General features: G+C 37.3%; 1 protein-coding gene across 2 annotated transcripts; it reads right to left on the reverse strand.

Moving 5' to 3' along the window:
• Positions 1–22442: 22442 nt before the first annotated feature.
• LOC111157257 (SWI/SNF related, matrix associated, actin dependent regulator of chromatin, subfamily a, member 1) lies at positions 22443–93230 on the reverse strand. 2 transcript variants are annotated; one of them, XM_022518530.1, is made up of 25 exons: positions 93057–93230; positions 88414–88500; positions 85498–85664; positions 85075–85175; positions 84668–84768; positions 82064–82243; positions 77964–78119; positions 76690–76821; positions 75562–75630; positions 71440–71549; positions 69231–69457; positions 68210–68331; positions 65345–65380; positions 64146–64298; positions 61546–61678; positions 59938–60086; positions 59072–59191; positions 53809–53919; positions 53439–53552; positions 43007–43129; positions 40538–40670; positions 37316–37434; positions 36991–37203; positions 24295–24405; positions 22443–23178 (listed from the first exon to the last, which is right to left on the reverse strand). In XM_022518530.1, the coding sequence occupies exons 1-25, from the start codon at positions 93228–93230 to the stop codon at positions 23107–23109; spliced, it is 3213 nt and encodes a 1070-aa protein (XP_022374238.1). In that variant the 3' UTR covers positions 22443–23106. The 2 variants fall into 2 exon arrangements, with proteins under 2 accessions (XP_022374238.1, XP_022374239.1); XM_022518531.1 differs by lacking the exon at positions 65345–65380.
• Between the last annotated feature and the right edge of the window lie 17586 nt (positions 93231–110816).

Below are 110816 nucleotides of genomic sequence, written 5' to 3' on the forward strand. Positions count from 1 at the left end.
CTCATACAGGAATTCAGTAAAGTGTCAGGATATAAAATCAATGCACAGAAATTCAGTTGCATTTCTTTACACCAACAACAAGACAGAAAAAAAGAAATTAAGGAGTCAATCCCATTTACAAATTGCACCCAAAACCATAAGATACCTAGGAATAAACCTAACCAAAGAGGCAAAGACTCTCTACCCAGAAAACTACGAAGTACTCATGAAAGAAACTGAGGAAGACACAAAGAAATGGAAAAATGTTCCATGCTCATGGATTGGCAGAACAAATATTGTGAAAATGTCTATGCTACCTAAAGCAATCTATATGTTTAATGCAATCCCTATCAAAATACCATCCATTTTTTCAAAGAAATGGAACAAATAATCCTAAAACTTATATCAAACCAGAAAACCCCCAGAATAGCCCGAGGAATGTTGAAAAAGAAAGCCAAAGTTGGTGGCATCACAATTCCAGACTTAAGCTCTATTACAAAGCTGTCATCATCAAGACAGTATGGTACTGGCACAAAAACAGACACATAGATCAATGGAACAGAATAGAGAGCCCAGAAATAGACCCTCAACTCTATGGTCAACTAATCTTTGAAGAAGCAGGAAAGAATGTCCAATGGAAAAGAGAGTCTCTTCAAAGATTGGTCGTGGAATAATTGGACAGCCACATGCAGAAGAATGAAACTGGACCATTTCCTTACACCATGCACAAAAATAGACTCAAAATGGATGAAAGACCTCAATGTGAAACAGGAATCCTTCAAAATCCTTGAGGAGAACACAGACAGCAACCTCTTCGACCTCAGCCCCAGCAACTTCTTCCTAGAAATATCGCCAAAAGCAAGGGAAGCAAGGGCAAAAATGAACCATTATGATTTCATCAAGATAAAAAAAAATTCTGCCCAGCAAAGGAAACAGTCAACAAAACCAAAAGACAAGCAACAGAATGGGAGAAGATATTTGCAAATGACATATCAGATAAAGGGCTAGTGTTGAAAATCTATAAAGAACTTATCAAACTCAACACTTACCTCACACCAGTCAGAATGGCTAAAATTAACAAGTCAGGAAACAACAGATGCTGGCAAGGATGCAGAGAAAGGGGAACCCTCCTACACCACTGGGGGGAATGCAAGCCGGTGCAGCCACTTTGCAAAACAGTATGGAGTTTCCTCAAAAAGTTGAAAATAGAACTACCCTATTACCCTGCAATCACACTATTGGGTATTTACCCTAAAGATACAAATGTAGTGATCCAAAAGGGCATGTACACCTGAATGTTTATAGCGGCAATGTCCACAATACCCAAACTATGGAAAGAACCTAGATGCCCATCAATAGAGGAATGGATAAAGAAGATGTAGTATATAGATACAATGGAATACTATGCAGCCACCAAAAAAACCTTGCCATTCGCAATGACATGGATTGAACTGAGGGTAGTATGCTAAGTGAAATAAGTCCATCAGAGAAAGGCAATTATCATATGATCTCTCTGATATGAGGAATTTGAGAGGCTGGGCGGGGGCTAGTGGGGGGAAGGAAGGGAAAAATGAAACAAAATGGACCAGGGAGGGAGACAAACTATAAGACTCTTAATCTCACAAAACAGAGTGTTTCTGGGGTGCAGGGGTAGGTATAGGGTGACTGGTTTAGGACATTGGGGAGGGTATGTGCTATGGTGAGTGCTGTGAAATGTGTAAGCCTGATGATTCACAGACCTGTACTCCTGGGGCAAATAATACATTATATGTTAATAAAAGAAAACTAAAAGGCAACCTACTGAATGGGAGAAGATATTTGCAAATGGCATATCTGAAAAAGGGTTAGTATCCAAAATCTATAAAGAACTTATCAAACTCAACAAAACAAATAATGCAATTAAAAAATTGGCAGAAGATATGAACAGATATTTTTCCAAAGAAGACATCCAGATGGCCAACAGACACATGAAAAGATGTTCATCATCACCTACAATCGAGGAAATGCAGATTGAAACTACAATGGGATATCATCTCACACCTGTCAGAATGACTAAAATAAAAAACACAAGAAACAACAGGTTTTGGCAAGGATGTGGAGAAAGGGGAAACCGTCATGCACTATTGGTGGGAATGCAAACTGGTGCAGCCACTCTGGAAAACAGTAAGGAGCTTCCTCAAAAAGTTAAAAATAGAACTACCCTGTAGTCCTGCAATAGCAGTACTATTTACCCAAAGAATACAAAAATACTAATTCAAAGAGTTACATGCACCCTTATTTTTATATCTTTATTTACAATAGCCAAGATATGGAAGCAGCCTAAATGTCCACTGATTGATGAGTGGATAAAGAATATGTGGTGTGTATATATACACAATGGCATATTATTCAACCATAAAAAAGAATGAAATCTTGCCATTTGTAATGACATCGATGGAACTAGAGAGTATAATGCTAAGTGAAATAAGTCAGTCAGAGAAAGACAAATACCATATGATTTCCCTCATATCTGGAATTTAAGAAATGAAACAAATGAATATAGGAGAGGGGGAGACAGAGAGAGGCAAACCAAGAAAGAGACTCTTAACTATAGAGAACACACTGATGGTTACTGGAGGGGACTGGGGGTGGGGGCGCGATGGGTGAAATAGGTGATGGAGATTAAGGAGGGCACTTGTGACAAGCAGTAGGTAATGTGTGGAATAGTTGGATCACTATATTGTACACTTGAAACTAATATAACACTGTATGTTAACTGACTGGTATTAAAATAAAAACCTAAAAAAAAAAAACTTAAAAAGCCAAAACAAAATTGAGGGTTCCCAATAACACGACTGACAGATATCCTAGAGAAATTCTCCTGGATTGAAACTACCAACAAAACCCCACTTCTGCTTGACAACTAAAGACCTGATTTAATCACCCTAGAATAGGGGGTTTTATTTAAAGTGTGGTTCCTGGACCTTCAGCATCAACATCACTAGCGAACCTGTTAGAATGCAAATTCCCACTGAAGCAGAAACTCTGGGGGTAGAGCTCAGTGCTCTCTGTTTTAATAAACCCTCCAGGTGATTCCAATCCAAGCTCAAGTTTGAGAACCAACCCCTCAAAGCTGGCTTTGCCCAGAGTGCCAGTATCACCTGGAAGTGGGCTACTGCTGCTCATAGAGCATGTTAGGGGTAATCTTCCCAGATGCAGATTCTCCAGTTGGTCAGATTTGCTGACCAAGGAATGCACTTTTGTGCAATAATGTATGCCTACTGATACCAGTATATAATTCACCACACCCAAGCAGCTGCAGGATGCAATATATACTCTGAATAAACAACCATAGGTAGGCCCAGGAATTGAAGATTTGAAGATTATGAACACTGGGTCTGATAAACAACATTTAACGCGATCTTTTCTCATTACTTCTAGATAAAACTGGGTTGTCTTTCTCCTGCAAGTGGGGGAGCAGGTGTTTGTGGTTGAGGCATAACTGGTAAACTGTTTTAGGCAAAGACAAATTTGGCACAGCATACAGGAGGAAGGTTAATATACCAATGGGCAAGAACCAGACTATAAGGAGATACAAATCACAGCCAGCCTGCAACCTCTGCTGCTCATGCTGCCGAGTTTAACATCACGTGACCTTGCCCTTAGCCACAGGGTATGCCTCTGACCCAGGTGCAGTCAACTCAGTTAAACCAGTTACCTACAATGCGACCTGATGCAGAAGATGATCTATACCCCTAAAATTCTCCCACTTAAAAATCTGAAGACTGTAGTTAGAAATGACAATCATCACTTATCAAAAATGCCCTGAAGAAGAGAAGGATCTATGGAGGACCATGGCAAGGCAAAGCAACAACAAAAGCAGAAATATACTGAACAGCATGGAGTTTCAAGAAATAATATCAGTAGGCCATCCAATGAGGCTAAGACACGTAGAGAAGCAGAGATACTGAGAGGGAACGACAAGGACAATGAGAGACTTCATGTAGTCCTGAAGAAAGATGGAAAGCATAACTGCCTGGATTCCTGCTGGCTGGTGTCCTTACAAGGCCTGAGGAGAGTGCTATTTAAATTAGTTTGAGTATAAAAGCAGGTGAGGACTTTAATGAGATGAAAGAAACACAGTCAATGAGGGAGACAAAGATAATGACAGAGAAATATAGATCAAAAGAGACAGAGAAAGACAGTCCTAGTGATGCTACGCTTAAAGGGCATTCTATCAGAAAAGCAGTCAAGGCTACAATTCCTTCTCCCAGGAGTTTATCCTAATGTCCAAATAAGTGAAGAATAAGTGAATAAAGGCACACATGAATAAATAATAAATATATTTTGGATAAATACAGTAAGTTAATGACATTTGTCAGAATTTCTTTGACTCTGGTCAAAGCTCAGTGGCAGAAAGAGCAACAAAATTTCAGAGATAAAATCACTATGAGAGTAGAAAGAGATGGCACTGGTGAGCCAGCCCTTGCCCCAAGCCAGGTAGTCAGAGAGAAACAGGACTGGATCTGTGCAGTGGCAAACCCAGCAACCAATCACAAGTCAGCAATTCTGGTGTCCTGAAGAAAAGTTAATGTTTCTAAAGAGCTCAAGTGTTTTAATTCCAGACCAGTTTTTGCTAGAGCACTTTTACTCAGTGGTGGTCTGGATTGGACCACAGTAAGAGGCCAGAGAAGTGATGTGAGCGGGAGTGTTCTGCCCTAGACCAATCAATTCCGTCATAACAAGTGACAATGCCCAGTCCAGTAAGGCAAAGGCAACAGGAGCAATCATGGGATCAAAAACCTTGCCAAGTTCAATGACAGTAAAAGGGGCATAAAAGCCTGTCCTGAAGCAAACAACTTATGGTAGCCAAGGTGGAAGTCTGCAGCCTTGATAAGGCTTGCCTGGGTTCAGAGCCAGTGCCAAGAGAGGAGTAGCAGAACCAAGCCCTGAACCTGCATAAATATATAAGACTTGGGGGCATTCCCAGAGACACAGAACATTTTGCTCTCACTGCCTATTTTGACCCTGAGAACATTTTTCCTCTGTATTTTGCTCTTTCGTCCACCCACAGTGGAGCCATTCACATTAGAACTCAACTTTGCTAGGAATTTAATACTTCTACTTCAACTTATAAGAAATTCCTTTGAATGTATAAATAGGGATTTGACACCTTGAAAGTAGCTGAGCCCATGAGAGGAAAAACACTGCATGCTGATCTTCCCACTTATAGGGTTGGCACACGTTGCATTAAGGCTTCTTCTCAGAATACTCCTGTTTTGCTAGTTTATAGCAATGTCGACCTGAAGTGTGGTGCCTGAGAAAGAAAAAAGCCATCTCCTGAAATCCAAAAGCTGGTTTGATGGTCACAGCTAAGTCATGTTATTCTCCTATTGGACATTAACGATTTCTTGTATCAACTCCGAAAAATGTTACTTTGAGAACATGAGAATATGAGAGGAAACAAAGCCACTTCATAATTTTGTCTTAAGCACAAAGTCAAGGTCACTGTGCCCCCAGCAAACTACCAACCACCACTCTCCCTGGCTAAAATGAATAATCGCTACTTCTTTACCAAATATAGCTTTATCCTCTCTCTAGTCCATCCTCTCTATAGATAGATAAGATTTTACTGAGGAAGCTAGTTTTAGAACCATCCCTGATTTCTGACAGCATCCCATCTAGAAGGATCCCTCATTTCCTTAGACCCTCCCTAATCACCTAACCAAAGCTCAAATCCCATAATAGATTCTTTCTACTATCCTCTCAGTGAGAGACCCATGGTTCCCCATGGTTTGTATTTTCTCTCCCTACAAGTAATAATAAGCCCAATTTGTTAATCTACAGGTGTGATCACGGTGGACTTCAGTTGAAGGTCATTGACACACCCCTAAAATGTATTCTTTCAACTGATTTATTTTATTTCCATAGTTGTATGTGTGTGTGCTGCATTAAAGGTTGAAGGACATAAACTTTCAGTATCATACTGATGATTGTGGGGGGGGGGGGGGGTAACAGAGTTTTACACATTGAAAATATAATAACTGCAAAGAGTTTAAGGAGAACAGGTAAATAGCTATAATTATATTATAAGAAACTGCTTAATTAGGTTGTATTATGAGTAACATTAATTATTAAATTAATGGACTTGAGTCCATTTTAATGGAAATTTGTGGTGTTTTAACAAACTTGGTGTCAATTTGGGGGCTTGGGGTTTTATGACATTTTCTCCTATTTAAAGTAATGGTAGGGAAGAGTTAAGATGGCGGAGGAGTAGCAGACTGAGATGACATCATGTCGCAGGGCTTCAGCTAGTTATCAAACCATTCTGAACACCTACAAACCCAAAAGGAGATCGAAGAGAAGAAGAGCAGCAATTCTAGAAACAGAAAATCGACCACTTTCTGAAAGGTAGGAAGTGTGGAGAAGTGAACCCGAAGTGACAGGAAGATAGCCTGCGGGGAAGGGGCTGGCTCCCAGCAAGCGGTGGAGCAACGGAGCACAAAATTCGAACTTTCGGACGCCTGCTCCACTGAAGGACATCACTCCAGAGGCTAAGCAGGAGTGGAGCCCTGTGGGGACAGTGTAGTCTCAGGTCCCGTGGGGTCACAGAAGGATCGGGGGTGTCTGAGTGTAGCAGAGCTCGCAGGTATCAGAGCGGGGAAGCAAACTACAAAACGGAGCCAAGGAGTAATCTCTCAGCTCAGGGTTACCTTAAACTGTGATCTGTGGCATACTTGGGCCACTGCTCTTTGAGTAGAGAACCCACAAGTGCCAGATCCAGGAAGACTCACCTTCATCCACAGGAAAAGCAGAGCAGCAGGAATCTGCTGGGTTTGGAGACTCCAAATGGAGCTGTGTGCCAGAGACAGAAACACTCGGTCACAGGCCAGGTGAGCTCGGAGCACGGCTGGAGAACAGGGAGATGGGAGTGATTGAGCACTTTTCTCTAAGGGTGCTCTGAGGAGTGGGGCACTGAGCTCCCGGCTCCTCCGGGCCGGAGATTGGGAGGCCGCCATTTTCATTCCCTTCCTCCAGAGCTCAATGGAAAGCGTTCAGGGAACAAAAGCTCCCGAGAGTGAACCCAAGCAGATTTCTTATCCTGGCCCCTGGCAAGGGTGGGGCAATTCCACCTTGGGCAAAGACATTTGAGAATCACTACAACAGGCCCCTCCCCCAGAAGATCAGCAAAAACATACAGCCAAGACCAAGCTCACTGATCAAGGAGAACAGAGGAATTCCAGAAGAGGAGAAAGCAAAGCATGGAATTCATGGCTTTCTCCCCATGATTCTTTAGTCTTGCAAAGTTAATTAAATTTTTTTAATTTTATTTTTTTATTCTAATTTTTTTAACTTTTCCTCTTTCCTCTCTTAACGTTTTTTAAGTAGTTTATCTTAACAATACCTTTCCTTAAAAAATCATTTTAAACCTTCATTATTATAGACATATTTTATCCTTCGCTGTATCTACCTTTATTTTTCGTATACATATAGGGTTTTTTCTTCTAAAAATTTTCGGAATACAATTTCTTCAAATAGAAACAAAATATACCCTAAATCTAGCACAGGGCTTTGTTCTATTCTCCAGCCTGAGTAAATTTTCTCCACTTTCTTTTTCTTTCTTTTTCCAACCAATTTATCAATTCCTTTCTTAGAATTTTTTTTTCATAAATTTTCATCTTCACAGTCAAATTCCATCCTTTCATGGTGTTTACCCTTATTTTTGTATATATATGTTTTTCTTTCTTTAAAATTTTGGGAGGTAGTTTCTTCTAAGACACCAAAATACACCCAAAACCAAGTGGGTGGCTCTGTTCTATTCACCAGTCTAATATATATATTTTTAAAAATTTTTTTAATTTGTTTAAACTTCTTTTCCCCCACTTTTCTCCCCCCAATTTGGAGTCTCTTCTGATTAGGTTAGCATACATTTTACTGGGGTCTTTGCCATCCTTTTAGTATTTTATTCTCCCGTTCATATACTCTTATCTGGATAAAATGACAAGGCAGAAAAATTCAACACACACAAAAAAGAACAAGAGGCAGTACCAAAGGCTAGGGACCTAATTGATATGGACATTGGTAATATGTCATCTAGAGTTCACAATCACGATTCTCAAGGTGCTAGCTGGGCTCAAAAAAGGCATGGAAGATATTAGGGAAACCCTGTCTGGAGAAATAAAAGCCCTTTCTGGAAAAATAAAGGAACTAAAATCTAACCAAGCTGAAATTTTTTAAAAAGCTACTAATGAGGTGCAATAAAAAATGGAGGCTCTTACTGCTAGGATAAATGATGCAAAAGAGAGAATTTGTGAAATAGAAGACCAAATGACAGAGAATAAAGAAGCTAAGCAAAAGAGAGACAAACAACTACTGGACCATGAAGGGAGAATTCAAGAGATAAGTGATACCATAAGATGAAACAACATTAGAATAATTGGGATTCCAGAAGAAGAAGAAAGAGAAGGGGGAGCAGAAGGTATATTGGAGCGAATTATTGTAGAGAATTTCCCTAATATGGCAAAGGGAACAACCATCAAAATCCAGGAGGCACAGAGAACACCCTCAAAATCAATAAAAATAGGTCCACACCCCATGATCTAATAGTAAAACTTACAGGTCTCAGTGACAGAGAGAAAAACCCTGAAAGCAGCTTGGGACAAGAAGTCTGTAACATAAAGTGGTAAAAATATTAGATTGGCAGCAGACTTATCCACAGAGACCTGGCCGGCCAGAAAGAACTGGCATGATATATTCAGAGCACGAAATGAGAAAAAAATGCAGCCAAGAATACTACATCCAGCTAGGCTATCACCGAAAATAGAAAAAGAGATTAAAAAGCTTCCAGGACAAACAAAAACTGAAGGAATTTCTAAGCATCAAACCAGCCCTACAGGAAATATTGAAAGGGGTCCTCTAAGCAAAGAGAGACCCTAAAAGTAGTAGACCAGAAAGGAACAGAGACAATATACCTAATAGTCACCTTACAGGCAATACAAAGGCACTAAATTCATATCTCTCAATAGTTACCCTGAATGTAAATGGGTTAAATGCCCCAATCAAAAGACACAGGGTATCAGAATGGATCAAAAAACAAAACCCATCAATATGCTGTCTACAAGAAACTCATTTTAGACCCAAAGACACCTCCAGATTGAAAGTGAGGGGGTGGAAAACAATTCACCATGCTAATGGACATCAAAAGAAAGCTGGGGTGGTAATCCTTATATCAGATAAATTACATTTTAAGCCAAAGACTATAATAAAAGATGAGGAAGGACACAGTATCATACTCAAAGTGTCTCTCCAACAAGAAGATCTAACAATTTTAAATATCTATGACCCTAACATGGGATCAGCCAACCATATAAACCAATTAATAACGAAATCAAAGAAACACATCGACAATAATACAATAATAGTAGGGGACGTTAACACTCCCCTCACTGAAATGGACAGATCATCCAAGCAAAAGATCAACAAGGAAATAAAGGCCTTAAATGACACATTAGACCAGATGGACATCACAGATATACTTAGAACATTCCATCCCAAAACAAAAGAATACACATTCTTCTCTAGTGCACATGGAACATTCTCCAGAATAGATCACATCCTGGGTCAAAAATCAGGTCTCAACTGGTACCAAAAGACTGGGATCATTCCCGCATATTTTCAGACCACAATGCTCTGAAGCTAGAACTCAATCACAAGAGGAAACTTGGAAAGAACCCAAATACATGGAGGCTAAAGAGCACCCTTCTGAAGAATGAATGGGTCAACCAGGAAATTAAAGAAGAATTGAAAAAGTTCATGGAAACAAATGGTAATGAAAACACAACAGTTCAAAATCTGTGGGACACAGCAAAGGCAGTCCTGAGAGGAAAATATGTAGCGATACAAGCCTTTCTCAAGAAACAAGAAAGGTCTCAAATACACAACATATCCCTACACCTAAAGGAGCTGGAGAAAGAAAAGCAAAGAAAGCCTAAACCCAGCAGGAGAAGAGAAATCATAAAGATCAGAGCAGAAATCAATGAAATAGAAACCAAAAAAGCAGTAGAACAAATCAATGAAACTAGGAGCTGGTTCTTTGAAAGAATTAATAAGATTGAAAAACCCCTGGCCAGACTTATCAAAAAGAAAAGAGAAAGGACCCAAATAAATAAAATCATGAATGAAAAAGGAGAGATCACAACCAACACCAAAGAAATACAAACAATTATAAGAACATATTATGAGCAAATATATGCCAGCAAATTTGACAATCTGGAATAAATAGATGCATTCCTAGAGACATATAAACTACCACAACTGAACCAGGAAGAAATAGAAAACCTGAGCAGACCCATAACCAGTAAGGAGATTGAAGCAGTCATCAGAAATCTCCCAACAAACAAGAGCCTGGGGCCAGATGGCTTCCCAGGGAAATTCTACCAAACATTTAAAGAAGAATTAATATCTATTCTCCTGAACCTGTTCCAGAAAACAAAAATGGAGTGAAAACATCCAAACTCTATTATGAGGCCAGCCTTACCTTGATCCCAAAACCAGACAAAGACCCCACCAAAAAGGAGAATTACAGACTAATATCCTTGATGAACAGAGACGTGAAAATTCTCACCAAAATACTAGCCAATAGGATCCAACAGTACCTTAAAAGGATCATTCACCATGACCGAGTGGGATTTATTCCACGGCTGCAAGTGGGTTCAACATCCGCAAATCAATGGGATACAATACATCAATAAAAGAAAGAACAAGAACCGTATGATACTTGCAATAGATGCTGAAAAAGCATTTGACAAAGTACAGCATCCTTTCCTGATCAAAACTCTTCAAAGGGAAGGGATAGAGTGTACATACCTCAATATCATCAAAGCCATCTATGAAAAACCCACAGCGAATATTATTCTCAATAGGGAAAAACTGAGAGCTTTTCCCCTAAGGTCAGGAACACGGCAGGGATGTCCATATCAGTACTGCTATTCAATATAGTACTAGAAGTCCTAGTCTCAGCAATCAGACAACAAAAAAATTAAAGGCATCCAAATCGGCAAGGAAGAAGTCAAACTCTCACTCTTTCCAGATGATATGATACTATATGTGGAAAACCCAAAAGACTCCACTCCAAATCTGCTAGAACTCATACAAGAATTCAGTAAAGTGTCAGGATATAAAATCAATGCACAGAAATCAGTAGCATTTCTTTACACCAACAACAAGACAGAAGAAAAGAAATTAAGGAGTCAATCCCATTTACAAATTGCACCCAAAACCATAAGATACCTAGGAATAAACCTAACCAAAGAGGCAAAGACTCTCTACTCAGAAAACTATAAAGTCCTCATGAAAGAAACTGAGGAAAACACAAAGAAATGGAAAAAAAATGTTCCATGCTCATGGATTGGCAGAACAAATATTGTGAAAATGTCTATGCTACCTAAAGCAATCTATATGTTTAATGCAATCCCTATCAAAATATCATCCATTTTTTTCAAAGAAATGGAACAAATAATCCTAAAATTTATATCAAACCAGAAAACCCCCAGAATAGCCCGAGGAATGTTGAAAAAGAAAGCCAAAGTTGGTGGCATCACAATTCCAGACTTAAACTCTATTACAAAGCTGTCATCATCAAGACAGTATGGTACTGGCACAAAAACAGACACATAGATCAATGGAACAGAATAGAGAGCCCAGAAATAGACCCTCAACTCTATGGTCAACTAATCTTCGAAGAAGCAGGAAAGAATGTCCAATGGAAAAGAGAGAGTCTCTTCAAAGATTGGTCGTGGAATAATTGGACAGCCACATGCAGAAGAATGAAACTGAACCATTTCCTTACACCATGCACAAAAATAGACTCAAAATGGATGAAAGACCTCAATGTGAAACAGGAATCCTTCAAAATCCTTGAGGAGAACACAGACAGCAACCTCTTCGACCTCAGCCGCAGCAACTTCTTCCTAGGAACATCGCCAAAGGCAAGGGAAGCAAGGGCAAAAATGAACTATTGGGATTTTATCAAGATCAAAAGCTTTTGCACAGCAAAGGAAACAGTTAACAAAACCAAAAGACAACTGACAGAATGGGAGAAGATATTTGCAAATGACATATCAGATAAAGGGCTAGTATCCAAAATCTATAAAGAACTTATCAAACTGAACACCCAAAGAACAAACAATCCAATTAAGAAATGGGCAGAGGACCTGAACAGATATTTCTGCAAAGAAGACATCCAGATGGCCAACAGACACATGAAAAAGTGCTCCACATCACTTGGCATCAGGGAAATACAAATCAAAACCACAATGAGATACCACCTCACACCAGTCAGAATGGCTAAAATTAACAAGTCGGGAAATGACAGATGCTGGCGAGGATGCAGAGAAAGGGGAACCCTCCCACTCTGTTGGTCAGCCACTCTGGAAAATACATGGAGGTTCCTCAAAAAGTTGAAAATAGAGCTACCCTACGACCCAGCAATCGCAGTACTGGGTATTTACCACGAGAGACTATGGACTCTGAAAAACAACCTGAGGGTTTTGAAGGGGCGGGGGGTGGGAGGTTGGGGGAACAAGGCGGTGGGTATTAGGGAGGGCACAGATTGCAATGAGCACTGGGTGTGGTGCAAAAACAATGAATACTGTTATGCTGAAAAGAAATAACAATTTAAAAAAAAAGATACAAATGTGGTGATCTGAAGGCACACATGCACCTGAATATTTATAGCAGCAACGTCCACAATAGCCAAACTATGGAAAGAACCTAGATGTCCATCAATAGATTAATGGATAAAGAAGATGTGGTATATATCTACAATGGAATACTATGCAGCCATCAAAAGAAATGAAATCTTGCCATTTACAACGACGTAGATGGAACTTGAGGGTATTATGCTGAGTGAAATAAGTCAGAGAAAGACAGTTATCATATGATCTCCCTGATATGAGGAATTTGAGAGGCATAGTGGGGAGTTTGGGGGTAGGGAAGAAAAAAATGAAATAAGATGGAATCGGGAGGGAGACAAACCATAAGAGACTCTTAATCTCACAAAACAAACAGGGCTGCCAGGGGGAGGGGGGTAAGGAGAGGGTGGTTGAGTTATGGACATTGGGGAGGGTATGTGCTATGGTGAGTGCTGTGAAGTGTGTAAGCCTGATGATTCACAAACCTGTACCCCTGGGGCTAATAATACATTATATGTTAATAAATAACGTAATGGTAATTACAACTTTGACTTAGGATTGCACTAAAGGAGACTGCCAGAATCAGATCACTTATATTTATAAGTATGGATGTGCAATAGCACAGATCCAGTCTGAAGAATGGGAAAATTCTGGAACATCTGAGGGGAGTTGCTCACAAATTCCTCATGGAATCACCAAGAAATTAGTATCAATTTCCAAGTCATAAAAATATATCACATAGAGGGGCGGGCGCCTGGGTGGTGCAGTTGGTTAAGCGTCCATATCTTTTTTTTTTTTAAGATTTTATTTATTTGACAGAGAGAGACACAGTGGAGAGGCAACACAAGCAGGGGGAGTGGGAAAGTGAGAAGCAGGCTTCCCGCCAGGCAGGGAGCCCGATGTGGGTCTCGATCCCTGGACCCTGGGATCATGAACTCTGCTGAAGACAGATGCTTAATGACTTAGCCACCCAGGAACCCCCAAGTGTCCAACTCTTGATTTTGGCTCAGGTCATAGGATAGAGCCGCACATCAGGCTCTGAACTCAGTGTAGAGTCCACTTGTCCTTTTCCCTCTGCTCCTCCCCCCACATGCTTTCTTTCTATATACCTCTTAAATAAATAAGATCTTTTAAAAATATATAGCAGGTAGAACTAACCAACACAAATACAATGGTCAATGTCTAAATATGCACATAGTAAAATTTATTAGAAACATAAAACTAAAAACTACATGTCATTTATAACATTGGCCACTCTGAAAACTGACCTGAGAAAATGTAGATTTGGTGGAAATAACCACCATAGAAAAACATGAAAAGTGGTGAAACTGCACATGATAAATTTTGTTATTGGCTGTAATTTTACAGAAAAATCACACATTCTTGAAAAAATAAGATCTGTAAATTTTGACTCAGGGAAACCAGACCTTGATGAAAATCATATCCACAAATCAAAAATTTACAATGCCAAGTAAATTTTACTATGAAAAAGAATTTATTGATAAGGCAAACCCTTACTATAAAGTTAAGACGAAACTAAGCAATCCCAATGAAAATATATTCAGTAGAATAAAATTACAAATGGAAAAAAATGGAAATCGTTTACCTTACAATTTAGAAAATTCATCAAGGACTTTAGTTGGCTTAAGGGAGTTTGTTTCAACAAAAGCTTGCTCAATAAAATATCATCAATACTGCGGTATTAGGATAGAGTTCCATATACTAATAACAACAAAATGTAAGACAGTGCCTTAAACAGATGGAAAACTATTTCTCAATATAAAGGAGTCTGGAAGTGGGGGCACCCCAGGACTGGAAGGCTGTTCCATGGTCATCAGGGACCCAGGCTCCTTCTATACAGTTGCTACACCATCCTTGATGTGCATCCATATAATTCAAGATGGTGGCTTGAACTCCAACCATCAAGTCCTCATCCCAACCAGGAAGAAAGAAGAAAGGATGAAGAAAACTTTTCAGGACACTTTCCAAAAGTTGCAATGTTACTTGTCTTTACATCTCATTGGTCAAAACTTGTATGTCTTAAGTTAAAACTTGTATGTCTTACCTCACTACAAAGGAAGCTGGGTAATGCAGGCTTTTAGTCAAGTGGCAGTGTGGAAAAACTGAAAATAGATGTTCTTATTACTTAGCAAGAAGATATATATTGGGAAGCAACTAGCAGTCTCTATCTCTGTTAGCATGATTGTGATAAAACTGCTTATACTCAGAAACATGGAGTCCAAATATTCTTGGAACCAAAATAGATGGGGGGTCCAAACTGCTAAATCAAAAAGACTACTAGTTTAAAACAGAGTCAAAAATAAAATATATCTGTACCCTTCAAAAACATATCAGGAAGGAAGGCTCTAAGTGATAGACTCTGGACTTTTCCACTGAGCTATGCACACTGGGACTCAAATGTTATCATTTGGGATACTACTAGAGGACTGTAAGTCACACACTAACTATAAATCAGGACACCTTAACAGAAGGAGCCTGTGATAGATTCCCTTTCACACTCATCTTATATCCAGATCTTCTGCAATGTAATTTTGCAGCATCTCCCATCTAGAAGTAGAATCAATTTCTCTATCCCTTGAATCTGGTCTGGCTTTATGATTTTCTTTGACCAAAAGAATGTAGTAGAAGGTGTGTGGAATCTAAGCCTGGGTCTCAAGAGACTTGCAAGTTTTGCTCTTTCTGTTAGAACCCTGCCAGGCTACCATGTGAACAAGGCCAAGCTAACCCACTGGACAATAAGAAATATTGTCTTACCCCCACTGACCAAGCCAACAATCAGTCAACCACCACAACCAGTGTCACCTAACTGATCAAAATTTAACCAAAGACACATGAGTGAGCCCAGTCAAGACGAAAGAACTACCTACCTGAGCCCAACCCAAATTGCCAACCCACAGAATTGCAAGTTAAATGGTTGTCTTGGGGCATGTGGCTGGCTCAGTTGGTAGAGCATGTAACTCTTGATCTTGGGGTTGTTTGGAGTTTGAGCCCCATGTTGGGCATGGAGATTACTTAAAATAATAAAAATAAAAATAAATGCTTGTTTCAGGCCACCAAGTTTTAGAGTGATTTGTTATGCAAGAAAAGTTAACTGATACAGAACCTAAATAAAACCAAGATTAGTTGTCTTCAAAGGCTGAAGCTGACAATTCTGAATATACTTCCAAATGTTTCCTTCAGTGTATTAATTCTAAAATCTGCATCCTGGGAGAGACAATCACTAGTTCCAGTTCTACAAGGCTTGGGCAGTGCAGCTTGCTATGCTCCAGCACCTACATAACATTGTGGAAGATTTCCACGTGAGGAAAATTATGGCAGGCAAATTATTCACACACAGTTTACAATGTTTTTTTAAAAAAATTACAAAATAAAAATAGATTTTTAAAAACATAATCCATGCATATTCAAATTTTAGCAGTAAATGTGCATTTATAATAGCATATGAAAAGCATCACTTTTTCTCCTACTATCATGACTGGCAAACATGACCTTTCTCCCAGAAGAGAAGACTCAAAATACTGTGACACTGTTGTATTGTAAACGATTATTCACTGACAAATTTTGTCTCACCAATAATCACAAAATATGATAGGTGATAAGAAATCCCACATAGGTGGTATGATTCTTGTTAGAAGTTACCAAGTTTGCATTCTGTAACGGTACCACTTCTGTAACAGTACCTCTTGTAATACTTTTTGTATTAGTCAATGTTCCAGCCATGTATCAACATGTATCAACCACAAGCTGTAGGACTTGACCTGACTATAGAAGTTAAGCATTGAAACAGTATAAGCATAGTGTTCATACTGGCCTCCAGGGGAAGGGGTTCAAAGCTCCCCTGTGATCCTCTCCCTATCCTCCTACACAAGTAGGGGGAGTGCTGAACTGACGGGTAAGATTCCCAAACACTTTTTGAACCAGAGTTTCTAAATGGGTAGAGCTTTGGGAATCCTAACAATCCCATAGAGAAAGAAAGCCTCTTTCTGGATTCATTCCCTCTGGAGTTGGTAGTTGTGACGTTTTTTCCTCATTGGAATGGCAAATTTTGAGATTTGATTTTGGCTTAAAGGAAATGCTAAACAATTCACTTTACTTTGGTTCTGAGTTCCAGGCAGCCTCTACCCTAAATCTCCTTGTGCTCAAGCACACCTCAGTAGCCTACTAAACTGGGGTTTGGAACCAAAATCCCAGTAAATATGTTACTTTGTTTCTTTTCTTTTTATGTACATAAATCCCTCGTGGAACACACTGAGGTGGTAAGGTCAAGGCAGAATTTAAGTATTCCTGAGTCCCCTTGCCTATGACCATCATAATTTCATCCCTTAACAGTACTTGCCTCTCACCTCCACCCCTAACACGGGCATGATCTCAGCAGACAAAGCAAGTATGTGCCCCAGGAACTGACATTTGGAGAGCAAAGTCCCTCTAAAGAGACTGAGGTTCAGTCCTCCAACTTGAAGTACTGCTTCTGTAGGCCCAGAATATAATTTCCCATGTGTAACAGGCAGGTGCTGGTATTGGCGCAAATATTCACTTTAGGAGCTAGGGTAGACTTCAAATTACAGGAAGAGCAAGGTCCTAAAGTCTTCCTAAAATAAGCATCTTTGGCCTATTGGATTGGTAGATATAAATAGTCACATGGCCAACTAGATGGCAGGCCCAAACTCTAACTCTTAATCATGTTTTAACCTGCATCCAGGGATAAAGAAAGAATGACAGCAAGATGAAATTCTGGGGTGCCTTCTTTAAAGTTTTCAGAGTCCCTTCTCCGCCATATGTTCTCATGTTGACTCTGATTTGAGCAATATCTAAATCCTACTCTACAAATTTGTGGAAAGAATATAAAGGGATAGAGTAACAAAAATAACCCTTAGTCATTTGCAAGGCTTATTCAGGAGAAAATACATTCCTTGAAATGGCTTTCCTGATCAGGTATCTTCAGCGAGCTCTGGTCAAATGTCTAATTATGGTTTTGGATTTCAGAGGCTTCAGAGTGTGGATACAATCACTGCAGGTGATTTTATTTATTTATTTACTAGTGAATTAAATTAGAATTTATTTATTTATTTATTAGTGAATTAGAATTCACTAATAAAGAAATTGAGGCCTTTGCTTCACAGTGAAAGTAGACTTTCTGAGGTGGAGAGGAAAATGTAGTGAAAGAAAAAAGTCAAAAAGATATTAAGTAATGCCTGTACCCAGAATGCCTTGGCTTTAAGAAATGGGTTGGCCTGGAAATAGTGGTAGGCCCTTAGTCAGCAGGTACAATAATTACAGGGTATTTTAAAACTCTTAACCAGGAGATACTCTGAGTTTTAGTTGTGATGGGGGGGGCAAACTAGGAAAGAATTAAGAAATGAAGAGAAAGAATAAAACTTGAGATCTTAGAAACCAGGATAGATACATGAAGGAAAAAAGGACATACCTACAAAAATATAACCAGATGTAATTGTAATCATCTCTCACAAAGGTATGGGAGTCCATCTACCTAACCGTGAACAATATACCCAACACATACTGAGAAAGAGTAGATTGAATACTTGGTGATCAGAAAAAAATGGGTAAATTATCATATTTTAGCAATGCCCTCATATGGCCAGTACAAAAACTAAATGGCATTTGGAAACTTATAGTTGGGTTCTAGGAAAGAACTGAATAAGGTATCAATCCCAACTGATGATGATGATGATCACATATCAAATATTCTAGATAAGACCTGATGCAAAGATCTTTACTGTCTTAGATATAGTAAACAGACTTTGATCTCTATCACTAAAGGAAATATATTAGCTCAAAACTGTATTCATGATGGGAGGTAGATAACTGCACCTACATGACACCATCAATTTTCCATAAATAGAAATCCTCAAAAATGAACCACAAAATTTGGTAGTACTATTTGAACAACTTCTAAAATGTATCTCATGGGTACATGATGAGAAATTAACAAAGCATGTCTTGGCAATATGGAAGACAAGGCTGAAAGCCAGGGAAAATACACAGCTTGAATCTGACCACAATGGCCTAGATGAAATTCTCCCCAGTAGGGAAGCGATGTATCAGGAAATGGACAAATCATCCGGTCACTAGGCCATCAGATGAAAAAGCCTGGTACCACCAGACTGTTGTACTGGCTATTTGTCATAGTATAGGGAGAAAGGGCAACACTTGGTCCAATTATCTAAATGGACCACTGCTACAGGAAAGGGACACCAACTAGCATGGAGAACACTTCCAGAGACCATAGACTGGGCACTAGCTTTGGCCTTACCAAAAGCTTGGGAACCCTTTAACCTCTGCCTAATGATAATTCCCAATGCCATAACTGTTGGTTATATGAGAAAGTTTCCTTTGTTTACAGAGAGAAATCAGAACCCAGCACTTTGTACCAGGGTAGAATATCCTGATGTAATCCTATCACCTACTAAGTCCACAGAGGGGTAGACCTTCTAAGAACAGATAAATGATATACAGTCATTACTCTCCTTAAAAAATCTATACCTTTTAATGAAATAACTGAAGGATAAGAACTATGTACACAAAGTGAGTGTCTTAATTTGGGTTTCCCCAGCCTATCATACAAAGGGTAGAAAAACCTTCCAAGGCCTCTGATGGAGTCCTCAGACAAAGCCCTTAGACAAAGAGATACTGGCAGTTCAAATCAGCTAGAGTACACAAAAATGATAAGGCTGAGGGATAGGGGACATGACAAACAGCATTAGCTACATGTATTTTAACCACAGAAAATATTTTATCCCTTGTCAATTGGGGAGGATAGCTTAGGCAGACTAAATGAAGGAGACATGGAATAGAATACTGATAGAAGTTTAAAATTTGATGACAACTTGAGTTCAGGATTTGGTAAGAACAGCTACAGAGAAAGTGATGTGGACACCAGCACTGCCATGGGCCTTGAAACTGGCACAAGAATCTGAACTAGCTAGCTGCATTGGCTACTGCACCATAGAGGAGGAACACATAGACCACAGTGGAGACCTTTGTCAGTAATTGGGAAAGAACAGCACTTTATTTTGGTGACAGTAGATAGTTTCACCAGTTGAGTTCAGGCTTTTCAAACCAAACACCCAGCACCTAAGATAGCTGCAATACCTTCTCTTAACTGGGAGGTCTCAGACAATGAATCAAGTTTGGGGGCATATTTCAAGGGAGAATTGTATAATGCAACAAGTACCCAGATTTTCCATATAGCATAACCACTCATAGGCCAGGGAGCCAGCAGATAAAGGAGCTGTGCAATAAAGACTGAGATACAAATGGCTATTAGGCAAATGAGATATTACTGAGCTCACCACCTTCTTTTGATTCTAAGGAAATTAGAGCCTGAGTACCCAGTGGATCAAGACAGATGCTTTCCAAGTGCCTCTGTGGGAGGATTATTGAAAAACCTATTCACCTCTTGTCTTCTACAGAGGTCCTGAGTGAAGAAAACCACTCAGGGTCCCTGTTCTTCTACTCACTTCCATTCTTGCACATTCTGCAAATAAGGAATCAGGTAGGGTCAGATTCTCATACAATTGATTGGACCATTTTTGCTGGTGGGCTGGATCATTATACATTTGCAAGATTGTCATGAAAACAGCACACTCTTCTGCTTCCCCTGGCCTCCAAGCAGCTGGTAAACTACATGTCCTGCTTTTTCTCCCCAACAGGGCAGTTAGGTCTAGGGCTACTACCCCATCAGTCTCAGTCCCTTGTTTGAAATGGGATTTCTTTCCCAGGACTTTTGAATTGTCTATCATACTTTAATTTCTCTGTGAGGACTGACAATAAGAGGTTTCAAATACAGACTCAGGACATTCTGTATCCCCAACATTGTATTATTTGGACTGTGCTATCATCTGGTATTCACTGCATGGGCCTCCTTGGTAGGCTATGTTCAACAACAATGCTGTACATAATCTAAGATAAGGAATAGAGTAGGTGGTGAATTTTTCACTAAATATAGTACGATCTTTATGTTAATGTCCTGGATAAAACCATTTCACAAGTTTCTGAGGACGACACCAGAGGCATTCATTGAACATCCTGGAGAGTCGAATTTCACTTCTCTTTGGTCCAAGAAAGTCTCCTAAGAGTCATGATACAGATCAGGAAAATGGCCCCATGAAAAGGCTGGAAGAACTTACCTTCAGATTTTCTCTCCTAAAGCAGATAGTGACATACAGCTTAGCTATTAACCCCTCTGGGTTAACAGGGAAAGAACAAGCAGAGATTGTCAAATTTCCACGGAAGAAGTTCAAAGATCCTAATTGTGTCAGCTCCCACCCTACATCTTAATTCCTAAGAAAAGAAATGCTGAGCTGATTGATCAGAGTCCACACCTCTCACTTTTCAGTACATAAAACTTGGGGGTTTCAGTAAAACCCTGTCAGGTATCATTTTCTCTAGCCCAGGTAACTACACCATTTAAATCTCATTGAGTACAAAATTCCAAGATTTTATTTTGGGCTTAAGAGCTCTGGATTGAAGTTTGGAGTCAAAGCACCAGGTACTGCAATATTACTTTGCTTACCTTCACCTCTTTGTGGACCTTACAGAAAGGGTAGTTAAGACAGATTTGGGTAACTCTTGGTCCCTTGACCTAGTATCATCCTGACTTCATTGCCTAATAGCAACTCAATTTCACCCCAACTTCCAACAGAGTATAAGACTCTAAGTCCTAAGAATAGAAACAGTAAAAGGAATCCAACCAGAAGCATGGCAGTAAGAAATATGAAATCTAGACAATGAATGAAGACTTGGAAGAGTCCAGCAGACAGTGGATTATCATTCTAGATCGATTCCTAGGTGTCAGAACCCCTATGAGAAGACTGAGGGTGTGAATTTCATGGCTACCCAACTTTTGCCGGAGATAGAATCGGATAGGAAATGTAAAGGATTTTGGTAGACGGTGCGAGCAACTCTTTAGTGATCCAAACGTTGTTTTGATAACTAAAATCACTGTCCTGCATTCCCAACTTTGCTTATTTGCTATGTGTTTCACACTAGATTCCAATCCATTTTCCCTGTTCCCTTATAACCTGACCTTGATTTTGATTAATCACATGCTAACAGTTCCATGTGAGAGACACAGGTTCCTTCCTGAGCCAACAGGCCCTGTGGCAGAGGCAGTAATGTAAAACATTCCGCTTGTTCCCCTACATTTGCCAGCCATCTTTCACACACACAGGACCATGTGACTACTTTAGGACGATGAAATATAAATAGATGGAACATGTGTCACATGTCCCATGTCTGGGCCTAGGTAATGAAGAACCTACATGAGATTCTTCAGCCTTTCTCCTAAAGCAGCAGCAGAAAAGGCCACATGTTCCAGATGGTACAGCGACAATACAAAACGTTGAAGCCTCAGTCAGCCTGGAACCTTGAGTGACTGTGTGGAACAGGTCTTCTCCCATTCTCATATCCTTTTGCCCTGCGTGGAATCTGTAGTGTGAGCAAGAACTAAATTCTTGGTGTATGAAACCTCTGACACTTTGAAATTGTTTCTTATCCGAGCATAATTGTATTCCTATAGAAGCCAGACCCCCTTCTTCTACCTGCATAGCACTTATTTTGTACTCTTAACTTAGTTGTTAATAAATCTACATGTTACACCCAGACTCCTCCGAACTGGCTCTATGGGACAGAAGATCATGCACAATTCAGCAAGCAAAGCTTTAACTTTCAACCAAATACACAGTAGTGAGCAATGCAATTCAATAAACACAACTATTTTTCTACTGCACAAAACACAGGAAATAATTAAATTTCTTATAGACATTTCTTTATTATATTTTCCCACTTGAATATTTAGAGAATAATTTAAATGTAATGCATACTGACAGCAAGCACAGTATCAAATATTAGGGGTTTTTTTTAATATTTTTCTGTTCTCACCCTTTATTCCTTTAGGAAAAAAATATTTAGATGACCTCAAAAGAAACAATTATTATGCTAATCACAGTATGCAGTAACACATACAAGCCCATACTCAATAGAAAAGAAAGCAACAAAGAAGTGAAAAAGTCTTTCTCCTCAAATCATTTTAATTCATTTTTCCACAGCCATATAAATTTAAAGTATGAAACAACAATAATACAGCTATAGAATCTAGGTTCTCTTTCAAAGCAGCGGCATATAAAACATAGAAAAGCTAAAACCTCAGCACAAGCTTCAAAAAGAACAAGGACTGAGAGGATTTTGATGAAGACATGAAATGCACAAAATACAGTACACAAAAATACTAGAATGCATAAAATATAAAGCTACACATTTCAGGTAGAAAGCATTGTAAAATATAGAGAATATGCAAGAAATCAAAACCAAAGAGATTTTTCTTAGAGTACCATGAATACACTGGAACTGGCAATTAGCATTTGAAGATGGGAACAAGAAAATAGCAGTTTCCCATTTAAAACTTTATTTCTAGGCTTTAGGATTTCACCTTCTTGACATCCTTCTTTCCAGAGCTCTCAGTAGCTGACTCTGCTTTTCTTTTCTGTGACTAAAATGGAAACAGATTTAATGTTCTGCTCCAATATGCACATTTTTAAATGGCCCAACAATGTTAAATCTAGGATGTAAATGCATTAAAAAAAAATTTTAACATGAATATTCACTTCAATGTTATACTCACAGTTAATGTTCTATATAGCCCAACAAAATATATAACCCAATGTAAAATAACCTCCAAAGATTTTTTTTTAAGAAAAGACATAAAATACCCATCAAAAATAGTCAGCAAATGTCTACTTACAGATGGTACTATAAATGTACTTTCATCTTAAAGAACTACTTAATACTTAAAGTTTTTTGGACAAAATGCTATTTATGAATGTATTACTTTTTAAAACCATATGATAGATATTAAAATACCATATTTCATATGTTCTATGATGTGCATTACTTTTTCACCTTGGCATCTCTGAAATCAGGATGCATCTTACCACTGATGACAAATTAGTTACTTGGTGGCAGTTTTACTTGGCAATACACAAAATAATGCTGTCTTACAAGAGGAAGCCATCTTAGACTTGATGAAATATGGTAGTTTATTTAACCACACTCAAATAAAATGATCTATTAAAGAATATTTTAAATTGTAGCTATACAAGGCAACCTGACTAGATTAAAATCAAGTCATCTTACTATTCGACAGTTAATTTATGACCAAGTAAACCAAATAAAGCTTTGCTGTCTGCTCAAAGTTCTCATTTATACTCATAGTTCCACAAAGATCAGAAAACTTATTGGATCAAATCAGAACTCCCAGTTTCAACCTCAGCCCCATCCCATCCCCCCACCCCTCTCCTACTCCCCCACGACAACCAGAGTCTCAATTCAAAGGATTTTACTTGCATTATACTTCTGCTTAAAGTCATGAGGAATTTTTTTTTTTAAATACTGAGCCCTGTTACTAGGGAGTTCCTAACCATATGTTCTACAAACAAATAGGGAATGCAGTTGTAGCATATTCTTTTTCTGTCAAAAACAAATCAGCACTTCATAAAAACAGTTTTTATAATAGGTATCATGTGGCATTAAACATAATATAGGCATTTTAATTATGTAAAAAAAAATGAGATCTACCTAAAAGTTAGGAAAATGCTGAAAATTTTACCATTGGAGTTTTAGTTGCCCGTTTCTTCTTTTCTGCTCTCTCTCTTTCCTCAATTTCCATATTTTCTTTCTCAATCAATGAAATCAGAGTATTACAGCGTCTCTGGAATTCCTAAACCAGATAATAAAAGAGTTTTAGTTTCTGCAACTGAGACATAATCTTTAAAAAGTAGTAATTGTTTAATGGCATCATTTCTGTGGTACAGAATTTCTTAAGTTGGTATACTTTAGAACAATATTCATACAGGATATTAATAGATTCCACCAAAAAGATGAGGAGGGGTAAATGTTATTCAGTGGGTGAATGGGTAAACAAAAGGTGGTCCATCCATACTACGAAATGTTATTCAGCAATAGAAAGGAAAGAACTACTGGTACACACAACAACCTGGATGAACCTAAAGTGAATTACGCTGAGTGAAAACAGCCAATCTCAAAAGGTTATTTACCATATTATTCCATTTACAGAACATTCGTGAAATGACAAAAGTTTAGGAATAGAGCACTTATCAATGGTGGCCAGGAGCTAGCACAGGGGGGAAGAGTGCGTGTGACTATAAAGAACCAGCATAAGGGAGTCTTTGTGGTGCTGATTACACAAAACCTACATGTGATAAAACTGCACTGAAACACACACACACACACACACACACACACACACACACACGAGTGCATGTATAACCAGTGAAATACGAATAAGCTCTATGGATTTATATGGATTTCCTAATTGTGACCCTGTAATACAGTCATGTAAGATGTTACCATTGGTTAAAATTTGGTGAAGGGTAAATAGGACTTTCCTATATATTTCTGTATAATTTCCCGTGAATCCTTTCAAAATTAAAAGGTAACAAAAGTCACATAAACAGGAAAGAGGGGAAGGTCCTATTGCCAAAGTAAGTTTTGGAAATATTCAGGTTACAAATGTCAGACAGATTTCTCTACTCCAGGGCTTCTCAGAGACTTAACTTCCTGCTGAGCATCATCAAGCACTAGGTGGGAGATGCAGGTTGCAAGCAGTTCCCAAAGCTACTGAACCAGCAGAAATCTCTTCTTACAGGATGTCTTGAGGGATTAGAGCTCTGAGGAGCCTATCTCGGGAAACGCTGCTGAATTTGTTAATGCAAGGCAAACAACAGCTGAAAAGATTTTGCATTAACCTCGCCACTACCTGTATTTCACTGCCAGCAAATCAATACATCCAAACTATAAACGGTTTTCATGAATGTATGGTGAGCATTAAACATATGATTCGTTAATACAGGTACTCATACATATTAACCCTGTATACCCAGCTGTGTTTAGAGATAAATCATAGATAAATAACATTTTAAAGTGTAGTTCCTTTTCTGTACAAGCAAAAATGTCTGATACATACAAAATAGCTAAACACACGAAGAAAATGTACATTTATTGGCAATTAAGAACCCCAACAAAAATATGGGAAAAATATAAGAATAGATAAATAAAATTTTTTAAAGAGATAAGTTTAAAATCTACATTTTAAAAAAAGATGGGGATACGGGAACTCTCATTCACTGATGATGGGATGCCAATGTTACTGCCTGTTACAGATTGCATTGTATCCCCCCAAAATTTATATGCTTAAGCTTAACACTCCCACAGTGTGACTATGTTTGAGTATAAAACCTTTAAGGAGGTAATAAAACTTAAATGAGGTTGTAAGGGTAGGGCTCTAACCCAACAGGACTGGTGTTCTTACAAGCGGAGGAGGAGGCAGCCAGAGATACTTTTCTCTACACTCATACAGAGAAAAGACCATGTGAGAGCACAGTAAGAAGGCACCATCTACAAGCCAGGGAGAAAGACCTCACCACCAACCAACCCTGCTGGCACTGTGACCTTGGGCTTCCAGTCTCCAAAACTGTGGAAGAACTTCTGTTTAAGCCGCCCCATTTGTGGTATTCTGTTTGGCATCCCAAACGGACTACTGCGCTACACTTCCCGGGGCACCTGGCCGGCTCTGTTGGTGAAGCATGCAACACTTGATGTTGGGCTGTGGGTTTGAGTCCTACCTTGGGTGTGGAGGTCACTAAAATAAAATCTTTAAAAAAAACTCTATACCTTTCTAGAAGGCAATTTGGGAATATCAACAGAGCATTTAAAAAATTTCCTCTTTTGAACTAACAATTCCACTCCTAGAAACTTAAAGGAAGGAAGGAAGAGATGTATACAAAAATTTACAAAAGAATGTTTGGGGAAGTATTATTTTTAGCTGGGAAATACTGAGAACTAAATTTCTGATCATGTCAAAGTGGAGGGGCACCAGGGTGCTCATTCGGTTAGCCATCTGTCTTTAGCTTAGGTCTGGATCCCAGAGTCCCGGGACTGAGTCCTGGGATTGAGTCCTGACCATGTTGGGCCCCGCTCAGTGGGGAGTCTACTTCTCCCTCTCCCTCTGCTCCTTCCCCCACTTGTGCGCGCTCTCTCTCTCTCTCTCTCTCACTCACTTTCTCAAACAAAATCTTTAAAAAAGAGAAAATGGAATACACAGACACATCTTACAGTATATATGTATACAGAAAAACAGCAAGAGAATAGTAACTACAACATTATGAATAGTCAGCAGCAGCTACCTCTGAACATAGGACAAATGCTAAACTATTATTTTCATTTTCATGCTAGACTGTATTTTCCAAATTTTCTGCAATAAACATTTAGGTCCTGGGCAACCTATGTGCTTTGAAGAAATGGCAAATGGTTTTAACTTTCAAATTATAAGCCAGAAAAAATGACATACAACATAGGAAATGATACATATGGAAAGATTATCAACTATCCAAGCATTTTCTACTTTCTAAAATTTCAAGCCCAAAAGGAGGCAGAAAACCAAAGATAGTCTACCGAGAAAAACAAATTCTCCTTAATGTTTTTTTTTTTAAATTACTATTTACGGGGCGCCTGGGTGGCTCAGTGGGTTAAAGCCTCCGCCTTCGGCTCAGGTCATGATCTCAGGGTCCTGGGATCGAGCCCCGCATCGGGCTCTCTGCTCAGCAGGGAGCCTGCTTCCCTCTCTCTCTGCCTGCCCCTCTGCCTACTTGTGATCTCTCTCTCTCTCTGTCAAATAAATAAAATCTTAAAAAAATTACTATTTATTAATACACTGGCACATTCAAGTATCTCCTGCATCCCCAATTACCCCAGGTTAAATAATTTAGGAAAAATAACATCCTTACTTACCAAAACAATAGTGGTATCTTTAATATGCAGACCAAATACTCTTCATAGCTTCATTCAATAACACACATACAAATTAAACAGCATGTTATCCAATTTATCTATTATAAAAAGGGTTAAGTTGGCCCTGATAAGATTTGATTGTTGGTTTCTAGGGAGACTAGATAGAGTCTTTATGTAAAGCTGATTCTTGAATCATTAAGCTATACCCTCTGGCTGTTATTATTCTCAATAAGTAATAGTTGCCAGTGACTGCAGATATCTTTAGATACATGTTCATGGTTCATATAGGACGATTCAGAGGAAAAAACTAATACTGTCTCATATTCAGGAAAGTAGAACATTTCCAAATGATTATAAATAGACTGTATAATAAGTTCTCATCTTCATTCCTTTTACCATGTCACTAACTACTCCAGACACAGAAAAATACCCTCTCAAGAGAAAGGCACCAAGGAATGGAAGAGTATGGATGTTACCTTCCTAGCATATGTAATGTCACCTTTCCTTACAGATACCAACCCCATTTTTATTCACATGCTTAAGCACTGACTAACTAAACAGATGGTATCATAAACAGAACACTAGCTAAAACCAGAAATTACAAGGCGAAAGGCCAGATTATCAATAAAAATGGTGACTCGCTTTTTTAATAACTCAGTGACTGAAAAATTTCATTATGTCAAAAGCACCTTCACCTTATACAATTTCTCCTTTCACACCCATATTCTTCTAAATTCATGTACATCTTTATATTCTTATATTCCTGGGGCTACAGGGAATGTTTCTTGTGGTCTCTGTTTCCACAACTCTGTGGTCTAATTATCTTTTGCCATGTCCCAATCAATGCTGGACTTAGGAATGAAGTTGGAGGAAGAAAAACAGCACACAAGAGGAAGAGAGAGGATGCAAAAAACAATAAAAAACTGAAGAGGATGGGGCGCCTGGGTGGCTCAGTGGGTTAAAGCCTCTGCCTTCGGCTCAGGTCGTGATCCCAGGGTCCTGGGATCAAGCCCCGCATTGGGCTCTCTGCTCAGCAGGGAGCCTGCTTCCTCCTCTCTCTCTCTCTCTCTGCTTGTCTCTCTGCCTACTTGTGATCTCTGTCTGTCAAATAAATAAATAAAAACTTTAAAAAAAGAACTGAAGAGGGTGAGAAAATGACAAATGGAGGGGCACCCGGGTGGCTCTGTCAGTTGAGTGTCTCACTTGGTTTTGGCTCATGATCTCAGGGCCATGAGGTCAAGCCCTGTGCTAGGCTCTGTGCTCAGCATGAAGTCTGCTTGAGATTCTCTACCTCTCCCTCTCCCTTTACTCCTTCTTCCTCCATGCTCTCTCTCCCTCTCATTCTCTCTCTCTCAAATAAATATATAATCTTCAAAAAATAAAAAGAAAATGACAAATGGAAAACTGGTGTTATTATCTGTGGCAAAAAAAAAAAGTATTGTGCCCATACACATGTGGGAAATACTGGATTTTTAAAAAGTTAAACAAATTTCTTCAGGGCAGTACTTGGGAGATACTGTACAAGGTAAGAGTGATAAAGCTAAGTTTGGATCAAAGGGCAAAGAACCTAGACACTAACAGTGAAGAACTTGGGAATTTTACTGAATTTAGCTGACAAAAGAATCTCATTAATGGATTTTTGAGCAGAACTGGTGATGTAATCAAAGATGTATTTTGTACTCAGAAATCTTCCCTTGATATAGACTCTCAATAGCATGAGTTCATAAAGTCACAGACTCTCAAGATTAGGATCTTTAAAAATCATTCAAGTTGATGCTGTATCCATTCTACTAGGTCTCTGCTAGTTAGTTGTCTGGTCTTTCTGAATTCTCCAATGATGGCACTACCAATAGATTACCTCCCAAGGCTGTGTATTCCACCTTTGGACAAGCTGAAAATGTTCCCTAATGCAGTACTGCCTTATATTTCCCACAATGGGTTCTAGGTCTAATTTTTGTAGTCACAGAGAACTGGTTCCCTCTTCTGTATGACAATCCTTCAGATATTACAAGGCAGCTCTCAGGCCACCACCAAAATCACCACCAGACCTCCCAAACACCTCTCTTTTAGGCTAAAGAGCTCTCCCTTTACCCATCCTCCATTTAACCAGAGCGCACATCTTTTCTGTGAAAAGCCAGATAGGACATATTTTCGGCTTTGCGGACCACACAGTCTCCGTCACAGCTACTCAGCTCTGCCACTGTAGCATGAAAGCAGCTGTAGACAATACACGAATGAGTGAGTGTGGTTGTGTTCCCATAAAGCCTTATCTACAGATACAAAAATTTGAAATTTGTATCATTTTCACATATCACATAATAGCTTTTTAATTTTCTTCCAACCATTTGAAAATGTAAAAATAACTCTTGGCTTATAGGCCATAGAAAAACAGGTCGGGGTAGGGGTCTGTAGTTTGGCAAACCCTGTTTCAAACTATAGTCTTTAGATTTACTTTAAACAAATTATGCTGCCTCAGTTTTCCATACCTTTCTAATCATTTGTTATTCTTCTCAATGCAAAGTCATCCAAGTTCCAACTTTTGAATACTAGGATATATATCTCTACCTTTACTTAATAAATGATGAAATGTTTGCAATAAACAGCACTGCCCCTTACTGTGGAGTGAATATCAATCATGCCAGGCACCAAGTTCAAATATCCTTTGCCCCAATACTCAGCTTCAAAACATCAATTCAAAAGACACAGAAAGCATCAGTAGACTTGAAGTGACTTATTGAAAGAGATTAAAGAGGCTCCACATTACATTTCCTATGTACTAAATTCCTAGACACTAAGCCTACCTAAGTCTGAATGACAGAAGGTCTGTGCCTGTTATATAGTTCAAAGTCAAAAGCAGGTGAATGAACAAGGGCAAAAAAATAAATAAATAAATAAATAAATAAATAAATTGCACTCCACATTTGCGCCTCTAAATTTGTAGGTAGTTCTATAAAGTCAGAATTTTCTTCTACACTTCTTAGTAAAACAAAATGGATGTTTTTCTCCTTTGCTCTTTTGTTAACTCCCTTAGCTTTACTTTAAGAATCAATACCTTCAACTGTATATTCTGTGGTATATTTTCCAGGTTCTTTGTCACTTTTGAACCTCTATCATACTTTAAAAAAAAGCAACAGCATTCTATATTAGAATCTTAGGGCCCAAGCATGCTGGCAGTTAAATGGGAGTTAATAGCCCAATAAATATATTCTGTATTTCTCAAACAAGTATCAACGTTATGATACTTTTAGTTAACGGATGCCATTTACACATCATTATTTATAAAATGTATCATCTCTTCACAAGAAAACACATAAGTAAAAATACATAAAACGGACTCCCGTTAGTGCATTTATCGTATTTCAGACTGTTAGAACAGTTCAGTCTTCAATCCAATACTACAGTTGCTAATAAAAACACATATTTATAATAGGCTATTCAAGCTTATGAAATAATAAAAGCTTCAGGGATGACAGCCAAACAAAGACAATCATTAGAAAAAGGTAGATGGAAAGAAAAGAACTCAAACTCATTGCTAGATTTCTTTACTTTCTATCTAAATCTGATCCAACCGTAGGAGTTTATGAGATAGAAGCCAACTGAAGCATGAAAGTTCCATGCTCATTTATTCACTAAATGTCTACTTTGTGCAAGGTGTCCTGCTGGTCCTTTTAGATATAACTTAATTGTACTTGAAGGTTAAGAGAGCAGCAGTTAAAAAAAAAAAGACTCTGGGGCAGATGGTGAATATGTTAGCCAAGGGAAGGGGAAAAAGTGGAGGAACAGAGGAAAGACAGAGATACAAATTTGGAAATTATCAGCTTATGTGGTAACTGAGGTAGACATTTGCCCACTTCCATAGAACAGTATTTCTAAAATGTTAATCTGATCATTGTCACTGCCCTATTAAAGCCTTTCAATGACTCCCTCCATTTCCTATAGACTAACAACGGAAGACTTTTGAACAGCAGCCAAGGACCTTCATAATTTGGCAGCCCACTATTTCCTCATCTCCCAAGACTTCCCTACTCACACCCTACCATACTAACCTACTTGCAATTTCTGAATATGCTGTGCTTGCTTATACCCTTGCATATGATGTTTCCACAACCTGGAATGTAGTCCCATGGCCATCTCCTAGTTTTTCAAGACTCAGATCCAAGAAGGACCTCTTCTGGGAAGCAGTTCCTCTAACCTAACCCTCAAGGCAAAGGTAAGCACTACCTCTCCTATACACGCCTCTGTATAGAACCTTTTTTAAAATTAAGGCTCAAAAGGAACATTTTATTCTTTTAGATGCATGAGGAACACTACCCCTATGAGCATAAATATATTTTGTTTTTCATATTTTAATAATACTATAGTCAAGAATAAGCCATCAATATATTTTACAGTTTACAAATTTTACCAATAGTATATTAAATCATATTTTCATATTTCATTGTAACGCTCTAAGATATCAACATTGGCTATTAACACACAATTAAGTACTAATATATAAAATAAAAAGTCACAAGCAGCATTCTGTATGAAATTTCCTAGACTATGTTGCATAAGCACAAAAGTGTTATTGTGGCTACAGAACAAGTTGGAAATTTTTGAATTTGACTTTCATTTTTCTAAAGTATCTATTTAAAAAATCCTCTCTAATTGGACAGATAATTTATAAAATATCATGTCCCAAACTAATAACCTAATTAAGATTTGCTATAGATAAATCTGTAAAAAGGAAGCAAGCTAATAAAAAGCTATAGCAATATTTTCTAAAAAGTATTTTTTCTCCTACAGTTCTAATGAGGAATGTCATTGTCTTAATTTTAAATAAGGAACACTTTGATTAATAATAGAGTTGTGATTTGAAAACAAACAGTAATAAGGTGGAATTTTATTACACTGTATATGACCGTGTGCAATTCTTTCTCTGAGATGCTATCAGAAAAATTCATTTAAGTACCTAAGACAGGGTAACTGTAAACAATTCATTACTAATACTTTGATTCAACTCCAAGGTACATGGCTACGGGCAAATGAGCACACAGCTTCTTGAGATGGCTGAGAGGGGAAGAAAAAACTCTTCAGAGGCTAAAAGGCAAGAATGTTTTTTGACTAAAATTAAAAGTCAAAGCAACCCTGCAAAGGATGCAATAAATGGTTATATTAAGAAATGTTCTTCATCTCAGAGAGTTAAAATTCTGCCTTTTCTCCTCTAAGTCCTTAAAAGCTCCTAAGCAGGTCTAAGGAATTACTGATTAAACTTTGGGTATCTTCCACATGCCCTTTCCAGTAAACTTGAATAACGTGCTAGATCTTTTGAATCTCTCAGATTCTTTTCAAATCTCCCAGTCACATTAAGTCTGTTACTAAATGAATGGAGATAATACCCTAAAACTCACTCCCTAAAAGGAATGGCAAAAAAAATTAATGAGCTAATGTTAGTAAACAGATTGGCAAGTATTACATAAAGGATACTATATAAACACAGAGTATTATCATTTCCTAATAGTCACTTAGTAAAGTCCTTTTAATTCTGATCTTTGAAAGTCCTAAGATTAAGACCCCATTATAAAATATCTTTCTTAGCAAGAAAATGGTAAGGCGATTCACATGCTCTGAGCTTAAAAATCTAAATTGATCATATCCTTCCTACTTGCTTATGCAAGCTCAATAGCGACTGATTACTTACTTAAAGACCACACAAGTCCTCAAAGAAAAAAATCACAATCTTTTTAGCACATAGAAATAGAACTAAAACTCATTTTCTCTTTTGTATAGCCAGCATTTTTAAATGGAGAACAGCCTCAAAGAAATCTTCGTTCTTTAGCTGAAGGCTTTCAAAGTGAGACATGTTTAGAAGTGGAGGTTCATGCCTTTAAGCACTATAAGACTGTTAGTTAAGTCAGAAGCCACATATTCAGTACTCTGAAATGGCTGAATAAAATATAACTATCAAGGTTCTCACTTTTTTCCAAAGTATTTCACACTATTTATTGGTGTCTCTGGGAAAGAAGAGTCACCTTTAAGAAAACTATGTTTTTTAAAGACAGTTCCTTTAGTAAAGCTAAGTTTAAAGTTTACTCAGTAAGATTTTAATTTGAACACAGTGACACACTCACATAATGTATCAAATTACATCCTTTGTAGTTCTAAGATAGGATTTTTCAATCAAACAAATTAACTTTGGAAAATACAACTGCCTTTTTCAAGAGGAAGTTCCTCTTCCTAGACTGTGCACGTGATTCACTATACAAGAACAATTATTTAAAATAAGAGGGCAGGGGTGCCTGGGTGGCTCAGTTGTTAAGCATCTGCCTTGGCTCAGGTCACAATCCCAGAGTCCTGGGATCGAGCCCCACATCAAGCCCCGCATCGGGCTCCCTACTCGGCAGGAGGCCTGCTTCTTCCTCTCCCACTCCCGCTCCTTGTGTTCCCTATCTAGCTGTGTATCTCTCTGTCAAATAAACAAGTGAAATCTTTAAAAAAAATAAAATAAAATAAAATAAGAGGGCAAAGGGATCACCTAGAATTATTAATAATCCATTCCTTTAATTCCTAAATGACTGATAATGCCATGAAATATTCCAAAAAGTCTAACTATATGCATGTTCTAAAATATATTACCTATAATCTAAATCCAGAAATACAAACAAAACTTATCCACTAACCAGGAGGGAAATAAAAACAATATGACAGAAAAGTTAACAAACAAAAAGCTTTGGATTAAAATATTTAAATATGAAATAAACCATTATATGTTCTTACAGATTCTTTAGAAATCATAAATTCCACCTCACGGAAGGACAAAGATATCTTCGTTATTAACAGACAAAATAAAGGTTTCACTTTGTAATCACATAATTAGTTAATATCTGCTCTTCGGAAAATATACATTGGAGATTTAAATCTCTTGGTAAAGAAAGAAGTAAATGCTTTGTAGAAGACACAGGAAAATGAGCATCTTTACAAGGGAGTTCAGAGACATCTAGTGGTTGATAATAATATACCAGGGTTTTTTCTTAGAAAATAAAATAAAGTTATGTGGTTCTATAGCCATGTTCTTATTACAAATAATGTAAGGTTTTTCTTGCACTTTTGAATCTGTTTCATCCTCTGCTTTAGTTTAATGTTTCTAGAAACTGAAAACAGCATTAAACTTTCAACCTTTTAAAAAATGAGTAAGATATCATTGAAATAATACTCAAAATTCAGCAAATGTTCTATCACATAAAAGGGCACTTACGAACTAAAACATGATTCACTGACAAATGCAGGTAGGCATTTGTCTTTTACAAGCTGTTGATGCTGCTCTACATTAGATCATTACACACATAAAACTCCAAATGGCCAAAATTTTTAAATTCACGGCTTTTCAAAGGAGTTCTCTGCTAAACATGGTAATAAATGCACTGTGCTAGAAGATACCTTAAAAGGCCAACTAGCTCACTGCCAAAGTCTTCAGTCAAAATAGAAGCTCATTTTCAAAGATAATAGAAAAGCTATTTACTTTGTTCTTCAATAATCTATTTCAATCATCTAAAGTACCCTGTCAAGCAACTCTTTCCCATCTCAAACATCAGCTTTTCATGCTACAGATTATCTTTTTTATTTTTAATTCAATCTTCCTACTGTATCTTATTAACATATATACCTCTTCATATTCTTTTGTGTAAACATAGCACTTTAAATTTTGTACCATACAGTGGCTAACTGAACTAACGAACTAACTAAATAAATATTCTTCTACACATTCAAAATAAATAAATAAATAAATAAATAAAATTTATCCCTATTAAATGTCATGTTATGAGACTTAACCTGTCCATCATTCCAATTTCTCTAGTTCCTTTTGAATCCTGGCTTAATCCAAAGTGTTTGCTAGCTCTCCAGCATTATGTATTCCATAAACATTCTAATAATCCAAGACCACTCTAAATTTATGTTCAAGTTTTAAGAAATATTTTCTCTTATAAAGTATCTACCCAAATTAGTGTCTTCAATATAGCAACTCAGATTTTTCTTTTCCTTTTATTCAGCTTGAACTGAAAATATAAAATGAAATCAAATAAAGTATTAAGCACTGTTTCACACCCCTATTCACACTTTAGGCCAAGAAAACACTTATGATAGATACCAACTACCTAAAAATGTCCATTGTTCAGGGGCACCTGGGTGGCTCAGTCAGTTAAGCGGCCAACTCTTGATTTCAGCTCAGGTCATGATCTCAGGGTTGTGAGATCAAGTCCCATGTTGGGCTCCAGCACTGGACATGGAGCCTGCTTAAGATTCTCTCTCCCTCTGCCTTGTTCTCCCCCCACCTCTCTCTCTACCTCTCTAAAATAAAACGTCCATTGTTTAAATTGTTTGTTTCTGGTGCTTTTAATTTTTAGGCTATATAAATCTATTTTGTCTTAATTACCTCAGCTGACAAAAGACTGACAATCCTAACATTAAAAATGTGTTGCACTTAAAAGTGTTCAGTATCAATTTGAACACTGTCCAAGCAGCAGTAGAATTTAACAGGAACACAATTCATGTTAGAAAGTAATGAAGTAAATTGCACAAAGCTAAAATAGCTCTTCTATTTAATTATTCTCTGTTGTATCATATTCTTTTAAAGATTCAACTTAAGCAAAAATTCCTTCTCATTAAAAATAAATCCTTAGGTCATTCACACCATCTCAAGTATCACCTGCCTAATTACAAAGGGGGAAGGTACCTTTAAAGCTCTGGTGGTCATCAGATTAACCAAGTGATCAAACTTAGCATTACCAAGAGTGGACAACCTATGTCAACGTGCCTCCTGATGTGATGTGATAAGTACACATCACTTATGTACATTCTTGCCCCAAATGCTTAACCTAAATTTAACAATAAGCAAATGAGTTAATATGGGACATTCTACAACACAATAAGCCCAGGCACCTTAAAAAAGCTGCTGTCATAAAAAACAAAAAGAAAAACAAAAAGTTGTAAATTGAAAGAAACTAAAGAGAATCAACAACTAAATGCAATATGTGAACTTTGCGTGGATCATCAATTTAAAAAAAGAGTTGAAAGACACCTTGGGAACATCTGGACAATTTTGTACAGGGACTGTATACTACATGACATTACTGAATCAATGTTAACATTGTCAGGTAGGATAAAGCTATTGTGGTTATGTAAGAAAAGGTCCTTATTTTTAGCAGATAAATGCTGAAGTATTTGGAGATGAACACTCATGATGTCTGCAACTTACTTTCAACTGGCTCAGAAATCTAGATTTGTAGATTTATGAATACCAGATACAGGTATGTATTTCTGAATATAGATATATTCCTGTATTTCTGAATATAAAATACAGATTCTATATGTATATATAGATTCTATGCATGTATGTTAAGTGCATATCTGGGCAGAGGACAAAATATTAACAATTAGAGAATCTAAATGAAGAATATACAATATTTGAGATTTTTCAAGATAAAAAGTTGAAGGAAATAAGTAAGAAAAGAATACATACCATGGCAGTTCTAGACTTGATAAACCAGTCAAATCTAAACTGAGGAGCATTCCGTACACACTGTCTTAATTCTTCATATACGTTTTCTCTATCAAAGCCCATTTTGTGTAACATACAAATCAAGAATCTATCTTCTTCCTCAGTATAGTTCTTTCCTTTGCTGGTTCCATACTGAATACGCAACTGATGAAATGGAGCCTTGTATCTTGCAATCTGTACATTTAAACAAAATAGTGATTTTAGCTAAATGTGCAATAACTCAAAGCTAATCATCCTGTCAATTAAAATAGTCTAATAATAATTTGAAAATTATGAAACATAGTACTTTGGCATCCAGGGCTTTCTTGATACTGATCCTTCGTTGAATTCTTGCTTCTCCACGTTCAATCTGAGCCATAATTTTCTCAATGTCTTGTAATTCATTGCAACGTTCCCAAAAGACAGCTGAAAAACAGAATTATTACTTTTTAGTAACTGTACTACCATCTTAAGCAAATGAATCCAAGGAGGTGTAAAACAAAGAATTAAGATTCCTAATAATTCTTTAAGATAACAAAGAATTAATAAAAAATAAAGAATAATTCATGTATTTCTTTTCATGAAATATGGAATTTTTAGTCATCAACACCAAATGACTAGGATTTCAAAAGATACTACAGACACTAATTTAAGCTATGTGTTCATTCAAACATGATACAGAAAGGACCAAACATATAAAAAGAAGAGAGGGTGACCATATAAACTTAAAGAACATAGCTTCCCAGCATGCAAAATGAAAAATGAAACCCACTGGGGCGCCTGGGTGGCTCAGTGGGTTAAAGCTTCTGCCTTCGGCTCAGGTCATGATCCCAGGGTCCTGGGATCGAGCCCCGCATCAGGCTCTCTGCTCAGCAGGGAGCCTGCTTCCTCCTCTCTCTCTGCCTGCCTCTCTGCCTACTTGTGATCTCTGCCTGTCAGATAAAAAATAAATAAAATCTTTTAAAAAATGAAACCCATTATCAACAGATCACTCAAACTTCCTAAGAAACAGCAATTTCTACCAAAACTTTTGCTTTACTTTTGGAACCACTCACTATACTTATAATATTTCCAATGACCTGTATCTTGTTTTCTAAACGTACTTAAAATAGCCTTTTCTCTTAAAAACAAAAAAACAAAAAAAAACCGACAAAGTCATCCAAATTTTATGTATGATTTAAATAATTTGGCTGTATTATGTCACACGTTATGACTTCGGTGAAAGACCTCTTAATACCATACACTACCTTCTCAAACTTTTCATTTTTAGAGCCTATCATAAAAGGAATGTTAGAGCTCTCTGACTTTTATTTATTTTTGTGGGGGTGGGGCTTCAACAACAAACATTTATTTTTCACAGTTATAGAAGCTGGGATGTTCCAAGATCAAGGTGCTGGCAGATGCCAAGTCCAGTGAGAACCCACACTCTAGTTCATAGATGACCGTATTCTCAATGTGTCCTCACATGGTGGAAAAGGCAAGAGGGCTCTTTGGGGTCTTTTTTATAAGGGCACTAATTCCATTCATGAGGGCTCTACTTTTATGACCTAATCACCTCCCAAAGCCCCCATCTGCTAATACCATCACGCTGGGGGTTATGATCTCAACATAGAAATTTGAGGGGGAAACATCCAGCCAAGAGCACAGAATTGGTACATTACTGGGCCATTTTCTTCTTTGCACTGGACATTAACCACCCATCTCAGCATCACATGAGGAACTGGCACTCTCTGACTTTCATAAGCACCTCTGTTCATTTTTCATTTTACTTATTCACTCATCATATAAATGCCTGCTATGTATAATATACCCACAAACAGCCAATTGTATTTTCTTTTATTACAACAAGCTACATAAAGTCATTCTAATCTCCCTACCCTCTGACATGACCCTAATTAAGCTGTCCTGAGGTAGTCATGCCACCAGAACATCTGACATGGTATTTTTTTAATCACTTGTTTTCTTACAATTTCATACACATTGATGCTATTTTAAAGAAAATTCTATTTCAGAAAAATCTCTCTGCACAAAATCTCTCTTAGACTCTTTTCATTCTATTCTTGCTACTAGAATTTCTCTCTCTCATCTATTTTTGCCCTCTCTAAGACCCCAAATGTCCTAAACTATATGATAAAACTTAAAAGTAATAGTAATGTTATGCTGGAATCAAGGAAAAGGTAATTCTTAAATTTGATATTATATGAAATAAAAACTCAATATAATCAGCCTCAAAATTCCCTGGTAATCACCAGAAACCCTTTCAGATTTCTAAAATAAAAAGCATCTTTTCTCTAAGAACCTGGATTTCTTCAAGCACTAACACTCTAGATAAATTAAAAGCTGTTCCTAACTTGTGTCAATTGTTGGTGTAATTATTAGTACTATAACGTTTCCTCCCTGCTATTTATCACTAAAAAAACATAGAATTTCAGTTGTTAAGCTAAATAGGCTTTGAGAGGTTAACACTGAAACCTAAACCTACTTTGTATTATTGCTTCCATAAGAAAAAATGCTCTAGACTCTAAACAGTTCATATTCAGACTAAATGTGAAAGTTCAACCTATTTGGAAGTTAGAAACTTGCTATCCTATATATAGAAAACTTGCTAGAGATAATTACCTATCTTTAATAAGATTTGTTTCAGAAGCCTGAGGTTGGATGTGCTGTGACATGGGAATTAATATTAACTCCATATGCTTCAAGACCAAAGACACAGCTGAGTAAGAAAGAGAAATGACTCTAGAGCCAATCAAAAGATTTATTCAACCAGGCTTTTTAGATCTATTCCAGCTTGCCCCAAGTTAATGGAATGCACATGACCTGCCTGGAGTTGACTGGAACCCTGAGGATATGTGTATGAGGATATAAAATGGCCTGAGAGGAATTTTCTACTTCAAGGATGACCTAGAAAGACACTAAGTCAATCCTTTGAACCTAAAGTCTCAGATTTGATTTGCCCAGAAGACCAAATTCCAGAGATGGGAAAGTGGGAAACTAAATTTTTCAACGCTCATTCAATAGCTACCTTTGTTTCATTAGGGCTTTACTTACCTCTATTAGCTAACTACTGATGATAATAGCAGTCCATTTAGATAATTTTTAGATGATTTCTAAATATCTAATTCTAATCAATAATTAGATAATTTAGATAATTAGATAATTTCCATTTTTGTGGAAATACAATTATATTTTATATTTTCACTTACACTTTATTTGTAAAAGTTTAGAAGATCTCTGAACAATGATACAATTAAATTGACACTAAAGAAATGAATAAGGTTACAATTAAATACTATCTTTTTTTTTTTAAAGATTTTACTTATTTATTTGACAGACAGAGATCACAAGTAGGCAGAGAGGCAGGCAAAGAGAGAGGGGAGGAAGCAGGCTCCCCGCTGAGCAGAGAGCCCGATGCGGGGCTCGATCCCAGGACCCTGGGATCATGACCTGAGCCGAAGGAAGAGGCTTAACCCACTGAGCCACCCAGGCGCCCCACAATTAAATACTATCTTTAAGGTCACATACAAACCTGAATATTCCATGACCTCCTCAGGGGATTTGCCCTCTACCTCTCGAGCTATATTATCAATGTCATCTCTTCCATACTTCTCATTAGCTTTAATAAACTGGTTAAAATCTCGCTTAGTCCAGTTTGTGAATCCCTGTGAACAGAAATTAAGCATTATCAATACAAGTTAAATTAGCAAACCCAATTATTGTTTTGCTTTCTATACAATGATACATTAAAAATACTTTAAAAGACTTAAAGTGCCCCCTCCTTACAAAATCCCAGGTTTTTTTAGAAAGAGAAGTTGAGTGCTATAAAAATAACTGCTTTTCTATCATGAAGAGAATGTACTTCTCTCCAAGTACTATGAACGGATTTATAGTTCCAAGATATTGTGCAGTTTTTAATTCCGTATTTAATAGATGCCTACATTAAAATACAAATGCAATGATACAAAAATGCTAATACAAATAATGAAGCCCTGATATTCTAGTACTTAAACAGTTTTTTTCAAAGATCTGTTCCCCATGTAAATTACGAAAGGAATGTGATCGCATTAGATCAAAAAACACAGAGGAAAAAATAAGAATGCAGAAAAAAATGTGTAGCTCTTCTTCACATCATTCCAAACTACAGGTGACTCTTGAAGAACATGTGCTTGAATCGTATAGACCCACTTATAGATGGATTTTTCAATAAATACTGTGCAGTGCTGTAATGTATCTTCTCTTTCTTATGATCTTCTTAATACCATTTTCTCTTTTCTACCTTACTTTATTGTAAGAATACAGTATGCAATACATGTAACATACAAAATATGTGTTAATCAACTGTTCATGCTATAGGTAAGGCTTCCAGACAACAGTAGGATGTTAGGTAAGTTAAAAGTTACAGGAAATTTTTTAGCTACATAGGGGGTCAACACCCTAACTCCCATGTTGTCTAGGATCAACTGTGCTGTGAATAAATCATTTCTATTCAAAATTGTATTCATAAAGAGAATTTCTATAAACAGAATATTATTGATCCCACTCACTTTCTTTATTAAAAGACAGAACAGTTTAACCAATCATGTCCTAAATCTCTTTGGTATTATTAGTATGTCTGTGAAGTCATAAAACCAAGAATTTTTTTCCATTCCTTATATCCAAACCCATAATAATGTGATATCCCTGGCTGTTCAAGACTCTATCCCAAGCCTTTCTTTAGCTGATGAAGATTTCAGATGACCCCACATTTTGTATCTCTGCCATGATTTTCTTAGAAGATTAATTGTTTAAGTCACCAGAGAAAGCTGTTTAAAGGTGAATTCGACTACTAGGAGGGGCAAAAAAATTGATTTTACTTCTAATTACAAACTAGAGCAATTCCTCAGTTGATACTGTATATTCACAATATAGTATACATTCACCATATACTGCAAGCCAAGTAGCATTCTAAGACCTTAGCTTTATTTCTATGTTCAGGAAATAAATTGTGAAAATAAAACATGAATATTTAAATGTTTTATTTTATTCTGCAGTAAGTCCTAATGGCCAACTGCAATTACATTTGCAAACTAAACTTTACAACTTCCAGGCATTGGCTCAAAAACTTATGAATATATGAATATAATTTGTAAAAATTCATTCAGTAAAATCACACATCATAACAAAGAAAAGACCTATGTAATAAATAAGATATAAATACAAAAACTATCTCTCAATAATTAATGTGGCAACTTTCCTAGCACTGTGCCTTGCATATTGTTCAAAAGAATTTGTTGAATAAATAAATCTTACTGGCATCTTTCTACACTAAGGTGGTTTCATACAGTATACGTGTTTGTTTATTATCTTGCAAAAGTCTTTTAAGCTATAATTTTTTTATCTCCTATGGATTATTCATCTTCTATAGATTATTTGTATATTATTTCTACACTCATAAGACTTATTAAAGCCACAATGACCAGAAAGCATTATTATTTTGTTCAAATGAAAACGTTTCCTATTTAGTAACTATTAGCTTTTAATTATACAATAATCACCTTACAAAGTTTCAGAACTCTCTCACTGTTACATTAAAGCTCTTTCCAAGACAGGATAAAAGGAATTTTGAGAATTATGAAATTAGTCCATAAATAAAAGATTAGTAGAGTATAATTTCAGAGGACAGTTTACAATCAATAAAATAAATGTAAACTTCCAAGAATATGCTAGTACTTATTGCTTATCAGGAGTCATACATGGTTAACATAATTGATAAAATGTATGTCCTCATAGAAATAACTGACACTTATATTTTGCATTTATGTATTTCCTAGCATTTCCAAATGGGTGTATTCTATAAACAGGATAAAAAATAGGAAGAGCTGATGTAAATGTATGTTTACAAAATAGCCCTGTGTATTGTTGATGTGTCTAATCAGCCCATACAATAAAAGGTAAATGTGTTCTGTATTTTCTTTCTACTAGTTAATCAGAAACACTTCAGTCATTTAAAATATTTTACTTGGGTAAGAAGTTTTTCTTTTTCTTCCGTCTCTTCTGGTGTAAGAGGTTCAGCTGCATCAATCTTTTTTTGCTCCTCTCTTTGAGCCACAGCTGGATTTGGAATATCGGGATTCCTTGGGACCTATAAATCAAGAGATGAATTATAAGTAAACTGTTGAGAAAAATTAATTGAGGGTGTATATTTATATATCAATCTTAGAGTTATTTCAACAGTAAACAATATAAAGTCATACCAGAATGACATATAATCTTCTCCACATTCTTAGTACAATGATATTACCAAGATAAAAACCATTCTTAAACGTGCTGCATGGTATTTTAGAGTTAAACCCCTTGCTAAGTGCCACATTATATTCTAGATTTAATTATAACTGTGGGGACGCCTGGGTGGCTCAGTTGGTTAAGCGGCTGCCTTCGGCTCAGGTCATGATCCCAGCGTCCTGGGATCGAGTCCCACATCAGGCTCCTTGCTCAGCAGGGAGCCTGCTTCTCCCTCTGCCTCCGCCTGCCACTCTGCCTGCCTGTGCTCTCTCTCGCTGACAAATAAATAAATAAAATATTTTAAAAAATAATTATAACTGTGGAACAAAATACATCATTGTAATATTGTAATATAGGGTAGTAACAATAATGTCATTATGCCAACACCAACATTATATAATAAAATCTCAAGCCCAGAACAAACAAAAAGTTTTGCAGTATAAAAAGTGCCCATATTCACCTGGCAATACAGACCAGGAGAGAGCAGTGCAATGCACCTGAAGTATGTATTCAATGCTCTCATCAGGTCAAAATGCAAAAAGAAAGAAGTGCTTTTACTGCCTGCCAGGGTATGGAAAGGGAGAGCATCTTCACATAAAATGTAAAGAATGGAATAAGTGAGAAGATAATGAAGAACCAAAAAAAATAGAGAATATATATAAAAGGGAAAGGGTAGCAGAGCACACAAACAGTTATGATGGAACCAGCAGTCAAGAGAAAAAGCTACAGCAGCAGTGACCAACAGAAACTCTAGTGTTTTAGATACAGAACTACAAATACACTGCCAACTGAGAAGAGAGCTCAAGTCCAAAAGACTGAGGACAGAAACTCAGCTCTCCAAAGAGGTAAGCAATAAGCCATTCACCTGCATCTCAAAGCTGTTGCCCCTATGTTCCACGTGTCACAGTGAACACAGACAACCATTACAGTTCAGCAATATGGAACAGCATTCATTGTAGGCAGTGACAGACTAAGTCACTCAGGCCAAAGCCTCACACCATTTCTATGTGCACCTGCAGTAACAATGTAGCACCCTTGATTTAAGATAGCAGGTACAGGGGCACCTGGGTGGCTCTGTGGGTTAAGCTTCTGCCTTCGGCTCAGGTCATGATCAGGGTCTTGGGATCGAGCCCTGCATCGGGCTCTCTGATCTGCAGGGAGCCTGCTTCCTCCTCTCTCTCTGCCTGCCTCTCTGCCTATTTGTGATCTCTCTCTGCCAAATAAATAAATAAAATCCTTAAAAAAAAAGATAGCCGGTACATAACATGTGTGGTATATTTTATAGGATTCCATTAAACATGAAAAGAATTGACATTAGCCTTCCACTGTTTGATATGTACACCTACCACAAACAACTCATTCCCTAGAGATATCAGATAGTCATGGTTTTACTACAATGTAGTTATGTTTCAGAGTACACTTCCCTAATTGATATACATTTTCAGAGAGTTTGAAACTATAGCATGGCAACTTGAAAAAAAATTTTTTTAAGATTTTATTTATTTATCTGTCAGAGAGAGAGAAAGAGCAAGTGAGCCCAAGCAGGGAGAACAGCAGGCAGAGGGAGAAGCAGGCTCCCCAAGGAGCAGGGAGCCCGATGTGGGACTCGATCCCCAGACCTTGGGACTATGACCTGAGCCAAAGGCAGACGCTTAACCAAGTGAGCCACACAGACATCCCGAAAAAAAAATATTTTTTAAAACTACTGCATCCAGTAGTTTTTTTTAATATAAACCCCACTAACTGGGTTTAAAAGAATTACTGAAAAAAACACATTTATTTGCAATCATAAGTACCACACAATCAAATTAATAAGTACTGATTAAATGTCTATTGTGTCCATAGCACTATGACAGGTATTCACTGGAATATAAAAGCAGTAGACATAATCCTTGCCTACAGGAAGCTCACAACCTAGTTGTGGAATTTTGAAGTCTAAGGACTTAGGGAAATGGAGAAGACGGAAACAACATTCTAGGCTGGAACAGTATGAGCAAAAATGGTGAAAGCAAAGCCAAGAAGGACCATACAGGGTTTACATTGAAAAGGAGTAGAAACAAGACCAGGTTGAGATAGATTTACAGGGGCTTTTTTTTTTTGAAAGATTTTATTTATTTACTTTACAGAGAGAGAGATCACAAGTAGGCAGAGAGGCAGGCAGAGAAAGAGGAAGGGAAGCAGGCTCCCTGCTGAGCAGAGAGCCCGATGCGGGGCTCGATCCCAAGACCCTGAGACCATGACCTGAGCCAAAGGCAGCGGCTTAACCCACTGAGCCACCCAGGCGCCCTACAGGGGCTTTTGAAATTATACAGCAGTGGGGGCATCTCGGTGGCTCAGTCGGTTAAGCATCTGACTTTTGATCCCAGCTCAGGTCTTGCTCTCAGTGTTGTGAATTCAAGCCCTACACTGGGCCCCATGCCGGGCATGGAGCCTACTTTTAAAAAAAGCTATATAGTAGACAGCAGCAACCACTAGAGATTTTTCAGTAAGAGACTAAAGTGTTAAAACATAGTGTTTTCACTTGTAAGCTCTGTGCTGGATGGATTGAAGCAAGGAAGCAACTAGACGTAAGAGAACCAGCTGAATGGTCATAATCTAGAAATGAGGTATGACCACCTGGCCTAGGATGGTAACAAATGGAAATGGAAAAGAAAGTATAAATTAAAAATGAAATGCAGGCTAGTGATAAGCATAATTAAAGATAACTTTTATCTTTTATATTTATTTTCTTGGGTAACTTTTTCAATAACTAAATTCAATTTTTAAATTAGAGGCACACCAGCAATTCCATTCCTATATATCTATAAAAAGACCTTTGCAAAAATGTTCATGGCAGCTTTACTTATAATAGCCAAAAACCATAAAACAGCCCAGATGTCCACCGACATGAGAATGGATAAGGAAACTGTGGTATATAGCCTTACAATGGAATCGTACTCAGCAATAAAAAAGAATGAGCCACTGATAATGGGACATGAATGCATCTCAAAAAACATTATGTTAAGGGAAAGATATCTTGCACATAATGTATGATTCCATGTGAAATTCTAGGGAAGAAACTAATCTATGAAGGAAAATATCAGAACAGTGGTTGTATCTGGGGAGTGGGTCTAGATATTGACTGGGAAGAGGCAATTTCTGGGGTGACAGAAATGTTCGAGATCTTCCTAGGGGTTCCAGTTATGTCAGCATATACATTTGTAAAAATACATTGAATGAAACACTTAAAAGTTTATACATTTCATTATATGCAAATTTTACCTTAAGAAAAGAATCAAAAAAATATTGAACTCTGGCTAATGATAGGCACATTGAAGTGTTTTCTGGGTGAAATATACTTATGTCTACAACTCTGAAATGCATTTTAAAAAGTTGGACAGGAGTGCCTAAGTGGCTCATTTGGTTGGGTGTCTGCCTTCAGCTCAGGTCATAATCCTGGAGTCCTGGGATCCAATCCTGCATAGGGTTTCACTGCTCAGCGGGGTCTGTTTCTCCCTCTGACCCTCTCCCCTCTCATACTTTCTCTCTTGCTCATTCTCTCTCAAATAAACAAATAAAATCTTTTTTTAAAAAAAGTTGGATATCCATTAGCTAGAGGCTGGACGAATAGACAAATAATAGACAAAACAAATACAGTAAGATGTTGATTGGAAAATGTAGGTGGTGTGTATATAGATTTCACTGTACAACTATTTCAATATTTTTGTATGTTAACAATTTTTTCATAACAAAATGTTTGGAAAAAATTATAGGCATAGCTTTAAAAGTTTAACAGACCCTTGCTGGTATGTGAAATAACTTTGGCTTCAAACATTAACTGAAGAAAAACCTCTTTAATTTTAAGGTATTTCTCTATCAAATAGCTTCAAATACTTCATGTCCAACAAACCATATTGTAACAAAGCATTTCATAAACACTGAACTTTATGCCAGAAAACAGAGATGGACCTAGAAACATACCCACATAAAATAAACTGTTTACTCCTATGTCGATATCCCCAATACTAAAAATTGCCCCTTGAACTTTAATAAAAGCAAAATCATATTATATTATATTATACCATTAGTTTTTAGGCTCCATGGCAGACTACTACTTTCACATCCACTGCTCATATTTTTAATACAACAAAACTTTAGAATGACTTCATCAATGTTAACTATTTTATTTTTTTTAATTTTTTAACATTTTTTAATTTTTGTGTGTGTGTGTTCCAAAATTCATTGTTTATGCACCTCACCCAGTGCTCCATGCAATACGTGCCCTCCTTAATACCCACCACCAGGATATGCTAACTATTTTAATTCAAATACATAACTGGTAAAATTTCTAGAATTAGAAATGACTCAAAATTCCTATATTCCTGTACCTCCTCCCACAAGAAAAAAAACTTCTTAATATTCATCATTTTTAAAAGCAGTTCATTTTTTATTTCATGAGGTTCTTGTCGGCATTAAACTTCCTGGAGTGATTTCAAAGTGCTATGTAAGAATTAAGTAGACAGGGGTGCCTTGGTGGCTCAGTGGGTTAAGCCTCTGCCTTTAGCTCAGGTCATGATCTCAGGGTCTTGGGATCGAGTCCCGCATTGGGCTCTCTGCTCGGCAGGGAGCCTGCTTCCTCCCCTCTCTCTCTCTCTCTGCTTGCCTCTCTGCCTACTTGTGATCTCTCTCCATCAAATAAATAAATAAAATCTTTTATTAAAAAAAAGAATCAAGTAGACAAATTATAGACCAACAATACTAATGAGATACCTAGAAGTTATCTCAAGAATTCATACTGTATGTCTTACTGATGGCCCCCAGCAACACTTAATACAGCCACAATTTAATCAGTTACCTTTCAAAAGGAAACAACTCAATGATTACTTGGATTTCTAGTCAGACACTAAGGAATTTGCAATTAAGAGCTTTGTTCCATGGAAAAGTGAGAAGAAAATTCTGGTCTTGGCTAGAACAAGTTTTAGCAAACATTTCATAGAAACATGGAAAAATGAATTAAATGTGGCAGCACACAAACTGAAATCCACACACTATACTGTTCCACCACGGCAGACAGGTGGCTCACAATGGCACATTACCCAAACTCACAAAGATTATGAAACTTCCTCCATTTGTCAAATGTTTTTATCTGTCCCTAAAGAATTTTTTTATGAAGAAAAATGTTAAATGTTTTACAGCTTTCTTCGCTTCAAATATGGCAAAAGCCTTGCACTCCAGGTCTTAGATTCAAGGGACTTCTAGATCCTCTGGATTTTTAAATTCTACAATTGAAATTTCAGTTAAGTCATCCTCTTCCAATAGAAGATTTCAGGGAACACAATGATTAAATACATTAACTCCTTTAAGTTGCAAGAGCATTAAAACTGCTAAATGTGTCTAACTTGCAACAAGGTCAAAGCTTAGACAGCCAGGAGAATTGACACATAATGCACTGCTATCCACCAAGTGGTTAGGGCAAAACAAACAATACTTCTCAGCCTCAAATAAAACAAAACTCTTTATTTCCAGATATTATCATGAGCAATATAGCTGTGACCTTGCTGTGTTAGACATCAGGGAGGGAAAACAAAATAGAAAATAAAAATGCAAATAAGCAAGCTCTGGAGAAAAATGCTCTTTACCAAGTGCTTCAAAAGTACCAAGCCCAGGGTGCTTGGGTAGCTCAGTAGGTTAAGCATCTGCCTTTGGCTCAGGTCATGATCTCAATGTCCTAGGACTGAGACCCTTGTCAGGCTCCCTGCTCAGCTGGGAGTCTACTTCTTCCTCTACCTCTGTCCCTCCCCTCAACTCCTGTGTGTGTGTGTATGTGTGTGTGTGTGTATGCATGTGCACGTGCACGCACGCACGTGCTCTCTCTCTTTCTCTGTCTCAAATAAATGAAAATAAAATCTATTTTTTTAAAAAAAGTACTGAGCCCCTTGCTGTCCCACCCAAAATCACTACAAAGTAAGGCTATGGGGACTCAAAATTGACAGAACAGTACCATACACCATAATACCCCCAGCTCTAAGACTACACCTCTCTCCCTTGAGCTAGCAATCCTTTAAGCAGAGGGTGGAAAGGAGTCCCTTTCTGAGAACCTAACTATGCATAGAGAATACCAGGTAAGTGCACTGCATCAATTCTGTTCAAGTGAGAATAAACTATTGCTCCACTCACACTGTGGTTCTGGTGAGTTTTCTGGAGCTATAGTGGGAAAAAAAAAACATCAGGTATCTTCGAGAAGATATGTATAACAGTTATCAATATCACATCATCCCTGAAAACAAAAAAGCAGATTTTGCAGATGACTAGCATGCCATGCTCATCTGTCTCTACTCTGAATTCAAACACAACACCTACCTAATTAAACCACCCACCTTAGCTCAGGTCTGCATCCGCTGATAAAGAATGGAAGAGACAAGGTTCAGAAAGAGCCAACATCCAGAATGTACTCTTAATCTGTCTCATAAATCCTCAGCTAGATACGCATATATATGAGCACAAGACAAGTTTAAGATGATACAAAGACAACCCAAAATGAGGCTAAAGAGAGCACAAGGCTAGTAGAGTGGTAGGGGGTGGATTTTCCTTCCACCACCACACCACTATACTCCAAGCCACCACCATCTTCTCTCATCTTTTCACACTTTAACAGCCTCCTAGCTGGTTTTCCTGTATAAACTCATCATTCTCTGTACTGCAGCCAGAGTGATCTTTTAAAAATGTAAATCTGATCATCTTCTACCATTTAAAAGTTGTTTGACCCAGGGCAAATTACTCGACCTCTATGTGCCTCAGTTTCACCATCTATAAAACAGGGATGTAATTTCAGGGCTGTTATGAGGATAATTAACTAATCTTTTGAAAGAACTCAGAACAGAAAGCAACACAAGTAAGGACGAAATAAGTATCTGCTATTAGTATCTTACCACCCACCCATCCATCTGCCTTAAAAAAAAACCTTAGTGGTTTTCCTTTGCTCTAGAGCTAAAGTTCAACCTAATTAATGTGACCTACAATTAATGTTCAGCACTTCAGATGGTCTGACCACTCACTCACCAACTTCATCTCACCCCTCTCCCTCCTTACCAACACTGGGCTGCCTTCCGTTTCCGAAGGGGCCATTGTCCTTCCTAATACAACCTATGGTCTCCCTGCCAGAGCTCTTCTCTCCCACACTTCCCTTGATTAATTCCTGTGTGTCTCTCTGATCTCAATGTAATAACACTTCCTTAGGGACCATCACCCTGATCTCCCAACCCACATTAGATACACACTGTCATGCTCCCTCATAGCACCGTCTGTAGGCACAGAAAACAAATAATGTCATTACTCTGTGGCGTCAGCTTAATATCTGTCTCCTCCATTAGAGCACAAAATCCATGCACTGAGAGACCTCATCTGTCTTCTTCACTACTTTATCACCAATGCATGGCCTAGGACCTGACACAGAGGAGTATTCAACAAGTATGGATTAAGTGAAAAACAGCCCTTGTTTCACTCATACACCCTTCTCCTGTCATGTATCTCTGGGAGGTGAGGAAGAGAAAAGAGTCAGGTGCCATCACATAGATTCCATGTCGTCTTCCCTCTCCTCATTCATCCCTGTTCTCCCTTCTTCCACCTGCCTCCTTCTCGTCACCTTTTGCAGTTGTCCCTTCATTCCTCCCCCTTCTAAGGTTTCTCTCTCTTCCATCTCCTTCCAGTTGGCCACCATTCAACTGTGATTATGAGACCTCACCCCTAACCACAAACTGCCTGTAATGAAAGGAACTGCTTGAATTAAAACCAGAGCTGTGGCCAGGATGTGGTGGGAGCTGTCCTATGGCAGGAAACAGAATCTCAGAATCTCCAAAGAAGGAGCATAAATAGTCATATTGGCAGAGAAGACTTTTTTTATTGCTGATATTTGACTACTACTTGGCTCACCTCCCAAACAACATGTCACACCACTATAAACACAGTCCTTATTTAGGGCTGCAAAAAGCAGCAGGGCTATGTCACATGCAGAAATAGCACAGAATGTCTGAGTGGAAAGAGCATAACATTTGAACACTGAGAAACTGGAGTGGAGACCAGCACCCCTGTTAGCTATGTGACCTTGAACGAGTACCTCTCCGACCTTCAGTCTCCTCACCTCTTATATGGAGGTGATAATAACACCTATCTCACAGGGCTGTTAGAAATCAATGACGTATGTAATAAAGCATTTCATAAGTCATAAAATGCTCTACACAGATATTTGGTTGACTACTAACTGGACTTAACATTTCAATTTTTCTAAGTCTCACTAATAGCAATCTACAAAAGTAAAATAATGATCTAAACCTAACTGTATAACTTTTAGTAGGATAATACATATTTATTTACCTCATGAAATATTACTACGTTATTAACTTTTACTATTTTCATTTTTATTTTGGATCTACAATTTCCTGTTTCTTCTGGTATATCACCATTTTCACTTTCTTTGAAAGTGATTTCATTCCTGGTCTGAATGTTCAACCATGGTACTTTTATTCTTCGACAACTTCCAAAGACAGACTTTATCCAGTCATGTTGGTTAAATACATTCAAAGGTAATTATATCTCCCTAAGAGATTATAACTAACTTATATTCACTTTCTTGTTCCTGTTTATGTATATATTGAAATTTGGTACAAAAATAGCAAGCAAACCCTTTTTTGTTCCATTTCAAATGGTAATGCTCTCACTCTGGACAAATAGTACAAACACTCTAGAGATCCACTCTAGTTCCAAAATACAAATGAATTAAGTACCTGATACACATGAAGCTTTTCTCGGCACATTACAGCTACTAATCAAAATATGTGGGGTTTGTTCCACTTGTGATAAAGGTTCACAAAATAAATTTTATTTTTATTTATTTATTTATTTGACAGAGATCACAAGTAGGCAGAGAGGCAGGCAGAGAGAGAGGAGGAAGCAGGCTTCCCGCTGAGCAGAGAGCCCGATGCGGGGCTCAATCCCAGCATCCAATTCATAAAATAGAAAACTTCATAAAATTATAATAGTATTAATATTTTTATAATTTTGTTTTTACTACTGAATTTTACACCTTTGGTCATCCCTTCCCATTCACTGGAAATTCAATTTCAGCATATAGAAATAACCAGGTATGCTTAATCTCTCAGTATGATACCTTTAGGGTGACAAACATTCCCCTCAATAAAAACAGGTTCTTACCTAACTATATAAATAAGAATCTTCATTTCCAAAAGATCATTTTAAAATGATAGAACTCATTATCACACTCATCATGAACACCTAAGTGGCAACAATCAAATAACTACCAATAGGGCTTTCATCAACCCAAGAACAATAAATACAAAAGTACTGTTCCTTGGTCATTTTAAGGAAAAGGATTAAAAACTTCCTGTCGGGGCACCTGGGTGGCTCAGAGGGTTAAGCCTCTGCCTTTGGCTCAGGTCATGATCTCAGGGTCTTGGGATCGAGCCCCGCATCGGGCTCTCTGCTCAGCAGGGAGCCTGCTTCCTCCTCTCTCTCTGCCTGCCTCTCTGCCTACTTGTAATCTGTCTGTCAAATAAATAAATAAAATCTTTAAAAAAAAAAATTAAAAAACTTCCTGTCATCTATCATATATTCACTTCTAATTAAACATACGCCTATTGTTCTTTCTACACATTCTTTCACTACTCAAATATTTAGCATTATTACAATAATATATGTTATTATCATGATTTTTGAAATATTGGATAATTCTCCATTAATCCCATTCTGTGATGCTCCTACTGGTGATTTAGTAGTTTAATCCACGACTCCTAATTAAACCTCCTCTTTAATTTTTTTTAATATTTTTTAATTTATTTATTGGACAGAGAGAGAGAGATCACAAATAGAGCAGCAGGCAGAGAAAGCAGGGGAAGCAGGCTCCCAACTGAGCAGGGAGCCCGATGCAGGGTTCCATCCCAGGACCCTGAGATCACAACCCGAGCGGAAGGCAGAGGCTTAACCCACTGAGCTACCCAGGCGCCCCTCCTCTTTAGTTTTAGAAACATCACTAATTTGATTTACTTTTATGTTCTCTTACATTAAAATGGAATGCTTTCTAGTCTGGTTTATAGACTACATTAGCTTAAAAGATTATATTATACTAATCTAAAAAAATTTTTAAAATAAGTTAAATAAATAAAAACTTGAAAAATTACCTTATAGCCTATTGTCTTCCTATAATAAAGAATTTCCTTTTCCAGGAGCTCAAATAAACGTGGTGGGAAAAACTGAAAATCCTGGACATTTGGCTGCTTTGGAGGTCTTGGAGCCTACGGAAGAAAAATGCATTACATACATATTTGTTTTCAATACATGAAGTGAACATATTTCTTTTACCATTTCTTTTATATATAGAAAAATAAATACAATGACATCCCTTTATGTTGTGGGGCCACATCAAGCAATTTTATACATCATTGTTGTAAAGACTATAATGTTGCATTAATGTAAGTCAATCCAAATCACAGACCATGTTACTAGAGAATTCTGCTGTAGAACATAAAAACTGGCCTCATAATGTTTTACCTTTGGAATCTTTGGCTCGCTGACACGTAAAGCCTCTCTAAAGTAGGCATCCACTGCATAGTTCGCTTTGCGTTCTCGTTTAGGAGGTTCAATCCATTCCACCATCCCAAGCTATACATAAGAACAAGGAATTTAATTATTCCAAAACGTTTTTAAAAATCAAACACATCAAGGTTGTAGAAGCATAGAAAAACTAAAGCCATTCAGAAAAAGCAAAACTTACACTTTAGAAGTCACAATTTTACGTCCCAATTTCCAAACCCTGTACTGTATATGCCAAGTTTAGGTGCAAGGATGCTTTTGTTTTCTTTTTTTAATAAGTAAGTTTAGTTGTTATTAAAAACTTAGTTCTTCCTTAGTAATTGAGAAGATTTGCACAATCTGGTTAGTATTTTATGGAGAAATAAATAGTATTTAATATAGAAGACTAACATTGACTCTGGTAACCGAGTTAAGTGTATGAACTAGATAGTAGCTGAAAGGGGTAAATGATGAATATCAACACGACAGGCATATGTCCCTTCAAATCAAGAGAAAGTTTAAACTGAAATAAGGTCTTGGTAAGGTAGCTATGGAAAAGGTCAGTGGAATCAGAAAAGACCTGAATTTGAAACCAGATTCTGCCACTGTACCAGTTGTATAACTTGGGGAAGATTAATTCCTCCCTCTGTGAAGTGGGAAGAGTAATACCTATCTTGAGGATTAAATGTGACCACATAAGTTAAGGCATTAGATAAACTGCCAGGAGTTAAACCTAAATTATTATTAAACACCCAAAGTTGAGTGAACAATGATGATTAGGTAGCATTACAAAACTCTACCCCAATATCAGCTAGAAAATACAATTTAAAAGCCAATAGACTAAACTGACAACACAAAATTCTGGAGTCTATAAGGATGGTTTTCCAGTTCAGGTATTTTTCCTGATTTCACAGTGCTTATCCTAGTACCTGCGCACAAAAGAGGCCACTAATCTACAATTAATGATCCCACTCTATTTGATCTTATCTAAGGATGGAATTCCAACCTTAGTACCATAGTTTAAGAGTGGATGATAAACTAAGATGACTAGGATGGTTAGAGATCTACAAACTCTCACAGTGTCCAAAGAAGTAGACTAAAAACGGACATATCGTGGCACTCACATATGTAAAAGCGTATCAACTAGAAAAGAACACAGTTCTCTGTTGATCCATAAGGTTAAAACCAATGTGGAAAGTAGATTGCTACTCGACATAATTTAACAAATATGTCTTAAGTTCCTATTGTATTATTTACAAGTCAATGTCAGGGATACAAAGCTGAATGAAATAATCTCTTCCATCAAGGCACTTATAAGTCAAATAAGTTTTCTGAGAATGAAAAAATATAAAACAGTGAAATGAACTCTCCCAAAAGGAGGTAGATTCCCAGTATGACCATATTCAAATAGAGGCTGGATAAATGCCCTATAGATGGGATTTCTTAATTACAAAAAGGTTAGACTAAATGACCTTTAAGTTTCTTTTAACTCTAAGAATCTATGAGATAGACAGTAAAATGTGAGTTTACATAAAATAAAAAATACTCAGAGCACTGAAAGTAGTTTTGTTCCCTCCCTCAAATGGATTAATGTGAGAGGATAGAAATATAAAAGATAATTTACCAATGACCATTATGTCATTTGTCTCAACTGGAATGAAAAAAAATCAGTAATTATTAAAGTTAACTTAGTCAAATTTAAGTTAAGTTAATGTGTTGGCCATTTAACCCATACTTACATGCAGGTCTAGGTATTCAAATTTGGAATAAGTTTTTAGGGCCAATTCTCAAACTTTCAAATACACTAAATCATGCTGAATCAGTTTGTTTTAGATAAGAGTACATTAATACAAACTAATTCAGGTTAATTTCTTCAGGATCAATGTCAGTCATTATGACTTAATTTACCAGGCATGGTTATAAAATAATGCAACTGGTTCAACAAATCCTATATGAAAATCTACCTCATTGTAATTCCCATGATTTATGTATAAACAATATTTTTGTAGGTTTCAATTCTCTTCAAAGGATGATTTGAATCTATCTTAAGAACCTATCTAGAAAATATGAAAAGCCAGAAATAAAAGATAATGTCAAGTCAGAATATTTTTAAATCTGATTTTATCATTCAATTGTAAAAATATAAGTAATCATAATTATTACTAAAATTTCTCTATATTTGTACATTATTTTACTGGAATTGGAAGCACAGGAAACCTGCTATATTAGACATAGACAAGTATTTTAGTAAGTCTAATTTACTCTAAGAATGTGGATTAGAAGTTCCACCAATCTTTAGACTCTTCACTGTTTAATATTTTTCCACTTTATAAAACAATCTTAATACCAATAACCCCATAGAAAGAACTGTAAAATTTTAAAATTCATATCACACAATGAGATCTCAAAAACAATTTCTACCTTTTCATGCAAATCATCATGTTCACCTCATCAGAATAAAACATAAGCAGTCTAAATTAAGGTTATAGATAGAACAACTAGATAGATGTAAGTCAAGACACTAAAAACTACCAAATATAATGATAGCAACAAAGCATTATCAGCATACTAGTTGCGATGCAAACTAAAATGGCTCACCTCTTGTTCTTCAGTAAAATCAATATCCAAAAATAAGCTTTCTTATTTTAACAAAATTCATTTCTGTGAGTTAAAAATATAACAGCTTTACAGAACAATTTCGGCAAACAAAACAATGATAAAATTGTATTATAACTCAAAAAAATAAAATAAATATCCATTGCGTCCATGCTGATATAAATGAGTAGAAAATAAATGAGAAGAGACAGGTCTTCCTTACAGAAAAATCCCAGTTAATAAATGTAGATGGAATGAAAGAAATACAAAATTACTATTAGCCAAACACCACAATAATAACTGTTGCAGGCAAATGCTACCAACACATGCTAAAATCAGTGGGTATATGTTTGAGGAATGTATTCCCCAAGATATTTATCAAAGGCAAAGGGAAAAATGGTAACTCTACAGTAAAGAAGCCCAGCAGACGCCACCTCAACTAAGTGACAAGATTACTATTTCCTGTAATACAACACAATATCTTCTATTCCCTGGTAAGATGTACTGAAGACTTAACATTCCTGCATGGCATTCTTGCCAAAAAATATATAATCTCAACCCAATCATGAGACAATGTCAGACAAACCCAAAATGAGAGACAAACTACAAACTAACTGACCAAATACTCTTCGAAAGTATAAAGATCATGAAAGACAAAGGAAGACTGAGAACTAACATAAATTTCAAGAGCCTAAGAAGACACAGCCAGGAAAAAAAAAAAAACAAGGTGGGTCAAGAGAATGAGAGGAAAAGTCACAGAATGACAAGAAAATATTTGCAAGCTGCATCTTATAAAGGACTGTTACCAAAATATAAAAAGAACTCTTAAAATTCAACAATAAGAAAACAATTTGATTTTACAAAAAGGGAAAAGACCTGAACAGATGCCTGACCAAAGAAGACACACAGATGGAAATAAGCAAATGAAAAGATGCTCAACATCTTATGTCAGTGAAATGCAAATTAGAAGAAGATACCACTACACACCTATTAGAATGGCCAAAATCCAGAACACTGACAACACCAAATGCTAGTGAGAATGTGGAGCAACAGGAATTCTCACTCATTGCTCATGGGAATGCAAAATGGTATGGCCATTTTGGAAGAAGTGTTGGCAGCTTCTTACAAAACTAAACACAAGCTTATCATACACTCCAGCAATCATGCTCCTTAGCATCTACCCAAAGGAGTTAAAAATCTATGTCTACCCGAAAACCTACACATTGATTTTTATAACAGCTTTATTCATAATGGCCAAAACTTGGAGACAATCAAGATGTCCTTCAATAGATGAATGAATAAATTGTGATACATCCAGACAATGGAGTATTACTCAGCACCAAAAAGAAATGAGCTATCAAGCCATGAAAAAAACATGAAAGTATACCTTAAATGCATATGATATGCCTAAGTGAAAGAAGCCAATCTGAAAAGGCTACATACTGTATGATTCCAACTACATGATATTCTGGAAAAAGCAAAACTATGGAAAGTAAGAGGCTAGAGAGAAAGAGAAGTGAATAGGCAGAGCACAGAGGACTTTTTAGGGCAGTAACACTATTCTGTATGATTCTGTAATGGTGGATACATGTCATTACACATTCATCCAAACCCACAGAATATACAATGCCAAGAGTGAACCTTAACATAAAAGATGGACTTTGGGGGTAGATAATGATGTGTCAATGTAGGTTCAATTGTAATGAATGTACCACTCTGATGTGAGATATTGAGAGTGTAGTAGGCTATGTTTATTTGGGGCAGGTGGATATGGGAACTCTAATTTTTCCACTTTATTTTGTTGTGAACCTAAAACTGCTCTTAAAAATAAAGCTATTTTTTAAAATTGCAATGTGAGATCTTGGATTGTATCCCCTGGAACAGGGAAAGAATGTTAGGGAGAAAACATGTTAATTTAAATGTACTATGATTATGTAAATTGTTAACATTAGGGGAAGCTGGATGAAAAATATATGTGAACTCTGTACTATTTTTTGTAATAAAGTCATTTTCAAAGTTTATTTCTTTTAAAAATTAAAATTTTTAATTATAGCCATTAATTTCAAACAAAATAAATAAAATTCCCATTTTTTTCAAAGGATCTTTGCTGTCCATGCAGTATATTACTATACCCTCCATTTGATAGTGGAAAAAAATGAGTACCCAAAGTCACCTAACTAGTGATACAGTTGGGATTTCAGCTTCAAAATCCAGGAATTCCACCATAATATTATCCTGTTTCTCAAAAACAATAGTAGCAGCAGCAATGGCAGCAAAAGTGATGAGAAGGATGATGGTAATCACCATCATCATCATCATCATCATCATCCAGCAAAATTTATTAAAGATAGCAACTGCATGAAATCTGACCTACATCAAATTTCACTCCATAGCAGAACACTGTAGTAGGTAAGCGCCAGTGGTTTTTTTTTTACTTTATTATTTTAATTTTATTTATTTATTTAAGTAATCCACCTCCAAACCCAATGTTCAAACCTCCAACATTGGGTTTGAACTCACAAGCCCAAGATCAATAGTCACACACTCTACTAACTGAGACAGCCAAGCGCCCCGTCAGTGTTTTTTAATAATAGTTATGGGAAGAATTGCTAATTTGAGAGTCTAATGGCTGAGGGTAAAAAGTTACCTTCTGTTTTTCTCTATAATCTTCTCCTTCAAACTTGTACAAACTTTGTTCAGTGTCCATTCTAAAATTTCTCAGAGAAGACTCTCCCATTTTCTGCAAGCGTTCATTCATCTCTGCAGTCTACAGTTCAATGCATTGAAATTAGAATATTATCACTGAATTACTTATAAAAATCTGTGGGCTCTCTATCTTTTTAAAAGTCAGGTTTGACATGAAATACCCATTCTGTTAATTTACAAGGTAAGAATGCAAGGCTAACATTAAATGAATATAAATTTAACTTGCTCCAAGTATTTTAAATATTTAAGTGGTTATTCAAGTATTCTCAACTAGGCTTTCTTTAAAATCTTATCCCCGGAGATGTAGCCATATCATATTTTCTGTCTACTTTTACTATGTTTGAAATTATCCAACATAATTTGTAAAAAAAAAAGTAAATTTAACACAAAATTACAATATTCTGAAATAGTTTATTACACTTTAACAAATAATGCTTTAGTATTTCATGAAATGTTCACAAAAGATTTTCAGTTAATGCAATGTAATCCAGTATGTTGTGAAAATGTGGTCCTGATATATGTGATCGAACATGAAATTTATTTGGCTTTCAAGTAAATACCAACATTATTTTCAATAAACATGAGATATAAGGTCATTCAATTTTAAACTCTAGCTCTTAATCTTTCTTACCAAAAATTAAACTAAAAAACCCTAAACTACCTTTGAATAAAAATCTACAAATCCTTAGAGAGAATAGAAGTCATTTGAAACATGCATTTGAAACAACACAAATCCAATTAAGCATGCTGAAGTACTTTGATTTTAAAGCAATTCATCATGAAAACAAATGCCATTTTAAAACTGACCTTCTTTTCCCCTCTTTCCAGAAGAGTTGTAATGTCTTCATCTGTCAGCTCACTTTCTTTAGAAGCAAAAACATGGGTGGCTCCGTGACGTATCATCTGCAACATTTCCTCTTTTGCCAGCTTGTTAGACTGTTGGTCAATGAGTCTTCCTAATAATAAAAATAAAAGTTGTGTACATTCAATTATATTTCAGAGAAAGAATAGCATAATAGTTCTAATCAGACTCTATCACATTTAACCATAAGTAAAGCTCTATAAGCAGAGAAAATTAGTGAGCTTTAAAGTTTTACTAATTGGGGCACCTGGGAGGCTCAGTGGGTTAAAGCCTCTGCCTTCGGCTCAGGTCATAATCCCAGGGTCCTGGGATCGAGCCCCGCATCAGGCTCTCTGCTTAGCAGGGAGCCTGCTTCCTCCTCTCTCTCTCTCTGCCTGCCTCTCTGCCTACTTGTGAACTCTGTCAGATAAATAAATAAAATCTTTAAAAAAATAATGAAGTTTTATTAATGAATATACCTACAAGTTTTTCTTCTACCATACCTTCTATTTCAATGAGTTTTCTTCCATAAAATTCAGTTAAAACTCAGAAGAACAGAACATTTTTTTCATTTTCAAAATTCATTTTTCAGATAAAATTTTTTTTCTATTAACAGGCACTCTCTAGTAAGTGTTTAAAAAAATTTTAGGGGTGCCTGGGTAGCTCAGTCAGTTAAGTGTCTGCCTTCAGCTCAGGTCATGATCCCAGAGTCCTGGGATGGAGTCTCATGTCCATCAGGCTCCACTTCTCCCTTTCCCTCTGCCCGTCTCCAACCTCCACTAGCTCATGCATATGTATGTATATATGTGTGTGTGTGTGCGCACATGCGCGCGTGCACACAAGTGCCTCTCTCTCTCATAAATAGTCTTAAATCTTTTAAAAAAACTTTTTTAAGATTTTATTTATTTGACAGAGAGAGAGAGATCATAAGTAGGCAGAGGGGCAGGCAGAGAGAGAGGGGAAAGCAGGCTCCCTGCTGAGCAGAGAGCCCAAAGCAGGGCTCGATCCCAGGACCCTGAGATCATGACCTGAGCCGAAGGCAGAGACTTAACCCACTGAGCCACCCAGGTGCCCCTAAAAACTTTTTTAACAAGATATTCTATCTGCTAAATAATATCAGGTACTTCAGGAGACATGCCACTAGCATTCAACTATAAGCTAGTGATGTGCAGCTATCTATTCCATATATTGAATGCAAGGCTTTAAATTAAACGGATCTAAATTAGCACTTTTTTAAAAACTGACTTTTTTCCTGTAAGTTTGCAAATTTTAGTCAACTTTAGAAGTAATCTCCTTGGGGCGCATGGGTGGCTCAGTTGGTTAGGCATCCAACTCTTGATTTCGGATCAGGTCATGATCTCAGGGTCCTGGACTGCAGCCACACATTGGGCTCCTGGCTCAGAAGGGAATCTGCTTGCCTCCCTCTCCCTCTACCCCTTCCCCCACAACACGCATGCTTTGCTCTCTCTCTAAAATAAATAAGTAAATCTTTAAAAAAATAAAAATCTCCTTTAAAGAAAATTCCATGTGTTTTTGGGACAAAAACACCTAATTAAGTTTACATGTATAATTACCTTGTTGTATAACAATTGAGTCAAGTCTCAGTTTTATCTCTGCTCTTTCTACAATCCTTTCTTCAACAGTATTATCAGTGATGAGACGGAACACACGTACTGGCTTCTTCTGACCAATACGATGTGCTCGATCCTAGAAGATAGAATCCTAATATAAGATATTGGGTATTTTGGATAAAATATATAGTACAGCCACAATATGCTATAAAATTCTGAATATAAAATTAGTTTCTGAGCTCTCTAGACATGCCACTTGTTAAAGGATAATGAATATTAAGAATATCTATGGGGTGCCTGGGTGGCTCAGTCAGTTAAGCATTTGCCTTTGGCTCAGGTCATGAGGCTCAGGGTCCTGGGATCAAGGCCCCTTCTGGCTCTCTGCTCAGCAGGGAGTCTGCTTTTCCCTCTCCCTCGGCCTGCCACTCCCCCTGCTTGTGCTCTCTCTCCTCTCTGTCAAATAAGTAGAATCTTTTTTTTTTCCAAGAAAAAGTTATATCTAGAGGTCCCTGTGACCAAAAAAAAAAAAAAAATCTGCCAGTATTATACTATGCTAGAAATAGAAAACTTCCAGAAAGGCAACAGCCAAAGCCCCTTTAAGATGAGGACTAGAGGGAGTTTACTAAGCAACTTTAAGCCACTAAATGCAAACATCTCCCACACTATCAAGTAGTTTTGTGAGGGGCAAAGTAGTTAGCAAATGTTGCTATGGTGGCAAAAGTCTGCATAACCAAGCAGTTCTTTCTGCTTATGGAGGCAATTCAGGGATATATAATAAAAAGTAATAAAAATCAATGGTATATTAATATCTTTATTATATGGTGGTCTAGAATTAGTCCTATGGTTTATAGTTGGTAAAGGTGACAGATGGCAAGTTCTGATAATACAAAAAATGCTAGGGAGAGTGTTTTTAAAACACAGAAGCTGCTAGAGCAAATGGAAGAAGGGAGGAGGGCAGGTGAGAAAAACAAAGCAAAGAAGCAAGATTCAAAACAGCCTTTGAACTAAATATAAAAACACTAGAGCTCAGTAACAATTTCAACAAGGCACACTAAATGAGAATGCAACACCTCTACACAAATTTAAAATTTCAAACTCAAATCAGTAAATCATGAAAGATATACTCCAACAATTTCAATGAAATGAAGTGCTATCAACAAGTTTTCCAGTTTAGTAACCCTATATCTCACTGGGACTTACTTCTACTGAGTCATATTAAACAGGTAGCTCAGTACCATGCTAAAATAATGATAAAAAATCATTTTGATTTAAAAATGTCCTGGGATGCCTGGGTGGTTCAGTCAGCTAAGTGTCCAATTCTTGGTGTCCGCTCAGGTCATGATCTCATGGGTCATAAAACTGAGCCCCGCATCAGGCTCCATGCTCAGTAGGGAGTCTGCTTGAAGATTCTCTCCCTCTGCCCCTCACTCCACTCATGCATGTGCACACATGTGGGCACTCTCTCTCTACAATTACAAATAAATCTTTAAAAAAATTAAAAAATTAAAATGTCCTGATGGTCAATGTTTTAATTCTGTTACCAAAAAAAGGGGAAGGTGGGGAGTTCTCTCCCAGGTTTCAGCACCAAAAAATATAAATATAAATATATATAAAATTTTTAAAAAGGAAGGACTTCTAAAGCTATGCCTCACTAACATATGACTTTAATTGCTTCCAAAAATAGTAATTTATCCCATTAATTGTTGAGATTTTGAGTGCATAGCTATTTTGCATCTTTGTACTTCTGAAATTACTTTTCTTCATCTCAAAATATGAGTCACACTAGCAGAAGTTGTAGCTCTAATTCAATAAACGACAGCATGACGACAGGTAAAAGAAATAGCTTCTTCAACGGTCTTTAAAAAAAGGGTAGGATAGGGATGCCTGGGTGGCTCAGTTGGTTGAGCAGCTGCCTTCGGCTCAGGTCATGATCCCAGCGTCCTGGGATCGAGTCCCACATCGGGCTCCTTGCTCAGCAGGGAGCCTGCTTCTCCCTCTGCCTCTGCCTGCCATTCTGTCTGCCTGTGCTTGCTCTCTCTCCCTCCCTCTCTCTCTCTGACAAATAAATAAATAAAATCTTTAAAAAAGAAAAAAAAAAGGGTAGGATATTTTCCAATGGTGTCCTTAGGTATCAAATGCTTTCCTGGAATATATTCCTTTTTACCTTTTTATTTCCTCATCCAAAATGTTTTATTACAAAAGTTGAAATACCTCTCCCAATTTTAGTGCTGAGGATTTTAAGATATCTAGTTATCCAGAAGAATTAATATCAACAGGTCACTTTTTAACCCTTTTCATTAAGGCATATGTGTATGTCCTCTTCAATATTCAGTAATAGGAAAACACATTTCTGTTTCATGATAAATGCCAAAATAGACACACAAATGCTGTAGCTGGATTTGGGGTGTGTGCATTTGTTTTAGTTTCCTTTTTTGTTTTTCAATAGCATAGCATCTTTGTTTTCCAAGATAATCTATTTTAACTTCTAGAAAATCTCCCAAAAATTGTTGTTGCCCTTTTATCATAAGTTATGTCTGTGCCTCATAAATAACAGTAGTATGCCCAGCTAAAATAAATTTCTGACATAATTAAAGATTACTAACCATAGCCTGTAGATCAACCTGTGGATTCCAGTCTGAATCATATAATATAACCACATCAGCACTTGCCAAGTTAATTCCAAGACCTCCAGCTCTGGTACTCAGCATAAAGATGAATTTGCTACTATTAGGAACATTAAAGGCCTCTATTGCTTCCTTTTTTTAATTGACATAGGAAATAGAAGAAAACAAAGAAAAATAAAATTATATTAACAGAGTCCTTAAGAAAGAAGTATTTTTTAATCATTTTTTTATTTATTTACAGCATAACAGTATTCATTGTTTTTGCACCACACCCAGTGCTCATGCAATCCGTGCCCTCTCTAATACCCACCACCAATATTTTTAACATACATGTTCAAAAGCCCACTTTATGATATTCTTCCATCTCAAAAATACTTAAGCATATATCTATATACTGTACTGTGTGACTTGCTGTAGAAATTATATTACATAAAGTTCCTAATATTTAGAAGCTTACATCAATAGAGACAAACTCAGAACAATCGCATAGACAAATTTAACTAGGCAAGCAATAAATCATTTAAATTATTTAAAGCAACAACAGTGAAAATATTTTGAGGGAGAGCTGAAAAATATCTAGGAGATAAAATGTCAGCTAACTCAACTTCATTCCCTTTAGTTTACATAGGATTAACAAAGAAGGTATAGTTTGGAAGACCAACCGAGAAAGAAAAATGTTCAGAAATGTGAATGAGAGAACTGGATAAAGGGGAGGTTAAGCAGATTTATTTCCATATGGTGACAAGGGGCAAACAGGAAAGTAATGAAGAAATTCAATAAGGTAATCCAGGGATACTTAGTAAAGAGTCTTAAAATTAATGGGATGTTAATATCCCTACTATATAAAGAGCTCATACAAATTAATTAGAAAGAAACACCAAGACCCCAATAAAAGAATGAACAAAAAAAACAGGAAAAAAGGAACAGACAATTCACAGAAGAACAAATACGAATGGCTAATAAATACAAAAATAATGTTCAATTTCACTAGTAATCAAATAAATGTAAATTAAAACATAATACCATTTTTTGAAGATTAAAAAATTATAATACTCAATGTTGACGTGGGGGCGGTGAGACGGGCACTCTCATACATTGCTGCAGGGAATGGAAATTGGTACAACCTTTCTGGAAAGCAATTTGGCAATATGCATCAAGAGTCTTAAAAATGTTCATACCCTTTGACCCAGTAATTCCACTTCTAGGAATTTATCCTAAGGAAATAATCAGAAATGTGCACAAAGATTTATGTATAAGGACTTTCACTTTACCATTATTTATAATAGTGAAAAATTGGAAACAACCTAAATGATCAACAATTGGGAGATAGATTATTTATAGTATGTCCACTGGATGTAATATATTTAAATTATTTTTACAATAAATTTTATTATTGGTATAGGAAAGAACAACATAATGCTGAGTAAAAACGTTACCAAACTTTATATATAGTATATGTAATATAATATCAGCTTACTTATATAAATTATATATACAAAAAGAGACTGGCCAGAAATACTTTTATTTTGCAAATTTCCTTCAGTAATCATATATTACTTTTATGATCAGAAAATACAGGAAGTCAAATTTTTAATGAATGGAATGGCATGGTCAAAAGTTGCAGCAGAGAAGGTGACACTGCCACAGTCCATATAGCATGTAGAGGGCACAGTACAGAAAGCAGCATGGTGTAGTGAGAGGCAATTTGGTGTAGAGGAAATAGCAAAAACCTGGTGTTAATCATTACCATTTATTATATATGTGTTTCTAAGCAAGCTTTTAACCTCTCTGAGACAATTTCAAGTAGAAAAAAATGATACTAGTAAATTATACTTTACTGAGCTGCTAGGAGAATTCAATTGGAACTATATACTGCCTAGCTTAGAGTCATTGCTTGACAAATGTTAGATCCTTTCCCTATAAAAGTGAGGAAGCCAATTAAGTAAAGGTTATAGGAACTGAGTCAGAGGATGACGAGAGACTCAGCTAGCTGAATTTAACTGTAGCAATGAAGAAAGGGCAAATCTGAGAACTACTGAAAAGGAATTGCTGGCAAATAATTAGAGTAAGGAATCAAATGTGGCTTCCCCTTCTTACTAGGAAAATAGACAAAATGACTATGTGGACAACAGTATAATGGAAAAAGTGGGGCATTTCAAAAAAAAAAAAAAGGAAGAACGAACAAAATTAAGAAAATAAAATAACAGCTCTGACTTTGCTGTACCTAAAGTTAACATAGGTAATTCAAAATCTCTGAAGGGAGAAATTATTTGAAATTTTAAGAAACCAGAAAAATTTGGGTATAACTTGGTGAAGTCCACATTGCTCATAAGCAGGGAGATCAGTCAGAAATGTAAATTGGCTATTTGAGGTCAGAAAGCACCTACTTTTCTGCCTTAGTAACATCTTCATTCCAGGAAAAAGGGTCATTTTGAATACCACGGTATGGCTTGTGCTTAATGTGGATTTGGAGAAACCCATTCTGAAGAATAAATCAGCAAAAGCCAATCAAGCTTCAAGTTACGATTTTAGATAAAGTTAACTACTATAGAGCAGGAACCAGTGCAAACTTTGAAACACCCCCTATTTGTAAATGTTATCAAAAATATTTCCCTAGGGCACCTGGGTGGCTCAGTTGTTAAGCATCTGCCTTGGGCTCAGGTCATGATCCCAGGGTCCTGGGATCGAGCCCTGCATCAGGCTCCATGCGCAGCGGAAAGACTGCTTCTCCCTCTCCCACTCCACCTACTTGTGTTCCCTCTCTCACTGTGTGTGTGTCTCTCTCTCTGTCAAATAAATAAATAAAATCTTAAAAAAAATTCCCCAAAATGGGTAGCAGGTAAACCCTTAATATGAAAAGTGCCTATATGCCTGCTATGGACCTTATCCTATGCTACAACCAAGCTTCAATAAGGAAGCACACAAGGGACAGAGTGCTCACTGAAGTTATAGAAGGACAGGGACATGGACTGAGCCTGCGGCCTGAAATGGGGCCCTAAAGCTGAGAGGTAAAAGTCCTGTGTGCAATTTCATGACATGTAGTATATTCTGCACTACAGTTTAAAAACTGCATTCATATCTATTATACCCAATAATCCTCACAATATTGTCAAAAAAGAGGCCTAGGTATTATTATTACCCTGATAATAAAGATACTAAGGCTCAGAGAATTAAATAGCTTGCATACACTACAAAGTGGTGGAGCTGGTACTGAAATTTAGGTCTTCTGAAACCAAGTTCAATGCATTTTCCACTATACCATGAAATCACAATATTTGCCCAGAGCATGAGGATAGACTTAAAAGAGCGACCAAAGACAGAGCCTTGAAGGACCACAGAAAAGTGAAGCTAAATTAGCAAAGCCCTCCCCCCAAAAAAGTATTTAACATTAGACCCGTGACATTCGTGAGGGATAATCTAAAGATCTGTAAGCACTCCCAAATTTGAGAAAGACACTGGGTGCTAGGTAGCCTTCCTCACTGGCTAAGTAACTCAGTCCTATACACCAGCCTTTTGGTATTCCAAGATACAAATGCATGATAAGCACCTATACCTATGTTGTCCAATTTCGGTTTTATAAAAATCTAACACTGAGATTATTTCCTTTACAAATTATTGTTTCATGAGTCTTTAGGGTTGCTCATAAACTGGAAAAATCTCAACTGTTAAACTCCACAAATGGCGAGGGTCTACTGTAGGAAGCAAATCAAGAAAAGAAAATGGCAGAATCAGAGATTACAGAGTAGAATGAGAAACAGTAACCAGAAGGTCAGAGATAGCAGTGGTTAGAAGAGTTAAGGGTGTAATGGTATAGTATCATTTAGATAAGTAAGGGTGTCTTTGAAGACCTTGAAAAGGATGCTTTGTAAAGAGTCAGTATAATGCAAGCCAAACTGAAGAACTGAGAGAGACAGAGAGGGGTTAGGGAGAAATTCAACGCACCTAGCTATTTTATTAAAAGGCCAAAGTTCAAAACTACGTAATGATGAGAAACATGGCTTAACTGAACTCTGATTTTTGAAGTTTTATTTTCTTTTCCTCACCTCTCTTTCTTCATGTGGGGTTTGTCCATCCAGTCGACAATACTCATAACCACGCCACATACAATAATCCTCCAAAATGTCCAGCAAGCGAGTCATCTGGCTAAAAATGAGAACCCTTGAACCTAAAACATTTCCCCCAAAAAAGCAAGTTATTCAACTTGTATAAAAACTAATTTGAAAATTACAAACACATAAGCAAACGTCACATGTAATATAAATATATAGTACATAACACTTCATGAAACACATACACATACACCTTCGAGGAAAGCTATACAGAATTATACATTGCTGAGTTATGCATGTTTAAGGATTTCAAAACCTTCCACACATACTGAGATGATTTAAAGTCTGCCTTTTCTCTGTCCTGAGGATGTGATTGGTACACACAACCTTTCACTAGACTACTGCAATAGTCTCCCAACTAGTCTCCTGTTTCTCAACTCTCGTCTTCAGTAGAAGTCCCGTACTGCTTCAACGGTTCTCCTCCAAACATACAAGTCTGATTGTGTCAGCTGACACAGCAAAATCTTCTATAACAAACCTTCCTCCCCACCTTCTAAACAGTCCACACTTAAAGCATGTGGAAAAGGCCTTTCATAATCTGGCCCCATCCAGCTTTCCAGATTCATCAACAGCCACTCTACCCCAAATACTGTAAACTCTGCATTCCCTTTTTTCACACTTCTGTTTCATTGTCCTGTGAAATGCTTCCCTCTCATTCTTCCCATGATTTACTCCTAGACATTCTCCCAGGCTCACTTCAAATGTCGCTTTTTTGAAGATTTCCCCAACTCTCAGTTTCTCAACATATGGCACTTATCACAACGAACTACAACTGTTCCTCCTCACTACACTGTGAGTTTGTCCAAGGCAAAGACGATTCCTAGCAGATAGTAAGTACTCAATATTTGCTGAAGGAGTGAATGAATGAAAGAATGATGATATGGAAAATGTTATTCATATACAAGGCACTAATATAAAAAGTCATTTCATGTTAATGTATAGATTTGTAACTCACCCTGTTCCTTGAGTTTGGCCAACAGTTTATCAAGAACTACCATTTTACCACTGTTGCTGACGATGTGCTCATCAGTGGTATAAGGTGGACCAGGTTCAGCACCATCAAACAAATAAGGATGGTTACAACACTTCCGAAGCTGCATCAGAATGTTTAAGAGTCGCATCTTGTCCATCTTGCCAGCAGAGTTTAACACATCAATATCTTTCATCAGGATTTTTGTATACCTAAAATTTTTAACTATAATTAATCATTTACTATATGTAGTTGATGAATCACTAAATTCTACTCCTGAAACCAATATTATACTATATATTAACCAATAGGAATTTAAATAAAAATTTGAAAAGAAAAAGTAAAAAATAGTTTTGGAGAACATGTGGTGAAATAGGAAGATCTTATAAACTGACATGGATATGTTAGTACACTCTTTCTGAAGGGCAATTTGGCAAGACAGATAAAAAGTTTTAAAATGTGAAAATTCTACATCTGCAACTTTGTCCTTTGTAGATAGCAATGTAAGTGGAATAATGTTCATCACAGCACTGTTTGTAATAATAAAAGTTATAGCAATCTAAAAAAAAGTTCAGTGCCATCAAGCAACATGCCTTTGGTGATCAGCATAGAGTCCTATTTAGGATAAACAACAAATTCAATTTTGAGACTAAATCTGATCAGCAAAACTAAGAAACTCTTGAACATTTTAACTTGTATGTTGCCTACAAACCTGTTTCTTCCTGCTTTACTCATTGCTACAAATTGCTATCAACTGATTAACTATTCAGATAACCATATCTGATAATTAATTATTCAATAACTAAATATTTGCTGAAAGTTGGCATCCAACTTTTACTTGTTTGAACTAAAAACAATCACAATTTCTTATACCTAATTTTCATAAAGCATTTTTTTCTGATCCATAAACATTTTTCATTCTCTTTTGTTGACCTTTACCCAGGTAAAAATAGACCTATGTATCCACCTGAACAGTGATTAATATTTAATTATAATAACTGCCAACTTGTATTGAGTGAAAGTGCCAGGTACCATGTGAAGGGCTTTATATAAATCATCTTGTTAAATCTTCACAACAACTCCCAGGTATGTACTAGAATCACCCCCACTTTACGAATGGAAATTCAGGCAGTAGTAAGAGAAGTAAAACAACCTACTCAGGGCCACAGAAAGGGAAAAAGTCAGAGTTTGATCTTATGTCTGAATTTAGAGAAATATACTCTTCACCACCACCCTATACTGGTTTCAATAGTAGAGAAGTCATTACATATTATAAGTGATCTAATTTTGTTTATATCAGCAACATTTTTCTTCTTTTTTTTTTTTTAAGTAGACTCCATACCCAACACAGTACTTGAACTCATGAGTCTGAAATCAAGACCTGAGCTGAGATCAAGAGTCAGATGCCTAACCAACTGAGTCACCCAGGTGCCCCACAACATTTTGCTTCTTTTAGCAGCATTATTACATAAGCATGTCTAATTTATGATTCCTTGTATCTTCTCTTGTCATTTCCAGCTTTGCCTGTATTTATCAAACCAATTCAGCGTCTATTTTTATAATATCCACAATCACTACTCAATCCACACCATCTTACTGATGTTTATTATTATCGTTATTACTACTTGCACTGATGGAAAAAGCAAGAATACCAAAAAAATGTGCAAGTGACATTAGCCTCTTTAACACTAACTTGACTCCACAAACTAAGTACTATTATCCCCATTTTATAGAAGGGAAAATGAAGTTATATAATTTACCCAAGCTAAATAGCTACAAAGGAGCAAAGCATGTGATTCAAATACAGGTCGTATAATTAACGAGGGCATGTGATATAATGAGCACTGGGTATTATGCAAGACTGATTAATCAATGACCTCTACCTCTGAAACCAATAACATGTAATTAATTGAATTTAAATTTAAAAATATTTAAAAAAAACAAATTACAGTTCTATAGACTCAAAGCCCATGCTCCTTCCCAAAGGCTGAGTAAAATGAATATTTTTGGTGAATACCAATTTTTTATCAAAATATTTGAATTACTTAACTTGTTATTTAAATAGAAAATGTAAATTTTGATCTAAAGGCACAACTAAAATTTTTTTTAAATTTAGCTTTGGAGAAAGCTACAAAGCTAGATTTTAATAAATCCTTACACATAAATGAATTCCAGTGGAAATAAAATAGCTTACCATTCTCGTTGCATTTTACTCAGTCCCAAGTAAATCTTTATTTCCTTTTTAGGAGGCAAGCTCTTCTCTACATCAGTTTTTATACGACGTAACAAAAATGGTTTTAAAACCTAAAAAAGTGATAGTTTTTATAAAAGTTTGTAAGATATTTAATATTTAAACCACAGCACCCTAATGCAAAATTTACTTCCCAATGCATAACCTGAAAAACACTATCAATACCAGTTGCCAATTTTCTCAATAAAAAAGAACAAATGGCCCATTAAAAAATCAGAACAGGGGCCCTAAATTAGATATTCATAATTTGATGGCACAAAATACATTAAAATGTAAGACAACAAGATAATTGACTACTGAATAAGCACGAAAGCATCTTTTAAAAAAAAAAGGTTACTGTCATACAACATTTGCTTCTTTATTCTGTATAGAAATAATTTTGATGGTAACAGAAATTTTTCCAAAAAAGACATCCAGATGACCAACAGACACATGAAGAAAAGATGCTCAACATCACTCATCATCAGGGAAAGGCAAATCAAAATTGCAATGAGATATCACCTTACATCTATCAGAATGGCTAGTATCCAAAAAAAGACAAGAAATATCAAGAGCTGGCAAGGATGTGGAGAAAAGAAACCCTCATACACTGTTGGTGGAAATATAAATTGGTGCAGCTACTGTGGAAAACAGTGTGGAGGTTCCTCAAAAAAATAAAAATAGAAATACCATGTGATCCAATAATTCCACTCCTGGGTATTTACCCATAGAAAATGAAACCACTAATTTGAAAACATATATGCACCCCTATGTTTATTGTAGCATTATTTATAATAACCAAGATACAGAAGCAAACACCTAAGTATCCATTGACAGATGAATAGATAAAGAAGATATGGTCTATATATATATACGTGTGTATACATATATTCATACATACACACATGTATATATATGTATACATGTGTATATATGTGTGTATGAACATATACTATATATACACACATTACATACACACACACACACACACACACACACACACACAATGGAATGTTACTCAGCCATAAAAAGGATGAGATCTTGCCATTTGTAACAACATGAATGGACCCAGAAGGTATTACACTAAGTGAAACAATAAGATTTTTGAATCTTAGAGGAAATCTAAGTCAGAGTATGGATCAGAGAGTCTCTACAAGTGAGATAAAAATGCAGGCCATTTCAAAATAGTTAAACATATGAATTAAGAGATAATGGTTCAATATTAAGGAAGATATGGATGACTAGAGAAAAAAGATGAAATAATCAGTATATACCTGCGAGACAAATTCTATCACAGGAAAATAATAGAGCTACCATCACCTGTAGAGTATGTGCAGTGTGGCAAACGGTGCACTATGAACTTTACAATCCAGAGTACTAAATCCTTACAATAAATCTTTAAGGGAAATGTGATTATTTTAATTTTATTTCTTTTTTTAAAGATTTTATTTATTTCTTTCTTTTAGAGGGAGAAAGAGAGAGCACAAGCAAGGGAAGGGGCAGAGGAAGAGGTAGAGAATCTCAAGCAGACTCTGCACTCAGTGAGGAGCCCAAAGTGGGGCTCAGTCTCACAACCCTGAGATCATGACCTGAGCTGAAACCAAGAGCCAAACGCCCAAATGACTGAGCCACCCAGGTACCCTTCAATTTTATTAATTTAACTGAAGTCATTTTGCTAATAAGTGGTAGAAGTCAAATTCAAATCAGATCAAGCTGATTCTACAAACAGCTCAGTCCCTGGTTAGCTGTTGTGAGCCTGGACAAGTTCCTTAACTTTTCTGAGTCTGTTTCCTAATCCATTCATTAAAAAAAATTATGGTATATGTCTATTACAAGCATTTTAAAATGAGGATAATGATACCTATTTCCAAAGCTGCTGTGAAAATTTATGGTAGTATTTGTGTAGAGCTTAACCACAGTAGACATTAGTAAACAGTAGCCACTATATTAGAGATCTATAGGAGGTAAGGAAAAGGAAAGAGTGAAAGACAACTTCTGATCTCTGGTTTGGGCCTCTTAAAATTGTCCAAGAGAGATTCCTTATGAGTTAAACTGCCTGTGAGATATTTAGAGAAAGACTTAGAAGGCAGTAGGATATACAGGAACTAGGCAAGAAATAATGGAAAGATAAATTTGGGAGTTATAAGTAGATAGGTGGTAGCTGTAACCATAGGAGTGGATCCCCAGGGAGAGCACATATGAAAAAGAAAGTCAAAGACAAAGCCCTACAAAACACCAACCTTTCAGGGGCAGACTGAAAAAGAAAAGCCCATAAAGAGGAATAATATGAGTGGCCAAAAAGGTAAGAGAATATCCAAGAAGAGAATCCAATTCCTACCAGAAACCAGGTAAGAAAGGGTTTCATGCGGGAGTAGTTAGAAGTGCTAACCAGTACAGAGAAGCCAAAATACTGAGCAAAAAGTGTACCCTGAATTCAGCAACTGGAAAATGATTAAAGACCTTCCAAGATAAGTTTCAGTTGTGTAGGATGGATAGAAGCCAGTGGTCAATGACGCAAGAGTAAATAGGAGATCAGGTAGTGGAGATGGAGAAAATAAACCACTTCTTCAAGAAGCTTAGCTATCAAGGGAAGACACCAGAATCACAGCTAGAGACACACAGTGTGAAGAGAGTACTATTTTGTACATGCATGAGGGTGGGTGTGTATAGGTATGAGTTTGGATTATAATACAGCACATACTTGAGCATGTTTACATGTTAGTACAAAGAGTGAATATAGAGTGAGAGCTAGAAAAATCAGTCAGTAAAATGGATAAATTATGGGGAAAGTTCCCATAAGGAAACAGGGAGAAATGAGATCCAGGGTTCATGTCAGAAGACTTAGCTACTGACCAAAGAAAATACCTCTTCCCTTCAGAAAGAAGGTAACACAGAGGCATATATCCTTGGAAGCTGGATTTCCTTGAAGGAGTTCCTACCTAATAACTTTTCCTTTTTCTTTGAGAAAATAATGATGTAACTTACTGAAAAAGGAGGAGTGACAGAGAGTATCTGGGATGGAAGTCTTGGGGTGATTGGGAAAGGTCTGAAGCAGCTGTTACTGGAATTGGGAAAGAATGCTGTAGAAGGCCATGTTCAAGGATTGCTGACATCATCAAACACCAGCTTATGTTATAGAACGTGAAACTGGAGTTGTTCCAACATGTACAATTGTATACCCTTCTTTATCAGTGTTGAACAGCCTCAGTACAGAACAAGTCACTCTGCTAGTAAGTGGTAGAAGCAGAATTCTAACCCAGATGACAGAGACGTTACAGTATTATGGTTTTGGGCTTCCAGGAAGAAATGGCAGATGGACAAGAAAAAAAGAAAGTTTGGGAGTATTGGCAAAAGCGTGGTTCCAGTGATAGAAAATGGACTCATTGTCTGATAGAGAAGAAAATAACAACAGGAGCACCTGACTCACTCAGTTGGTGTAGCCTGCAACTCTTGATCTTGGGGTTGTGAGTTCAAGCCCTATGTTTAGTATAGAGATTACTTAAAAAGTAAAGTCTGAAATAAGGTGATGGATGAGAAAAAGCAGGGATCCAAGGACTGGAGGTCTCTGTAAGGTAACAGAATAAGTACAGAAGGGAGTAACATGAGTGAAAGAGCTAAAAAAAGGAGACAAGAAGTTGTTATCAAAGAATTGAAAACTGGTATTTAATGAATGTGAGGGGTCACCTGGAGAAGAGTGGATGACAGAGAAGAGGGTGGAAGGGGGACCTGCAAGATAACTTCACCTTAAAGGACGAGTTCTATGCATGATGGTGGAGAACTAGTGGCTTACAAGTGGCACTGGGGAACTAGGAAAATATAGATGCCATCTTAAGGACCTGTGGGGTAACAGCCTCTACTGGAGAGGAACACATTATCCATGCAGGAGAGCTAAAGCAAAAAGGCTATTTCCTAGACAGGCTAAAAAGAGAGCAGAATTCATTTCTCAAAGAGGCTGTCAGAATGACTGTGAGGGAGACACAGTGAGACTGAGCCAGGAGGTAAACCTACAAGTTCAGATTCTATGGCAGTTTGTTTTCTAGCTTGGAATACATATTTAATTACTAAATTTTCTTATCTATTACTTACTGTGTGAAGTCTTTCCACAAGTTTTTGATCACCAAGACAATTTTTAGTGTCAAACCAAGAGTCAAAGTCCTGTGGAAGAGTGAAAATGCTGAGGTAAGCATACAGGTGGTTGGTTGGTTGGTTTTTTGTTTTTGTTTTTGTTTTTGTTTTTGTTTTAAAAAACTCGATACTGTATAAATTCCTGTACAATGATACAACAGTATTTCATTTTAAAAACACTTTCAAAAATATGTTTACTGTGATGGTCAATATTATTTATTTCTCAAAAATAGCTAAAATACTGAGGGAGTTAAAATTTGAACTCCACCAGCACTGTTTCCTTAAAAGACTTTTATTAGGCTTCCGCATACCATAGTACCATTACATCTAGTTAAAAGTTACTGTATAGTGACTAACATGCCATAATAATTTTAAAAAAAGAGTTTGGAGTAGGAGTAAGAATATAAAATTGAAGGCACATAATGACAACAAAAATTTTAAACAATAAAAATAAATTAAAGCAAGATAAGGTATATAAAGCAATGGATAGCTGAACTTGGTACTTTTTATTACCAATTAATATCAGTAATGAGGAAAATAAGGCTCCAAAGTCCTTACATCATTCAATTCAGTTTGCTGCACTAACTTAACCTTATTTTAATGATAAAAACAATGTAAATCACACATTTACAAAATGTTGTTTTTTGAATCATTAATTCAATCATTAAATCATTAATTATGAGCTCTTTCGTACTCACCTAATATTAATGACTACAATAATCAAAGACCATTTTAAAGACTCCACCTGCCAAACTAGTATATAGAAAGCCTTTCCAATTTAATTAAAAGAAAATTTTGAATTTACAATTATGAACTCAGCCTATCTCATTTCAGAAGTTGTGACAGTAGTGCAATATAGGCAAAGTTTAATAGGCAGAATAATCTCAAAGAAAAGAAATATTATTCCTCTAAATAACCCCATTTAAAATATTTGTGCTTAAGAGTTCTTTTTTCTGAGAAAACTGAAACACACAGATAAAGAATTAAAAATGAAAAAGAATTATAAATTTCAATCTACATTCTATGCTTTGAAAACAGATGTCTATGAACATAAGAAAATTATATTTAAAACATATGACTTAAACTTACATCTGCAGAATTAAAGACATCAGGCAATAAAAAGTTGAGTAAAGCCCAGAGTTCATGCAGGTTATTCTGCAAAGGCGTTCCAGTTAGGAGCAAGCGGTTGGTTGACTTGAACTCACGAACAATCTCTGAAAGCTAGAAAAATAATAGTTATGTTAACATTACTTTATTTATTAGAATTCTCAAAATTCAGTTCTTTATCCAACCATGTTTTGAATAAAGCAAAACTCGAAAATTATTTTTCTATAGAAAAATATCCTAGCTCAGGTGACATTGCCATAATGAATCACAACTAAACAAAATATTCTAGGCATTTCTACACCTACGAGAATGCAAATCATAGTCATACCTAAGACCCCTCCCTCACTTCAAAAAATGTATTTCTCCATTTTGGGTCCACAGAAATAGTTTAAACTCCATGGAATCCAGGCTAGTCACTTTACACAATAATATCTCCTTCTCCCTGCCAATCATGTTCATCTACATACCTAGCCAAGTTCTAATTTGGCCTGGTGACAGTTTCTAAACACCAGAGCTGCACCCATTTTTCCTATCTTAGATTAACTTTCTAAATATAAGACTATGAAAATCAAAGCACAAAAGCATAAAAGAACAGCAACCTTATCAATAAAAATGCACATTTTTATAACACTCAAACAATTATTCTCTAACATGCATCTTTTTTTATTGGGTATTAGTTTCAATTTGAAATTAGTATCATCCACCTGGTGGTTTTCCTCCAGTTCTGTCCCTGTTTCTCCCAAAGTAGCCCAGTGATCCAAAGAGAGGTTCATCGTAATAACTGATGCTTTTCCTACTGTTGATGGAGTTGAATGGCAAGAAATATTGATATTTTTCAAAATTAACACCATACTCTAATTCACAGAAATCAGATAACTCCAGGAATGATTTTTTTCTAATACTTATGAATACACATAAGCTGGTAAGCTCCTCAATAAAAGCCAAATCAATGCAAATAACTTTTGTACACCAAATATTACCAAAATATTAAAATACTGTAGCACAACAGAGTTAGGCTGCAACAGATATAGCAAATGAACACCTAATTTTCTTTATGTTAAAAACTGTGCTCAATTTTCATTTGCCTCACATTCAATAATTTAAACTTTAAAACATTTTTAAAACTAATTTTCATTCACATTCTGTGAATAAAATCACAATCTTCCAACCCTTTTTAATTCTGAATACACAGAAGTAAACAAACAGACATGGTAGTTAAAAGAAAACTTTAACAATGATATTGAAAACTGGCTTACCTTAGATTTTTCATTCTTTATTCTATGAGCCTCATCAATGACTAGGTATCGCCAATGAAACTTTTTAAATACAGATTTTTCTTTAATTACCATCTCATAAGAAGTAACACAAACATCCCATTCTCCTGGCATCATTTCATCACGAATAAAAGCAGCCTAATGCAAAACAAAGTTCCTCATATTAAAACACACTGATAAGATGGTCACAGAATTAAAACATCAAGAGAATATTAATAATTCTAAGAGACTTGGGAATCATTTAGTCTCATCCATTTTAAAGATAGAAAAACCGGGGCGCCTGGGTGGCTCAGTGGGTTAAAGCCTCTGCCTTCAGCTCAGGTCATGATCCCAGAGCCCCGCATCGGGCTCTCTGCTCAGCAGGGAGCCTGCTTCCTCCTCTCTCTCTCTGCCTGCCTCTCTGCTTACTTGTGATCTCTGTCTGTCAAATAAATAAATAAAATCTTTTTTAAAAAAATAAAGATAGAAAAACCAAGGCCCAAAGACACATCTGTGGGCAATTATCTAGATGACATGTTAATATATTCATTAACAAAAGAAGCAAATGCTTCCCTAAAATGACTACAGCATATCCAATGAACGAGAGAAAATCTTAGCACCAGAAGAGGACTACATTACTAGGCTCTCTTCATAGGACAGACAGTCCAAAAAGAAATGGGCAAAGTAAACTGCCTTCTGAAAACCATGTTCTTACCAAGAGCCAAGCATTACCAACGATTACCAACACAGATTTAACAAATGAAAGGAACTTAATATACATGAGTGATTTCAACCTTTTGAAATCTCTTAATATGTTCCTTCCCTTTCTAGCAGGAATGAGTCACATATTTTGTTAAGGTTATGAAAGCCCATCAATGCTTTTGTGAACTTCCTGATGTTTTGAGGCTACAGATATGATTTTATAAAGGGGACTTGCTCTATCTAGTACAGGAGACTATTTAAAACAGTGAGACTATTTAAAACTATTTTTAAATCTTCACAGGCAGTGGCCAACATAGTAGCCAAGCTGACTGAGCATTTTCAACTTGTACAAACTGAATTCCAGATGTTACAGGTCAAAATAAAACCACAGAAGTTAACAGGGAGCAGCCAAATCTATATTGAGAAAGTTCTGATTAGTACTGTAAATCTGAAATTACAGTGCATAAACAAAATAACTGTTCACTGCAAACTCATTATTTCATAAAGTCAGTTACGCACCAAACACACTGTGGACTCATTCAACAAATATTTACTGAATGCCCATATATATAAAAGGATCACCTGGACTAAAGTAAAGAACAAAAAAGATCTTTCTAGAGGTCTCAGTTGCACTCTGGGAAGTGGTCATATTTAAAGAGCTAATTAAGACATTAGGGAATTGGAAGCAACATAAAAAGAACCAGGGTGCCAGACCGCTTTTAGTCTTGCCAACACTTTATCTTTCTTTGATTTTGCGAAACACTCAGTTTAATGGTTCCTCCTATAGTTTCATGAAACATATGCATACTTTTAATTTAAATTACCCCTACTTTGAATTTGTGTGACAGAATATTTAGTATCATATAATCCAAAAGCTCTCACTTATGACAAAATTAAGGCCCTTCAAGAGTCACTTAACGTCACACAGTCAATGGCAACTCTAGAACTAAAACCAGATCTCCTGTTTCCATGTCCAAGATCTTTGATGCCTCTGGAGTAGAAAAGGAAGGAGCCAAAACTCAAGTTAGGGGGTGCCTAGCTGGCTCAGTTGGTAGAGCATGCAACTCTTGATCTCAAGGTTATGAGATCAAGTCCCATGCTGGTTGTGGAGCCTACTTAAAAAATATGTAAAAACCTTACTTGGGATTCATACCTCTATATACTTCAGGACTACATTAGCATCAAACTGGATCAACAGTATTACTAAGAATTACCCAACTCAATCAAATACCTGTTATAATCCTCATCAAATTTTAATAAAATATTGACCTCATAAAATGTTTACAAAAGACCAGGAACTATAAAGACCCAATATATCTATCCCATATGGCACCAAGATTCAAAATCTGTCTATAAGTAATAATCTGGATTTTCTCTATACATACTGACATCAATCTCTAAATGTTGAATATAGTACATTATTTATGTTATTAATAATTACCAGTTTACAAACTCTTTTGCCCATGGCCCACAGTCAAATTATAGTTTAGGTTGCAATCCTTAAAAAAAGGAGCAGTACATATCCCCACCATGTGTGAAACACTGTGCCATTTTCCATTCTATTGTATCTCAATGTTTTAAAAAATTGTTGTCAGGGCGCCTGGGTGGCTCAGTTGGTTGAGCGACTGCCTTCGGCTCAGGTCATGATCCCAGAGTCCTGGGATCGAGTCCCACATTGGGCTCCCAGCTCCAAGCGGAGTCTGCTTCTCCCTCTGACCTCCCCTCTCATGCTCTCTCTCACTGTCTCTCTCCCAAATAAATAAATAAAATCTTAAAAAGAAAAAGGAAAAAAGAAAAGAACAGCAGTGATAAGAGCGAGCTCTGAGTGACTAATTTGCCACTGAGAAATATTAGGCATAGGGAAGAATCAAGCCTGTAATTCTAAATTTATGAGCTCTTTATTTCAATATTTAAATTATTTATAAGTTAAATTTAAATAAATTTAAGTAATTTTTCTTCAAACAAAATGATAAGAATAAAATTACATAATTCATTATGTTACCATTCTTTTTTTTTAAAGATTTTATTTTTTATTTATTTGACAGACAGAGATCATGAGTATGCAGAGAGGCAGGCAGAGAGAGAGGAGGAAGCAGGCTCCCCGCTGAGCAGAGATCCCTGATGTGGGGCTCGATCCCAGGACCCTGGGATCATGACCTGAGCCGAAGGCAGAGGCTTTAACCCACTGAGCCACCCAGGCACCCCTATGTTACCATTCTTTTGAGGATATCTTTTGATAACCTATCTAAATATGTAAAAGAGAATAAATCTTTACTCTAAACTATGTCCTCTGGAGGCAACATAAAGGCAAAGTTTAATAATATGCTTTCTAAGCTGATTATTCATTTTGATATTTTTGCATAATTTATTTCTTTTAGATTAATTCTACAGTCCTAAATAATTGTAGCCTACTAGATTGACAAATGGATAATTTAAGCAAGAGCCCAGAATTTCTAATATCTAAGAATGTATGCAGATATGTATTTTTCTATTCAGAGACCAAAACTGAAAGTTGTGTCTATGCATAAACACAAAACACAAGGCTCTCTGTACAAATAGAAAAGATTCCAAGCACACTACAGGTATACGTATATACCAAGTCAAAGTCAAAAGTGAAAAATTTAAACATAAATTAAGTCATGCAAATTTACAGTTTTGGTGTCAAAACAGCACAAATGATAGAGTCACTGAAAAGACACACTGTAGATAAAGAATTTTTTTATAAAAAGTTATTCAAAATGCAACTCAAAAATGCTGAGGTTAATGACCTAGTTGAAATTAAATGCAGATAAGCATAGTAATGGATTGTCTGGGGGCACCTGGGTGGCTCAGCTGTTAAGCGTGTGTCTTCGGCTCAGGTGGTGATCCCAGGGTCGCCTGCTTCTCCCTCTAGTCTATTCTAATGTCAAAGTCGTTTTCTTAGACTCAAGTTAATTCTGTTTCATTCTGGCTTTCAGTTACTGGTCCTAGTTCTGGAGAAACTCAGCTACAAAGACCAAGTACCTAGGGTGCCTGGGTGGCTCAGTTGGTTCAACAACTGCCTTCAGCTCAGGTCATGATCCTAGAGTCCCCAGATCAAGTCCCGCATCGGGCTCTCAGGGAAGCCTGCTTCTCCCTCTGACACTCCCCTTGCTTGTGTTCCCTCTCTCCCTGTGTCTCTCTCTGTCAAATAAATAAAATTTTTTTTAAAAAGTAATGGATTGTCTGTTATTAATAAGCAACACATCTACTTCACAAGAGTGTTGTGAGAATTAATATATAAAAGGCACTTACAACAGAGCCTAAGAGAGTTATTTACTAGTAGCAGTCAACTTCAATGTCTTTTATGGTTAATAGCATACAACTTAACCCCAGAAATGATGTTATTCTTGATGGCCTCTTTAAGCCTATTTCTCACTTACTCTCACATCCTTGTCTCCGACGAAACAAATAACACGGAGGGATGGGACCCATCGTTTAAATTCATTCATCCAGTTGTATAAAGTAGACTTTGGAACTAAAACCATGTGAGGTCCGGGAATGTTTCGGTAATGTTTCAGGTAACCAAGCAAAGCAATCGTTTGTAAAGTCTTACCAAGACCCTGCATTATCATTTCAAAGAAAAAAAATCCGTAAGTGTTTATTTAATGAAAACATTTTATTAGTAATAACATTACAAAAGACATTTGTCAACTATGTCACATAGGGAAAAATTTAAAGACTTTTGTTTTTTTAAGTGAATAACAATTCCAATTTGTTCTTACTGTGTGTACAAAAAGAAACCAGGGGACTTGCAGTTAGAAAGCTCTTTGTTACTCCTCTTAAAGGAGCAAACAGTCTACTTTATAATTTTTTCTAGAGGCAAAATTAGGAATTTTGTGTATATGTTTCACACTCATTTCCTTTACCAGCCTGCTTAGATATTAGTTTTTCTTTCCCATTGTTCCCAACATTATTGTATCCCAGGCATGAAATATTCAGACTATGCATTTCAAGGGACTTGTGGCTCTCTGTACTTGTACCTCACACCCTTGAAGACCTATGGAACCATAAAAGAACAGAACATAAAGGAACTCTGCAGCCAGAAAGGGCCTTAGAGATCACCTGGTCTGGTGAACTTTTTTAAAAAATAGCATACTGAACGCCACAAACCCACCACCTAACTGATAAGAAAGGGAATGATGTTCTATGATGTGTGGCCTTTTAAAAGAGTTTCTGGCTTTATCTCTATGCAAGGTATATATTTGCTTTTATAAACCCAGACTTAAACTATTTTTATAGGGTTTATCCCATCTAATGTTTCACTTAATGAGATGCATCAAAACCTTAAAATATTTAAAATTCTTTTATCATGTAATTCCATTTTTCGGAATCCTCTGGAAATAATTTGAAAGGCGCAGGAAAACTAAATTACAAGGGCTCTCAAAACAGTATTATTACATACCATATGTACATATATATTAACCCATATATATTAAATATACAATATATATACTACACATCCATCCAAATGACCTGCAATAAGGGAGAAGATGAAAAGAACTATGGTAACTTCCCAAGATTAATTATTATAGAATTAACAATTATTTTTACAAATATTTGAATTATGTAGAAAATATGTGTGAATGTGAAGAAATTAGAAGATCATGTTATATGTAAAATATGATCTCAACTATATAAAATAAATACATTTGGACTTAAAATACTAAATGAAATACGCCAAAATGTCAACTGTGATTATTTCTATGTAGCATAATTATGATTTACTTTCAATTTTTTTCTTGATTTTTTTCCAAATTTTCTATACCCCTTATTAAAGTCTCTTTCCCTTTTTCAATAATTAAAAAGTATCTGGTGTCAGCATAATTTCAGTATGAAGGATCTTTAGATCCTTTAGACAGCCTGCAGCCAAGAGGAGCTTGGGGCAAGTAATCACGGTCTTTCTGTTATCCAATTAACCAAGCTCCTCCTCCTCTGAGCTAATTGTAGTCTCCAACCCAGAATACTAAATATAAGGACCTACAGACCCTTGATTTAAAGGACCTCCTGCCACACATCTAACAGTTCCTCAGCATCTATGGGATCAACTACTACACTACATGTTATAGACCATAAATTTTCATATGGCTCTTCTGGATAAGAGTAATTGCAAATATGGCTCCAGAGTCACATAAATATGAGTATCACTGGGTCATAAAGATCTAGAACTCCTCCCCCTTAATCCTATCTTATTCATTTGGCCTTAAAATACCAATCTAGGCCTTCATGTACTCCCCTGATCTGCTGAATTAGCATCTTAAATGCCTTACCTTTTCTCTTTGGTCATTTTGTTTATATACCCATCATTCCTTATTTCCCAGGTCCTACCTGGTAACTCTGCTATATCAGGACTCAACATTGCACTTTACTTCTTTTTATTCTATCTATTCACTTTCTGACTGCTCACATATTGAGGTGCTTATATTCATTCATTCACACTTTCATCATTTATTGTTTGGTTTATTCATCCACTCATTTAGTGTTTGGTTTATATACCCCACCTCATTGCCAAAAGGCTTTCAGGTCACCTACAAAGAAAATAGGTTTCAGGTGGCCTACAATGAAAACATGGAACGTTAATAATAAAATAGAAATAAAGAAGGGCCAAGGCAAGATTAGAAGGTATAGAATAGGAAAAGACACAAAGGCACAATGGGCTGTCACACAGGGTCTCCATTTTGGCATTCATTTTGGCTCTGAGTTTCCTGGAAGCCAAAGTGCAAACAAAAACAAAAGTACAAGGAGGTCTTTTAAACCATATGGGGAAAATGCACTAAGAATTTTGTAGCCTGTGAAAGTATATGTTCTTGAGGTTACTTAAAGAAACAATTCTAGACATTATGAATGCCTTTTACATTGTAACTAAATAAAGCAGTTAGCCTTCAGGGTGGAGGCGGGGTGGGGGGGGCAGGCAATACAGCTCAGGTATTTCAAATTTACTTAAAAATTGAAAACCAATATTGTGCTTTTAGCTATCGACTCCTTACCATTTCATCTGCCAAGATACCATTGACTCCATTTTCATACAAAGAGATCAACCAGTTCAGCCCTCGAATCTGATAATCTCTCAGTGGACCTCCTTTCACATCTGAAAAAGAGATCAAGATGTCTCATACTTTCATTAATACAGTCAAGTACAGGGGTGCCTGGGTTGTTCAGCTGATTAAGCCTCTGCCTTCAGCTCAGGTCATGATCCTGGGGTCCTGGGATTGAGCCCCCTTTGTGGCTCCCTGCTCAGTGAGGAGTCTGCTTCTTCCTCTGCCTCCTTCCTCGTGCTCTCTCATGCGTGCTCTTTCTCTCAAATATATAAATAAAATATTTTTTAAAATACAATCAAGTATAATTTTTCTAAGACCAAACTAGAAAAAAAACACCAACATAATGAGATACTTACATGAAGGTGACACCTCAAATCTAACACACACATTAGATGTTTTCCGACTCTCTGAGAGTAGCTCTTCATCTTCTTCTTGTTCTGTGCGTCTGTGGCGGTAGCTGAAATGAAAAAAATACCTTTATATTCATCCCAAATATTAAGCTGTCAATTAAGTCACTACTATACACTGTTAATGTCTGTCATGAAAATAAAAGTGAGTTCTAAGGTCTTGCTTAGAAGTTGATAGAACCAGCATACATTTTTATTGATTTCTAGTGATGAAAAATTGTTGCTTCCAAAACTTATTTATATTGACAATAACCTTATTTTTTAAATACAGAATTATACTGAATAAGAAAAGAGGGAATGAGAATATAAGAGGAGGGACAGGTGGGAACAGGAGAAAGAGAGGGAATAAAGTAGAGAGAGATGTCAACATACTCTCCAGCAGAAATTAAGCTCTGCTTGTCATCTTTCTTTATTCGAGGACGTCCCAATTTCATGTTCAGAGGAGATGTTGGAGATTTCTGTGCTGAAGGTTGAATGAAATGTGCAAAAAGTTCTGTCTGCTTTAGTAAAAATTCAAATCTCTTTGCTCGGTCTGCTTTCTAATGTGCAAAACAAAAGAACAAGTAATGATTATCTTTCTTATTCGAAGTTATTTAACAAACACTTATATTGCCCTGCTACTTTGTACTATGTTCTAAGCACTTTAAACGTACGGCTCATTTAATTTTCTTAGTAAACTTATGAGGTGGGTACTAATATTATCTCCATTTTACAGATGATAAAAGTAAAGTATGGAGAGGGTAACTAACTTGCCCAAGTTCCCATAGCTAGTAAGCAGAATTTGGACATTTTCAGATAGTTTGGAGAGAAGCCAAGTGATCTAACAGCAGTAAATGTCCCAATTAAAAGTACCCTGCTTAAAGAATCAGGGCCAAAAAGCAAATCTTCTTTCCAAAACATAATGATTTTCTTTTCCTAGTGAACAAAATAAAGCATCATAATATAAACTATATTCTAAATACAGAAATATAAATATTAGCTATGCATCTAGGAATAATTAATATCTTAGAATACAGCATCATCTTATCTCAAAATACTGTGAATGCATGGTAAAATAATGTAATAAATATTTCTCCCTTCAATTACAGTGATCTGGAAAATTGCACTTTCTTAAAGAGTTTATTTATTTGAGAGAGAGAAAGAGAGTGCAAGAGTGGGGAGAGGGGCAGAAGGACAAGCAGACTCCCCACATGGAGCCCAATGTGGAGCTTGATCCCAGGACCCTGAGATCATGACCTGAGCAAAAGTCAGACATTTAACTGATTGAGCCACCCAGGTGCCCCTGGAAAATTGTACTTTATGCTAATAATATAAAAAGCAGAATTTGGAGGAAAAATATATACACACATGTAAGTAAAAATAGTTAATATATATTAACTGTTAAAAATTGGTATGTTTTATAATTTCTCAATAAATTATAAAAGGACGTATAACTTGTACCACATTAATGAAATAAAACTTCAATAAAAAATCTTAGAAAACCAAAAGATATATACATCATTCTAGATAAAGAAAAAAATGAAAATGATTTTTTAATTCCCAATGACTTTCTGACCACAGGAAAGAGAATATTTGATTGCTAATGAAGGCTGCATAATTAATAACACCAGAAAAGTACGAGTTCTTTAACATAAACACAAGAATTAGACAAGTACATTCAGACCAGAAGTTGGAAGGAGGCCAAACTTTTCCATTTTATGTTACCCTCACTGGAATGTTGTTTTTAGAGTTGTTAAAACATTAACTGTCTGCATTAGACATGACCTTAGACATTTAGGCATGGAGTTTGGTAAAATCACTATGAACAGCCAAAAAATAGACTTCATCTCAACTTATTTTTATAATATTATTGCAAAAACAACCCCTCAACCAAAACGTTCAGTTCCAACTAAAATGAAAGCTAAAATATGGATTTTATCTTTTAAGATTTTACTTATTTATTTGACAGAGAGAGAGAGAACACAAGTAGGCAAGAGGCAGGCACAGAGAGAGGGGGAAGCAGGCTACCCACTAAGCAGAGAGCCTGATGCAGGGCTCCATCCCAGGATCCTGAGATCATGACCTGAGCCGAAGGCAGAGGCTTAACCCACTGAGCCACCCAGGCACCCCTAAAATATGGATTTTAGTGAATAAAATTTCTTTTAATTAAAAACTAAATTAAATCTATGGTAAAGCAGTAGGTGAGCAAAACTGAAATTATACTGCTTAAATATGTAATGTTTCCAGGTATTGAGCTAATCTCCTTTCCTCCAGAAATTGTATTACTGTATTACATGCTTTACAATGTGTAACATTAATATATCCAAAGCAAGAAGAGAAGAAGAAAAAAAAAATGTCTGGCTTTGTGACCTGCTTTCTTTCAGCCATACTGATGGTGCCACTGATTATGTTCACTTAGTGGAGACAGTATTTTTAGCATAAAACAAGTTATGATGGAGGTGGCAGGGTGGCTCAGTCAGTCTGACTCTTGATTCAGCTCAGGTCATGATCTCAGGGTCCTGGAATGGAGCTCACACTAGGCTCTGGGCTCAGCAGGGAGTCGGCTTGAGGATTCTCTCCTTCTCCCTCCCCCACCCCTCAAATAAATGAATAAATCTTTAAAAAAATATCTTGGGATCATCTCGGATGGGCTCCCTGCTCAATGGGGAGTCTGCTTCTCCCTCACCCTCTCTCTCCTCTGCGCCCTCTCACGCTCTCTTGCATTCTCTCTGAAATAAAATCTTTTAAAAAATCTTATTATGGGATAAAGAGCACTTAACAAAAGTGAAGAGATGTGACTTCTGTTCCCAACTAGTCCATATAGTTTCTCTGATCCTTATTCTCTCATGTGAAAACAAAGAGATTCATTTATTCAATAAAAATCTATTATGATGGGGCTGTCTAGGTGGCTCAGTTCATTGGGTGTCTGACTTTGGCTCAGGTCATGATCTCTGAGTTATGGGATCAAGCCTCAAACCCCAAGGTCAGCATTAGGCTCCCCACCCAGCAGGGAGTCTGCTTGTCCCTCTCCTTCTTGCTCTGCCCCTCCCCCTGGCTTGTGCTCTCTCTCAAATAAAAAAATAAAATATTTTTTTAAAAAAATCCATTATAATTGATTATATATTAAATTACTTTCCAATTCTAAAATCTAGGACCCTATATTCATTATACATACACTGGTACTTTTTCAATCTTTCACATCTCCTCTGTAAAAATCAACTACGGTGAAACTAATTTAAGACTGAGTTTCTTCAATAAGGAAAAAAACCAACTATGGTAATTCACTATCCTACCCAAGAGTATATTTACCATTTTCTCTTCATATTCTGGGTCCATTTCCTTTTCAGATTTAGAAGCTTTAGCAGCAAGTTTGAGTTGAAATGAAGAAACATTTTTCTAAAATTTCAAAAAAAATAAGCCATCAAATTACAAAGCAAGATCTTAAAAGTGGTCAACATTTGCATCTGAAGAAAGCGAAAGTAATTAAATAATAAATAAATGAAACTGGACAACACATAGACCAAGGATGAGAGCATGTCATGAAGCAGGGCTTATAATTAATCCAGTTCTGTGCAGCTGAGGTCCAATGAAAAAATCTCAATTGTTAAAGCCAGAGAAATAACATTAATTAAACACCAAAAGGTGAAACACTGACCTTTTTCACCTTTTTTTAATTTAAAGCATAAAAAAGCCTATGACCATTGAATAGAAGATTCAAAATCTAGAATATGCTAATATTATCAACCACAAACCAAAAAATTCAAGGAAAGTAAATATTAATTCTCAGAAACACTTCTTTATGTAACGGAAACAAGCCAGACTCTCAGAAGAAGGCTGTGGTTTTTGTTCCTGAAAAGACACGTTTTATTGTTTTCATATTCCAATCAGAACATTTAAACTTTTTAATGTAATGCAATGTGTTCATTCCTATTTAAATAATAAAACAGTACAGTTTCTAACTTTTGGTTTATGTTAATTTTCTCCAACTGGAAAGAAAAGTATTTTCAACCATATTACATAAGCATTTCATAGAAGCAGTTTCTCAAGGCTATCAACTATTAAGTTTTGATATTTAAAAATTTGTAATTTAGTGAAAACTGGCATAAATCAGCTTCTTAAAAATACTGGAATTATCTGGAGGGTTATTTCATGCACGCCATCCTTTGTAAAGATAAATTTGTCCTTGTAAATACAAATAAGCATATAAAATAAACCTCCTTTCCTGTAAGAAATGGAGAAATAAAATAATAAAAACATGAATCTACCCCTTAGTACCAGAACCAAGAGCATTTGTTTTAACACAGACTGCACAAATCAAAACACAAATCTGTCTGTGAAAACTAAAGAAATTCTGTCCATTTTATCATGACTTTTTGTCGACCAGTTTCCAAAAATTTAGGTTCTAAATCAACAGAATGTGATCTTAAATGTAAGAAAGACATGACTCCGATAGTTAATGAGTATGTCTTCCAACATTTACTGAAATTTCTATTTTGAGAAAATCCAAACAAAGATTATGGAATTTGACCCTTGTCAGAGTTCTACTTTGAAGCACTGATCAGGTAGTGTTCAATTATTCTTAACCCAAATAATAGCCATCTTGATTTAAGCACCTCATATGTATATATCGTCTATGTGGGGTGTTTTTAATATAATCCTGGATGGGCAAGAACAGAAAACTGCTAAAATTCCCTCAACCCTACACTTTCAAACTGTCACATATACTCTAAATCTGATTTTATTTTCAAAGCAACAAGTAAAGAAAAACTGGGTAAAAAAAACACACACACACACCTTTACCATTACTTGAAAAGCTGTATAAAGTCCAGTTTTCAACTTTCAAAACAGTCAAAATTACTTCCCCTCATATACACAAGTGTATATCTAATAATGTGGGACATAGATTTTACTCATAGAAAAATTAAAGCTTTAATTAGAAAAAATTTCACTCAATACTCTTGCCTACCTTGTGGTAGAATACTATAAAATTTAATTATATGCTGATTAAAATTCCTAATCTTGAGCAGTGCTATTAAAAGCTGTAGGTAATTACTTAATTGACACTATCTTCCACAACAAATTTTAAAATACCTACCTTCTAAACCTCCTTTGTATATTTTCAAAAGTACACTTCTCACACAAGATAAAAAGTGACTAAAATAATCTAATGAATTTCTTATGGATTTTATTATCTGGTAGTTTAGATGCCATAAGAATATACCACAAGGTCATCAAGATGCCCTGTCTTAAAGACCATGACCATTTTCTTGATGCTTTCTTTACCAAAAACACCAATTCCAACTTTCAGAGTTAGGTTATCCAACTCTCACTTAAACCAAGTAAATTCAAGAACCAGAAGGTAAGCAAAAATACCTTTTTGCAGCTGAATGTCACAGGTCAATCTACAAAATCTCATCTATATTACGCATCACAAGATGCACTTCTTCAGAAATATTTTCTTTATTTGATATATAATTCTAGCAAGTTTGATAATCTGGCTTGCCATACTACAGAGAATAAAAGCAGCAGCAAATGACATGGGAAAAACCACTAGAAGAAGGCACAATGTAAGAAGCAAGAAGGGATGGCAGAAGCTCAGGACTAAAACATGAGTCCACCACAGTAGCATCCCTTTTCCTTACCATACAGGGGTAATGATTTCCCTCTACCTACTGCATCACTTGTACTTTTGTCTCTGTGTATTTTTACAGTTTTAAATGGTTTCATGGTTTTGTAACATCTATGTCCTTTATTATAAATTCTTTCCGATCAAAGTAGATGAAGTGTTTAAAGAATGATAGCTAACAGCCTGACAATTGGAGGAGGAGAGAGAAAAATCATTAAGAGAATCAACACAATACTGGAAATGTCTGGGAAGTGGTTATTTAATTGAGGGGAAACAGCCTCCTGCATCTCAAATGCCTTTATATCACTTCCAGAGCACAATAACTAATGAACATGAGGAACAGGTTAATCTGCACTTTCAGTACATCACTTAAGGAGTCAAGGGAGTGAGCAATCTATTCAGATTTGGGGGGCATGTTTGCCAAATTACTTTATTTGAAGGAATGATTCAAATGAAAGAACTTAAGTAGATGTTTTAGTAGTCTTTAGCTTTTTCAGGAAAAATAAAAAAGATTTGGTGGCTAGAGTAATAAACTTCAGGTACTCAGAAAGTTCCTGCCATGCAACACCTCATTTCCCTAAGCTGAGCAGACAAATGAGGTATTATCAGGGCAATTTCTGGTGAGGTTACCGAGCTCATGAATAGATATGTATCAGTTCAGTGTTTGTTACACGGGTTTTTTATTGACTCCCAATCTTTTCACAATTCAAAAAATTTACACAATCTGGAAATTCAGCAACCTTCACTGCCATACGAAAGACAGTTTAGCCCCTACATCTGCCCAGTCTAGGGAATAAAAAGCACCTAGACTCATGTCTGAATTCTCCAATATGTGATTTTGTATTGACACTTGGCATTTGACCCATCCTTACAATATTGTTTTATTGATCCAAGTACCACATAGATCTTAAAACGTGCATGTTTCCTATGGTTTTCCCTTAACACTACAATTGTCTTTCTGTTTAGTCAACCTTGTAACAGTAAAATATGTCACTTAAACAACTGCTGCATTTAAAATCACTCTAATTCATGGCAAAAGGTGTTACTTTCCCTCAAAAGCTTTTCATTTGGTCGTATCTTATCAGATAATGATTCAGACAAAGCCACTTGAGATCTCTAAAGCATAATTTTAATTACCTACCGTTTTTTTAATTGTGATATGTCTATTCATAAACGGAAAGAAATCCACCCATAAACGATCCATTCTACAATTTTATTATACATCAACAATCCTTATGTCCCATCCTATTTTTTATTTCAAATTCTGAACGTGTTTCATAGTTCCATTTGAATGTCTTGGTCCACATGAGATATGCCTTATGGAAATAATACATATTTTCTGGATTTAATAAGGTGTCTGAGCGGTTCCCTTACGTATGTTAGAAGCAGCTCATCCTAACGACGCTGGGTTAAAGAAAAATAAAAAAATAAAAAAATAAAAAGCCTGCGTGTGTCCAGGAGCCAGCAGCGCCCACTAGGAGAGGGAGGCGGAAGCCTGGAAGGCTTGAGGCCGGATTGGGGGACCATTTGGGTGGCCCTGGAGTGAAACACTATACCGTCGGGGGCGGGGCAGGAGAGGGTGAGGGTGCACACGTTGGAAATTTTCCTAAGCCAGCGTCCACGATTCCTCAGTTTAGGGTTTGGATTGCGGGGGAGGGGGGGCTAGGACTCGGAGAGCTCATTTTCTCGGGGTGACAGCCCCGCTTCAGCAGGCGGGGACGAAACGAACAAGGGATGATTTTTTTGCTGCCACCTAAAAGGCCGGCATTGCCATTCAAAAAAACAAGCCTCTCCTATCGTCCTCCCCCTCCCAACCACCAGCACCTTAAAATTCAAATTTAAAAAAATAAGCCCCAGCAGAACCCCTTTTGCGCGGGTGTGGGATTGAAGGGCCCAGATTTCCCAGGCAGAGGCCGACGGGAAGGGGGGGAGAGGGAGAGAGCGAGAGGAGAGGGAGAGGCGGAGGCTTTTTCCTGCACAGCCCCATCCCCCACCCTGTTACCCCAGTTCCGGGAATGTGAATGGGGCCGGGGGCTGTCGAGGGGCTCCAAACCCCCAGCTCCCGGGATAACGGGCACCCTCCACCCCGCGCCGCGCCCGTGCCCAGCCCCGCCCCCGCCCTCCAGGCGGCAAGGAGGAAAGGGGGAGGGGAACGAATGCTAGACTGTTCCGCCGCCCCCCACCCCCAGCGCGCCCTCGGCCCCCATCCCCGCGGAGCTCCGCCGGTACCTGTCGGCGCCGAAAGGTCAGGGCTTGGGCCCCTCGGAGGGGCCCGACTCAGGATTTGTTCAACACACACACACACACACACCCCCTTCCTATTTACCTCCTTCTTCTTCTCGCCCTTCTCCGTGGCCACGGTGGCTTCGGTGGCCGCGGCGGCCGCTCCCTCCTCCTTAGAGGTGGATGGCCCCGGCTGCTCGTCCTCTATGACCACGATTGTGGCGGTCGCATTAGCGGGTGCCACGGTGGCTGCCACTGCAGCGGAGTCCGGCTCCATGGCGTTGGAGCGGGAATGAGAAGGGGGACGAGGAAGGGGACGAGGGCTCCTGGGCGGCGGCAGTGGCTGCACTGGAAAGAGCTAGATGGAGCAGGGGTGGGGAATCACTCCGCTTCCAACCCCTTCGCTCAGCCCCCCCTTCTTTAAATAACCCTCAACCCTGCCCCACTTCCGTCCACCCACCCTACGTCATGGCCTCCCCCCGTCACCCTCCCCCCTTCCTCCACCCCCCCCTCAACGATCGCGAGACTCCCCCTCCCCACCCAGAGCCTGGGCCGGCCCCGCACGACCAACTGTTGCCTGAGTGTGGGGCGCGGACTGGGGTGGAGGCGGGAACCCACAAGCCCGCGGCTCCCTAAAAATCTCCTTTCCCACACGCCCCCAACAGTCAGCCTGAGCTCCCCTCGCAGATGTGTGCAGAAGGAATCCTCTTTCCCTTAAATCTGCTCTTTGTACCTCGAGGCGCTCTCATCTTCTTGCACAAAGAACTTTTCCTCTGCTAGTAACTGCACTGCAAAAGGTCTTTCTCACCATTTGCAAAGCCCAGAACCCCTCCGGGGACTGCCCTTTCCCAGGTCTCCAAAGAGGGATTGGTGGTGCTATTCCCACCTTTATAAATTCTGCAGGAGAAGAACTCCTTGAATCTCCTAATTGCTGCTGCAAACATTCTCTTACAAGGCAAAGCGTGGCTTTTCGGTTTTATGTATATTGCTCTATTTGCAACTCTGATACTTCTCAGATGGCCAACGTGCAGGAGCCCTTCTTTTGCCTTCACTACTGAATTTTAAAACTCCTGCAGGGAGACAAAGTGAAGGGCCTCACAGAACCTGGGGCAAATCATGGTAGGTACCCAATATTAGTAATTGGATTGAATTACTGTGAGTTTATTGGTGTGTGTTCCTTTTGTACCCCTGTTATTAAGTAGTAATTAAACACCAATAATATGCGTGATCATGGATATGAAAGAATTTTGTAAAGGGTGGAACAGTATGCAGGTCAATTATTAAATATTATTGTTTCTATTTCTATTTATTTTGATCAAAAATGGGAAGATTTACATCTTAGTTTTTAAATTTCAGTCATTAGGTAGGAAAGACAGAAAACACATCAAAAATAGCAGACCAAACAAGGATCACAAAATCTGTAATTTCCAAAATGAACCAAATGCTTTTCAAAGTATAGAGAAATCATGATTAATTTCCCTCAACACAAATTACCAACTAAAATCAAGTATGATTTCTGTGAATGGGAGGAAAGCACACAATTGTCCCCCAAATATCTCTTTTTCCTGGGGATAGTAGCCTAAATTCTTTTTTGTTTTAAACCTGCCACTCCTTAGTATGCAAAATCCTTGTGACATTTTAGTTTCTATCGGTCATTTAGACCTTAGCGTGAAGGAGTGTGAGGTCCCATCCAGGGACTGGTTTTACCCAGAGAAGTTTTTAGAGGAAAAGAGCAAGACACTGGTGACTGAAGGAGTGTGTCACTGAGAATGGTGGTGCTAGCTTTGCTCTGATTTACTTTTATTATGTTCTTATCATTTGCCCTTGTTTCCCATCCTGAAGTACACCTGTGTACTCTACAATGGGTATAGGGATTCTCCATATAACAATGGTTCATATTTCTGGAACATCAACCTTAGTCAAAAAGTGGGATGGAATTAAGTCACTTAACTGATCACTTAAAACACTGTTTTTTCTATTAAATGTGCAGATGTATTAAGGAATGAGCTACAGAGTTTGAACTGTCTCCAAATAAAAGCTTGAGACTTCCAGTTAGATGTCCTACCCCATCCCCACCACCTGTTCTGTCTCCTCAGTCATTAAAAGTCATTCGGTGGGGAATTCCGTTCAGGAAGGACTAAAAGAGAAGGATGCTGCAATGCGTGCATCTACCTGACTTGAGAAGGATACTTTTAGACAAGCAGGATGGAAGATTTCTTTTTCACCAAACTGTAGCTATGGGGGATAGAATTCACCTTTCCTTGCCTGGGGCTTCAAATGAAAAGGGGGTCAGTAAATACTTGTTATGTACTAGTGTGTTCCTGCTAGTGAAAATACTTTGTTACATTGTATTTCTCATTGCCAATCGTAGGGTATTTTGGTTACATCCTGAGCTAAATGTACTTTTACGAGAACATCTGGGAAACTCACATTTCTTTATAATAGCTTTTCTGTGGAAATGTGTTCCAAGTTCCAAAAAAAATTTAGAAATTAATTTGGGGGACAGAACATATTTGTATTTTGGCTATTTTCCATGTATGTATAATGTGATCCTTCCTTTTGCAGCATGACATCGCTGAAACGGCTACCAAGTAGTGCGTTTGGTTGGAAAGGTCAATGCTTGGTCCATAGACCTTGCTTCAGGATTCATGTAAATATTGCCCTTTGGCTTGTGGCAACAGCTGCTATTTACAGAGCATGTGCTATCCTTATTTGCAAAACTGCCTAAAATTCATGATCTATAGACTCTGTTCAACAAGAGTCACCTCATTTCTGAACCTACTCAACACCTTGCTCTATCTGCTACTACTTCCTCCTATTTTGTCTTTCCATTTGAAATTGCTATACTCCAGTAAGGTAGGAGAACAAAGCAAACTTTTATAGAGGACGTTGGGGCCATATTTGAGAACCTCAAGACCAATCTTAATCTACTGAACAATATATCCATTCTGTCAGGTTGTGAATATTGCAGAATTTATTCAATAGTCATTTTTGTATAGCCAAACTTGTCAGTAGCTGCCAGAATGCATGTGCAGTGGTGATTTAAGTACTTTTATAAAGTTCATGAAGGCAAGGTCAAAGACCTGGTGTTCATTCTCTTACATTGAAATCACAGTATGACTTAAAACTACATTGTAATTCCACTTATCAATGTTGTTCAGAAGCTGGTACAAGGGATTCTGGTCACAGTATCTTGCTTACAACTATAGTAACAATTCTGTTCACAGCAGTAAGCTTTCTCACCATTCTTCTTGAAGACATTTATGATAGTGGAATTTCTGAAAATGTGATATTTCCTTGGTGCTCTGTATGTTAAGGAAAAGGTAATCATAATGGCTAGTATGCATCCACAATTTCTTAAGCACTGTGCTAGGTTCCTCACGTAGGATATTGCTAATCCTCCTGGTGATTTTATTAAATAAATGTTATGATCCCTGTTTTACAGATCAGAAAATGGACACTGAGGTTATATAACTTATCTAAGTTCTCACAGCTAGTGAGTGACAAAACCCAGATTCAAATCCCAGACTAGCTGGCTCCAATCTTCATCTTTCTACTTCACCTTTATTTTTTTTTAAAGATTTTATTTATTTGTCAGAGAGAGAGAGCAAGAGAGAGAGCACAAGCAGTGAGAACAGCAGGCAGAAGCAGAAGCAGGCTTTCTGCTGAGCAAGGAGTCGTGTAGGACTCAATCCTAGGACTCTGGGATCATGACCTGAGCCAAAGGCAGACACCCAACTGACTGAGCCACCCAGGCGCCCCTCCACTTTGCCTTTATTAAGTTCTCTGTTCTTCACAGGGCTTCCTCCTTGACAGTAGAAATCATATTGGGGAAATTACTGAAAAATATTTCTGCCATCTGTCTCCATAGTGTTCCCTCTGGATTTATGAGGAGACACTGTCACTCTTAAGGCTCTGGTAGTATGCACAGCCAGATAATTGCTTTAGCTCCACAGAAAAGTTGCTATAAGGTGGAGGTTAGAGAATAACTTGGGATTCTTGCATGGCCTGTACCCAAAGTAAAATCTCAGAAGAGTGATGGGACTCAGGACACAGTGCAGGGTTGGGGAAAACCTAATTGAAACAATAGAAATGTGCAAGAGGAATTGTTTGCAAAATGTTGTGCAAAACATTCATAAATGGAATACTATGCAATCATTATGAAGGATTATGGAAATACATATCTGTTGGCATGCAAATATGCTGCTAACATCTTTTTTCCCCATTTTTCTAGTTTTTCATTTTATTTGTTTCATTATGTGTATATAAAGTATTTGAAAAAAATAAAGTATTTGAGTCTTAATAGTCGAAATTATGTTAAAATATATATTCATAAAATCTCTACTGCACCACTGCCTTATCTTTTTCCTGCTCCTAACAAGTAGCCACTTCAGTATTCTTTTTGGCTGTATTTCCCATTTTTACACCAAAAAGCTGGCTATGTCATATTCTCCACATTTAGTGGAGATCACTCCATATTATATTAGTAGTCTTTCAGATTTTTATAGCTTCACGTTATATAATCATGTGTCTCCCCCCATTTCCTAGGTTATTTTCATCAAGGCAAGTCAATATGGCAAATTCTCAAATTAATTTTCTAATTAATTAATTAATTAAATTCTCAAATTAATGTCTCTCTCTTAGGCCAGTTGCGTAAGAGCCAATTTGTGACCTTCTTGCTCCCTGTCCCTTTGCAGTCGTGATGACAGAGGTCCCTAATATACTGTCAAGTGAAAAAAGGCAAGCAAAAAAATAGAATGATCACATTTTTGAAGAGAAAGAAAGAAAGGAAGAAACTGTTTACACAAATAGATTTCCACAAAGGAAAAGGTCTCAAAGGTTCTAATCCAAATGTTAACAGTAGTTGTAGGAAGGTGGTGGGATTATGGATGAATTTTTTCCTTATTTTTGTCCCTCTATTATTTCTAATTTTCCTTGATGAAGGTGTTTATACTTATACAGTGAATAAATAACATTTTAAAGATTAATTAAAAAATATTGCTCAAAACTAGACAGGTTGAAATAATCTCTAACAGATGGAGTAGGAACTAGTAGACAGGATGAGTCAAAAAAGGGAAAGAACAGTTTCATACCAAAGACACAAGGTAGTTATTTAATGTGTAAAATAAGAGAAGGAATATAAATTACTGGGCTATTTACAATGTTACCTGGTTAAGGAGCTACTTTTGACATTATCATTTTAAATTGTATATAAAAGAATTCTTCTACTCTTAAATATTATCACACAGGGGTGCCTGGGTGGCTCAGTGGGTTAAAGCCTCTGTTTTCGGCTCAGGTCATGACCCCGGGGTCCTGGGATGGAGCCTGGGCTCTCTGCTCAGCAGGGAGCCTGCTTCCTCCCTTCTCTCTCTGCCTGCCTCTCTGCCTACTTGTGATCTCTGTCTGTCAAATAAATAAAATCTTTAAAAAAAAATAAAAATTATTACACAAATCCTGGCTCTGAAAAAAGACATAGTCGATCTTTTAAACACTTCCCAACCTGGAATTCTGTACACCAAATTGTGCCCTAAAATATGTAACACATGCTAAGTAATCTGATTTGGGTTTGCTAAAAGCACATGGTGAATATTATTAGAAGCAGAATAACATATTTATTACCAACTTAGGCCTCTTGAGTCAGAAAGACTTGGAGTTCAAAGGCTACCAAATTATTTAACCTCTCTAAGCCTCAGATTTACATCTGTAAAATGGATATAATATGTAACTCAAAACTAACTGGAATTAAAATAACAATTAAAAAACTAATTCAGAGTGACTTTATGAGGATTTAATGTAAAAATACATGTAAAACATTTAACATTGTCTTAGCATGTCATTTGCATGCAATGGATGGTGGTTAACAAGAAGAAAAAAAGCAAGGTGATGCATTGAGCTTCAGACTGAGCTAAGGGAAAAGCTAGGACATAAGAAAGTCAGTCTAGAAGTCAGTCCTGAACTAAAGTGAGAATAAAGCAAAACTGTTGTTCGCCAAGTTAATTTTTTCTGTTCATTATCATCTATTAGGGTCAACAATTTGGTGCAATTACACTTCATCAAAGGTAAGTTTTGAGGAGAAGCAGTAAATGAGGGAGAAGAGGATCAGGACACTTCCCTACATAGAACATGACCTCCTTGAGGACAGGGTCCATACCTGATTCATGTTTGTTAAAAGGCTGCATGAAATGAGGTGGAAGGAAAGAGGCCCCAGGGCTGGTTCCCTAGCCTTCATTTTGCCCTTCACCCTCCACATATATCCTTCAGGTTTTATGTTGCCCTCTGTGGTTTCTCCCACTTTTCCTCCTCTAATTTTGACTTAGGTGTCTATTTTGGCCAGATTTCACATGCACAAAAATATATTTATAGAATACTTTTGAAGGCATATATATATATATATACTTATAGCTTGCCCACTATGGGTAGAACAAAACATGAAGGACTATGATGGCTTGCAAAGAAAATGGATTAGGTCCTTGTCCAGCGCCTAGACCAATTGTCTCAAACTTGAACACATCAGCATTACCTGGAGGGCTTGTTAAAACTCAGGTAGCTTGCCCCAATCCCAGAGTTTCTGAATCAATAATTTTGGGTTGTGGCTAGGAATTTGCCTTTCTTTTTTTTAAGATTTTATTTATTTATTTGACAGAGAGACACAGCAAGAAAGGGAACACAGGCAGGGGGAGTGGGAGAGGGAGAAACAGGCTTCCCGCTGAGCAGGGAGCCCTATGCGGGGCTCCATCCCAGGACCCCAGGTTCATGACCTGAGCTGAAGGCAGATGCTTAAGGACTAAGCCACACCAGCTTTGTCAGACTTATATCACAGTTCATCTTCTTCCTCTGCTCAATCCTACTTCCTTCACCTTTCTTCCACAAGTGTTAGTCCCTAATAAACATCTTGCACTCAGTACTCCATCTCAGCTTTTGTTTCTGGAGAGCCCAGCTTGCAACACCTTGACCTAGTAATTCCACCAGGATAATATATCCTAGAAAATAATCATATGTGCACCAAAACCCATATACAAGAGTGTCCATAGTAGGTTTTATTTATAATAGCCAAATACTTGAAATCATTTCAATGTCCATCAACAGGAGAATGAATGAATTGTGATGTATTCATACAATGAAATATTATGCATCAAAGAAAATGATAGTTATATACAGCTACATGAGTGACATAATATTGAGTGAAATGAGCAAGACACCAAAGAGTGAATACTGCATGAGGTCATTCATAGAAAGTTGAAAGACAGGCAAAGGCATTTATGGCTGCATCTGTAATTGGCAAAACTATAAAGAAAAGCAACAAAAAGGGTAACACAGAAGTCAAGATAGTGGTTATGTACAGGAATGATCTTCAAAAATTTTAACAGCTGTTATGACACAAACCTTGGCTAATCCAAATAGACAGAAGTTTTTATACCTCATCAGAGTATGCGGGCTCAATACCAGCCCTGGTTTAATTCTGGGTGGAAGAAGAAGAGGTGGTCGAGAGAAAGGCTTCTGGTTTGGGGGTGTCTTCCAAACTGCTAACAACGTTTGCTTTCTTTTCTTTTTTCTTATTAAAGGTTTTATTTTTAAATAATCTCTACACCCAACATGGGGCTCAAACTCATGACCCTGAGGTCAAGAGCCACATGCTCTACCTACTGAGCCAGCCACGCTCCCAAACGGTGTTTGATTTCTTGACCTGGATAGAAGTTACATGGGCACTCACTTTATAATCATTTGTTAAACTGTACATATATATTTTATGTTCATTAAAAGAAGGAAAAATAGGGGCACCTGGGTGGCTCAGTCATTAACTGTCTGCCTTTGGCTCAGGTCATGATCCCGGAGTCCTGGGACTGAGCCCCACATCGAGCTCCCTACTCAGTGGGGGGCCTGCTTCTCTCTCTCTCCCGCTGCCTCTCCCCCAGCTTGTGCTCTCTGTCTCACCCTCTCTCTTAAATAAAAAAAAAATAAAAATCTTTTTAAAATTTTTTAAAAAGAAGGAAAATAAGCATACTATGGAAAAATGTAAAAAAATGTTTTGTAAACATTTACTTAAAAAAGTATAATTGTAAAGTGCTGCAGAGGTGGCAGGGAAGTGAAGATAACAATGATCAGAGCTCATCCTGTGCTTATTTGTTCTGTAACAATATGATACAAGGTAGACCTTGAGAAGTTCTATAAGAGATACACAGAGACGGTTGTTCAGGAGAGGGAGAATTCTTTTCCAGCTGAGGACTGAGAGAAGAAAAGCTTCAAAGACGACCATCTGAGGTGAGCATTGAAGAATAGAGAGGATTTCAGCAGGTATAGTTGCAGGGAAAGTTGGAGAAAAGACACCATTAATAAGATGGAAGTAGTAGGATGTGATCAAGGAATTAAATAGTCAAATATTTAAAGCAGTATTTCACAACTTGTTTTGATGCTTAACACCCTTAGGAAAATTCCAAATCATGCATTATTTTCTGCAAGGGATGATTATATGTTCCACAGATACCTATCAAATAGCTACAGTGCTTGGTGCATAGCCATAGCCAGACAGACAAGGTTCTGGAGCTTACACGGCCTATATCTGGACTTACGTCTAAGTTACCATTCTTCCTGAGAGCAGAGAATAATCTAGCCTTATCCACATGAACTCAGTCAATTCAATGGTGTGTGTGTGTGTGTGTGTGTGTGAGAGAGAGAGAGAGATTTCACGTTAAACTCAGATTTCAGAGTTATCTCTTCCCTTCTTCATGCCCCTCATGTTGATTTGGAACTGTAGAGTTTATGCAAGACTGAAATAGCAGTGGTGGGGAGGAGGTGTCTACTTCTTGGGTTCTTAATATATTCTGCACCAGCCTCCCTTAGGTTATACAGTCACCCTCTCATCTGTCCCTACTGCCATTCATTAAGGGGGGGGGCAAGTCCCCAGCAGGCTTCTAATGGCATAGTCCCTACTGTGTCCCTAATGGCTACCCAATGCTGCTTCCCCTCATCATGACCACAAGATCCCATCTTCTGTTTTTTTTTTTAAGGTTTTATTTATTTATTTGTCAGAGAGAAAGAGAGAGCGCAAGGTAAGGGAGGGGTAGAGGGAGAAACCGACTCCACTGAGCAAGGAGCCCAACCTGGACTCAATCCCAGGACCCTGGGATCATGACCCGAGCTGAAGGCAGATGCTTAACCAACTGAGCCACACAGGTGTCGCAAGATCCTATCTTCTAAGTTCCCTTTTCTACTTGCCTTCTTCTTCTCAGTTCTGAGGCTCTTATCTACTAGGGTAGAGGGATGGGTTAAGTAACATATCACATCTTGCCCAAAAAGATTTCTTCCTAAATCTCTTACACCCTGGACTGAGACATAAAACAATAACCTAAAAAACAATAGTATGTTCTGCCCTTCTTTCATGACAACTGTGTTGGAGGTGGGACCAGCCTCATGTGCCACTGCTTGCCTTGAGAAGGGTCACAGGATTGAGAATAGAGGGGAGTTTAGGTAATCTTCATAGATCATCCCACTCGATGTATCACAGTGTAGATTAAATGTCACAAATAGACAAAAACTCAGTTGAATTTAGCCATAACTCTACTTTCTCTTTTAGGGTTTTTGAAGTATGTACTAGAGAAATCTTTACATGCCATGTAAGAATTTTGATCAGATAAATGCTGCTTATGGGTCTGATGAGTATCACCTTGAGAACTTGTAGAATTTTTATCATTTTTATGGTCTGTATTTCAACATCAGCATCTCTTTGATTTTTTATGGATATATATTAAACAGCTTATGACCATTAAAAAAATTGAACACTCTATAAAGGTCAAGACCAAGATAACATGTCAGCAGTTTTCAGCCAAATGATCAGTGGAGTACCTGAATCACAAGCATACCCGTCTGATTGCTACTAACTGCTGCATGTGTTCAGTTCTTAAGGAAAATGCTGGGTAGAAAATAAGGTTTGTAAACAGTGATCTTGGGAAGTAACTGGAAAGATATGTTCAGGGCAGAATACTTGGAGCCTTAAATGCCAGGCTAACTCCATATTCTTTCGGTTCAGCATCTCCAATTTCTGAGGGGAGAAGGAAAGTAGGCCTGGGTGCGCAATGCCAGAGCTGACTATGAGATTCTTGAAGCAGAAAGGAGAGTCTGACCTCAGAGAATGAAATAGAGGTGAAGGTCAAAGGAAATGAAGAAACCACCTAGGATAGGAATTAAGTAGCAAGTACCAAATTCTATAAGGAACGAAAAGTATAAATGGAAATATGTAAAAAAAAAAATGAACTCTTCTTTATGCTGCTTTTTATGGAAAGCAGTATCTGTATTGGATTTGTGTATATGAAAAGTGAGGCTTTTCAACTAGTGGTGACTTAAAAATCTGTGAATCATTTATACCTCTGCCCAGCCTGCCTTTCAGCCTCTGGCTGCTGACTCACCGATGCGAAATCTTCCCGGGCCTCATCTGTGTTAGGCAGGCCTGTTTCTGCCTTCACAGGCCCTAAGCTTTCTCACTTGTGAAGGCTTCAGCCAGCCTCATATTAAACATATTAAAATGCATCCACATTCTTCATTAAATATTTATATTTTTGTTATAAATTTTTGAAAGGGCTTTTGTAATTTTGCTCTTGAAATTATTTGTCTGTGCATAACTAATTTAATTTATGATGGCTGTGATTTCTCCATAATCATTATGCATATTTGGACATTCTTGGGAAGTGAGAAGATCCAACCTAAAAGTTGTTTTCAAAGACTGAATTTTTTTTTTTTTAAAGATTTTATTTATTTATTTGACAGACAGAGATCACAAGCAGGCAGAGAGGCAGGCAGAGAGAGAGGAGGAAGCAGGCTCCCTGCTGAGCAGAGAGCCCGATGCGGGGCTCGATCCCAGGACCCTGAGATCATGACCTGAGCCGAAGGCAGCGGCTTAACCCACTGAGTCACCCAGGCGCCCCTCAAAGACTGAATTTTTTAATAAATAGAAAATTTAATAATTAATGAACTTGATATGTTATGTTTTGTAGCCTTTAATTAAATGATTATTTTTTAGTTTTCCCATTTTCTTTTAGTATTTTATACTCTCCTTAAGATCTCACTTTTTAATTTGTCTCTAAAAAGCCTTTAAGTTCTAAGCTCTTAGTTACAGTTGTCTAATAAAAAAATAAGCACTGCGCACTGACTTAAGTGTGTGTGTGTGTGTGTGTGTTGTGTGTTTGTGGTGGTGATGAAGGTGGTGAGACTCGTGTTTTCTTGAAGCTAGAATTTCGCTTATTTGAATTTTATTCAACGACCATTCAACTCTTTGCACTGCATGTTTCTTGTATGTAAATACAAGTATAGGGGGGCGCCTGGGTGGCTCAGTGGGTTAAGCCTCTGCCTTCAGCTCGGGTCATGATCTTAGGGTCTTGGGATCAAGCCCCATGTCAGGCTCTCTGCTCAGCAGAGGAGTCTGCTTCCTCCTCTCTCTCTGCCTGCCTCTCTGCCTACTTGTGATCTCTCTGTTAAATAAATAAATAAAATCTTAAAAAAAAATACAAGTATAGGGTATAAGACCTTTAGTTAGGCAAATTGTCATCTAATGATGATAGGTGAGAACAATCAGAGGTATACATTCAGGAATTTACTATAGAATTGACAAAACTTGAGTTAGTAGGTACTGTAGATGAAGGTGAGCAAGTTCACCAATAAACCTGAAGCTTTAAACTGGGGTGACAAGTTAAACAGTGGTACCATTAACAACTGTAGCTAAGTCAGAAGGTGGTTGTGGATAAAATAATGATTTTAGCCAACTTATAAAAATTATTTAACACCTACATAAGCTCTTAAGTAAGCATAGTCCCTGAAGTGAGACTTCAAATATACAATAATTTGCTGCTGGGTCAGACGTAGGCATGATTACATTGGTCAAGCTTGCCTTCCTTCTGTCTGCTGACCCTAGGCTGAGGGGGTACATATTTTTACCTCACTTTGACTCCAGGATCAGCTATTCCAGCATATCACAACTACCGCTTCAGACTCCCTCACTCCATGACTTCTGCTTTGCCTGCTATACTAATTCCCAAGCTTAGTACACCTTTTCAGTATATTTTTTCTACTCTTGCTTTTCATCTGCCAAGCATTGACAAAGAAAATTACAGACATTTGCTCATTTGGACAGCCACGGAAATTCAGGTTATTTGCCTCCAACTGGGCTCGCTCTGTTGCTCTAAAACCTTTTATTTTTAAAAAAAGATTTTATTTATTCATTTGAGAGAGAGAGAGAGAGAGCGGCGCATGTGTGCATGACTGGGGAAGGAGCAGGGAGAGAAGAAAAAGCAGACTCCCCACTAAGTGGGTAGTTGGAATTTGGGCTTGATCTCAGGACCTCAAGATCATATCCTGAGCCAAAGTCAGACACTTAACCAACTGAGCCACCCAGCACTCCTCTAAAACCCCTTAATTTTTCTGGATTCACTGTCATTTTCCAACAGTGCCTGTTCCCTTTTTCTCCACCTTGTTCAAGTTCCCAACCCCTCTCTCTCAACTTCAGTTTCATTAACTTAAATGTGATAATTCAGGTAGAGCAGTTACCATAATGCCTGACACACAGAGGGTTCTCAATGAAAACTTATTGTTAGTACTGTTAATACTGAATGAACAGCATATTGTCTTTGGTTAAAAAGTTCTGACTTTGGGGCGCCTGGGTGGCTCAGTGGGTTAAGCCGCTGCCTTCGGCTCAGGTCATGATCTCAGAGTCCTGGGATCGAGCCCTCCATCGGGCTCTCTGCTCTCTAGGGGAGCCTGCTTCCTCCTCTCTCTCTGCCTGCCTCTCTGCCTGCTTGTGATCTCTCTGTCAAATAAATAAATAAAATCTTTAAAAAAAAAAAAAAGTTCTGACTTTGGGGCTGCCTGGGTGGCTCAGTGGGTTAAGCCTCTGCCTTCAGCTCAGGTCATGATCTCAGGGTCCTGGGATCGAGTCCCACATTGGGCTCTCTGCTAGGCAGGGAGCCTGCTTCCTCCTCTCTCTCTCTCTCTCTCTCTCTCTACTTGTGATCTCTCTCTGTCAAATAAATAAAATCTTTAGAAAAAAAAAGTTCTGACTTTGGAGTCAAACAAACATTAAGTTTGAATGTTAAATTTGACATTTACTAGTTAATGGGCAAGTTGTTAAACCTCTTCAAGTCTCAGCTTTCTCACCTTAAAAATGGAAACAATAATATTAGTATTTTACAAGGATTTAGGGAGGATTGAATGAAAGTGTATATGTAAATCCATGCAGAGAGTGTCTGTCACACAACTATTGAATATCAGCCACCAGGATTATTACTGGTATTAGTATTATAACACTCACTACTTTTTTTGGAGAAAGTCATCTCCCCTGTGAGGGACCACAGTATTTAGTGTCCTCATCTCAATATATTTCCGGTTTTTTCACAACCTCTTATTCTTTACAACAAATATTTGAGTACCCCATTATATATCGGGCACTGTTTTAGATGCTGAGGATACTGTAGGTTTGGAGGAAGAAATCTCTCTCTTCTTCCCTAAAGTTGATTCCTCCATCTGTACCTTGGATCCTCGTCTTTCCCAATCACCAGGAAAATTTTCTTTCTTTTTTTTAAGATTTTATTTATTTCTTTGAGAGAGAGAAAGAGATTGAGCATGATATGGGGGCCGAGCTGAGGGAGAGGGAGAAGCAGGCTCCCCACTGTGCAGGGAGCCAGAAGCAAGACTGGATCCCAGGACGGAGAGATCATGACCTGAGCTGAAGGCAGATGCTTAACTGTCTGAGCCACCCAGGCGCCCCTGAGGATTTTTCTTAGAACTTTTCTGTTTCCATCTTCTAATATCTTAAATGTTTCCCTATTTCCTAGCCCCTTCCCCTTTGCTTTAAAATGGCTTCAGGTTTTGTCAAAAATTTCTGACTCTGGGGCGCCTGGGTGGCTCAGTGGGTTAAAGCCTCTGCCTTCGGCTCAGGTCATGATCCCAGGGACGTCAGATCGGGCCCTGCATCAGGCTCTCTGCTCAGCGGGGAGCCTGCTTTCCCCTCTCTCTCTCTGCCTGCATCTCCGCCTACTTGTGATAAATAAATAAAATCTTTTAAAAAATAAAAGAATTTCTGACTCTTCTAATTAATTGAATTAAAATTGTATTTCACTCCTTTTTATTTTCAAGCCTCTTCAGTACCTGGAATCCATTCCTCACAATATAGTCCCTTCTCAATTCCCTATCATCTTGTTCCCATCCTCACTACTTACTGAAGCCACTTACGTGGTGGTCTCCAGTGACTTCCTTGACACATCTAAAAAGTCTCTCCATCCTCATTTTTCCATGCAGCATTTGACACTGCTAACCTTCCCCTACATATTACTTCTTTGTTTTTAATTTTCATTGATTGCTAACAATTTCAAAAACAGGAATGTGCATAATATAATATAACCAATTTATGTACCCTCTACCCAGTTCTATTGAATCTTGCAACATTAACTTTCAGAATGGGTTTAAAGAAATAAGTATTATAGATATAATTGATATTCCTTGTATGCCTCTCCCCAGTCTCAATCCACTTGAATTTGGTGATGATTATGCCCTATCATGTTTTATATACTCTTACTATTATATCTATGTAACCATAAGCAACAGATAATATTTTCAGATTTTATATAAGTAGACTACTGCACATGTTCTGCTCTTTTTACTCAACATTGTATTTTGAGATTTAATTCTGTTAATACATAGCTCAGATTATTCATTTGAATTTCAAAATAGTATTTAACTGTATTCATGGTGATTTATTTGTCCATTCACCTGCTGATGGACATTTAATTTGCTTCCCTTTTTTTTGAGAGAACACAGAATGCTATAATGAACATTCTCTTTAAAAACTTTATTTATGGGGGCGCCTGGGTGTCTCAGTGGGTTAAAGCCTCTGCCTTCGGCTCACGTCATGATCCCAGGGTCCTGGGATCGAGCCCCGCATCAGACTCTCCGCTCAGCAGGGAGAGCCTGTTTCCTCCTCTCTCTCTGCCTGCCTCTCTGCCTACTTGTGATCTTAGTCTGTCAAATAGATGAATAAAATATTTAAAAAAAAAAACTTTATTTATGTATTTATTTGAGAGAGAGAGAGTGCATGAGCACACATGCCTGCAAGTGGAGGGGGGAGGAAGAGAGGGAGAGAATCCCAAGTAGACTCTGCACTGAGCGTGGAGCCTGATGTGGGACTTGATCCCATAATCCTGAGATCCTGATCCTGAGATCAGGATATAGCTGAAAGAGCCTTTGCCCAACCGACTGAACCACGCAGGCACCCCTTCAATGAGCATTCTTTTTCATGTCTTCTTGTGCATAAAGGTTAGAGTTTTGCCTGGGTCTATACCTGGAAATTGAATTTCGGGGTTGAGTTGTATTACATATTCAACTTTATTAGGCCATGTCAAATTTCTCTTCCTAGCAGTTCTAACAGCTTATGCTCCTTTTAGCAATGGATCAGAGAGTTTCATCTGTTCTATATCCTCAACAACACTTGGTGGTATCTGAATTTTTAAAGTTTGCCATACCAAGGTTGTGAAATACTACCTCATTGTTTTAGTTTTCAATTTCTCTGAATAGTAATGAAGTGAAACATCCTTTCATGTCTTTTTAAGAAATTTTTATTTAAGTAATCTCTACACCCACCATGGGGCTCATGGGGTTTAAACTCATGACCCTGAGATCAAGAGTCAAAGCGCTCTTCTGACTGAGCCAGCCAGGCACCCCCATCCTTTCATGTCTTTATTGGCCATTTGGGTTTCTTTGAATATGAATTGCTTATTCATGTATTTTATCAATTTTTCTTTCTTTTTCTCACTGATTTATAGGAGGTCTTATACATTCTGAACACTAATTCATTCATTAATTAATTTAATCAAAATTTCTCTAGTATATATTTTGTTCCAGGAATGGTTATATGTTCTGGGGCTGTAGCTATGAACTAAACAGACAAAATTTCTGCCTTCATGGAACTTACATTCTTGTGGGGGAAGGAAGGTAAATAACAGACAACATCAATAAGTAAAATAGATAAAATAATGGATAGTGATAAATTTTATGGGAAAAAATGAACATGGAGGATGAATGAAGAGGCATGTTTTTGTGAAAGTGGTTAAGGAGATTGTTGAATGGCAATTTTTTTTTAAAGATTTTATTTATTTATTTGGCAGACAGAGATCACAAGTAGGCAGAGAAGCAGGCAGAGAGAGAGGAGGAAGCAGGCTCCCGGCTGAGTAGAGAGCTTGATGCGGGGCTCGATCCCAGGACACTGGGATCATGACCTGAGCCGAAGGCAGAGGCTTTAACCCACTGAGCCACCCAGGCGCCCCTTGAATGGCAATTTTAAATAAAGTTATCTAGGAAGTCCTCACTGAGAAAGTGACATTTGAGCAAAGACCCAAAGGAGGTGAAATTGCAGGTAAACAGCAAGTGCAAAGGCCCTGAAGCAGGGGTGTGCCTAGAAAGTTCTAGGAATAACAAGGAGCAGTGTGACTAGGCAGAGTAAGTTGCAGAGAGTGGTGGGAGACAATTCTGTAAGGTGATGACAGCCAGAAGTATAGAGCCTCATATTTTGTCCTTTGTCAGTTAAATGTATCAAAAATATCTTCTCCCAGTCTGTGGCTTGTCTTTTAACTTGTTTATGTTGTCTTGAAGTACAGGCATTTTGAAAGTTAATGTAGTTAAATGCATCTATCAATTCCTTTATTGTTTGTGCTGTTTGGTTTCTTAAGTAGTCATTCTTATTCCTTATTCCAAGCTCATAAAGATATTCTCCTATTTTCTTATGAAAGTCGTAAAGTTTTGATTTTTCACGTTTGGATCTTGAATCCACTTGGAATTGAATTTCTCCTCTATGGTATGAGGTAGGGATCTAGTTTGATAATTTTCTATATGGATGAATAATCCATTCTTTTTCCACTGATTCGAAATGCCACAGTATGTTGCATATCAACTTTCCATATTTGTGTGTGGATCTGTTTGGGGCTCTGAATTCTGTTCTATGGGTCCGACCAGCTCTACATCACATGCTCTTAATTACTACAGCTTTAAAATCAGTCTTGCTATCCACTCCACTATAGAGTCTTTTTCTTTTTAAAGATTTGTATTTATTCATTTGACAGAGAGACACAGAGAGAGAGGGAACACAAGCAGAGGGAGTGGGAGAGGAAGAAGCAGGCTTTCTGCTGAGTAGGAAGCCTGATGCAGGGCTAAGTCTCAGGACCCAGGGATCTTGACCTGAGCTGAAGGCAGATGCTTAATGACTGAGCCACCTAGGCTCCCCTATAGATTCTTGAGCAAGTAAAAAAATGCAACTGAAACATTATTCCGGGAAGAATGTTCTTATGATTATCAACAGAGTAAAATGGTCAAAGGAGAGATCACAAGGGGTACCAGTAAAATGATGGGGGTGCAAGTGGAGAGAAAACAAGGAATCTGAAAGTAATTCCAAAGAAAATATTAATAATGTTTGTTTGTTGACCAGTTCGATACAGAGAAATTAGGAGTAAGGAGGAAAGCACATGGCTTAGAAGTTTCAAGCCTGAGTGACTGTGTAAAATGATGAGTTAGTTTTGTGGTCCAGTATTGTGTTAACCAGTGGGATATGTTGGGCACGGGGTCTGGACCCGGGAAGTGTATTTGGTCTTTGCCTGCTTAGAGATTACCTGGAGGGGGCACAAAGGAAGAATAAAGGTCTGAGCTTTGGGGATCTTTCTAAAGATTTAGGTGGTGGAAGGAAGAAGGGGAATGGGAAAACATTTGAGGTAGGATAACCACCAAGTGCGTTATAACTGTAATAACGATTTTTTTTTTTAACTGGGTGATGTAGGTCCTATCGGTCCATCACACTTGCGTTCTCTCATAGGTATAGCTGTGTTTTGTTTCTATGGCAACC

The sequence above is a fragment of the Enhydra lutris genome, unplaced genomic scaffold, assembly GCF_002288905.1.
Source record: "Enhydra lutris kenyoni isolate GAN:26980312 unplaced genomic scaffold, ASM228890v2 scaffoldscaffold53, whole genome shotgun sequence".
In the NCBI taxonomy this organism is placed as follows: domain Eukaryota; kingdom Metazoa; phylum Chordata; class Mammalia; order Carnivora; family Mustelidae; genus Enhydra; species Enhydra lutris.

Bases quoted from the DNA above. Each gene is read 5' to 3' on its own strand.
- LOC111157257 (XM_022518530.1), bottom strand. From the start codon at position 93,230: ATGGAGCCGGACTCCGCTGCAGTGGCAGCCACCGTGGCACCCGCTAAT. The intron at 85,176-85,497 runs GTATGTTGACAT...TTTTCATTTCAG, and splicing joins AGCTTAATTTCTGCTGGAGA to CTACCGCCACAGACGCACAG. The intron at 43,130-53,438 runs GTAATTTTTCAA...CTTGATTTATAG, and splicing joins GGAAGACAATAGGCTATAAG to GTCCCAAGGAATCCCGATAT.